Below are 114794 nucleotides of genomic sequence, written 5' to 3'. Positions count from 1 at the left end.
AGCCCCAAGGAGTTTGGCTTGGGGGAGCAAGAGGCAGGATTGCCAGTCGCCCAGCTGGACTGAGAGCCCCACGTTGTACCTAACACAAACCTCCTCTCACTGTTAGGGCCTTTGTGAGTCATAGTCCAATCTGAGCCACCTTGCCTGGAGAGATTTGAGCATTGAGAACCACACAACCCTGGATACCAGCACCCATTTGAGAAAACTTCATTCACTGTGGATCTGGGGGATACTTACCTGTTGTAAAGCATTGCAGAATAACTGCTACCACCCATTGCTGAGAGCTGTGTGCTGAGAGCTGCTTCAGGCTTATTATCCCATCAAATGTTCTCAGCAACCCTAAATGGTAGGTACTATTGTTATAACCATGTTTTTAGGTAAAGAAATTAAAGCTTAGACAAGTTGAGTAATTTCCCCCAAACACACAGGTAAGTAGTAAGACAGTGTGAAGCATCAGTTCTGAATTCAATCTGATTGGATTTGCGTTCTGGCTCTGCCACTTACAAAGCATGCGATTTTGGGGTGAATTATTAATCTCTCTGAACATCAGCTTGCTCTTTTGTTAAATGGGGGTAATGATTTCTATTGATTGGGGTGGGTGATAAGTATCAAATGGCATAACCCGTGTAAAATGCTCAGCACAATGTTTGATACAGAATGTGTGCTCAGGAAGTGAAAACTAGTGTTTTAACTGGATCTGAATCCAGATTCTCCTTCCAGGTGTTCAGAAATGGCTTCCTGTAAGTGTTGAGTTTATCTGGGTGTGCCCTTTCACGTGAGTCTCTGGAGTGCTTGGCTACAAATGCCACCATGTGTCTTCAAAAGCCCAGGCTTGAAGAAAGGGGATGGCCCAGCACAGATACCAAACGCATCCCACTTGAAACCCCCCCAGCTGATGGTCTTCTGCTTCAGATGCAACATCTCCTTTTATTTCATCGGGAACTTGGTTGCTCCATACCAAGGGGGCTGAGAGGGATGGAGGAAGCAAATGGACTATTTTGGAAGAAAGAAATGAGATCACCTACCCAGAGACACACCTCAAGGGAGAGTGAGAAGTTCCAGAACTTCCTGAAACTGTCTTACTCCCTTTCTGACACCACCCTTGGCCCCCTGCCACCCAATCCCTTGCTGCAGTCAAATAGAGATGGGAAGACTTTCTGCACGCAAATACAAAGCTACTCAGTGCATAAATAAAATAAAGTCTGAATGCCCAATTAACTGCTCTTGAGAGTGAAATAATCTAGAGCAGAGTTTTTCAACCTTTTATATCTCACAGCAAACATATACCTATAAAGTCCCGGGGCACACTTAAATTATGTAGATCAAAAAAAGAGTTTAAAAAAAGAATATACTTGCTCTGCTATGAACTTCTTTTGAAAATAACCTAATTAATGATCTTTAAATATTTTCATGGTGCACCAGTTGAAAATCACTGATCTAGAGAATGGATAAGCATTTTCCTCACCTCAGCATTCAGGTAGAAATAGTGAATAATATGTAGATTTGCTCAGCCCAGTTATGGAGAATCACTTAGTAAGAGCTGGTGTGTTTGTGTTTGTGTGTGTGTGTGTGTGTGTGAGAGAGAGAGATACAATAGTGATTTCAGAATCCAGGCCATGAGTAGCAAATTGAGGTATGGATAACATGTCATGGAAGGGACCCCAGAGGTTCACGCCCCCATCATACCTCCACCAGCCACTGCTAGGTGAGTCCAGAGAAAAAGTGGGTTCATTGATTTGTCACTCAGCACTGCTGCGCTTGTTCTGTGGCCTCTCGGGAGAGGAGACTGTGACTGTGGCCAGCTCAGTCTCCTGTGGGCAGCTGCAGGGGCTGCTGAGGGAACCCTGCCCAGTAACCCTTGTGTCCAGGGCCGAGCGGCCTGGACTTCTAGGAAAACACGGCTGTGTGAGTGTCAAACTCATACTGAAAGGACTTTCTTCTTTCTTCTGTTACATTTCACTCAGAGCAAGATTGACTGGCTTGTGATAAGCAGATGCTCTGAAAAGGGTTGCATAAAACATGTTCCACTCTTTCCCCCCTTCTGGTGGAAGTTCAGACTCCCTCCTTCATCTCTGGGAGGTTTCTCCTGTCAGGTAGAGTATTCCCTGTCTTTGGGGTCAGGCATCCCTTCCCTTCTTGGACATAACTGGCCTTCTCTTTGCCATGACAGATTGCATCGTGCAGCCAGTCAACCCATTCTGCTTTCTGGGAGGCTCGCAGGGCCTGGCCTCTGAGAGGGCTCTGGGAGTCTTCAGCTTGCAGCTCTGGACTTTTCCATCCAGCCTACGGCCTGCTCTTCATTCTGTTCTCCCGCTCTGTCTTCCCCTCAGCCGCTTACCCACAACCATACCGAGCCCCTGCTGTGGACTGAGGAGGAGAGAAAGCTGGTCTGGGGAGGTCTGGGGAGGTGGAGAGGGAGTGAGAAATGGAGACAGAGAAGACAGACACGAGGCAGGAGGGGAGACCGCTGCCTGGGTCCCTTTTGGGCCTCCAGGCCTGACTCTGGGATTTCTGGAATCCAGCTACAATCCTATGGTACTTTTTAACTTAAGTTAGCTAAATTTGCTTTCTATGTATTATCCCCCAGAGAGTCCTAATAAATATCTCAAATCCCTTCAAAGCCCCTCTCTGAGGCCCTGCTGTTTGTACTCCCCTCTCTGAAGTCTCCTCTAGGCAGGGTTACCTGTCCCCGCCCCTCCTCCTACCTCATGTTCTACACAGCTCCACCTCACACTAATCCCATGTGTGGTTATGATCTAGGGAGCCATCTGCCCCTTTCCTGTCCCCAGGCTACGTGGCAAGAGCCGAGTGTCTTTCCAGGTAAGGAATCAGCAGCCCAGTAGAGTGCCTGGCATGTGGCAAGTGCTTAATGTTGGATGAATCAATGAACCAATGAAATAATGGAAGTTTCAGTGCAGCAAAATGCAAATAAACTGCCTCAAGTGGTACAAAACACTTCTGGAAATTGTAATTCTAACGTAAATTTTAAGCATGCCATTTTGTCCAAGAAACATTAGACTGATAGGGGACACAGAGCTGAAAGCAACTGTAGAAGCGCATTAAATAGGACTTTATTAATTGTTGCTGTCTGTCGAGATAACTTTCCTATCTCCTTTCTCCTGGTAAGAGACTCCAGCCTGCTGGACACCAGGTGAGCACGTGACCCTGTCCTGACCAATAGGAGTCATGGCCTGACCTGTAACACCAGTTCTCCACAACACGGAAAGGATCTGCTGGCTGGGGGACAGCTGGAGGCCAACCTGCCCACTGGAGCAGAGACAATCAGAGTGGAGAGACAGATGGAGACTTGGAGGTACGCTCGTGCCTGCAAGCTGGTTCTTTTGGCTGCTCTGTCTCCCTTGGGAGCCCCTATGTCCTTCCTGGCTGGGAGAGCCAGTGCAAGTATTCTTTTTCTTACTTAAGCCAGTTTGAGTTGAGTTTCTGACACGAAGAATATAAAGAGCCCTGACTCTTAGTTAAGCCTCCTGCAGGAATCTGGACCTGATTACCAAAGCTATCCCAAGAAAGACAGCTTTGTAATGCTGGCCCTTTGTTCCCACATGTCTGGTCAGGAGTCATTTGTGGACTTTACCTTCCTTCTGGCTGCAGCTGGCTATGGGCTCAGGTGACCCCATCAAAAAAGCTTCTGGGCTACTAGACATATCCTAGATGCACAATGAAACGAAAAAGCAATGTACAAAAGTGCGTTTCATAAGTAATGGTTGATGTGCTGAAGCAAGGTGGATGGCTATAAAATGCATATAACCATTTATTAACAGGTTCAAGCACCACTTGAACCTAAGCTCCTGGAGGACAGGAATTCTCTACTTTTTCATTTACTACTTTATTTCTAATTCCTAGAACAGGGACACATTAAGTATTTATTATATGAATAAACAGAATGAAAAGAATACCCCTGAAGAAACACACGAGAAAAATGGCATTTGTGGGTGGCGCCTGTGGCTCAGTGAGTAGGGCGCTGGCCCCATATGCCAAGGGTGGCGGGTTCAAACCCAGTCCCGGCCAAACTGCAACAAAAAAATAGCTGGGCATTGTGACGGGCGCCTATAGTCCCAACTACTTGGGAGGCTGAGGCAAGAGAATCGCCTAAGTCCAGGAGTTGGAGGTTGCTGTGAGCTGTGATGCCACAGCAGTCTACCAAGGGTGACAAAGTGAGACTCTGTCTCTAAAAAAAAAAAAAAAAGAAAAATGGCATTCGTGGAGGTGGGATCAGAGGTGGGAGAAGGTTGAGAAGAAGACCAAGTTCTGTATTGGGGACATTTTTTACACATGTATACTACCTTTAAAAAAGCATAAGAACAGAAAACAGGACACCTTGAGCCTAAAACAGGTTGGAAAAATGTGAAATCTGATCCAGAGTCTCTTACTGGTGACTCACTCTGACAGCAGAAGGGACAAGGGCTGCTGAGAGGATTAGCAGCACCTGCTCCCTCCCTTTCCGGGGGGAGAGGAAGCTTTCCCTTGCACAGCATCCCTGCAGGGCTAATCTGCTTCTGCTTGTAAATATGGCAAACCTGGAGAGTTTCCTTCACATAAATAAACAAGTTTCCACAAATAGCACAGCCGCTTGTGCTGAGTACTGGAACAACAGGCTTTCCTCTGATGGCTCCCCCGACACCCTGTCAACCTCACGGGAAGGCATTTATGCTGATTCTCTAGGCTGACTTCCCTGACATTCAGAGATGATAGGCACCCTTAGAAAAAGAAAGGCCTTACGGGTGGAATTTGGGCCAATTCCTATTACAACAAATATTCTTCTATTTCTGGCGATATTCCCAAATGTCCAATTTCAATATTCCCTTCAAAACATGGGGACCATAAAAAAGAGAAAATTAGTCGTTTTTGCTGAAAATTTTATAAGACCGCCTCATTTATTATACCCATAACAACTTTATGCAGGAGACAGGCTCACCTTATTTTATAGAAACTGGGGTTCAGGCTGGTGGGAAGCAAGGATTCCTACCAGATGTGTCTCTAAAAGGTATGTTCTTCCCACTCTGCCCTACTACCTCCCTACTTTGTGTGATAGTTGCAGTTTACACGGCAACTCGTATAAATATCTGATTTGATCCTCCTCACAACTCCGAAATCTAGGAATGATTTTTAAGTCCCACTTTCTAAAGGGGAAAACTGAGGCCCATACATGGAAGCACAAAGTCAGCATGATATAGGACAGAAAGAGCCCTGGTCTGGGAATGAAAAGGCCTGCATCCTACTCTTGGCTTTGTCCCTGATGGGCTTTGTGACCAGTCATGCGTTCTCTCTGGCCCACAGTTTCCTCACTTGCTCTGCAACTCATATAGTCCAGGGTCACAGCAAACTGCTCAAATAGTCCAAGGTTCCAGTTCTTTTTAACATTAGAACTTTAGTTGCAAGAAGGAGCCAACAGAAACTGATACACACATCCGACTCTGGTGGGATATTTGCATTTGTTCCTGGGCTGAAGTTCACACTTGTAAGTTTCTACAGTTACAATATCTTAATTATCACACTGCTTCTACAGTGCCATTAACATTCCCCTCAGAAATAGAAATGGAAATTGCTAATAGCACCCCAGAGGGGTTGCAACTCTTGCTATCATCTGCCTTGGATGATTTAAAAAAAAAAATTATAGTAAGCATATTAAAAATATCAACCTTGCCTGGAGGCGGAGCAAGATGGCAGCCAAGCAACAGCTTCCTTGCATCTGGGCACCGTGAGTCTGGGGAGATAGGACTCCAGGCACCTCTGGCTGGTGGGATCTGCCTATCATCACTCCTATGAGAATACAGGGAGTCAGCGAGAGACTTCTGGACCCCAAGAGGAGGACTAAAACCATGGAAAACCGGCAAGTGGTCGCGTGTGTTCTATCTGTCTAAACCCGCCCACAACTGTAAGTTCAGTAGCAGCGAGACTGCAAACCAGAAAGGCCTTACCTGTGAACTGTTTTGATGTCCTTGGACTTGGCACTGAGTTGAACTGCCTTGGGGAAGGCCTGAGCGGGAGTGCGGAGAACTTTGGCCGTTGTCTAGGGCCCCAGTCTGAGCCGCTGAGCCAGACAGAGCTAATAGTGTTTGGCGTGGGTCACACGGATCCATTGTCAGTGATCTGCCCCGGCAAGCTCCGCCCTCAGGGTCACAGAGCTAGAAACGGGTGGGAGCTGGTAACCCAGCAACCAAGTAGCCTAAGGGTGGGGTCTGAGCCGCCTTGCAGCCCTAACCCTCAGGGGCAGAGTGAGACCGGTTTTGGCACACTGGGTAAGTGGATAGCCACTTCAGCAGCGATTCCAGCGAGAAAGCTGGGAAAGCTTCTGCTCAGCAAGTTTACAAGTTCAAAGTGCCTTTTAAGTAGGCTGAAGAGAGATTTAGGGTGTTTACCTGCTGGGGTTTGAGAAATCAGCAGCCTCCAGTCGTATCAGAACTGTGACTAACATCTCATACCCCAGAAGACCACATGTTGCCCAGACAATATTCAATAACATATACAAACTGCTTTGTTTTTGGTTGTGTATTTTTTTCTTTTTTTTTTTTGTTTGGTTGTTTTTTTTGTTTGTTTATTTTGACGTTGCTGATGTTCTTTTGTTTTTTTAATTTCAATCTTTTCCACACAGATCCCTTTTTCTTTCTCAATTTTCCTAGTTTAATTATAATTTCCCATTGCTGCCTTTTTTAATAACTTCAACTTCATTTTTGCTAGTGTTTCTACCGATATTATTTGGTTTTTCACCCAATTTTATCCCTGTAAAGTTTTCTGTTTGCTTGTTTTGGTTTGATTTATAGCATTTTTGTCTTTCCTCTCTACTTGGTGGAGGTGGGGTACTGTGTCTGACCAGGTTAGCAAAGAGCTGCTGACCTTAAGGGAACAACGCAACTGGGCACCCCCAGAAGGTGGGGTTTTTTAAGGTTGTGTCTATACTGTACACGTATATTGCCCTGTCTCCCTCTTTCTGTGGCTCTCTTCTTTTTGTCAATATTCCTTATACCCACCCCCTCTCCTTTCTCTATCTTTCTTTTTTTCTTATCACTTGGTCCTCCTTTCTTTCATCCCCTTTTTTTTGCTCTTCAACCTTCTCACCCTTCTGGTCCTGTAACCCTTAGTCCACAGGCACAAGAACTTAAAGAGCAAGAGGAAGTGAAAGGAAAATTAGGGCAAGGAAACAGATAAAAGAAATCACTCATGAGGAAGAATCAGCAGAAAACTCCAGGCAACATGAAGAACCAGTCTAGAACAACCCCACCAAGGGACCATGAGGTAGCTACTGCAGATGATTCCACCAGTATAGAAATGTTAGGAATGACAGAAAGGGAATTTAGAATACACATCTTGAAAACAATGAAAGAAATGATGGAAACAATGAAGGAAATTGCTAATAAAGTGGAAAATAACCAAAAGGAAATCCAAAAACAGAATCAAATAAGAGATGAACGATATGAAGAATATAAAAAGGATATAGCAGAGCTGAAGGAACTGAAACAGTCAATTAGGGAACTTAAAGATGCAATGGAAAGTATCAGCAACAGGTTAGACCATGCAGAAGAAAGAATTTCAGAGGTAGAAGACAAAGTTCTTGAGATAACTCAGACAGTAAAAGAGACAGAAAAGAAGAGAGAGAAAGCAGAACGTTCACTGTCAGAATTATGGGACTTTATGAAGCGTTCCAACATACGAGTTATAGGAATTCCAGAAGGGGAAGAAGAATGCCCCAGAGGAATGGAAGCCGTACTAGAGAATATTATAAAAGAAAATTTCCCAAACATCACCAAAGATTCTGACACACTGCTTTCAGAGGGATATCGGACCCCGGGTCGCCTCAACTCTAACCGAGCTTCTCCAAGACACATTGTGATGAACCTGTCCAAAGTCAAGACAAAAGAAAAGATTCTGCAAGCTGCCAGGAGTAAGTGCCAGTTGACCTACAGGGGCAAATCCATTAGAGTTACTGCAGACTTCTCTAATGAAACTTTCCAAGCAAGAAGACAATGGTCATCTACCTTTAATCTACTTAAACAGAACAATTTTCAGCCCAGAATTCTGTACCCTGCTAAGCTAAGCTTCAAAATTGATGGAGAAATCAAATCATTTACGGATATACAAACATTGAGGAAATTTGCCACAACAAGACCAGCTCTACAGGAAATACTTCAACCTGTTCTGCACACTGACCACCACAATGGATCAGCAGCAAAGTAAGAACTCAGAAATCAAAGGACAGAACCTAACCTCCACACTGATGCAAAAGATAAAACTAAGCAATGGACTCTCACCAAATAAGACGAATAGAATACTACCACACTTATCAATTATCTCCATAAATGTTAATGGCTTGAATTCCCCACTGAAGAGACATAGATTGGCTGACTGGATTAAAAAACACAAGCCATCCATTTGCTGTCTGCAAGAAACACACCTGGCTTCAAAAGACAAATTAAAGCTCTGAGTCAAGGGTTGGAAGACAATTTTTCAGGCAAATGGAACTCAGAAGAAAAGAGGAGTTGCAATCTTATTTTCAGATACATGTGGATTTAAAGCAACTAAAGTCAAAAAAGACAAAGATGGTCACTTTATATTGGTCAAGGGAAAACTACAACAAGAAGACATTTCAATTCTAAATATTTATGCACCCAATTTCAATGCTCCCAAATTCTTGAAGCAGACCTTACTCAGTCTGAGCAATATGATATCTGATAATACCATCATAACAGGGGACTTTAACACACCTCTTACAGAGCTGGACAGATCCTCTAAACAGAAATTAAACAAAGATGTAAGAGATTTAAATGAGACCCTAGAACAATTATGCTTGATAGACGTATATAGAACACTCCACCCCAAAGATAAAGAATATACATTCTTCTCATCACCCCATGGAACATTCTCCAAAATTGATCATATCCTGGGACACAAAACAAATATCAACAGAATCAAAAGAATTGAAATTTTACCTTGTATCTTTTCAGACCATAAGGCACTAAAGGTGGAACTCAACTCTAACAAAAATGCTCAACCCCACCCAAAGGCATGGAAATTAAACAATCTTCTGTTGAATAACAGATGGGTGAAGGAAGAAATAAAACAGGAAATCATTAACTTCCTTGAGCATAACAACAATGAAGACACAAGCTACCAAAACCTGTGGGATACCACAGAAGCAGTTTGGAGAGGAAAATTCATCGCTTTAGATGCCTACATTCGAAAAACAGAAAGAGAGCACATCAGCAATCTCACAAGAGATCTTTTGGAATTGGAAAAAGAAGAAAAATCTAAGCCTAAACTCAGTAGAAGAAAAGAAATATCCAAAATCAAATCAGAGATCAATGAAATTGAAAACAAAAGAATCATTCAGAAAATTAATGAAACAAGGAGTTGGTTTTTTGAAAAAATAAATAAAATAGACAAACCATTGGCCAGACTAACTAGAAATAGAAAAGTAAAATCTCTAATAACCTCAATCAGAAACGATAAAGGGGAAATAACAACTGATCCTACAGAGATACAAGAGATCATCTCTGAATACTACCAGAAACTCTATGCCCAGAAATTTGACAATGTGAAGGAAATGGATCAATATTTGGAATCACACCCTCTCCCTAGACTCAGCCAGGAAGAAATAGACCTCCTGAACAGACCAATTTCAAGCACTGAGATCAAAGAAACAATAAAAAAGCTTCCAACTAAAAAATGCCCTGGTCCAGATGGCTTCACTCCAGAATTCTATCAAACCTTCAAGGAAGAGCTTATTCCTGTACTGCAGAAATTATTCCAAAAAACTGAGGAAGAAGGAATCTTCCCCAACACATTCTATGAAGCAAACATCACCCTGATACCAAAACCAGGAAAAGACCCAAGCAAAAAGGAGAATTTCAGACCAATCTCACTCATGAATATAGATGGAAAAATTCTCAACAAAATCCTAGCCAATAGATTACAGCTTATCATCAAAAAAGTCATTCATCATGATCAAGTAGGCTTCATCCCAGGGATGCAAGGCTGATTTAACATACGCAAGTCCATAAACGTTATCCACCATATTAACAGAGGCAAAAATAAAAATCATATGATCCTCTCAATAGATGCAGAAAAAGCATTTGATAAAATCCAGCATCCTTTTCTAATTAGAACACTGAAGAGTATAGGCATAGGTGGCACATTTCTAAAACTGATTGAAGCTATCTATGACAAACCCACAGCCAATATTTTACTGAATGGAGTAAAACTGAAAGCTTTTCCTCTTAGAACTGGAACCAGACAAGGTTGTCCTCTGTCACCTTTACTATTCAACATAGTGCTGGAAGTTCTAGCCAATACAATTAGGCAAGACAAGGAAATAAAGGGAATCCAAATGGGAGCAGAGGAGGTCAAACTCTCCCTCTTTGCTGACGACATGATCTTATACTTAGAGAACCCCAGAGACTCAACCACAAGACTCCTAGAAGTCATCAAAAAATACAGTAATGTTTCAGGATATAAAATCAATGTCCACAACTCAGTAGCCTTTGTATACACCAATAACAGTCAAGATGAGAAGCTAATTAAGGACACAACTCCCTTCACCATAGTTTCAAAGAAAATGAAATACCTAGGAATATACCTAACGAAGGAGGTGAAGGACCTCTATAAAGAAAACTATGAAATCCTCAGAAAGGAAATAGCAGAGGATATTAACAAATGGAAGCACATACCATGCTCATGGATGGGAAGAATCAACATTGTTAAAATGTCTATACTTCCCAAAGCAATCTACCTATTCAATGCCATTCCTATCAAAGTACCTACATCGTACTTTCAAGATTTGGAAAAAATGATTCTGCGTTTCGTATGGAACCGGAAAAAAACCCATATAGCTAAGGCAGTTCTTAGTAACAAAAATAAAGCAGGGGGCATCAGCATACCAGATTTTAGTCTGTACTACAAAGCCATAGTGGTCAAGACAGCATGGTACTGGCACAAAAACAGAGACATAGACACTTGGAATCGAATTGAACACCAAGAAATGAAACTAACATCTTACAACCACCTAATCTTTGATAAACCAAACAAGAACTTACCTTGGGGGAAAGACTCCCTATTCAATAAATGGTGTTGGGAGAACTGGATGTCTACATGTAAAAGACTGAAACTGGACCCACACCTTTCCCCACTCACAAAAATTGATTCAAGATGGATAAAGGACTTAAACTTAAGGCATGAAACAATAAAAATCCTCCAAGAAAGCATAGGAAAAACACTGGAAGATATTGGCCTGGGGGAAGACTTCGTGAAGAAGACTGCCATGGCAATTGCAACAACAACAAAAATAAACAAATGGGACTTCATTAAACTGAAAAGCTTCTGTACAGCTAAGGACATAATAACCAAAGCAAAGAGACAACCTACACAATGGGAAAGGATATTTGCATATTTTCAGTCAGACAAAAGCTTGATAACCAGGATCTATAGAGAACTCAAATTAATCCACATGAAAAAAGCCAACAATCCCTTATATCAATGGGCAAGAGACATGAATAGAACTTTCTCTAAAGACGACAGACGAATGGCTAACAAACACATGAAAAAATGTTCATCATCTCTATATATTAGAGAAATGCAAATCAAAACAACCCTGAGATATCATCTAACCCCAGTGAGAATGGCCCACATCACAAAATCTCAAAACTGCAGATGCTGGCGTGGATGTGGAGAGAAGGGAACACTTTTACACTGCTGGTGGGACTGCAAACTAGTACAACCTTTCTGGAAGGAAGTATGGAGAAACCTCAAAGCACTCAACCTAGACCTCCCATTCGATCCTGCAATCCCATTACTGGGCATCTACCCAGAAGGAAAAAAATCCTTTTATCATAAGGACACTTGTACTAGACTGTTTATTGCAGCTCAATTTACAATCGCCAAAATGTGGAAACAGCCTAAATGCCCACCAACCCAGGAATGGATTAACAAGCTGTGGTATATGTATACCATGGAATACTATTCAGCCATTAAAAAAAATGGAGACTTTACATCTTTCGTATTAACCTGGATGGACGTGGAAGACATTATTCTTAGTAAAGCATCACAAAAATGGAGAAGCATGAATCCTATGTACTCAATCTTGATATGAGGACAATTAATGACAATTAAGGTTATGGGGGGGGAAGCAGAAAGAGGGATGGAGGGAGGAGGGTGGGGCCTTAGTGTGTGTCACACTTTATAGGGGCAAGACATGATTGCAAGAGGGACTTTACCTAACAATTGCAATCAGTGTAACTGGCTTATTGTACCCTCAATGAATCCCCAACAATAAAAAAAAAAAAAAAAGAAAAAAAAAAATATCAACCTTATGGAGGGTGGCTCACGCTGCCCATGGGGGCTTCCCTTTGCTCTGAGGAGTTGCCAGCAGCATGGACAATCTAATACTGAATTAAAGCAGCAGGTGGAAGCCCATGACCCCCATCTGAGGCCTGAAACTGAAGAGGGAAGGAATAAAGTCTTGCATGCTAAGGCAGTGGGTGGATAAGGGGCAGCCCAGCTTGAATCTGGGCTCTGCCACTTGTGACTCTTGTGATCTTGGGCCTGTTACTTTATCTCTCTTAACGTAGTTTCCTTGCCTATAAAAGGGATATGTTAGGTTGTATGTTCCCCTAAAAGTAGATTCAAAGACAAGGATTTCAGTGTATGTAAGGTATGTGGGAGGTGACCCCCAGAAGCCCTGGAAGGAGAGTGAAGCAGGGATGGAAGGAAGACAATGAGAACTTGTCATCAAGTCATCACCCCTGCCGCAGGGACTCAGATCTACTGGGGATCTCTGAGTGACAGTGTAGAACATGCCTTGGGGGGTTGTGCCACCTGAGGGGTGAAGAAATGGGTATATATCCTCCACCTTGTACCTGTCATTGGCTGGGGGTGCTCTCAGGATATTAACTTCCCAGCATTCCTGGCCTTCTGCATGCACTGCCAGGGAATTACTGCAAAAGTTAAATGGGTTTAAGGGCGTGGAGAAGATGATAGCTATGTAGGTAGGTAGGTAGTTTTACTATTCTCGTATTAAATGAAGAAATTAAGACACAGAAAGATCAAGTAACTTGCCTAAGGTTATACAGCTGGTAAGTGGTAAAGCCAAGATTTGAACCTGGGTTGTCTAGCACCAGAGTGTACACAGTCAACCATTACATTGGGCTGCCTATCTACATTCAAAAGCGCTCTCATCCATGGCTATATAGCTCTACTGACATGTTGCCTCTTGGAGGTGCAATTTGCATCTCAAGATTTCTCATGGAATATCTTCCATTGTTTTGGTAAATTTGTCGCAGTCCAAGACTGGCCTTCTGCCTTATAGGCCTAGAAACCAGCTTGTTTTAACATAATGAAGATGGGCCTGTCTAAGTCAGTCGTTTACAATGAGTAAACACACATCCCTTTTATAGGTAAGGAAACTAAGCTCAGAGAGTAATAACTATCATAGGAAACAAGAGCCCTGCTGACCAAGAGCAGTCACGAAGCCAACTCGGAATCAGTTTTGTCTGAGAAACACAGACCGGGAGGAAGGGAGTTAAAGGACTCAAGCGTCTGACAGCTGGAGGCTTGAATCCCCCTGCGTAAGTGGGATTCCTATTTTCTCCTCCCTTTGGGACAGCGAAATCTAAAGGTACTGGCCAAGGCTTCTTCCAGGGGCAAAGTTTGGACATACTCACACAACAATTATCCCAGGAACTTGACTTTCCTTGAATTTCACAGCTGACCAAGTCCTTCCTGTTAATTGGCTTGTTTCTTCACAGAAGAAACTTTTCAATCAGAATATAGGAAAACTGGGAGGATGAGGAGTTGCCCTACAATGACTTTGAGGATCTCTGCTGTATCCTTGATACGGACCCTTAATAAGTTGAGGCCTTCAAAAGAACTCTTCTTTCTCTTAATCTCTGGCCCATCATCAGTACTGGCAAAGGTACACAAAATTCCTGACACACACTAGGTGCATCATAAATGTCCATTTAACAGCTAAGGGTGATATATGGACAAAGGAGGCATAGTCCGTGACCTCAAGGTGGTCATGGCCTAAAGAAGATGAGAATAGTGGCTATAAATAACTGTGGCTCAGGAAACTAAGGACAGCTAGAGGTGAGGTGGAGTGTCACAGTAGCATGGAGACAGGTGTGTTGTCAGAGAAGCCCCCACAGGGACATTTGAGCTTTTACAAAGGATAAGGAGAAGGCCCCCCAAAATTAGGGAGAATTATTTCTGGCAGAAAACAGCAAGACCTTCTTTAAAAATCACCAATGGCTCCCTCTGAGAGTAGTAGACTGGAGGTGGGGGTGGGGGAGTTGGGGGGCAGAACTTTGTGCCAAGGGGAAGAGGGGCCCCTCTGTGGGCTGGGGCTCTCCTAGACCCCCTTCTCTACTGGCGCCACAGCATCTCATCTCAGCCCCATGCCTCTGTGTGCATGTGTCACGGCCCACCTAGCTGGGATTTTGTTCAGCAAACATTTGGAACCTGAAACACTGCAAGGTGTTAAATCAAGGAGGTGCCATAGTCTGTGTTTTCCAAAGAATGCTCAGGAACCAGTGAGGCTGATGGATTGCTGAGGAGTGACTCAGCCAGCAGACCTGTGCAGGCACTCAGCTGGATACCAGCAGATACACGTGGCAGAGAGGTGGAGAAGGATTGGGAGAAGGGAGGGTAGGGACGGATGGTGGCTGGGCTCAAGCCAGGAGAGAGTGACTCTGGACCCAAAGATTTGGGAGCTACATATGTGGAGAGAGAGAAGTTGAACCTATAGGAGAGTCAAGGGTGAAGAGGACCAAGAATAAAATGTCAAGGAACACCGACATTTCAGAGCCAGAAGAAAGAACTTGTGCCCACTGGTCTTTCTTGTTCAGTAGGCAGAGATAACTGTAGAGACCAGGCCATGTGCTGGGGCAGCTGCAGGGTGTGCGGAGGAAACAGCTGCTGTGGAGAGTGTGTGAGGGAGCTGACCAGGGCACAGAGAAGGACAGCCAGGCATGGGTTGTTTTCTCTGCCCTGATAGCTGCTGTTAGTCAGGGACCAGATGGAATAAGGAGGTAAGATGCTCCCAGCTCAGAAGCTGCATCCTGAGAGTAAAGCAGGTACTTCTAGATACAAAATTTAGTCCTCTGGTGCCTGATGGAGTCACTTGCTTACCGGAGCATTAGAAGGAGCTCTCAGCTGCTTTCCCGAGTCACGGCAAGTAATAGGCCCTCACTACCATCTGCAGGCCTGGAAGAGGAGTACAAGGGAGGTCCACATCCCAGGTGTCTAAGTATTTAGGAACCATAAATTAAAATATAGATTCCTGGCTGGGCACGGTGGCTTATACCTATAATCTGAGCATTCTGGGAGGCCGAGGCTGGTGGATTGCTTGAACTCAGGCGTTCAAGACCAGCCTGAGAAAGAGTGAGACCCCATCTCTACCAAAAATAGAAAAACTAGCCACACGTTGTGGTGGGATCCTGCAGTCTCAGCTACTTGGGAGGCTAAGGCAAGAGGATCACTTGAGCCCAAGAGTTTAAGGTTGCTGTAAGCTATGATGCTATGGTACTCTAATGAGGGTGACAAAATGAAACTCTGTCTCAAAAAAATAAAATAAAATAAAATCTAAATTCCAAACTTCCAGCCTGAATAACTCATTCCCAGGATCACTCGTGCCACTCAGAGGATAAGGGAGCCAACATCTCCCTGAGGCCAGCCTTGTCACCTGTGAACCTGGAGGTGGGGGGTGGAGTAGCTCAGACCCACCAGGATGGGACAGAAGCTGGACCTAGGCCCAGGACTGCCAGCTGATCCCTCTGAACCCAGGACAGCGACACACGTTCAAGATCCCCAGGAAGCCAAGGAAAGCAGGTTTCACTCTCCACATGTCGTTTTGCTAACTCAGGATTTCCAACCAGTTCTAAGTACCTTCCAAAACTACATCACCTGAGTAGAGAGATGGGTCAGGACATGGTCATCTTGGGGAAACTAGCATGGCGAGACACCCATTTTGGGTGATTTGTAGCAGCTATAAACAAAGGCAGACTTTCTGGAAACAACTCAATGTCCTTCCACTGGTAAATAGTAAAACATAATTGGGCATATCCATACAATAGGACAATACTCAGTATAAAAGAGAACCAATCACTGTATATGTAACAACATAGATGTATCTCAAAAGCATCCCACTAAGTGAAGGAAATGAGGCAGAGAAGGCTCCATGTGAGTTCATTCACGTGACCTTCTGGAAGAGGCAAGTGGTAGGGGCAGGAGGCAAATCAGTGGTTCCCCAGTAGGAGGTGGGGTATGGAGCAGGGAGAGATTAACTGCAAAGGGTCATGAGGAAATTTGACTGGGCAATGAAAATGTTCTATATTTTGGTTGTGTTGGTGGTTACCTACTTGTCAAGAGTCAACAAACCAAACTTAGAAAAGGGTGAATTTTCAGGGCAGCACCTGTGGCTCAAAGGACTAAGGTACCAGCCCCATATGCCGGAGGTAGCAGGTTCAAACTCAGCCCCGGCCAAAAACTGCAAAAAAAAAAAAAAAAAAAAGGTGAATTTTATAATTTATATGTGATACCTTAATAAAGTTAATCCCCTAAATAAGTAAGTAAATCAATCAATCGGTCCCTATTTCTCTAGTTTCCCAGGGCAGAATCTACAATCCACCCCCCACTTGAGCATTCAGGTCCATATCCCTTAGTCTGGGGGTGGGGGGCATTTCAGCACTTAACCCTTTCCTATAATTTCCCTTCATTCAGTTGGTTACCGAACTGGAGAGACTAAAGATTTAGACAGGAAAGACAGAAAATGTTCCCTGTACTGTGGAATTTGTGACAGGTGGAATCCTTATAAATATGGGCCCCAATGCAGGAAAGAGCTCCTCTTCCTAGGCCCTGAGGACAGTATGAGAGAGCCGCAGATGGAGAGAGTCTGCTCTGGCAAGTCTGGGCATATGTCGGCTTCTGATATCCTATAGATTTAATATACAAAGTACACAATTCTTTGATCAGAAAAAATTCTATGAATGTTGATTTTTTTTTTTTTTTGAGACAATCTCACTTTGCTGCCCTTGCAAGAGTGCGTGGGGTCATGGTTACAGCAACCCCAGGCTCTTGGGCTCAATCAATCCTCTTGCCTCAGCCTCCCAGGTAGCCGGGACTACAGGCACCCACCACAACCCCTGGCTATTTTTAGTGATGGGGTCTCGCTCTTGCTCAGGCTGGCCTCGAACTCCTGAGCTCAAGCAATCAACCCACCTTGGCCTCTCAGAGTGCTAGGATTATAGGCATCAGCAGCACCCCTAACCCTGAATATTGAATTTTTTGTTGAAATTTTGCATGAGCATCTATGAGAATGTACCTGAAAAAAAACCCAGAAACACACGTGCCCCTAGTTTTGCTGGTCCTCTACCCACGCCTCCATTTCTGTGTTTTTTAAAGAGTTCCACAGATAGTCATTTTAAAGAGAATATTTTTCCCTAATTTACTTGCTTTGCAAATTTGAGATTTTCCAAGGATTACATTTGCTTAAAGGGGAGTCAAGTGAACCGTCAAGCCCACATTCTGCTTGACATGTCTGCCATGTGTGTCCTGGGCAGGGCTCAGCTGGAAACCAGAGAAAGAGAGGCAGAGGTAGAGGACCCCAAAACAAGGGGTGCATGGGTTTCTGGGCTTTTTCAGGTGCATCCTCACAGACGCTCGTACATTTCCCCAAGCCCAGAACTTCATTACTTGAAATCATAGAGCCCACGTACACTGAACGTGTGTCTTAGACTTGTGATGAAAATGAGGGAAATAGTTTTCCTAAAATTGTCAGATCACAGGGAAGACTTTTGGCATGAATACCTGTCACACCAAAGGGCGGCTCTTGATGATGAGAGCTTGGAAAGGCCGTAATCCACCCTAATGTTGCATAGACTTCCTGGGATTCGGATTATCCATATGGAAAATGGAAATAATGATGACTATCTTCTTTTCCTCCCATAACCATGGTGAGGGTCAAATGAGGTATTTATATGTCAAAGAGCTTTATAAACTCTGAAATAGTCTGTGCAAATGGGAGCTGTAGCTACGAGGTTGTAAGACACGGTGAGGGTGGCAGGAAAACGTGACTCCTTCATGACTGCTAGGACCCCTGGCCTTTGGGGAGTCCCCAGAAGCTTGTTAGTGCTTCTGCTTTATAATCAACTTGCAGGCAGCCCTGTTCTGCCCTCCTTTTCCCTTCTTCTACTCTCAGAAATGCAATGCAAAGATTTATAGTTCTGGCTTGGCTACTGGGTCCTAGAGTACTTAGCCGAGCCAGGGTCACAGGGTTTACCATGAGCTCGGGCAGACTCTGTAGTGTGTACAGAGGAATCACGGAGGTCAGCACCACAGCCAGGCCCCACCATTGTTCTGGCCCCATGGTTCACTGGACAAGCTAATGTGGCCTATTCAGGAGGGTAGAGCATGAACAATAGAAACAAATCTCTGCCTGTTGTGTTCCCAAGAGGCAAAGTGCTGGCAGGATTTTCCCTGAAAGCTAATCAATTCCAGAACCACCCAACCAGGGTGCTGAGATCCATGGTTGCTGACTCATAAAGGGACACATTGGTGCTAGGGAAATGGGACCAAACTGAAAGGAAATGAAATCGTTTAGCTGAGATCAGAGACAATCAAGGGGGCAGCACAGGTCTGGCAGAAACAGAGTGGGAAGCTTCACTTCCCTCTTGCTGGGTTTCCTGTACCCCACCACTACCAGCTCTCCCCCGCCTTCTCCCCTCTACCTGCTCTCAGAAAAGACCTCATCAAGTCAATTGCAGACACATAAGTCATTGATCATTAAAGCAGGGAGCGCCTAGAGAAACCATCAGCCAATCTGTTCACTGTCAACAACACCTCTTATGCCTCCTCTTTCAGGGATTCCATATTTGGACGACTTTGGAATAACAACTGCCTTGTTCAGCACCTGCTCCTTTGGGTCATTCACTGGGCTAAGAGGGTTTCCCTTGCTACCTCATCTGACACTGGGAAGTAGGCACAGCTGCCTCTATTTTACATGTGGGAAAGCTAAAACTAAGAGAGGTGTGTTTACCCCAAATCCTACAACTAGCAAGTAGGAGAGCTAAAATTCACGTTAGGTCCATGTGGCTTCAAGGCCCCTGCATGCCACCATCGTTTAAGAAGAACTATCTCATGTTTCCAGAGTTTATACTTCTAGGTAGACACCCAAGAAAAAGGAAAATATATACAGCAGTGTTATTCAGAATGGCCAAAAGGTGGAAATAACTCCAATGTCCAGCAACTGTTGAATGGATTAGCATTTTGGGGAAATGTGGAAAGTCCACATAATGGAATATTTTTTGTTATAAAAAAGAATGAAGCAACAACACGTGCCATGACCCGCATGGACCTTGAAAATATTTTGCTAAGTGAAAGAAGCCAGTCACAAAAAGAGCACACATTTTATGATTTCATTTACATAAAAATTCCAGAATAGGAAAATACATAGATGCAGAAAGTAGACCAGTGCTTACTCAGGACTTAGGGGATGGAGAGATAGATAAAGCAGTAATCCCTGGCCTGAAGGATACTGGGTTTCTTTTTCAGGTGATGAAAATGTTCTAAAATCACCTGTGATGGTTGTACTTCACTGTGAATATATATACCAAAACCACTGAAATGTATATGACAAAAAAGTAGGGTCATGTGACATGTACATTTTATCTCAATAAAGCTATTAATATTGAGAAATATTGGTTCAGTGCCCGTAGCACAGTGGTTATGGTGCTGGCCACATGCACTGAGGGTGGCAGGTTCGAACCCAGCCCTGGCCAGCTAAACAACAACGACAACTGCAACAACAAAAAAATAGCTGGGAGTTGTGGTAGGCACCTGTGGTCCCAGCTACTTGGGAGGCTGAGGCAAGAGAATCACTTAAGCTCAAGAGTTTGAGTTTGCTGTGAGCTGTGACGCTATGGCACTCTACTGAGGGTAACAAAGTGAGACTCTGTCTCAAAAAAATATATATTGAAAAGAAAATGTCTCATGCTATGATTGGCAAGTTACTGTGGTTCTGTCTCTCGAAGGCAGAGAAGCAGAAGCTGCGTGGTGCAGAGGACAAGTTGGCCGGCCTCTTTGAGCCCCAGTTGCTGGGGCTAGTAAGCCCCATCTCACTAAGTTATTGCAGTGTATGGGAAAGCCCCCAGGACCTCTGGTTGTAAAACTGCCTGACTTTGAGGCTGAGTAAAGAAGTAAAGGTGGGAGGTGTCTGTGGACAGAGAGGTTTCTCTTGCACTAAAGTCCCATCCGCAAGGGATCTTTCTTTCCTGTGTGTGTCAGAAACTGGTCAGCCAAAAAGCTGGAGGGAGAGCTTGGTGATTAGCTGCCCTGTGCTCCCTGAGAGACCCCAGAAAAGAGGAACCCCAGAAAAGTAGAAATTAGAAAACAAGGGGGAGTTGTGTGAACTCTAGGGACAACCCTCCTGGCTTTGGAAACTGCTGTGAGCTAGGGCCGGGGGAGAGGCTTATGGGAAGACGAAGAGAAAGCCAAGCTCTTATGATAATAAAAATACAGCTCTTTTTCAAGGTATAGGGTGGCTTGGATCATTGTATTTCTTCCCAGCTATGACACATCTGCCAAAAACACAGAGATGCTTTTCTGAAAACAACTGGGGAACAGAAAGAGTTATAAAAAAACTAAGCAAGTGGAAAATAAAACCAAAAGACTCAAACAATTTGGTAATATAAGTACTTAGTAGGAAATGGTCCTGATGTAGTAACCATGATGGTAAAGTACAGTTGATCCACATTATCTCAGAGATTCCATATATTTTAATTCATCCACTCACTAAAATTTATTTGTAGTCCCCAAATCATTACTCATGGTACTTTTACGGTTATTCATGGATATAAGCAGAGCAGTGACAACTTTGAGTTGTCTTATGAGTATGTTCCCAGCTGAGGTTGAACAAATGCTTTGCTTTCTTATTTCTGCTCTCATGCTGTAAACAAGTGTCCTTTTCACAGTTTATTTAGGGCTACAGCAAAGAAAATCATTTTATGGTTGGGGGTCACCACAACACGAGAAACTGTATTAAAGGGTCTCGGGGGCAGCGCCTGTGGCTCAGTCAGTAAGGCTCCGGCCCCATATACCGAGGGTGGCGGGTTCAAACCCGGCCCCGGCTGAACTGCAACCAAAAAATAGCCGGGCGTTGTGGCGGGCGCCTGTAGTCCCAGCTACTCGGGAGGCTGAGGCAGGAGAATCGCCTAAGCCCAGGAGTTGGAGGTTGCTGTGAGCTGTGTGATGCCATGGCACTCTACCGAGGGCCATAAAGTGAAACTCTGTCTCTACAAAAAAAAAAAAAAAAAAAAAAAAAGGGTCTCGGCATTAGGAAGGTTGAGAACCACTGATTTAGGGCCATGTTTTCTGCATTGTTCTGCTTGTTGTAGGTATTGTCACTGTTTAAAATAGCCCCCAAATGTGGTGCTTTAGGACTGCCTAGCATTTCTAAGCATAAGAAGGCTTTGGAGGGAGGAGACAAGATGGCTGACTGAAGCCAGCTTTCCACAGAGGCTCCTGTCCAGAAGGAGAGTTAAAGGACAAAAATTCAGCAAGTAACCTGGTGGATTTGAGCTGCACTAAGAGAGAAGGTTGTAGAACGCACGTCAACCCCGCTGAGGCAAGCTGCAACCACAAGGATACAAACAAAAGGGGAAACGCAGAGTTGTTCTGTTCTGTTCTGTCAGAAACATTAATCAGGGGCGAGACTGGACCTGAGTGAAAACCCCTCAACCTTCACCAAGCGCCCAAGGTTGTCAGGCCTCACCTCCTCCTGCTGGAGAGAGGCAGAGCACAGCAGCCTGGCAGACTTCCTTGTGATTCAGGCAGGTACAAACTCCCGGAGTACTGATTCACTACAGACAACTGGGTCAGCCAACTGCAGGGCTATCAGTGACTGGGTGTGAAGTGGTGCAAGGTGGGGAAGGAGGCAGCAACCTTCCCAGACTGATTTATAGGCTGGGTGGCTTCCCCTGATTCCACGCAGCACTGGAGCAAGCCACACCAGAGTAGTCACCAGACCCCTGTGATCCAGTTCCCAGAGACCTCTTAAACTCTCTCACCTGAGACAGGTGCAAACTGAGACAATTGATTTGGACATTTTTGAACTGAACCAATCGCCTGAGGAGAAATCAGGTGGTGACATAGGTACACAGTGGTAGGAAGGTTTGATTTTTCTTTTCCAATTGTTTGCTGGTGGGGGGCGGGGTGACTTAATTGCTGATATTTCTCCACAGCTGAGACTTCAATCCAGAGTATCTGTTTCACTAGGGTGGAACAGAAACCAGCTGAAAACAAGACAGAACCATTTAGCCCCACCACACCAGATAGGGCCCCAGTTTCTCAGGCCACAACACTGTACAGGCCTTCGACAAAGCCCCAGGGGAAAAAATCAGAGGGAGTAAAACAATCATGGGGCGGAATCAGCGGAAAAACTCTGGTAACATGAATAACCAGAATAGATCAACCCCCCCAAGGAAAGATATGGCAGATGCAATTGAAGATCCCATTCATAAACAACTGGCTGAGATGTCAGAAATCGAATTCAGAATTTGGATTGCAGACAAGATTAACAAAGTGGAATTAGGAATTCGAAGAGAAATTCAAAAGTTTTCTCAAGAATTTAACGAATTTAAAGACAAAACCACCAAAGACTTAGACACACTGAAGCAAGAATATGCAGCCCTCAAAGATATGAAAAATACAGTAGAATCCCTCAGTAACAGAATGGAGCAAGCAGAAGAAAGGATTTCTGACATCGAAGATAAAGCCTTTGAACTTTATCTCAAAGTTCAAACTCTCAAAGAGGAAGAGAAATGGAGAGCAAAAACGGATCACTCTCTCAGAGAGCTCTGGGATAATTCGAAGAAGGCAAATATCCGAATCATAGGAGTTCCAGAAACAGATGAAGTGGCCTCGCTGGGCACAGAGGCCCTTCTGCATGAAATTATGAAAGAGAATTTTCCAGACATGCCTAGAGATTCTGAAATTCAGATAGCGGACAGCTTCAGAACCCCAGCACGACTCTACCCCAATAAGACATCCCCCAGGCATATCATAATTAACTTCACTAAAGTTAATATGAAGGAGAAAATCCTCAAAGCTGCCAGGAGAAAGAAAACCATTACCTTCAAGGGGAAGAATATTAGAATGACTGCAGATCTCTCTGCTGAAACTTTTCAAGCCAGAAGAGGGTGGTCACTGACTTTTAATCTCCTAAAGCAAAATAACTTTCAACCCCGGATCTTGTATCCAGCTAAACTGAGTTTCATTTATGATGGAGAAATTAAATACTTTAATGACATTCATATGTTGAAGAAATTTGCCATAACCAAACCAGCTCTTCAGGATATTCTCAGACCTATCCTCCATAATGACCAACCCAATCCTATACCACAAAAGTAAACTCACTCAGAAACTTCGGATCAAACTCCAATTTCCACACTGGCGAAAGGATTAAAAATGGCCACTGGACTTTTGAAAAACTCGATACCCAAAACTTCACCAGACTTATCAATATTCTCCATTAATGTGAAGGGCTTAAACTGTCCTCTAAAGAGGCATAGATTAGCTGACTGGATACAAAAACTCAGGCCAGATATCTGTTGCATACAAGAGTCACATCCTAACTTAAGAGACAAATACAGACTCAGGGTGAAAGGATGGTTGTCCATATTTCAGGCAAATGGTAATCAGAAAAAAGCAGGTGTTGCAATTTCATTTGCAGATACAATAGGCTTTAAACCAACAAAAGTAAGGAAGGACAAGAATGGTCACTTCATATTTGTTAAGGGTAATACTCAATATGACGAGATCTCAATTATTAATATCTATGCACCCAACCAGAATGCACCTCAATTTATAAGAGAAACTCTAACAGACATGAGCAACTTGATTTCCTCCAGCTCCATAATCGTCGGACATTTCAACACTCCTTTGGCTGTGTTGGATCAATCCTCCAACAAGAAGCTGAGCAAAGAAATCTTAGTTTTAAAACTAACCATCCAACATTTGGATTTCGCAGACATCTACAGAACATTTCATCCCAACAAAACTGAGTACACATACTTCTCATCAGCCCATGGAACTTACTTCAAAATCGATCACATCTTAGGTCACAAGTCTAACCTCAGTAAATTTAAAGGAATAGAAATTATTCCACGCATCTTCTCGGACCACCATGGAATAAAACTTGAGCTGAGTAACAACAGGAATCTGCATACTCATACAAAAACATGGAAGTTAAATAACCTTATGCTGAATGATAGCTGGGTCAGAGATGAGATTAAGAAAGAAATCGCCAATTTTTTGGAACAAAACAACAATGAAGACACAAACTATCAGAACCTCTGGGACACCGCAAAGGCAGCTGTAAGAGGGAAATTTATAGCACTGCAAGCCTTCCTCAAGAGAACGGAAAGAGAGGAAGTTAACAACTTAATGGGACATCTCAAGCAACTGGAAAAGGAAGAACATTCCAACCCCAAACCGAGTAGAAGAAAAGAAATAACCAAAATTAGAGCAGAATTAAATGAAATTGAAAACAAAAGAATAATACAACAGATCAATAAATCAAAAAGCTGGTTTTTCGAAAAGGTCAATAAAATAGATAAACCTTTGGCCAACCTAATCAGGAAAAAAAGAGTAAAATCTCTAATCTCATCAATCAGAAACAACAAAGACGAAATAACAACAGACTTCTCAGAAATCCAAAAAATCATTAATGAATATTACAAGAAACTTTATTCTCAGAAATATGAAAACCTGAAGGAAATTGACCAATACTTGGAAGCATGTCACCTTCTAAGACTTAGCCAGAATCAAGTGGAAATGTTGAAAGGCCCATATCAAGTTCGGAAATAGCATCTACCATACAAAACCTCCCTAAAAAGAAAAGCCCGGGACCAGATGGTTTTACATCTGAATTCTACCAAACCTTTAAAGAGGAATTAGTACCTATATTACTCAACCTGTTCCAAAATGTAGAAAAAGAAGGAAGACTACCCAACACGTTCTATGAAGCAAACATCACCCTGATCCCCAAACCAGGAAAAGACCCAACAAGAAAAGAAAATTATAGACCGATATCACTGATGAATATAGATGCAAAAATATTCAACAAGATCCTAACAAATAGAATCCAGCAACACATCAAACAAATTAAACATCATGACCAAGTCGATTTTATCCCAGGGACTCAAGGCTAGTTCAATATATGTAAATCTATAAATGTAATCCAGCACATAAACAAATTAAAAAACAAAGACCATATGATTCTCTCAATTGATGCAGAAAAAGCTTTTGATAATATCCAGTATCCCTTCATGATCAGAACACTTAAGAAAATCGGTATAGAAGGGACATTTCTTAAACTGATAGAGACCATCTACAGCAAACCCACAGCCAATATCATATTGAATGGAGTTAAATTGGAATCATTTCCACTCAGATCAGGAACCAGGCAAGGTTGCCCATTGTCTCCATTGCTTTTTAACATTGTAATGGAAGTTTTAGCCACTGCAATTAGGGAAGAAAAGGTGATCAAGGGTATCCATATAGGGTCAGAAGAGACCAAACTTTCACTCTTCGTGGATGATATGATAGTATATCTGGAAAACACTAGGGACTCTACTACAAAACTCTTAGAAGTGATCAAGGAATACAGCAGCGTCTCAGGTTACAAAATCAACATTTATAAATCGGTAGCTTTTATATATACCAACAACGTCAATTTGAAAAAACAGTTAAGGACTCTATCCCATTCACAGTAGTGCCAAAGAAGATGAAATATTTGGGAATTTATCTAACAAAGGACGTGAAAGATCTCTATAAAGAGAACTATGAAACTCTAAGAAAAGAAATAGCTGAAAATATTAACAAATGGAAAAACATACCATGCTCATGGCTGGGAAGAATCAACATAGTTAAACTGTCTATACTACCCAAAGCAATATATAATTTCAATGCAATCCCTATTAAAGCTCCACTGTCTTACTTTAAAGATCTGGAAAAAACAATACTTCGTTTTATATGGAATCAGAAAAATCCTTGAATAGCCAAGACATTACTCAGAAATAAAAACAAAGCAGGAGAAATTACGCTACCATACCTCAGACTATACTACAAATCAATAGTGATCAAAACAGCATGGTATTGGCACAAAAACAGAGAGGTAGATGTCTGGAATAGAATAGAGAACCAAGAGATGAATCCAGCTACTTACCGTTATTTAATCTTTGACAAGCTAATTAAAAACATTCAGTGGGGAAAAGATTCCCTATTTAACAAATAGTGCTGGGTGAACTGGCTGGCAACCTGTAAAAGACTGAAAGTGGACCCACACCTTTCACCATTAACTAAGATAGACTCTCACTGGATCAAAGATTTAAACTTAAGACGTGAAACTATAAAAATACTAGAGCAGAGTGCAGGGAAAACCCTTGAAGAAATTGGGCTGGGTGAGTATTTTATGAGGAGGACCTCCCAGGCAATTGAAGCAGCTTCAAAAATACACTACTGGGACTTGATCAAACTAAAAAGCTTCTGCACAGCCAAGAACACAGTAAGTAAAGCAAGCAAATAGCCCTCAGAATGGGAGAAGATATTTGCAGGTTATGTCTCCAACAAAGGTTTAATAACCAGAATCCACAGAGAACTCAAACGCATTAGCAAGAATAGAACAAAGGATCCCATCGCAGGCTGGGCAAGGGATTTGAAGAGAAACTTCTCTGAAGAAGACAGGCGCACGGCCTTCAGACATATGAAAAAATGCTCATCATCTTTAATCATCAGAGAAATGCAAATCAAAACTACTTTGAGATACCATCTAACTCCAGTGAGACTAGTCTATGTCACAAAATCCCAAGACCAGAGATGTTGGCGCGGATGTGGAGAAAAGGGAACACTTTTGCACTGCTGGTGGGAATGCAAATTAATACATTCCTTTTGGAAAGAGATATGGAGAACACTTAGAGATCTAAAAATAGATCTGCCATTCAATCCTGTAATCCCTCTACTGGGCATATACCCAGAAGACCAAAAATCACATCATAACAAAGATATTTGTACCAGAATGTTTATTGCAGCCCAATTCATAATTGCTAAGTCATGGAAGAAGCTCAAGTGCCCATCGATCCACGAATGGATTAATAAATTGTGGTATATATACACCATGGAATATTATGCAGCCTTAAAGAAAGATGGAGACTTTACCTCTTTCATGTTTACATGGATGGAGCTGGAACATATTCTTCTTAGTAAAGTATCTCGAGAATGGAAGAAAAAGTACCCAATGTACTCAGCCCTACTATGAGACTAATTTAGGGTTTTCACATGAAAGCTATAACCCAGTTACAACCTAAGAATAGGGGGAAGGGGGAAAGGGAAGGGAGGAGGGGGGAGGTGGGTAGAGGCAAGGGGATTGGTGGGATTACACCAGTGGTGCATCTTACAAGGGTATATGTGAAACTTGGTAAATGGTCTGTGAAGCTAGTGAATGATGCCCCATGATCATATCAATGTACACAGCTATGATTTAATAAAAAAAAAAGAAAAAAAAAAGAAGGCTTTGATGTGCCTTACTGAGAAAATGCATGTTAGATAAGCTTTAGGCATGAGTTGCAGTGCTATTGGCCATGAGTTGCCCATGAGTTGCATGTTAATGAATCAACGGTATATATCAAAATGTTTTTAAACAGAAATACACATGAAAAAAGGTTATGTATTAATCAGTAGACTTTTGTTATGAGCAGAGACTCACAGGAACCTAACTCAATAGTTTATTTAGGAGTAATAGTTCAATGTTTGCCTTTTGGCCAGGCACGGTGGTTCACACCTGCAGCGTCTGGGAGGCTGAGGCAGGTGGATTGCTTGAGCGCACAGGTTTGAGACCAGCCTGAGCAAAAGCAAGACCCCCATCTCTACAAAAAATAGAAAAACTGAGGCAAGAGGATCGCTTGAGCCAAAGAGTTGGAGGTCACTGTGAGCTTTGATGCCACAGCACTCTACCCAGGGTGACAGCTTGAGACTCTGTCTCAAAAAAAAAAAATTGCTTTTTAACTATGACATCCTTATAGAATGTAACTACAGAAAATAATGAGAATTAGCTATATCTTCCGTGTATTTTTCATACATCATCTTATTTGAATGCCCACAAAGTTCTGTTATCTTAGGAAATTGAGGTTATACCTGTTGGATTATGTGAGATGGAGCTAACATCTGAGACTGGTGGGATTTGAATCCATTTCTGTCTAATTTCCCAGGGAGGATGGAAACTCTCTAGGAAAAGGTGGCCAGTTGTCCCTATCAGGGATGGCTGAAGAACACAGGAAAGCTGGGCTTAGTCAAGAACATATACCATGGAGAAAGGGAGATAGATGAAAGGACTGAACGTAATCCTCCAACTGTAGTCTGCACTGGTCAGGCTGGAGGTGAGACGGTGGGGAAGGAGCAAACTGTAGTCAGCAAGCATGGAGAAGACTCTGGGAGTCAACACAGCAAGAGAGAAACGATGGAAAAAACAGGAGCCAGCCAGTGTAGAAACGCCAGCATGGCGGCCAGCAGTGCCATCTCTAAACCTCAGATCAGCCATCTCGTGGATGGAGAAGTAGATGGAAAACAGAATGAGGACTTGCGGGCTGAAAATTGTAGGGGACTTGAGGCTCACGGTCTAGTCTTCCAGATTTGGTGAAAATAAAAATAAATATTTTTTTTAAAAAAGAAAATTTCAGGGGACAGATTTTGGCTCAATGTAAAGAGCAGTTTATGATATTCAGAGCTTTCCTACAAGATTGAAAACTGGCCACATCCAGATAAAAGCATCTTTTGTTGGCTCATGGTGTTTTTTTAAAAAAATGTATTTAAATGCCTTCTGTGGGGCATGTGCCTTCATTTCCACAGTTGGTAACACCCCCTGTGCTCTTAGCTCCATGTCATTCCTGTGTAACTTGCTTTGTCCTTGAAATAGGGTTGCCAGGTTTAGCAAATAAAAATGTAAGATACAGTTCAATTCTAGTATCAGACAAATGACAATTTCTTGGTATAAGTATGTCTGATGCAATACTTGGGATATACTCATACCATATTTATGTTTATATTCCAATACTTGGCATTTACTAATGCTGTCCTATATTTAAACTGGCAATCCTTCCTGGGAGGTTTCAAATGAAAGCCCTGAAGTTGTATTTGTAGACAGTGGGCCCCACATTTGCGAAATACTCAGACACTTGTCTCAGAGGATGTTTGTAATGGAAACAGGGATAAAATGGTTTAAGGATGCCCTTGCCTTGTTTTCTTGAGATCCCCTATTTCAGAGGAACAAAACAATAAAAGGTAGAGAGAGAGGACTCTAAATTATAAGGTGGTCTTCTGGGTGTGGTTGACAGGTGGACACTAGCTTCTTGTTCTAACCACAGAATGGTCTACCAAAAGAGTTTGGATTGGTAGATGAGGACATAAAGTAGTTTTGACCTCTAATATCATTTGCTAGTAAAATTCCTTTTAAGCAAAAGTTGATTTGTATGTATGCAGCTGGGGAGATGCTGGCAATGTCTTTCTGGATTAGGGCATGAACTAAGAGGCATGTAAAACCCTACAATAATTCTGCTTTTATCTGTCCAAAGCCATCTTCTGCTTCTCTGAAACTGTGGTTTGTCATCCGGACACTTCTTGTTTTCCTATACTGCTGCCAGAACTGCTTGTTTTGAACAGACTGTGACCGACTCACTAAGGAACATGGCAGCAGTTGATATGTGAAGAGACTGATACTAACTCTGTTAACTCCATCTCAGTTTTTTTTAAGTAGAAAATGAGTGGCAGGATCTCTGACGTTACTTATGGAAACTGCACCCCTACCACTCAGTGTCAATAGCCTTTGGTCATCTGCTAGTCTTTTGGTGTCCTCCCCATAGCCTCCAGGGAATTAGAATGTCTGTGTTTAATGGGACCCAAGAGAGCATTTGGGACAACTCTTTCATTTAAGGAATGGGGAACACAGCGGAGTGACAAGGTCCAGAGCTCTCTGCAGCTCATGGTATCTTTCCATTTCTTCTTTCCAGAGACTCCTATGTCAGGAGCCTCCGGATCTTAAACAAGGATCCTCAGGTGACTTGTGGCTCCACTGTTTTCAAGTAATAATCTGTTTTACCCATCATTCTTGATAGGTATTCTTTCTCCTCAATCAGACCTTCAGAAGGACCTTGCCCTTTTCACCTTACACATTCTTTAAGGTCTTGTACTCAACGCTATATGCATGCAACTCCAGCCAAAGCATGTTGAATAACTGTGCTGAAAATAAGGAGACAAGAACAATGGCTTCAGGAGCAGAAATATCCTGGCTCCTCCATTCACCAGCTGGTAAATTTGGATAAGTTTTTTACTTTTTAATTTCAATGTCTCAGTTTAAGAGAAAGTAATGTAGGCACGCAATAAATGACAGCAATTTTTACTGTGCCTGTTAAATTAATAATGTAAAACATAAGCAGAAAGAACCACCACATGGCAGTATGATTTTCTAACCTTTTAATGCGATCTCACTTTGTTTGGCACAAAGATCTACCTGGTAATCTGATGGAGGGGTTGCTCTGTGTAACTGCCCACTGTGGCGGACGCTACATTGCTGGTCCCTAAAAGCATTTAAGGAGAGGCATTGTAGTCAGCAGTGGGATGCATGCCAACTGTTTTATTTATGATGCCTATTTGGACCAAAAGGCCAGCCAGCATTTGGGCCCCAGGAAGACGTCAACGGCCCCATTCACACCATTACTCCACAAGGCGGCGGAAAGACTGGACAGCTGGGGAAGCCGCACCCCACTCGACGGGCTTCCGAAACTCCTTCTTCTCCAGGAGGTACTGCCTGCCACGGAAGTTGGGTAGCTCATAGAAAATCCAGACACCCTCCAGCACCTTACAGGAGTGGATCTCTCGCATGTGAAACTGCTCCATGATGGAAGGGCAATCTTCGGTGCTTTCATACATCTGACCATTAAAATCCCCTTTCTCAAAGATCTGAATCTTATACTGGCCTCCACTAGGCTGGAAAAACACAGGAGGAAAGGGACAGCAACCGTTATGGAAATCACCAGCAGGTTAAGAACTTGGAGAACAATGTGGTTCAGAATTTACTACCTTGAAAGCTAGATGATCTAAATTCCTATTTCTACTGTGTACTGACTAAAATAGCTTTTTAATTATTATGAATACATAATAATTACATATCTTTATAGGGTAGATATGATGTTTTGATATACACATACAATGTGTATTAAATCAGGGTAATTGGGGTATCCATCAACTCAAGCATTTATCATTTCTTCGTTGTTAAGAACATTCTAATTCCCCTCTTTTAGTTATTTTAAATATACTTTAACTTACTGCTAATTATAGTCCTATTGTGCTATCAAATACTGTTTATTCTATCTAATTAACACTATATTTTGGCACCCATTAATCGTTTCCACTTTATCCGTCCTCCCCACTACCCTTCCCAGCCTCTGGTAACCATCATTCTACTCTGTTTCCATAGATCGATTGTTTTAATATTTAGCTCTCACATACGAGTGAGAACATGCAAGATTTGTCTATCTGTGCTTAGCTTGTTTTATTTAACACAATGTTCTGTGATTCCATGATCCATGTTGCTGCAGCTGGCAGATTTCATTCTTTTTTATGGCTACATAATTTTTTATTGTGTATGTAATACCACGTTTTTTTATTCCCTCATCTATTGGTGGTCACTTAGGTTGATTCTCATCCTGGCTCTTGTGAATAGTCCCGAACAACTGATTTTTAATAAGAAAAAATGATCTCCTTGAAATACTCAAGAGGCAGAGATGGTGCCCCAGAAATAATTAATGCATTCAGTCCTGTGAACTAATCTAAGATGTTATTTAAGCCTCAGCAGCCAACAAAACACAGTCAGCCAATAAGAGGTAGGAAAACTTCAAGAAAATTTTCCCATGAAAGCGTGAAGGGGAAAAGGAATGGAGTAGGAGGGAGAGGACGTGAGCAAGTTCCAGACTTACCAGATGAACAGCTCTGCAGGAGCTGAGGCGGTCATTGAGGCCCATCCAGCGCTGGGACTCGGGGTACTCGCCCTGAGGTAAGATGTACACGTACCCAGCAAAGTTGGGCCTTTCATACACAGCCCAGGTGCCTCCTTCTACTCTAATGGAGTTGCAGCGACTTAGGTAAGTGTGGAAATCTGCACAGTCGCAATCACAGTCATAGCGGCGGCCTTGAAAATTTTTGTCTTCATAGAAAGTAATCTGAAGTACAGGCAAACATAGAAAATTGAGGAGTTTGTGACTAAAGATAGCCTTATTCCCAAATAAAATAAAAATTAATAACATATTGCTTCCTTTAGAAATTTCCTTGCTCTTCAATTTTAAGGAGAAAATATATTAGAGTTCTACCTCACCTCACAAAATATGCTTCTGGCAGACAACTTTTGTTGTCAGAATAGGAACAAGTACTTTCTGAAAGTTTAATGTGAAGCAAGACGGAAGAGTGCTCTAATACCACGGATAACCCAGCAGTTTCAGACTCAAGTCTTCCTTTATGCCCCCACAGCTCTCTATACTCACCACATTATATTAGAAAGTATCCATTTCTACGGGGCTATCCCTCCTACCAGACTCCTGCTAGATTTCTCCCAGGGGCAAGGACAAAGCCTTATGTAAGCTAAGGGTCCTCTGTGCCCAGCACTTGACAAACCCCCAGTGTTTGACGAAGATGAGTTCCAAATGCAGAAATTCCTGCTAGGTGATACATAGTGAAAAATAAAAACATAAAGCTTAGCTTTAGAGAGATTACTTTAGATGGATTTAAAGCATATACATAGTAAAATATACACATTATATTCTGTATTATTAGTTTGTTACCAACAGAGTAGTTGCAAAGAAACAAAAGCAAGAATGCTCTTGTTGGGTTTTTGGCGTTTTTTTTTCAAATAGGGTCATCCAAGTCGGAGGGTAGTGTTGTCATCATAGCTCACTGCAACCTCAAACTCCTGGGCTATAAGAGATCCTCTCCCTCAGCCTCCCCAAGTGCTGGGACTATAGGTGTGAGCCAAGGTACCTGGCCAGGAAGGCTCTTTACTTCATACTCTTATGGACTTTCTACCACAATGCCTGGGGTCTCTGATGGCAGCCCTGGGAAACCAAAAATAAGAAGACTGGGCTCCACGGTTAGCCTTACGACCTTAGTCAAGTTGCCTTTCTGGGCTTCAGCTTCCCATTTTGTCAAATGCAAGGACCAGATTGGAACACCTGGATATAAAACAAAATTCAAAAACTTTTCTAGTTGAAATAGGGGCTAGAGAACCTGGGAAATCCTAAGGATTCAAGAAGCAACTTCTGAAAACCACTATAAAAACTACGAATGGACTACAAAGTTTATTCCCTGTTGCTCAGTAATTCCACAATGTAAAATGAATGCTAGGTTGTAATTTACAACCACTGCCACACATTCAGTGGTTAATCTAGCATTATGCTGCCACCTTGTGGCTGATTTGCTTTTTGGATTTTAAAAGTAGAAAACCATGTGATGAAAGGAGCCCAGCCAGGTTGAATCTTGAGGATCTTTGAGTAGGTATTTTCCAGGGGCAAAGAAAAAGGGAGAAGCCTGTTTAAGAGATTAAAGAAGTGAAAGAACATGGCCCGTTATAGGTAGTTCATTAAGGCTAGTACATACTGAATATGTGAAGTGTGTGTAAGAATAAAGCCAGGAAAATGACACAGGAACCAAGTTACACTCGCTTTGGTGATTATTTGAGAGCTGTACATAATGGCCTCTGCCTGGAAATAGAGGGCTGCCATGGGCCCAGTGTGAGAGGATGGGCCAACCGAAAAGCCCATCCGAAAAGCCACTTAACCACACGAGTTTAGAATTTGGTGACAAATCAGATGTGGGGAATGAAAAAAGGACATAGCAAATGTAGATAAATGGCACCCCAGCTCACAAATGAAGGTGGAAAAAATCCCAGCACTACTGCTTACTTGATATGTGACCTGGGGCAGAGGAATGAAACTTTCTGTAAAGCTCATTTGCAAAGTGGGCTAACAGTATCTACAGCTGAGAGAAGCTCTGAGAGTCCAAGTGCGTAGTATTCATAAAGAACTTTTTTTTTTTGTAGAGACAGAGTCTCACTTTATGGCCCTCGGTAGAGTGCCATGGCATCACACAGCTCACAGCAACCTCCAACTCCTGGGCTTAAGTGATTCTCTTGCCTCAGCCTCCCGAGTAGCTGGGACTAAGAACTTAGTTTAATACCTGACTTCATAACTGCCAATTAGCTTTTGCTACAATTGTTACAGATAAAGAAGTGACATGCCTCAGGTCATATTTTCAAGAACCTAAGGTCATTAGCTAGTTATAAATTGCTTGCAGGCAAGCCAGTGACTGCAGAGCAAAACTCCCAGTTTCCTGGTTAGTAATTTGTGGTTCACTTTTTCTTTTCTTTTCCTGTCTACCTGCACAGCTGGTTCCGTTTAACGTGACCACATTTACTCTCTTAGGTGTGCTACGGGAAATGAGGTTAATATCACCCTTGTGGTTTCTCACACTTAATGTTCCCTGCACATTTGTTTGATACCAATGTCTGAGAAGTGGAAACACACAACACGTTCAGTAAGCTCGCCGGATGTTCACCCTCCCAATAGACCAGCCAACCATCCCAAGGTCGGAAGAAAGTACTTGTCCTGTTGCCATGGAATCATTACTGAGCTCCAAGACCAAGCTCTCCTTTCAGCTCTTTCCAAATCTCAAGAGACAGAGAATGTTGCACCTAGCTATACTCAATTTCTATATGCAGAAGAACCATCAAATCCACTCTATTGTCAGCTAAGAGGTTTTAACTCTTGAGAAAAAAAATGATAGAGAAGACTAAGACGTGTACAGGTTTTCCTAGAAATGATTACAAAGTTTCCATCATTTTGCAGTTTATATTTTTGAAAAAAGGGCCTACTAATCCAATGCAGCAGAAAGAGAAATGTCCTAAGTATCCCAGAGTAACAAAAACATACTTAGTAAAAAATCCATTCCTTCCGCCAAGCCCATCTCTCCTCTGATTACACTGCTAGCATGACAGTGAGAAAGGGGAAAGCAGTGACAGCGAGAAAACTGTCGCCTTTGGCCTAGCAAGCAAAAGTTACTTACCTAAACAAACAACTCCGCTATAAATGACAGAGTCACATTACTACTCTGAAAATCTTTAAAAGCAAGTGATGTTTTCATTTGCCTGAGACGGTTATGTAACAGACTTCCCTCAAGGCATACGGATATCACTCTAAGGACTTCAAATTCTTTTTTAGTGAGATTTGCATGGCCTATTTTCAAGAACCTCAGACATTTATTTATCTCCCCAAACCTTCTGCATGACAAATATGATTATTAGCTGTTTTCCAATGGAAAAGAAAAGCAGGTACTAATCACATATGGAACAAGTCCGAGGTGTCTTGTGACATGACACAGTGGGAAGCACACACATGGTCTATGCAGCTTTCTTGCCAAAGATGTTTAGTCTGAATCCAAACATGAGGAAATGATCAGAGAAATCGAGACTGCAGGGCTTTCTAAAAGATACCTGGCCTAAATTTTTTGAAATGTCCATATCTCAAAAAACAACAACAACAGAAAAGGTACGGGGACTATTCTAGATTAAAGATGCTAAAAAAATTAAAAGGGGCTAGAGACATGACAACCAAATATAACACATGATCTTTGACATTAGGAGAAAAAACAGTCATGAAGCGCATTTCTGTGGACAATTGGAGGAGATTTAAATATGGTTTCAATATTAGGTATTACATTTACGATAGATTTGGGTGACATGATAATGGCAACAATGTTTATACTGGGAGAAATCCTTGTCTTTTAGGAAAGTCTGCTACTTATTGTCAAATAATTTAGTAAAAAAAAAAGAGAGCGAGAGACCAAATATGGAAAAAATGTTAACAACTGGAGTGAAGGATATACAAGTATTCATTCAATGTTCCTTTCTGATTCTTTCAGGATTCCATAGATTTTAAATTTTTCCGAGTAAAAAGTTGGAGGAAAAGCTAGGGACCAGTTGTGCCTTATACCCACTGGTCAGTGGAAGAGAAGAAAATGAAGATATAATTCCCTCATTCCCAAAGCCCTGCCTGAGAGATCCATTTCCAACCCCGAAATTATGAGTCAAATATTTTACAGACAAATCTCCTAATGTAAGGGAGCACTTTATTTAGAGAAAGGGTAAGAATAATCGCTTGAATGAAGGAGATATTTAGGATTTTGTCACGTGATTGGCTCATCCACCTTGGCTAGTTAGAATATTAATGGTTGGGGCTAAATTTCACAGAACAAATTTTTAGTTGAACTACCATTAAGTTTTCTATTCCATACAATCTTCATCAGCATGTTTTATTCCTGTGGAGATTCATAGAATATTACTTAGTGGAAGGCAGAAAGATAAATCCTGAATGAAGTGTTTGGAAAATATTAATAAACATTTCTGAGTCTTCTCACTTAATCTCAGATCTAACCACTACGATACTCACCTTCAGACAAAGAAGGCAAAACTTTTCTCTGTGTTCCTTCCCATCTATCATTAAGTGAAAAGTGGGTAGGCTAAAAATCAGTATGACCATTTACTTACCTTGGTTCCAGTTTTAGACATGTTTGGTGCATAGGTTGGTTTCCCCAGTGCTGAAAGAAATTCGTGAATAGCTACAGGGAGTTAGAGGCACAGTGACATTTATACTGCGCTGGTTTCAAATCAAACAGTTGCTTAGTCATGAGAATAGGATCCAAAAATTGAGTCAGTCATTTAGAGGCTATTGATGGTTTCTAGAAAAAACCAATTGGGATTATGAAATAAAAGAAAGCTTCAGTACCCCCTTTAATGCTTACCAAGCCCTGCTGCATTATAGACTTTGCTGAGTCAAGACACCAAAACCCAGCCAAAGTTTTAAAAATTAAAAAACAAAAAGTTCTTCTTCCCCGGGCAATTTTTTTTTTTAGCATGCAGCCTCTTTTAAATTTCTAATGTCTTTTTCCTTGAACAAAGCTTAAGGAAATAAGAGTCAAAAGACCACTGACTATTTCTGAACAGAACCGACATGTTCCAAAGGCAAAAAAAACTTACATGACAATTAAAGGCAATGCATGATCTTGTGTTTGGGGGTGTGGTGTAGGAAGTCACTACAGAGTACATTGTTGGGATAATTAGAAAAAAATTACTGTGGACTGTATGTTAGAGAACACTATTTTTTAGCTTCTTGACTTTGATCATGCCCTATGACTAGGGAAAAGAATGTCTTTGCTTTTAGGAGATGCATACCAACATATTTAGAAATGAAGGTCCAACCTACACTGACACTGTTGAACAAAAATAAAGTAATACTGTTTTATAGAGAGAGAGTGGTAAAGTCAATGTAGCAACATGTTCACAAAGATATGAACGCAGACAAAGAGTATATGGGAGTTCACCGATATATTCTGATGCAATCAGTGTAGCCTGGTTTCTTGTACTCTCAATGAATCCCCAACAATAAAAAAAAAAAAAGAAAAGAAATTCTTTCAAAATACAAATTTAAAAAGAAAGAGTTCTAATTACAAGAAGGGTGTCATAGTATGTAGAGAGACACAAAATTACTGTAGGACTCTTGAATTTGCAAAGGTTTAGCTAAGTCCAACTTGCTACCCACTAGGTGGTCTTTCTTGACCATGATATCATATTGGGACATGTTCAGAGAATATTGTTTGGCCATTAATACACCTCTGACTTTAGGAAAGAGATTATATCTTATACGAACTCAAAGAAACAACACTCCATTTTAATTTCTTGGTCAACTATATTCTTCTCAAAAGTCCCACTTCCTCATCTTTCTATGAACAAAACTCTTCAGCAACTATTTTTATAAACTGGATAACTCCAAGATTTATTATGGTCAATTCAGAAAATAGTGAATGTGCTTTGATAAGGAAACAGTATTAAACTGTATACTTAGTTATCTAAATTTTATAAAATTTAAAGAAAGTATCTGATTAATACCATTAATTTCATTATTAAATAGTAATTTCCAGAATATACTTCTATAACTCTAGCATTTATTTGGCAATACTCTGCTTGTTTAAATTTCATCTTAAAATAAAAGCTATGAAAACTTCAATTAGAATTAATATTTTGAGAGATAATTTTTACTTAGAAATAATGAGAGCAAGCCCTTTTTGATATAATTACTAATTAAATGGCTAGTGAGTATATGAAACAATGTTTATTAGTGATCTGATTCATTTCACTAATTTGATAAATACTTTCCTTTATGTTCAAGAACAGAGCTTTCCCAATCAAATGTAAACTTTACTTTGATATGACATTGAAAGAATGTCAACTTTACAGAATGACATTGGAAACCTTTTCTAAAATTAAAACTTAATCTTTTTTTCAAAAGGAAAAAAATTACTCTTTAGTTCATTTATTGAAAATTTGAAACAAAAGGAAAAATAAAGATTTTTACACATGTTCATTAAGCTTCATACTTTAAGGACTAAGATATCTCCACATAAAATTTTCTACTACATTTATGTACCAATAAATCATACTTTCATTCCAATTATTTTTTAACAGGAGTAGCAATCTCCTTTAAATAGTTACAAAGATCTATAAAACTCTTATTTAACTCTAGAAAGAATGAAATCCTTTCATCGTAAAACTTAAAATATGCAGTAGACTTGCAAATCTACAATCACTTTAATATTAACATATATACAATAAGACTGCCTTTATCAATTTTTTCACTTTGGCATCAAAATGATGGGTCTTCTGATATTCTATAAATAATATCTTTATATGAAAGTCAAAAGTTTAGCTAAAATTGAACCTAAACAGTAATAAATGAATATGGAAGGGAAATCAAAGAAAGGTCTTAAATAGGAAGAAGATGTTCCAATATCTCTTAAACAGCAAGAGTGCCTTCTCAATTTAGTTGAGCACCATCCTCCATTCATCCTTGTGTTTCCAGAGCCCTGAAAATAACGGAAGAAAAATTAATATTAATAACAATTTTCTATTGCCTTTATGCAATAAATAATAAGAACCGTGCATTTATAAAAGCACATAAATTATCAGGGTAAGATGATAGTTTAAGTTAATTATATTCTTTTTCTCTAAGTGTCACATTAGCTCATAATAGAAGAAAAGAAATTCATACATAGAAATTCAAAGAAATTGGCAGGCTGTGAGGATTACAGTAAAATTGCTACCATTTCCTTGAATAATCCCCATGAGATTTCTAATTCTTAACCTCAGCATTTATTAACTAAACATTATAAAATTCTTTTTTAAAAAAATAATACATACTTAAAAATGTAAGCAATACATAAATTATAAAGAACACATTTTCATAGCTTTAGAAAACTTCTGTTCCTTAAAAAGTGAAACACATGTCCTTTTGATTTCACTCTTTGATGTATATCTATGAGAAATAAAAATATACATGTCTACACAAAAACTTGTACACAAATGTACATAGCAGCACTACGCAGAAGAGCTGAAAGGCCAGATACAAAAGGCCACATCTTGTATGATTCCATTCATATGAAATGTCCAGAATAGACATAGTAGATTAGTGGTTGCCAAGGCTGCGGGGAAGAGGAAATATATTAATAGAAGGCTGGAAGACTGGGAGTGACTGGCAATGTATATGGACTTTATTTGGGGGGCAATGAAAATGCTCTGGATTTGTTAATGGTTATGGTTACTCAAACCTTGAATGTATTTAAAAGCCACTGAATTCTTCCCTTTAAAAAGGTGAATTTTAATTCATATGTTATGTGTTTATATCTCAAAACAAAGAATAAGTTTTTTTCCACCCTAGACAGATACCCATTCTCATTCCTCAAACGCAAACACTGTTTATAATTTCTTCATGTCCTTTCAAAAATTTTAGGCACATTAATTAGTATATAAATGTGTGATAATCCCGCTCTACTTTCAAATACACAAAGCAACATTTTAGTTTTTCCCCTAAGCTTAGTGATCACAGTACCAGCACATACAGATAAGCTTCGATATTTTTAAAGATGCATTCCACAGTATGGATGAATCAGGCACCAGTCCAAAACTGAGAAGTATTTGGGTCGATTCCAGTCTACACCTATTTTAAACGATGCTGCAACATCACCTTTTTATAATGCATGTAGATCTTAACAAGTTACGAAATTTCAATTACATAGGAGTAAGTTCAAGAGATCTAACGTGCAACATAGTAACTACAGCAAGTAACAATATAGTGTACTCTTGGAAAATGCTGAGAGTAGATTGTAAGTGTTGTCACCACAAAAATGACAACTGTGTGAGATAATGCATATGTTAGCTGGCTTGATTTAGCCATTCCACAACGCGTATGCATTTTAAAACATTAGCCAGGCCTGGTGGTCTGTGCTGAGGTGAGTCAATCACTTGAACCCAGAGGTTCAAAGCCAGCCTGGGTAACATAGCAAGACCTCATCTCTTAAAAAACAAAAGATCGTGTTGTACATAATAAATATGTACAATTTTATCTGTCAAGTTAAAAAAGTAAAAAATTAAATACATCTCTCAATATAGTGTATCTGTAAGATAAATTCTAAGAAGTGAAATCACTGCTAAGTCAAAGAACATTTGTGTTTTTAATTTTGATTTTTGTCAAAATGCCTCCAAAGAGGTTGCATACATTTATACTTTTCCCAGTGGTAAATGAAACGTCTTACCAACATTGTCTACAACCAGTTTTTCATCCTTGCCAATCTGATAAATAAAAAGAATCTTAACATTTCTTTAAGTTACCATTTTTGTGTCTATATTTTTCTATTCCCAGAAATAATCTATTGTCCGTTTTTCTGTTAGTGTCTAAAAATACTTTAAAATATCAAATTAAATTAATTTCTATTAAGAAAAAATGCCAAATATTTGGATTAAATAACTTCCAGTAAGTTTATTTGTATCCCAATTCTCTTCTATTTAATCTGTGATCTTCTAATATTCAGTAATTAAATTTCATATGGATTGCTTCTGATTAATACTGTTCATATGTGTAATAAACAAAGATCCGCTAATTTATAAATTGATTTGGGGGATGAGAAAGAGCAAAGATATGTTAGAAAGAGGGAATTAAACTTAAGCTATGTTTGCGAAAAAGTGATGCCTTTGGACAGTACAACCTGTAATAGGTAAAAAGCAAACAAGACAAAATTTGGCTCTTATGTGTATATTTGCTCAAATTTCTTCAGGCTCTATCTAAATATTTTGACTAGTTTTTCACTATAAAATATGGTTAATATGGGTATGTAAAGGTCTGTGTATACTGGTGGGAGTAGTAGAAAATGTTTGGCAATAGTTAATAATATTCTGAATTTTTTTCTTTTTTAACTTGGAAGGTTTCCCCAAAAGCATCAGTTTTAAGTAGTGTACCTTATAAATGCCTACCAGTGTTTTGACGGAGGGTCCCTATCCTGCTGCTTGTTTGGAGCCTGCCGCAGGAGGGACAAGGCTGTCCAGCTGTTGGCGATGTCCTGTATTAATCAGCCATTCATAAAACTTGTTCTCTACAAGTACCTGGAACTGCTTCCTTTGGTCCCTAAAATCACAAGTGAAAACAAAAAGAACACAAGAACATTAACTCATATATGTTTTATTCCAAGTGATTAAACATTAAACAATTATTTTTAGTTATCCTTTTGTTCTCTCTCTGTTTGGAGTACTCTGGACCACTTTCCCCTATCAAAAAAGGATTGGGCAGTTACAATGCCCTCTTTGTAAAGACTTACTCATTGTCAGATATTTAATGGGGACCCAGTGAATGCTGCGTAGTGTTCTGATTGATGGGGATAAATGTGTAATGAAAAGAGAAGAGACAAAGCTGCTGTTCAGGCTAGATGGTACTACCCGACTCCAGAGACACCATCACATTGTGATCTACGTGGTCTGTGTTCCTGCAGACCATACATTCTAGTGGGGAAGATAGGAAACAAATAAATACATGATGTCAAGTGAAGTAGTTGTAAATGCCTTGGAGAAAAATAGAGAAGGGTAAAGGGAGGGAGAATATTGGAAATGCTACTTTAGAAAAAGAATGGACAGAAATGACCTCTTGAAGATGACATCTGTGCAGAGGTCTGAGTGAAGTCATGGAGTAAGCAAAATGAGTGTCTGGAGAGGAATATACCAAGCAGAAGAAATAAAAAGGACAAAGATTCTAAAGTTAGAGCATATTTAACATGTTCACAATAAGAAAGTAAAGAGTAGACCCTGACAGCCAGGAGCTAGCTTAGCACTATCCCAGGCCTTGGTGTGGCTAGGATCTGGCCTGCCTGTGGTGTTCTGTTGGACGTAAGCAACTCTACATGGTACCAACATAAGACAAAGCCGCTCTGGGATGACAATCCACAGCAAGGAACAAGACCACTCGATAATGATATCTTAGTCCAAACCTCACCTCCCACCTCTAACTCCTACAATCTATGGTCTAAACCACAAAAAATGACCAAACATCACCCTTTCCTGGCTGAGTGACTGCTGCTTCCTTGCAATTATAGTTTTAGCTCCACTTCCTTCCTTCTGCCCTAGCTATAAAAATGATTAAGCTACCAAATCATAGAACTACTGTTAGTCCCAGATAGCACTGCTTCCTAGAATCCCTCAAAGCCCCTAATACAAGTCCAAATCCCTGACCTTTCACTGAGAGGAAACAGTTCTCTTACTCCTTGCAATGAGTCAGTACCATCCACCTTCGTTCTACCTGTGTTCCTAGCAGTCTTTGGCTAGATGGCAATAACTAAGTAACAGTAAGAAGACTGTTGTATGCTGGCAAGGAGTAAATGAGGAAAAGAATGGCAGAAAATGAGGGAAAGAGAGGCTGGTAGGTAAGGTAAAGGCTTTGGATTTTATTCCAAATATGACTGGAAGCCATTAGCGGGTTCAGAGCAGGAAAATTACATAATCTAATCACTTTAAAAAGCTCTTGTTAACAGTTTGTTTTCAAACTGATTGCCATCTGCCTTTATTCCCAAAGTCACATTGACTGCTTTCATTGTTTCTAGTGTCATCATAGCTGTCACCACATGAAAACACCACAGGTCAGAGTTAACATTTATCAAGTGCTTGTTACATCCCATACTCTGCCTACGCGTATAAGCTTTTCACACATGTAAGAAAGTTCTAGGCACCTAAGTATCATAAGCTTATTCAAACAACAGATATCTTGAAAAGGATGTTTATTCAATGATCATCTACTTTCATATCACATTATTGTGATGTTATTGTATTGTATGATATGATATGATACAGTGTGACAATAGGTGAAAGAAAATGATAGACAATAGAGGCATTTAGGAACCTCTAGAACTAGGTGTGAAATCTGGCTCCTATGTGACTTTGAGTAAAGTACTTAACCTCTATCTTCTTCAGTGTGGTCATCCGTAATAGGAAATAATTATGAAGAATAAATGAGTTAGTACCTAGAAGGTACACAGAATAGTCTTAAATTATGTATTCTGTATATGATTTCTTTGATTTACGTCACCTGTCTATTACCTGAGCATGCAATCACTCCTATCCCCAACCCAACAGATGACTGACCTGAAATCCAAGCCTTAACAAAAGACTCTATCTTTTATTACTTGAGCACAGAACGTGCAGATTAATTTGCTTTTCCATGGAGTTTCAAATAAAATAGAAACTATTACTTCTAAAAAATACTCACTTTGTCAAACGAGCTTCCTTTACAGTTTTCTGCCAGATTTGTATCTTCTGCTCTCTTTGTCCAAGTGCTTTTTGATACACAGATGGAAGACCCCCAGGTATCTCTGTGGTGTCCCCTTCCATTTCAAAGGGAATAATAAATACATAGAATTCACAAGGTGGTAAGAGCCGGAAGACACTAGTGTCACTGTTCTCTCTGCATACAACCATTGGATTGTCCCAATAGTTAGGCACTGTAGCAAGCCCTGCCCTGGCCATATGGTCCTCTAGCATTGGGTAATGGGTATGAAAGGGGGCAAAAGTTACTGTCTGGTTCCTGGAGAGAATAAGTGGACGTGTAGGTGTCAGAATGTGAAAGATGCAACTGGTGGTAGAAGAGACAGACAAACGATGGCAAACAGCAATGACTTTAACATTGTCACAGTTGTAGAGGTGAAGACTAGTCTCTACAGGGCCCAAGACAAAGGTGCTATTCCTGCACTTCTCAATTGTCACAGATCTGAAAAATGGAAAAAAAAAAAATGAGTTAAAATTCTCTGAATGAGAATAAAATAAAAACTATTTGACTAAAACATTATTCTCTGATTCAAAATAAAGGTCATAGTCCAAAGAAAACGTCAGAACACTACGAAGACTGTGCTTACCGTAAGGGAGAAAGCAGATATATAAAGGATTCATTGCAACGATGAATCTTGACATGCGCCCCCACCAGAGTATCTGAGCTCTTGGCCAACGTCTGCTTGTAGACCTGGCTCATCACCACCATGCCATGCATCCTCGGGGCCACGTGAGTGTTACAAGCAATCTTAGCTCTTTTGGTTGTCCCTTCAACTATTTAAGAAAACATATAAATAAATGAGATAGTTTCCAAATCAAAGAAAAAGAACCATATGAGGTTACACACGTTTATGTGTATACCTGTCTAAAATTAGATACTATATGTGAAGAAAAAAATGTTAGATCTGGGCATCAGGAAAAGAGGTGTTTGCTATCCTATTTGCTATCCTATACTTTTCTGTATATGTACTGTTTCACAATTTTTATGAAAAAAATTAAAATCTATAAGCCATTTAAGATTGCTCGTAGATCTGAATTTTTTTTCATGTCCACTCTTCAAGTTAAATAACATGACTAAGGTCATATGGCTAGTAAGTGGCAGAGCTGGCCTAACTCATGATGCTTCTCCAAGATGCTTTACTTCATCATCCCAACCATAATTCACCTCTCTAAATTGCCATAATATTAATTTTATACCCCTTCTAATTTACTTGCCACATTATTCCATGAATCCTATTTGAGTTCATGTCTTTATTCCTAAGATCATTACTACCTGAGAGCACACCTTCCTATCATGTACAGAGTCCTGTAAAAACTGACACTCAAAAAATATGTAAACCGCCCTCCTACCACAGTCTCACCGTTATGTGACTGGCTTTTTGAACCATAATTCCCTACAAGCTACTGGGACATCCTTGTAAACAACACTGGCCAAATGTGGAATAGTCACATAGCATGCTATTATTCCTTTAAAACAATTCTTCTTGTTTATTTTAATTAGCTTATTTTCTTACATATGTACCATGTACTTAATATATGGCTAACATAGAAAAATAATAATAAAAGAAGATAAAAATAATTTGTAATCCTATTATCCATCACTATTAACTCTTTAGTATAATCCTTATGAGGTTGGATATTCTTTTTTCTTTCCTACTGCTGTGTACTTTAACAACATTCAGAAACTCTCTTGAACCTATATTATTTTATGAACATCAAGAATTATACACTATCTCTTATACATTTATCGTAGCCTTACATATCTGAGAGTCTAACACCTCTATATTAGAGCATAGCTTAGTTGGATATGGAGTTTCTTGGATTACAATCTTTTTGCTCAAGATTCCATAGATGTTGTTCAACCATTTTGTTTTTTTTTCAAATTATAAAGATTTGATACAAAATAATGTTTTTTTTACATTTGTGTAAACCTATTTCTTTTTTCCTCTATCTTTGAATCTTGGAGATTGTGGAAGTATATTCCAGACTAGACCATTTTCCCCCCATTAATTTTGCCTGGGCCTCACTAGTATAGACACCTACTAGGATACGATGCCCCATCCCTCTTCTCTTAAAACTCATACCTGAGCTCAGGAGTGATATGGCACCTGACCTATCCATTTAGCCATTGCTGGATCTCAGTAATAGATATCTGACGTAACCACAAATTCTCTCTACTGAAAATTTAAATTTCCAATTTAGAAACATCTACTCTGCTTGTGTCTATGCAGCTAAAAAGACCTCATCTCTATTCAAATTTTGTGAGGTTGTTACCCTGCCATGGCCAAATTCTGTTGTGTTTTATGGAAAATCGGAAGGCCTCAAGCAAATAAGCATGGGAGTAAGGAGAGAGAGTCAGAGAAGAAAAAAGCAGAGCAAAGAGAAGACTAACAGCAGTTAGAGTTTCTGTTAACTGCAACCAAAGGAACTTGACTAATAACTCTTTCAGATTGATGCTGCCTTGAAAGAAAAAGTCATATACAAAAAACAGATATTCCCCTTTTCTTTTATAGTAGCACTGTTTTTTAGGTCCGCTACAGATGATGTGTGATCATTAGTATACCACAAAACATTAGGTTCCTTAACTTCATTCAAATTAATAGATTAAAATATTAAAAAATACCTTGGTGAGCCCAAGCCAATTTCTTTCCAGATTTGAGGCAAGCAGATGTACCAAATGGATTCCCAGTCAAACAGGATCTCAACCAGGCTTCCAGCTTGTAGAAAGAGAAAGTCTTAGAGATCTTTGAGAAGCCACTTTCTGCATGCAGTGGTTGCCACAGTGCAAGTTCATGAAGTGGATAGATTTTCCTGGCTCTACTTACTGTACCTTCAATAAGAAAGCTGAGTGCCACAACAGCTTCTTGCGACACTAAACTACTATGGGTTGAATGAAATGATGCAGTGAGCTGCTCTGGATCTAAAAGCAGCTCAAGGAGATCTGACAGATGATCCCAGACAAAAGTTTGGTGACTGTAATCATTCCAGTTCTAAAAAAAAAAAATCAAAAGACAGCACTCGTAACAGAACAAAAAGATTCCACAAGATCTAAAACTTCTGTAAGTATTTTAATTATTTTGTATTTATTCTCTGCCTCATCCTTAAAAAGGATTTAGGAGGCTATATAAATCTGTATAATTTAGCCAGGCATGATGGCTCACGCCTGTAATCCCAGCACTTTGGGAGGCTGAGGCAGGAGGATCGCTTGAGGTCAGGAGATTGAGACCAGCCTGTCTCCACAAAAAATTCAAAAATTAGCCAGGCCTGGTGGTGCACATGGGAGGCTGAGGCAGGAGGATTGCTTAAGTCCAGGAGGTCAAGGTTGCAGTGACGTAAAAGCATGCCACTGCACTCTAGTCTGGGCTACAGGACAAAATTCTATCTCAAAACAAAACAAAACAAAATTGTTTTTGTGCATGTTGTAAGTATAGATCCTCTTTCCACCTTAACTAATTCAAAGTAATACTAATAAGTAACCCTTAGCATGTGCCAAGCATTAAATGCTATACATACTTCAATATATTTAATCCTAACAGTAATTCTAAAGTAAATGCCATCATCATACCTATCTTACAGATGAGGAGATGGATTTACAGAAAGGTTGAGAAACTTGACCTAGATCACTGAGCTAGTACATACGCTAAAAGTTTCAGATCAAACATTAAAGTAACCATCATAGACATTCATTCAATGAAGCTCTAGATTTCTAAGTTTACCTTCTCCAATTACAGAAGTAATTTCAAATACTGTGTTAAATGAGGCAATTGATCTTACAATGACTAGATTTAAGAGAAATTATAACTTTGGGAATAAATAAACTTTGAGTTGGCAAATGGTCTAGTGATCTGACCCATTCATCTGATGGAGGTTTTCTGAGCACTTCTTATTGACAGGAAAAATGTTAAGTGATGACTATGCAAGCTGATGAAGACATAGTTCCAGTCCTCAAAGAACTCAAGTCTATGTAGTGAGAAGATAAACAACCACAGCAGAGATCAATAAAGAAGTTTATTTATTTATTTATTTATTTTTTGAGACATAGTATCACTCTGTAGCCCTGGGTAAAGTACTGTGGCATCATCATAACTCACAGCAACCTCAAACCCTTAGGCTCAAGCAATCCTCTTGCTTCAGCCTCCAGAGTAGCTGGGATTATAGGCATCTGTCACAATATCCAGCTAGTTTTTCTGTTTTTAGTAGATACAGGGTCTCACTACTGTTCAGGCTGGTCTCGAACTCCTGAGCTCAAGCAATCCACCCGCCTCAACCTCTCAGTGTGCTAGGATTACAGGCATGAGCCACTGCGCCTGTCCTATAAAGAAGTTCTATGAGCAGAAGAGGCACAACTAACTCCACCTGGGAGAAAAAAATCATAGTGGAATGCTGTTTGATTAGATTCTTGATTGATGTTGGTAGTTAAGCATACAGATAAGAAAAAAGGCATAGGGAACAGCATATGCAAAGGCTCACAGCAGTAAAAAGCACCTGGTGCGTTCAGAGTACTGCAGATTCTAGGGGAGGTACAGGAAGCACACTGGGGAGTAGCAGCTGAAGTCATAATAAAAAGGCAGGCAGGGACCAATCATGAAAGGCCTTGTACAACATACTAAAACATTTGGACTTTCTTTTGTATGCCAGAGACTTTCAAACTATTTTCTACATAGCTGTATCTTTTCTTTTCTTTTTAATAAATTCGCCTATGGATGCCAAAGAAAACAGATCAAAGCAGAGCTGTCCTCAGCCTCAACCTGCTCCTCTTCCCTCTCACTGCATTTCGCCTCCCCAAAATAGGCCATGGGCTCCACAGAGTCCAACAGGAAACCAACAGTGACAAGGAGGATTCACTGGCAGAGTTTAGACAAGAGAGAGATACAATCCACCTGTATTTCAGAAAGTCCAGTGTGGAAAGTGCACTGAAGACTAAAGCAGGGTGGACCAGCTACGATCTAATTACAGACATCAAGGCCAAAAACAAAAACAAAAAAAGTCATTAGGTAAAAAAGCTTAGGGAAGAGGAAGAAAAGTATCACATGTGAAGGGTTACATGGAGGCAGAATCAGGAAGGCTTGACAACTAAATAAGCATGAGTGATGAGAAAGGAGCACCAGTGGACTGGTGGTAAATTTCACCCACCACAGGGAGTACCCATTAGCTCAAGGAAGGGAGATTTTACTGTAGGGACCCCAGGCAGTTTCCCAAATGAAGTTAGAACTGGAAATGGAAAGCCACTGGAACCAGATTCCCTTTCGAGGACTGGTATTTGTCTGCCTGTCTGTTCTATTCTCTTTTTCTATGATAACATGCATCCCATGCTTCTCTCATCACTGCAGGTCATTTACGAGCATGGAGGCTATTCTAGTCCCAGTGCCACATGGGTTTCTGATTCAAGCACTCATCCTTAACTCCTGAGTTCTTGCTGGGGTTACTGACTGGCCCAGGTCATCACTTCAAATCAGAGCAATTTCCAATATATAGCAGCAAGTGAGCCAGTCTCCTCAAGTGTCCATCCTTGGTCCACTGTACTCCAGCCCGGGCAACAGAGCAAAACTCTGTCTCAAAAACACAACAAACAACCAAACAAACAAACAAAAAAAACAAGTTTTTTTTTTGCGTATGTAATAGGTATAGACCCTCTTTCCACCTTAACTAATTTAAAGTAATACTAATAAGTAACCCTTAGCATGTGCCAAGCATTAAATGCTATACATACTTCAATATATTCCATCCTAACAGTAATTCTAAAGTAAATGCCATTATAATACCTATCTTACAGATGAGGAAATGGATTTACAGAAAGGTTGAGAAACTTAGCCTAGATCACTGAGCTAGTACATATGCTAAAAGTTTCAGATCAAACATAAAAGTAACCATCATAGACATTCATTCAATGAAGCTCTAGATTTTTAAGTTTACCTTCTCCAATTACAGAAGTAATTTTAAATACTGTGTTAAATGAGGCAATTGATCTTACAATGACTAGATTTAAGAGAAATTGTAACTTTGGGAATAAGCTTTCAGTTGGCAGATTGTCTACTGATTTGACCCATTCATTTGGAAAGGTCATGCTATTGCACAAAATCAGGTCACCATTTCCCGGTGCTTATAATGCAACAAGTCCCATGCTAATATTACTGAATTCTCACAGCCATTAGGAGATAGGCATTACTATCACCACCTAGAGAGAAGCCAAGGCCTAGAGACGTTAGCTGACTTGCCTAAAATCACATGACTATTAAGTGCTAAAGCCAGATAAGACTGAAGACTCCTTTGGCTCAAAATGCCATCCCCTAATAATGTCCATTCAGCAGGAACTACGTGTGGAGAGAGCAGGCAATGACTGGCACTGCTGATATATCTGGACTTGGACATTCTAAATTTTAGATATAGTTGGGCAATGTGAAGGGATAAATATGAGGATGAAGACAAACTTGTGAGTCATTGAGCTATTATGAGGTCATGGGAATAGAAAGAATTATCTTGAATGAATTATGTTAAGTGAGAGGAGGAAACTGCCACAGGCAGAATAGCAGCACGTAAGGACCAGGGGGAGAGAGATTTATGGAAAAAGGTGAGAAAAGGCTGGGTGAGGTGGCTCGTGCCTGTAATCCTAGCACTCTGGGAGGGCAAAGCAGGAGGATTGCTTGAATTTGGAAGTTTGAGACCAGCGTGAGCAAGAGTGAGATCCTATTGCTACTAAGAATAGAAAAATAGCTGGGCATTATGGCAGGTACCTTTAGTCCCAGCTACTTGGGAGGCTGAGGCAGGAGGATCACTGAACCCAGGAGTTTGAGGTTGCTGTGAGCTAGGCTGATGCCACAGCATTCTAACCTGGGCAACAGAAATAGATTTTGAAAAATGATGAGAAGGAAGAATCAGAAGCAGAATCAAGAGATTTTTTTTTTTTTTAGCTTAAGAACATTATTTTTTTGAGACAGTCTTATTCTGCTGCCCCAGGCTACAGTGCTATGGCATCGGCCTAGCTTATATAACCTCAAACTCCTGAACTCTAGTGACCCTCCTGCCTCAGCCTCCTGAGTAGCTGGAACTGCACGTGCCACCACCACAAAGCCCAGCTAATTTTTTCTATTTTTTAGTAGAGGTGGGGCCTCCCCCTTTTCTTAGGCTGGTCTCAAACTCCTGAGCTCAAGGGATCCTCATGCCTTGGCCTCCCAGAGTGCTAGGATTATAGGAGTGAGCCACTGCACTGGCCGAGCCTTAGAACATTATTGAAGAGACTGCATGTGGCATTAATATGAGGTCTACGTTTTAAAGTTTTTCAAAATACTTCCACAAAAACAGGTAAGAAACATTTTGGGTTTCTTTGCCAAAATAGAAAGAAAAAACAGTAAGACATATTTGCTAAAACTCAGAGTGTGATGGCAGTTAAATTTAACTTCTAGACTGTCACATCATATATGTATAGCTCCTTAACCATGATTAAACTACATAAGAAGATATTTTTATAGAAGTTTTTTTGGATTTCAACAGATTTTGCAAACATCCTATTTTAGTCAAACAGACTCAAATGCATTAATAATTTGCAAAAATGGGAATGCTAATATGTGTGTATACTGTATAGGGAATATCTGTCTAAAAATCATATAAGTGATTTTTACATAGTCAAAGTAGTATATCAAAATCACTGATCTATTTTGATTAGGGCTATATACATTGATTTTGTTTTATAATTTAAAAGAAAGTAAAAAGTAAGAAATAAAACAAGCCATCAAATCCCTGGCTTATGTAACAAATCCCAACATAATTTTTAACGAAGGTGACCCATCTCCCTCACAAATTGTCCATTTTAGAGAAAGAGACCAAGATATAAATAGTACCTTACTATGACAACTGGACTTTTCAGTCAGGTCAGGAGACTGAGATCTGTTTCTGGGACTAGGCCATTCTTCTCCAATCAAAGATGTCCTCAAGGAGACCTTATTTAGCTGCTGAATGTGTAAGAAGAGTAGAAACTGTAGGGTGTCCACTGAAAGCTATCCAAGAAGAAAACAAATGATGAGTATATGTCATATTTATTTTAAAAAAATTTTTCTCAACATCAGTAAAAAGTAAAACGTGTCTTAAAACAATATCAATCACTAATCTATAACTAAGCAGACACAGTAAATTCACAACAGTTTGCTGATCCTCAGAAAACAGCTGAAAAACATTGCTAGCTTGCTCTGATACACAGATGTAGGAGTTTCTAAACCTAATTACAGTGGAGTCCTTTCCCTTTGTAGAAAGCTAGAGAGCATCTATGGCCATAGAAATTCTCTCCCAACAGAAGAAGGGGAGATGAAAGGATGGAGTATACAAGTATACACGTTTCTAAAGTACATTATTTCATAAGTTTAGAGTTACAGTTAAAAAACCACCTTAATATATTTGAATAAATAAATGAACAGATGGGAGAGAGGAAGAAGGAAATTCAGTCAAGACAGGTTTAACCTAAGGTCCACAGCCTTAGGTTAAACTATCAAGAAAGTTTAGGGTATCAGTGCAACTTCTGAAATTGTATGTATTTTTTGCGTATGTGCATTTTGTGGAGGAGTAGGCTTTAGGTTTCCACCAAATTCTTTTTATTGTTTTTTTTTGAGATGGAGTCACAGATTCCTGGGCTTAAGTGGTCATCTTGCCTTAGCCTCCCAAAGAGCTGGGATTATAGGCACCTGCCTCTGTACCTGGCTGGTTTTTATCAAATTCTTAAAGGAATGTTTGATTTAAAGAAAAAAATACTACTAGTCTGATATATGTATAAAGTTATTTCTTAATCAAGAAAGGATTTGGTTTGAAGTTCACTATCTGAAGCTCTTGATTATCCTTATTTACCCATCCCAATACATAAACAAGAGAAGAAAAAAATAAAGTAATACATCTAGCTCTACAGCTACATTCTCCCTGATTCCTAACCTGGCTAAACATGACTACCATCTGAAGAACTTAAAAGTACAGATTCTCAGGAATCAACTGTCAATGCTGAGCCCCATAAATGTATACATTTTAGCCGGGTACAGTGGGTCACACCTGTAATCCCAGCATTTGGGAGGCCGAGGAGGGTGGATTGTCTGAGTTCACAGGTTCGAGACCAGCTTGAGCCAGAGTGGACCCTGTCTCTAAAAAATAGCCGGGCATTGTGGCAGGCGCCTGTAGTCCCAGCTACTTGGGAGGCTGAGAAAGGAGGATCACTTGAACCCAGGAGTTTGAGGTTGCTGTGAGCTATGACTCCACAGCCACACCCTTTCCTTAACCCCTAGCAACCACTTACTGTTTGCCAGCTCTATGATTTTGTCATTTCAAGACTGTTATATAAATGGAATCATGACATGTAACCTGCTGGGATTGGCTTTTTCACTCAGTATAATTCCTTGATTTTATACATTTTTAACAATTATTTGTTATATTATTGTTATTTCTTTATATATATAGTCACCCCATGAGACTCTCTGATCCTTGCTTTTTCCATTTTTATGTTCCTAATAACTAGCATAGAATCTGCTCCATACCAATAATTAGCACTCAGAAAAATTGGAACTCCCAAGGATTTATTCATCTCATTATCCACAACATCCACTACAATACATAGCGCAGAGTAGGCACTCAATACACAGTTGATTAATAAGCAAATGTAATGCCCTTCCTCTCTTGGTTGCTTGATAGACTTTTCAATTTTCCTGTTTAGATGGTAACCCATGTAGCAGAGACTAGATAGATGCTGACTAAATACATTTTCTTTTCTTCCTGGACATACAAATAGAAGGCATTTCCCAAGCTCACCCCTTGCAGTTAGATATGGTATAACTGATTATGGTCAATGGCACGTGGATTAATTTATATTTACTACTTTCAAGCCTGAGCCATAAAACTCTCCCAAAAGAAATGGAAGCAAAGGACTCTGAGGCCCTAATGGGCATGGCTATCGCAAATTGCATCATTATTTTGAATTATTCACTTATCCATCCTCCAATCAGCTTATTCAGCTTTATCCATGGCCATGAGATGTTCCTTACCTCCTGTAGGGTACTTTACCTTCCCATCTCACTGACTTTAGCCTTGGCTATGTGACAAAGCCTTAACCAAGATAATAAAAGTAGTAATAGTTTATGTCACGCCTAAGCAAAGTTTTAAGAGGCATCACATGAGCCCCCAAATAAACCCACACATATACAGTCAACTAATTTTTCATGAGTGCACTAAAAATACAAAATGAGAAGAATAATCTCATTAATAAATGGTGCTAAGAAAACTGGATATCCCCATGTAAACAATGAAATTGGGCCAATCACTTATACCATACACAATCAACTCAAAATGGATTTAAGACTTCACTGTAAGACCTAAAATAGTGAAGCTCCTAGAAGAAATATAAAGAAAAAGCTCTTGACCTTGGTCTTGGTAATGATTTTTTATATATGAAACCAAAAACACAAGAAAAAATACATAAATAAATAAGTAGGATTATATAAAACTGAAAAGCTTATACACAGCAAAGGAAACAATTCAACAAAAATGAAAAGGCAACCTATAGAATGGGAGAAAATATTTGTAAACCACATATATGATAACGGGTTAATATATGAAATATATAATGAACCCTTTTTGTAATAGCAAGAAAAGTCAAATACTAAATTAAAAAATGGGCAAGAGCCCTGAATAGGCATTTCTCCAAAGAAGACATATGAATGGCCAACAGGTATATGAAAAGCTGCTCAACATCACAAGTCATTAGGGCAATATAAATCAAAACCACAATGAGATATCACATCACACTAACAAAAGATTAACTGGTGTTGGCAAGGATGTGTTGAAAAAGGAACCCTGGTATACTATTGGCAGGAATGTATATTCCATTATGAAAAACAGTATGGAAGTTCCTCAAACAACTAAAAAGGGAATTACCAGGCTCAGTGCCGGTAGCTCAGTGGCTAGGGTGCCAGCCACATATGCTGGAGCTGGTGCGTTCGAATCCAGCCTGGGCCTGCCAAACAACAATGACAACTACAACCAAAAGATAGCCGGGCATTGTGGCTGGTTGTAGTCCCAACTACTTAGGAGGTTGAGGCAAGAGACTCGCTTAAGCCCAAGAGTTTGAGGTTGCTGTGAGCTGTGACACCACGGCACTCTACCGAGGGTCATAGTATGACTCTGTCTCAAAAAATAAAGAAAATAATAAAATAAAACATAAAAATAAAAATGGAACTAGTATATGACCCAGAAATCCCAATTCTGGGTATATGTCCAAAGGAATTGAAATCAGGATCTTGAAGAGCTAACTTCACTACCATGTTCACTAGAGCCTTACTGGCAATAGCCAAAGCATGGAAACAACCTAAATGTCCACAGATGGATAAACGGATAAAGAAAATGTGGTCACGTGTAAACACACACACACACACACAAGATCAAATATCTTCAGCCTTCAAAAAGAAGGAAATATAGCCATTTTCAACAACATGAGTAAACTTGGAGGATACTATGCTAAGAGAAATAAGCCAGAGACAGAAAGACAAATATTACATAATTGCACTTTTATGTATAATATGAAATAGTTAAACTCATAGAAACAAGAAGAATGGTGACTGCCAAAGGCTGGGAAGAGGATGAAATGATAACCAAAGGCTACAAAGTTTCAGAGATGCAAGAAAATTAAGTTGTGGAGATCTACTATATAGAATAGTGCCTATAGCTAATAATAGTGTAATTGTATACAGTAAATCCTGTTAAGTGTTCTTAACCCATCTATACACAAAATATAATAATAATAATAAAGGTGGTAGGGGAAACTTTGGGACATGATGAATATGTCTATGACCTTGATAGTTTCATGCTATACACTTTGTATATACTATCCTCAAACTCATAGAGCTGTACACATTAAATAAGAAAATAAAGAGGCATCATAAGTTTCCTCCTGTCTCTGTTGCTCTTTCCTTCTGTGACAAGAGTGGGGATGACCTACACAGAAGATATTTCTTCAGCCTGGGTCCCCCAAAGAGAAGACACATAAAGCCAAGACACGGCCTGGAAGAGAGCCATAGCCAAAGTGCAGCCTACATGTAAAATGACTAAGAGATAAACCTTCACTACTATAAACCACTAGAACTTCATTTTGTTTGTTTCCAAAACTGATTAATACGATCATGACTCCAAATGACAAAATCATGGATTTTGAGTCACTCCTTCGACAATAGCAGCTTGGAAATTCGTCCAACCAGGTGCACCTGTGTTGGGCATGAGTGAGAAATAAACTGTTCTTGTCTAACCCACTGCAATGCTAGGACTGTCTGTTTCTCTGATTAATATATTTTCTCTGGGAAGTCTTTCCTGATGGCCAGAATAAATCATTCCTTACTCAGTTTCTGTACTTTGTGCCTACTTGTATTATTGTACATATCACACTATTAAATCAGGTAGTCCCCGAGTTACAAACATCCAACTTACATACAACTTGTACTTATGAATGGAGGTTATTACAAGTAATAGGTAAATGTACCTGTTCCAACTTACATACAAATTCAACTTAAGAACAATTATTTTTTATTTTATTTTATTTTTTTGAGACAGAGTCTCACTATGTCACCCTTGGTAGAGTGCCGTGGTGTCACAGCTCATAGCAACCTCCAACTCTTGGGCTTAAGCGATTCTCCTGCCTCAGCCTCCCAAGTAGCTGGGACTATAGGTGCCTGCCACAATGCCCAGTTATTTTTTGGTTGTAGTTGTCATTGTTGTTTGGCAGGCTTGGCCTGGGCTCGAACCCACATTTGATGTATGTGGCTGGCGCCCTAGCTGCTGAGCTATAGGCGCCGAACCAACTTAAAAACAATTCTACCTATCTTGTTCATAAACCAGGGACTGCTTGTAGCACTTTTTTATTTATTTTATTTTTGAGACAGAGTCTCACTTTGTCATCCTTGGTAGAGTGCTATGTTGTCATAACTTACAGCAACCTCAAACTTTTGGGTTCAAGGGATTCTCTTGCCTCAGCCTCCCAAGTAGGTGGGACTACAGATGCCCACCACAATGCCCAGCTATTTTTAGAAACGAGGTCTCCCTCTGGCTCAGACTGGTCTTGAACCTGTGAGCTCAGGCAGTCCACCCACCTCAGCCTCCCAGAATGCTAGGATTACAGGTGTGAGCCACTGCGCCTGGCCCTGTAGCACTTTTTTATACACCTGTTAGTTTATAAGTTCCATAAGAGCAGAGCTGCTGTCCTAATCATCTTTGATTCCCAGCACATAGTAAGATGCTCATTTAAAATTAAGTGCTCTGAATACAACATATCAGTGGTTAATAACACTCATCCCAAAATATTAATACTTCTAAAGTCAATGAAAATATATTTCTCTTTCAATTACAGCGTTCCTGTAATATTATTGCTTTGGAAATGGGTGAATAAAGATTGGAAAATAAGGACTAATTCACTGAATACATTAAAAACTGCCAAACTGAAACTGCCAAAACTCAAACGGTACTCTGAGATCGCAAATGGTCATTAACCTAAAACCTCAAACTATACAGCTAGTACAAAAATAATGAGTTATTTCCCAAAGTAACACACACAATCAATCCATACCTGATTTCTCTGCTTTTCAACTTCATCCTCAGACATGCAGTTGGAGAGAACCTCAGACCATTCCAGCCGTTCCTCAGGTGTCTTCTTCGAAAGACTATCAAATATTTCGAAGTAAAGCCACGCCAGGTCCTTAGCCAACTGCAGCTTCCCACATGCGATGTGCCTCCATGTAGACCAGTAGAGGCGTGGGTAAGCTCCCTCTGTGGCCCGAGTTCGTACATAGGTGGATATCTTCCTGAGATAGTGAAGACTAAACTTGGATGGAGGGGGGACCTGTAAGGCACCCACTATAAAGGGTTCTGCTTTCACCCAGAGGAGAACTCCGGACTGATCCATATTATCTCTACAATTATTATTTCACATTTGGGTGAAAAGGCTTCTTTGCATACCTAGGAAACAAAGTTTCTTCACAAACTGATTTGAAACATATCTTATTTATACATTTTCTTGGAAAGGGACCCTTCCCTTAACTGTATTAAATGTACTACATCATCAGCTTAAAAGGTAGCTCTGATTCATCAACCAAGAGCAGAATAAAATTTTGGTCTGATCTCATTACAGTCCATTCAAGCCTCCCTCCCCAATTGTGATAAAACTGCTTTACTTGAATTGTTAGAAATGGTTATTTTAGGAAGAATGTGTAAATGCATGTTTGCGGAAGAAAGAAAAGAAGGAATGGAAGGTGGGGAGGAATAATCCCGTGACAGAAAAACTTGCTCTGCCCTGAGAAGGGTCAAAATGAGGGGTCTAAAATTTCAAAGTTAAATCACTTCCACATAGAGGACAGTTGATTAAAGATCTGGATGTGGGGTGGCGCTGGTGGCTCAAGGAGTAGGGCGCTGGCCCCATGTGCTGGAGGTGGTGGGTTCCAATCCAGCCTCAGCCAAAAACTAAAAAAAAAAAAAAAAAAAGATCTGGATGTGTTACCTGACCATAAAAAGTTCAACGTAAGGTAGCAGATGAGAATGCTAATATAAACATAGGCTGCAAATATAAATAGATCAAGGGAAGTTAAAGCAAATTTATTCTCAATATCACTGAACTAACTCTGAAACATTCTATCATGCTTAGTTCAGGTGTAGTATTTTTGGATTGTGTTTGTTGTTTCATTATTATAACAATGATACATGATTTTTATGGAATATTTACAAAACATCTAAAAATATAAGGGGGGAATTATCCATGGTAACCATCACTAAAGGGCAACTAGTTAGTATTTTACTGTACTTCCCTCTTGTCTTTTTTTCTACACATAAATTAGATGTTAGTTTTTGGATTTTCATTGTTGTGATAATATCATGTATATAATTCTGTATTACTTTAAAAGCTTCAGAGCATTCTGGCCAGGCATGGTGGCTCATACCTGTATCAAGCACTTTGGGATTTTGAGGCAGAAGGATTGCTTGAGACCAAGAGTTCAAGATCAGCCTGAACATCAAAGTGAGAGCCCTATCTCTATAAAAAATAGAAAAATTAGCTGACTATGATAGCAGTGCCTATATTCCCAGCTACTGGGGAGGCTGAGGCAGAAGGATTATATGCCCTTGGGAGTTCGAGGCTGCAGTGAGCTATGATTACACCAGGTGCTCTCTCCACTTGGGTGACAGAACAAGTACTGTCAGAAAACAAAAACACAAACAAATTAAAGCTTCATAGCATTCTAAATAAACATATCCCAATTTAATCAACTGTTCTCCCAGTTTTTGACACTTAGTAGGTTTAAGAATTTTCATGAAAACAAGATGGGCAGGCTAGGTGTGGTGGCTTATGCCTGTAATCCTAACACTCTGGGAGGCCAACGTGGGAAGACTGCCTGAGCTAAGGAGTTAGAGACTAGCCTGAGCAAGAGCAAGAGCAAGAGCAAGTCCCTATCTCTACTGAAAAAAATAAATAAATAAAGCCGGCCTGGTGTTGCCTGCCTGTAGTCCATGCTACTCAGGAGGCTGAGGCAAGAGGATCTCTTGAGCTCAAGATTTTGAGATTGCTCTAAGCCAGTGGTTCTCAACCTCCTAATGCCTCAAATACATGTTCCTCATGTTGTGGTGACCCTCAACCATAAAATTATCAACGAAAATAATTTTATGGTATTGGGGCTCACCACAACATGAGGAACTGTATTAAAGGGCCACAGCATTAAGAAGGTTGAGAACCACTGCTCTAAGCAATGACACCATGGCACTCTACTCAGGTCAACAGAGGGAAACTTTGTCTCAAAAAAAAAAAAAAAATATATAGCCAAATATTGATTACTGCCGAAGCTGGATAATGGGGATGTGGGGGCTCATTATTTTACTTTTGTGTATATGTTAAATTTCTTCATTATAAAAAGTTCTAATATTGTCACTATTATAAATAATGCTATTTCTTCATATTTTCTGCATTATTTCCTAGAGAAAATTTTCTGATGTGCATTTGTGAAATAAAGTAACTGGCATTTCTGAAACTCCTGACACATATTCCCACTGCTTTCCAAATGATTTTATCAAATTGTACCATCATTTGACCATGATGCCCACTTTTTTCCCACACTCCTGAGCATTACTAGCATCGTTTAAAAACTCATTTAAAAAATTAATTATAGGATGAATGAGAAATGTTTGTTATGATTTGCATTGATTCTAAGAAAGCCCTGCTTCTCTTGAGAATGATCTGAGCAAAAAATAACTGACACCAATCAAGTGCTTACCACCTGCCAGGCAGTATAATAAGTATCTTACATGTTTATCCTCTTTCATCCTCACAACCACCTGGAGATACAGTACATATGATGGTCCTCATTTTCCAATAAGAAAATAGAAGCTTAGAGAAGTTAAGGGACTTACCCAAGGACACATACTCTGTTGGCACAGCCCTAGATTAGGATTCAGGTCTGACTTGAGAGCTGCATTGCTACAAATGTACCTTGGGAACCCAGTTTTGGGAGAGTCTCTGAAAAATGAAAATGGATCCAGAAGAGAATTACCAGAATAAAGGGCCCTAGACATGGGGCCTTTTAAGGGCCAGGTGAAAGAACATGGGAGCATGAACCCAAAAGGGCGTGGGGAGGATAAATGGCAGCGGTCTTCGAATATGGGATTGGCTTGTGTCTTTCTGAGTAAAACCTGACAACGAAAATTAGGTGAGGAAGATCTTAGTTCTCTCCAAAATGTAAACAGGCTGCTCTGTGAGGAATGAACTCCTGTCCTGGTATGTGAAGATCCTGAGAATGAACCCTGTGTTCCAACTCTGGCCAGGGCTCGGGGCTAAATCAGTAAACAAACATACGCTGGGGCTCTTTCCCTCGGGGTGCGCTGGGGTTAGAGTTGTACAGAATGGGTGGTCGGCACAGGCCTGCGGCGGTCCTCCAGAGGCTCGGCCGCTACTTCGGACGCGATCTGGGGTCGGACTCAGCGTGGGCCGCCAGGGCGCCCGGACCAGACTTCAGGAACACAGACGCCCAAGCTGACGGGGTCTGCACCAGATCCGAGACCCGGTGAGCGCGAAGGCGGCCTCCCCAGCCCGAGCCAGAAACTCGATGGGTCCACACTGCCCTCCCCGGTGTCAACCCGAGCGCGGTTACCTGCGAAGCAGGCGCCGCTCCGCCGCACCTCTCCGCGCGCCACCGCTGCAGGCGGCCCGCGCCCCATTCAACGGGCCCGCCCCTCGCCCTCCGCCGCACCCACGGCGCACGCGCGGCGACTCGCACCACCGAGAGCCGGCGGACAATGTTGCTAGAGCGGCAGCTTCTGCGGCTCAGAGGAACTCGGTTGAGGCCGGGCCACCTTGATGCTGCTACCCGAAGCCAAACCTGCCTCTGGCTGGTGTCACGCCTGTCATCGTAGGGGAGCAGGAAGTTTTCTATTGGTCCACATAAGTGTGATCAGCCAATAGCTGCTGCTAAGGTCAGCATGCTTTCATCAGTAATAATAACAATGATGGCACTTTACATTTATAGAACGCTTACTAAGAGCTGGGCACTGTGTAAAGTGTATTATGTGTATTATATCAGTCTTCCCAAGAGCCCTTTCAGTGAAGTGCATTTATTTTACTGATGAGAAAATTAGAGCGTAGAAAGTTGAAAGTAAAACCCACTAAGGTTACAAGAGACGAGTCAAGATTCAAGTCAGGCCACGTGAAGCAAGACCGCCACTCTACACCGTACCCTTTTCCCCTACCCCTAGCGTTCTCTCCTTAACGCTTGTTAGCTTTCCTTCCATGTTTCTGTCTTCATTAAAGCTTTTTTGGATTTCAACCAGCAGAAGACCTCACTCCTTTTAGACCTCCATTTCATGACACTTTCTGCTTTCTTAGTTTATGGCCTCCCTGGAAGATACAAGGTTTATCAGACCATAAAATGCAATTTAGTTCCTCTTTTACATGGCATTTCTCCTCTACTAGGCATCTTCCTGAAAGTCAGATTCAAATAGAAGGCTGCATCACTCAATAGCCCAGTAACCTTGAAAAAATTTCATCACCTCTCTGTGCCTTGGTTTTCAGCAAAGGCAATTATTGGTCGAACATCATTACTTGGCACAGCACTAGGCACTAAGGTTACAGTAGTGAACAAAACAGAACAGACAAGGTCCTTGCTTTCTTGAAGTGTATCATTTAATAGGGTGAACAGACAATATACATGCACATGAAGGAATAAAATAGAATAATTTCAGGTAGTAGTAAATTCTATGAAGACTGGGGTTAGGTGTCAGGAGAGGCCATCAGAAGACTGCACAAAACAACTTTTATTCAGAAATATTTGAGCACCTACTCCATGACAGGCATTGTTCTAAGGTACTGTTTTATATACCTTTGAAGACAATCTAGAGTCATGCTTTCATGAAAATGGCACTTCAATGTGTGAGTGTGGGGCCAGGGATGGAAAAAAATAAAATAGGGTAGTGTCAGAATAAGGGACTCTGTAGGGACTAATTTTGATTAGTTGGTCAGGGAGGTCTTCTCTAAGGTAATTTACCCATGTTAGGTTTGGAAGAATGTTTCAGATAAAGGGAACAGCTAGTATAAAGGCCTATAGATAGGAAATGATAGGTAAAAACTGAAGTAAGGAGCAGATCAGAACACGCAAGACCAAAGTGTAACAAAGGTGGCATTGTTAATTCTGACACTCAGGCAAGTGGGCCAAGATCTAAAGGATGTCTGGTCTTATATAGCTGGTAGAGGGGGAGCTGGTTTCTATCAAGGACCACCAAACTGTTGTTCTCATTAGGACATTAAAGCTGTCGTCTCATGATAGGGACTCTCCTGGCAGGTTCTTCTTATCAGAGTGTCAGCATATTTCTGTTGGGTCTGTAATTGAGCCTTGCAAGTATGTGCAAGGATGAGCCTGCAGCATGTCTCTCTCTTCTTTGAGTTATGTCAACTAATAATAGTCTCACAGAATGGCTTTTCAAGATGGAGTTAATTTGGCCAACCTAACAGGAATGAGTTCTGTATATTCAAGACAGAGAAAGAAAACCAGTTTTGCTGGAACCTGGTGAGGAATATAATAGGTGAGGATACAATGTGTATAAGGCTTTGTAAACTACCCTAGAGTTGGTATTTTACTCTTAAGTACAATGGGAAATCCATTAGAGGCTTTTATTATTATTATTATTATTATTATTTGTAGAGACAGAGTCTCACTTTATGGCCCTCGGTAGAGTGCCGTGGCATCACCCAGCTCACAGCAACCTCCAACTCCTGGGCTTAAGCGATTCTCTTGCCTCAGCCTCCCGAGTAGCTGGGACTACAGGCGCCCGCCACAACGCCCGGCTATTTTTTTTTTGTAGAGACAGAGCCGGCTATTTTTTTGTTGCAGTTCAGCCGGGGCCGGGTTTGAACCCGCCACCCTCGGTATATGGGGCCGGCGCCTTACCGACTGAGCCACAGGCGTCGCCCCCATTAGAGGCTTTTAAGCAGGAAATGACCTGTTTTTAAAAAAATCATGCTGTGGGGCAACACCCCCGGAATGAGCAACATATATTAAGATATTAAGAGTAGGGGTAAGGAGACCAGCTAGGAGGCCCTTGCCCAGAGACCTTGTAATAGAGATGCACAGTAGTTTTCGGCAACAGCAATTATTATCATCATCACTGTTTGGCACTGTGCTCTAAAGCTGTATCTAGAGTTACATATGCAACTAGGTGATGTATTTACTGTGGCGAGCAAAACTGGGGGCGGCGGAGAAACAAAGAGTTCTGCTTGTAACTGTAATGATCGTTTCTATTCATTGTACTATGTGCCCGACGCTGTGCCAGACAATTTTCAGGAAAAAATTTTTTAACAGGAAAAAAATTACAACACTGCCAGTAAGTACTTTGCGTTAGTTTTGTTAATAACTTTGACTAGGACTGGGAAGAGGGGTCACCTCTAACCGAAGCCAAATCCGAATCGGTCTCCACGGTCGCGTCTCTGTAAGGTACAAGGCCTCTTTTCCATTCAACCGGTACAATTTTCTTACAGGGTTGTCAGGGAAATATCTCCCAGGCGCAGTGACCGAAGTACACTAGGCGTGGAATCGCTGCCTCTGCCCTTTCTGCCTCGGGTCTTCACCCTCCTCCAGCTTTGTAGCTCAAAGTGAATGAAATTCCAAGACTTGTAACCACGACAAAACCTCCTTCCCTCAATTGATTGGTGTTGGGAGGAGCCTCGCGATTGGTGGAAAGTCAGAGGAGGCGGGCGAAGGGAGACTTCTGGTACCTCGGGTGCCCTCACTTGGCACCACTCCCACTTTTTACGTAATTTTCTCCGACTGGAGGCGACGCGACCCGATGACGTTTCCACCGCTAGTTGGCTGGGAGCAGGCTGCTGCAGTTCCAAAGCCTGACTGGCTGCCGGCGCCGCCTCGGAGGTGAAGTGTACTGCGCCGATTGGCTCCCGGGCTCCGGCCGCGTGTGATGTTCCGGGCCGCGATTGGCCCTCGCCTGCCGGGGGTTTCTCTCGCCGGGACTCCGGACTCCCGGAAAGTGGACTAGCTGGGGAGGAGGGGGCGGGCTAGCTGTACGGACCGAGTAGGGGACCCCCGGCGTGTGGCGGCCTCACTGGGCTGGGTGGGCTGGCCAGCCGACGCAGCAGCTGCTGTGAGGAGTGCGTGGGACCACGCCTGGGACAGAGGAGCCATGGCCCCGCAGAACCTGAGCACATTTTGCCTGTTGCTGCTGTACCTCATCGGAGCCGTGATCGCCGGGTGAGGAGCGGGCTCCGGAGGCGCGGGGCCAGCGGTTCAGCCTTTGCCGGGGAAGTGGGGGAGGGGTCCCGAAGAGGGAGCTGTGCGTGGAGCGGCGCTGCCAGACCCAGGGAATGAGAGGGACATTGCGGTGTGGCGGAGGAGTGGTAGTATGAGCCAGGCTGGTCGGGGGAGAGAAGGACCCCGGGTGACACTAGCCAGAAGGCCTTAGATCCAGGGGCCTTTAGCGCTAGGTTTGCCCAGAGGAGTGGGAGTTGGATGCCCGTGGAACACAGCATCTGGGGGATGGGGGAGGCTGAGGGAAAGAAGGTGGTTGTAAGAGGAAGCAATGTCACGCAGAGCTGAGGGGGAAGAGGGGCCCCTGGCTGTGGTGAAGGTAGAGACAGTGCCAGGCCAAGTTGAGGCAATAGACATTTGTTCAGTCAAGGAGGTGGGAGAAAGTGCTCCCTGCTGAGCTGGAGAAAGTGGACCATACTATGTCCAGCCTGCCACGAACCCTTGGGGGACGGACCTTAAAGTGGGCGGGTCATGCCAGGTCGAGTGAGGAGGGCAGGGAGAGAAGCCAGGAGGGACCGAAGGAAATGGGGTTGGGAGAGCAAGTAGAACCCGTGCGTGTCCCAGTTCTTGAGCCATCGATTGAACCATCGTCATGCCTTTCTCTATAGTACACTCTTGGGAAGCCAGATAGTCTGAGCAGGAAGAGCAGTTCACCCACAGGTGGTAAGCTGGGACTGGGATAGCCCACCAGTCAGGACTCCCCCTCCCCACTTAGGAAGTGGGCCATAAATTTTAGATTTAGAAGGAACCATCTAAATTTTGTAGCATTGGGTTAATAACATGTCAGAAAATAAGAGCAGATGAACCCTTGAGGATCCTTCTTCCTGCTTTTAAGATCCATAATCCTTTAGGCCTGGTGACCCAGGATACGGTATGCTGGCCTCATATTTTAGAATGCAAGAAGCAGTAGGTCTCAGCTTCCCCAATATACAGGTTGCTCTAAATAGGGAAGGTACTACTGCTTCACAGAGCTTTTTACGTTGTAAGTACTTGTTCTCTTAAAATGTTTTCCCCGTGCATATATGCTTTAGCATTGTTGTCATTTTTCTGTGAAATATCTTAAATTTTTCCAAAAAATAATTTCTATAAAATGCTTTATTGTTACTATACTGTTTTTCTTAGTAATTTTTAAACTTAAAGCAACAAGTATCCTTAAATATTTAATAAAATATCAATCTAAATATTAGCAATACTGTGGCTTTAAACTTCAGTCATTCATAAGGGTATCTCTTAGAGACTGTAATGTTGATGCTGAGCTACGCTACCCAGCTTTTCTGCGTTGTTACTTAACTATTTTTATATGAAGCATATTCTAAGTAAGCCTCACTGTTCATACAGTTAGCATTTTGTTATTAATGTTGACAATTTTTTTTTAGAGACAGAGTCTCACTTTATCACACTTAATAGAGTGCTATGGCGTCACAGCTCACAGCAACCTCCAGCTCTTGGGCTTAGGCCATTCTCTTGCCTAGCATCCCAAGTAGCTGGGACTACAGGTGCCCGCCACAACACCCGGCTATTTCTTTGTTGCAGTTTGTCTGGGGCCAGGTTTGAACTGCCACCCTCGGTATATGGAGCCAGCGCCCTACCCACTGAGCCACAGGTGCGGCCCTATGTTAACAATCTTTTATTTTGTTCATATTTCAAGAGATGTCAAGGTTTAACAGATTAAGATGTGGAGGGGAAGCGTCTAATTAATCCTCATGGAACCCCTTGTGAGTGATAATTTTTGCAAGAGACATGAAGTAATTAAATAACTTTTCCTAAAGTGTGACTAAGAACTTATAATTCTTTTTAATATTCTGTCACATATCACCTGGGTCTTGGCAGCCTACTGCATTTTTTCCCCAATGTGTTTTTAAATTACCATCACTACTAAGTATCTCTATTATGAATAGCTTCCCATTCCCATTATTGAAAGGATGCATTTTCAGAATAAATTCTGGTGACTAAAATAACTCTGGAAAAAAAATATATTTTTGTGAGTGTTCTTATTTATTCATTTCCTTCAGTGAATTTTTTTGGTGTCTTCAAATGGGCTGGATATGATCCCTGCCCTTAAAGTTTATTAAAGGCCTATTCTCTCTTCCCACTACTCCTTGTTGCAAAGCTGCTTTAAAATTAATTTAATTGTAGCATGGTCCCTGGGAAGGAAGTCAGTTGATCTCTACCCCAGTTCATGGCATATATATATTCACAGCTGCTGAGATGTATAGTATAGGCTCTTACATGTGGGCTTTAGCAGCTGTCTGTAATAAAGGTTTGATCTTGACAAACTAATATAACTATTAGAAATGAATGCAAGATTGATATTTACTCAACAAAAAGCACAACTCGTTCTTTATTCAGTATTGTTATTTGAGCTTTGGCTTACTCCTATTTTAATCTTTGAAGTTAATTTCAGTCATTTCAGGCCCTGCACAATGGCTCACAGTTGTAATTCCAGCACTCTGGGAAGTCATGGTGGGTGGATTTCCTGAGCTTAGGAGTTCAAGACCAGCCTGAGCAAGATCAAGACCCTGTCTTTATTAAAAATAGAAAACCAACCAGCCATTATGGTGGGTACCTGTAGTCCCATCTGTTCAAGAGGCTGAGACAAGAGGATCACTTAGCCCAAGAGTTTGAGGTTGCTGTGAGGTATGATGTCTACCCAGGGTGACACAGTGAGACTCTGTCTCAAAAAAGAAAAAAAAAATTCAGTCATTTCTTTTTTAACATTCCAACAGTGTTCCTATTAGGACTTTTATGTAACAATCTTTTTGAATACAGAAAGTCATCCTTTGGGTTGTTTTTGAACCCAAAGTGAGTAGCATTCACTTGAAGCCAGTATAAGGAATAGGGTGGAGAGTTAATTTGATTATATGGTTATTTCCTGAAAATAACATAAGACTGTAAAATAAAAAAATGATTTTCTTAAGGGAAGGTATTTCTAAAAGAAGAGTGCCAGAGATGTTTTGAATAATCCAGCATTCCCCAAAAACATAGCCTTTCATTGTGATTACTTTGGCTTATGACTCATAAAAATTTCTGGTATGTTTTCTTTTTTAATCATTCTGTGCATATGCAAGTGTACCTATGACCATATACCTTTGTTTTTGTATCACTTTGTTGAGACACAAACGTAAAAGGGGAAATAAATCTCACTTTCACTTTTAAAAATGTACCGTATAACTCTTTAATGAAGTGTTCTCTTTCCCCACTTCCCAGGCGAGATTTCTATAAGATTTTGGGGGTGCCTCGCAGTGCCTCTATAAAGGATATTAAAAAGGCCTATAGGAAACTAGCCTTGCAGCTTCATCCTGACCGGAACCCTGATGATCCCCAAGCCCAGGAGAAATTCCAAGATCTAGGTGCTGCATATGAGGTGAGTCAGGAAAAAGGATAAAGAATGAATAAAATCTATTGGTATAGGAAGAAAACATATAATACAAAGAAACCTTCCTTCTTATTTGAAAATAAACACTCCTATTTAAAAATAGGCCAGCACAGTGGCTCATTGCTATAATCCTAGCACTCTAGGAGGCCAAGACAGGTGGATTGGTTGAGCTCAGAAGTTCAAGACCAGCGCTCAGAAGTTCAAGACCAGCGTGAGCAAGAGCAGACCCTGTCTGTAAAATTAGCCAGGTGTTGTGGTGAGTGCCTGTAGTCCCAGCTACTCAGGATGCTTACTTAGGCAAGGGCATCACCTGAGCTATGACATCATGGCACTCTCTACTGAGGGTGACAAAATGACATTCTGTCTCAAAAAAATAAAGAAAAGAAAACAATAAGATCATGTAAAAGTATTAAAAAATAAATTGTACTAATTCTGTGTTATAGTAAATCTTATATTCATCTTAGTAGATGTTATTTTCTGCCTTTTCCTATTAATATTTTAATACAGAGAATAATGTCAAAAAAGTAAACAAAAGAAAATCTGATAGATTAATAAGTACATAATTGACTGGTCCATAAAAACGAAACCTAAATTAGGGTTGCAAACTTACATACATGCCTATGTAGACCAGACAAATACATGCAGGGAGGATACAAGATAAAACAAAAAAATGAATATTTTGCCTCCATATTGGGAAACAGTAGGGATTATTGTGGACTTTGACAAACTGAAGCCACCTTGCCTATTTAAAGGGAACAGCTGTATATGGGACTGTACATGACAAAAACTCCAACCAATTTTTACCATATACAAATGTGGACACTACTGTGTTCCTAGATCATCTAATTTTTTAAGAGAAACTGGAAGTCTAGATTTTTATATAAATTTTCCTCTTATAAAAATTTAATTCACTTAAATTTCTTTTTATGCAGATGAAATAACAGCTATAATTTGAATTTGCAGCCTATATTCTAGAGTTCAAAACACTTTTATCATTTCACTTAGTCTTCACTAGGACACCATCAAACATAATGCGGCTGGACATATTTTTATTCCCATTTTCTAAAAGGGCACAAAAAAATTAATTTAACTCTAAAAGTCACAAAACTAAAACTCCTGAATTCAAGTTTAAATCCCTGTATATTGAGAAAACTGGAAGCAAATCAAAAAACATTTTAGTCATCCAAAGAAGACATTCCAGGACTTCCTAGATTAAAAAAAACTACTCAACTGAAACAGTGATCTTTACCCAGATGAAACGTAGAGCTGATGAGGTCCCCCTTTCCTTTTTTTTCTTCACATCTTTAGGGATCCTATAGGACAGGAATTCTTAACGTGGGGCCTATGAATAAACTTGAGAGGGTTGATGGCCCCTCTTAAATTACGTGTGACATTTTGGTTCTTGTTGATAATATGGATTACTTATGTTACACTGCATTTCTCATGAATAGTCCCACTGTCCATTGTTTGCTAAGAACCTAATAACTCAAAATATTTTCTAGGGAAGCTGAGTTTTTCATGTTCTTTATCCGTGACCTAGGCAGGCTACACATAGGTCACTTGTGAAATTGCACTTAACTCTTAACAGCCTTTTTATTCGCTAGTTCAATTTTTCTTTATCATTCAAGCTTGATTGCCTTTAGTCTTAAGTAAATTAGTGTTCACAAATCAGAATCCCAGTACAGTATGAAGATCCTTTTGTGAACAGAAATTTATTTTCTCTATAGTGCTGGGATTACTGTTGGCATTTTAATTAGTTGAGAATCTGTGTGTTGGTTGACTAATCAACTGAGAATCTTTGCTTCTTTTTAAAATAAAGTTATTTTAAACTTTAAATAACTGGTGGGTTCAAACTCAGCCCAGGCCAGCTAAAAGAGCAATGACAACTGCAACAAAAAAAATAGCCCTGCCTTGTGCGGGGTGTGTGTGATCCCAGCTACTTGAGAGGCTGAGGCAAGAGAATTGCTTGAGCCCAAGAGTTTGAGGTTGCTGTGAGCTGTAGCACCACGGCACTCTACCCAGGATGACAGCTTGAGACTCCGTCTCAAAAAAAAGAGAATGCTCACCCTTTTGTACATTCAATTTCTCTTTGGCCTTTTAAGTACATCTTAAATGTTAATAAATTGTTGTCATGACACCTTACACATCACTTAGGCCCTGAGCCAAAGGTGTGTTTTGAATATGCCAGTCATGTTTTAACCTCTCTTTTCTTGGACCACCATGAGTATGGTTTTGAAATAACTTTCTCCTTCAGTCTTTTGTTTACATGAGAGTTTATAAATAAAAGAACGTTTTAGAACTATTTAATTTTCAAAGGCATCTTACCTTCTCTGCTGTTCAAACTCAGGAGATTACAAACCTAAACATATGTATATGTACATATGTTTAAGAAAGGCATTAGCATTTTTCTACAAGTAGATTTCTACAAATGAAAAAAGTATGAAAATGCAGCAGCGTAGACCTCTCCGGAAGGTGATTGTCGGATTCCTTTGCCTTAGCAATCTCCTAGTGTGTACATTTGAGCATTTGAGTTTGGGACTAGTGTAGATAGATATATGGGGTCCTGCTGTTTGTAAGGCTATCCTAATTATCACTAATGATGATCTGTTGTAGTCATATCTTAGCATAAGTGCTAGGGTCAAACTTCATGAGAAGTAAACCAAGGAATCCATCTCACTGTTTTTCCTGTTACTGCCCCGACCTTCACAGTCACATCACTAACCTCTGATATGATATTTCAGTGACTAGGTGAGATCTTATAACTTTAAAAATATGAATTGAGCAGTGTGGAATTAATAATGCATCAAATAATTTGGTCTGTTAGAATTAGAGAAAATAACTTTATAAACATGCCTTATATAATGAAAACTACATTCCACTGAAATCTTAGATATGTGTAAGGATAACCTTACAAATAGCAGGACGCCATATATCTACATTACTCCCATACCCAAATTCACACGTGTACACGCTAGGAGATTGCCAAGGGAAAACATGAATGTGCCTTAACTGAATCTTAGTGACTCATTATCTTTTCCTCCACTGGCTTTTATCCCCAGGTTCTATCAGATAATGAGAAACGAAAACAGTATGATACTTACGGTGAAGAAGGATTAAAAGATGGTCATCAGAGCTCCCATGGAGACATTTTTTCACAGTAAGTAATTTATCCATCTATAAAGCATTAATATCTGAGACTGGGTCTTAATGATTATTAAAGAATTATCCTCACTCCCTAGTGCAGAAGCTTTTGATGAACAGTACAAGTCAACTGATCCACAAATCAATTATTGTCTTCCCTGTGGGAAGATAGTCTTTTGTTTTCACAAAGTTTCAGGAAAGAGCTAACACTGTAAGAGCTATCCATCTAGCCAACCATGTTAGTTAAATCAACCCTGACAATTATAAGGGGGGTATATATTGGAAACCAGTTTGTCCTCCCCTACTTGCTATGTTGGAATCTGCAGAGCATGTAATGAGCAAAATAACTGTAAGCAGAGAGAGAGAAAAATTTCTTTTCCTGTACCCAGAACTGCTTCTCTTTAATCCTGTCAACAATTCAGGGTTGGTTATGATAACTAGCATTGAAGGAAGGGATTAGGGTAAAGGCTATTTATCCCCTGCCTTCTGGGAGTGCTGGTGGTTGGAATATAAACACCTTTCCTCCTCCTCTGTCTTAGAACCCCTCTTTGTTGAGCATTTGAATTTCCATATACCCTGATGATGCTGTATACTAGGAGATCTTAATCTAAGGTTTCAGATCTGAAGTTATAAACAAAAAGATATTGAACTCCATTTTTATGGGGAGAGAGTTCAGGTTTTCAAAGGGTTCTTTGAACCCTTCTCCAAAAGAAGAATTGCTGTTGAATTCAATAGCTTTCCTCATTTAGTGCTTGAGAGTGACAGTAGACTTTTAGGACTTGTAAAGATATGTGAGTAATATGATTAGTATATCTTTCGCTTCCTAAGGATTAATTTGGCTGTTTCAGCCTACTAAGGAAATGTCCCGTTCCCCTTGGCCATCCAAAGTAATACCTAGGGATGCCAGAAAGAGAAAAAGCTTCCTATAATCTCCATTTCATTCTGCTTTTATTTGAGATTCAGGGAATTTATTCACTAAGCCTGGTTGGTAGAAGAGGGAGTTATATGTCATCCTCACTGTACCAATTTCTGAGGCTTTTCAATAGTATCAAAAATTAAGATTAAAATAGCCACACAATTAAAGGTCATTGTTTCTTATTAATGTTAAAAGCGATTCTTTTGTTACTTACACAAATTAATTTTGGTCTTATAGAGGCTAGAATCCTTAGTAACTAGAATTCTGGGGGAGGAAAGGATAGGTAAATTCACATCTATTGGGTACATTGCGCATTATCCAGGTGAAGAGCACACTTATAACTTTGACTCAGTCTATACAAAACAAAATATGTAATGAAAACATGTGCCTCCTACTATTCTGAAATTTATAAAAAGAATTTTTACGAAGACTAATGTTTATTTAATTACATACCCAAGATTTTTATACAGAGCAATAGCTTCTTTCTTTGTATAAAGGGGACACTATATATGTTAAAAAGTCCTTGATTAACCATTAAGTTTAGCATTTTACTATACTTTTTCTCAGCATGCCCAATAACCAGAGTTTCCAAATATTGAAACAGATGATTTCATTGAGTCCAATGTTGAATTCATTTGGCATACTGTATATATACTGTGCTCTATATATGAGCCATATTATATTGGCTCAGTCAGTAAGGCGCTGGCCCCATATACCGAGGGTGGCGAGTTCAAACCCGGCCCTGGCTGAACTGCAACCAAAAAATAGCTGGGCATTGTGGTGGGCACCTGTAATCCCAGCTACTCGGGAGGCTGAGGCAAGAGAATCGCTTAAGCCCAGGAGTTGGAGGTTGCTGTGAGCTGTGTGATGCCATGGCACTCTACCAAGGGCCATAAGGTGAGACTCTGTCTCTACAAAAAAAAAATAATAATAAAAATAAAAAAAAAATAATTTTTTGTGTGGTACAAAAACATAGTTGCAGTATAGTTGGTAGTGTATAAATTAAAAATTGTGTATAGTGGGCGGCGCCTGTGGCTCAGTGAGTAGGGCGCCGGCCCCATATGCCGAGGGTGGCGGGTTCAAACCCAGCCCTGGCCAAACTGCAACAAAAAATAGCCGGGTGTTGTGGTGGGCGCCTGTAGTCCCAGCTGCTTGGGAGGCTGAGGCAAGAGAATCGCGTAAGCCCGAGAGTTAGAGGTTGCTGTGAGCTGTGTGATGCCACGGCACTCTACCCGAGGGCGGTACAGTGAGACTCTGTCTCTACAAAAAAAAAAAAAAAAATTGTGTATAGTGTATGACCCCAACGTATTAAAAATATCTTTCAATTTTGCATAATGCATTGCTAGGAAACAATATTCCATCTTTGTGAAGAAAACAAAATAATTGTAAAACATGAACTCTGTTTCTTTTCCTGATGATTTTACACTTTCATACAGCTTCTTTGGAGATTTTGGTTTCATGTTTGGAGGAACCCCTCGTCAGCAAGACAGAAATATTCCTAGAGGAAGTGATATTATTGTAGATCTAGAAGTCACTTTGGAAGAAGTGTATGCAGGAAATTTTGTGGAGGTAAGTATAATCAATACAGCCACTCAGATTGGCTTCCAGAACTTGTACTTTTTACTGAAATGAGAGGTTTCTATGTACCTTCTCTTTCTTACAGGGGAGAAGAGAGGGTAATCAGATGCATAGATTTGAATTAATCATAATGATTAATTTATGATACATTTATGTCATTGTTTCATGAACTTACCCCCCAGCCAGGAACTAAGTGAAACAATTCCATAACTTAATTTACTTTCATGCTACTTCTCTATTCCATTCTCCTGCCTCCCTGCAGAGGTAACATCTATTCTGAATTTGTCTTTGTTATTCCTTTGCCATTCTTGTTTTGTTTTATAATGTATAAGAAAATAGCTGAATGATGTATTGTTTATTTTCATTGCTTTTCACTTTGTAGAAATAGTGTATCATTCTTTATCTTCTGAGACTGGCTTTTTTCATCTATTACTTTACTAGGATTTATTCTTGTTGGTGCTTTTAGCTATAACTCTATTGGATGAAATTTTATTATGGCCATATTTTATCAATAAGCATTTAGGTTTTTTCTGTTTTTTTTTTTTTTAATGAACATTCTTATACATACATCCGGGTTCAGGTGAACAAGAATATCTTTCGGTAGTTGAATGGAATTTCTGAGTAATATGAACCAATGTTCACTTTTACAAGATTATATTATATATATATTTTAAATTAATTATACCAACACTTCTACCAGCAATTTATGAGACATTCTATAGATTTGGTCTCTTTAATACTTGGAATTATTAGACTTCTTAATTTTTGACCATCAAGTGGGAATAAAATGTTCTCTCATTATGGTCTTGTTTTGCATTTTCTTGATTGCCAGTTATAATAAGAGTCTCTTCATGTGTTTATTGCCCTTATTTGTTTCCTCTTGTGTGAAATATCTATTCATGTCTTTTGCCCTTTACTCTTGCTGCTAATCTATTGTCAGCTGTATGTAATACAAATACATCCTATCAATTCATAACTTGTCTTTTTATTATATTTAAGATTTATCTCAATGAATAGAATTAGTTTAATTTAATGTGATCAAATCCATCAGTCTTTTATGGTTAGTTTTTGTGTATTATTTAAGAAATTCGATTCTGCTTTTAAAATAATATAGCAGCTAGACACAATGCCGGGTGCCTGTAGTCCCAGCTATTCTAGAGTCTGAGGTGGGAAGATCACTTGCAATCCAGGAGTTTGAGGCTGCAGTGTACCATAATTGCATCTGTGAATAGCCACTGCACTCCAGTCTAGACAAGATAGTGAGACCCCCATCTCTAATAAAAATAGTAAAGATAAAGTAAGAAAGCTATTCATCTGTATTTTCTACTGAAACTTTATAATCTTCTAAGTTCAATCATCTATTTTTAATTCTGGAAAATATATCTTCATATTTTTTCAAATATTTAACTCTCCTTTGTTACTCCTACCTACTCTTAACTTTCTTTTAAAATATAAAAAATAAATTCTATTTATCCTTTACTTGCTCCTTCCTTTTGGGAGAGTACCTCATTTGGATCTTCCAGCTCACTAATTCAATTATTAGCTATATTCATTCTAATAGTATTCCATCTGCTGTGTTTTAATTTCAACTCATAGGAGTCAAACATAGAGTTCCATCTATAACTGACTGTGAACAATCAAATGAGATAATTATCTTCCGACCAGCCCAAGTTGTATTTTTATATGTAATATTTCTATTTAACTCTTATGTTATTTCTTACTCTTTCACTATGCTAAGGTCTTCCATTCCTCCTTAATTATTATCATGCTCGTTTTAAACTCCTGGTATGTCTTCTGTAGCACATTTGCTTGGAATATATGTGTTATCCAGTTTGTTGTCTTTTCAGGGACAGGCAAGTTGGACTTCTCGGGTGTCTAGCTATTTTGGTCTGTGAGCTCATGTTTCCTGTGGGTACTAGCGCTGGCATTTCCCTGTAGGGCATCTTGGGGTGAGCCCTCGCCAGTGGTTTTAACTGTGTTTTGTTTGTTTGTTTGGGGTGTTTTAGGTTTTGTTTGGTATCTGAGACTTTTCTTTCTCTTTCTCTGAAAAGGAGTCAAACAGTGCTTGTCCCAAGGCAGTTCAGGGGAGAGGCAGGCTCCTTTTATATTAGATATTTTATCTAATATCTTTTCACTGCCCTCACTAGCTACTGTTGTCCAGGTAGTAGCTACCGCACAACACACTCACCAGTTCAAAATGACCTTCTGTCTCTGGGATTTGCTCCTTTATTCTATGTTATCATTTTTGTTTCCTAGAATCCATGTTTTCTTGTGTTTTTTCCAGGATTTTGTTGGGGACACCCAGTAACCTATACGCCATCTTGACAGGAAACCTTTTTTGGGTTTTTTTTTACTTGTAGCTTTTGCTCTGAATAGTTGTAAGAAGAGGACTAGACAATTACAAAAGATGCTTGTAGCTTGTAGTACTGTTGTTCAGGCTGCAGGGTCGGAGAAAGGGGCATTAAAAATATTTGAGCCGTCTCTCCATAAGCAGGAGAGGTTGTTTAGATGAGAGAAAAAGAGGTGAGCCTTTTTGACTCTCACATTCCCTTCCAAACCTGTCATTCTGCAGTCACTAGTACATAGGATACATCACTTTTTGTTGTTAGTGTATCCCTAAACAAATTTTCTTTTAATCTAATTATTATAAAGGTTGTAATGCCTTTGCTATTTCAATAACTCCACGATAAATTCTTTTATTAAGAAAAAATTACCTTGAGAGATGGGCTCGTAGAATGGTTGGAAGTGTGGACTTTTGAGCTAGACTGCCTAGTTTAGAATCCTGGCTCTACCATAAATTAGTTACATGGCCTTGGTTTGGTCATGTTACTTAACCTTTCTATACTTTTATTACCTCATCTGTAAAAATGAGATAATAATACCTCATAAAGTTGTGAGGACTAAATGAATATGTAAATGTGTTTAGAGCTTTGTTTGGCATGTAGTAAGCACTAAAAAGTGTTTGCTCTAATTACTGTTATCATTGGTATGATTTCTTCTGTTGACCTGGGCTTTCATCTGTTAGTAGGCTTTAAAGGATTTTTTTTCAAGTATTCTCGTCATTCTGTGTCATGAGCACATACCTTATAATTGGTGTTAGACTAAAGCAGGCAAGTAGTAATACCTTTCTTCATATATTAATTTCACCTACTTAGAGGGATCAGAAGGTTTGATTGCAGTCAGCTATGAAGAGATCATGGCTGTGTCTTTTCCTGCGTATTAAAGGAAAATAGTCCTGGATTAAGTTGCCGGAAGCAAGGAGGCATTTTCATCAGGTTATTCACTGGATTAGTTGGTGGTCACACTGATTGTTAGTATGCTTTCCACTGGTCAGATTTCTTAAAAGATAATGATTCTGGTAATGTGTCTCAAAGAAGTCACACAAGTGGGGGTCATTTTTTGTCAGTGGCCAGTTTGTGTAATTCTAATAGTGACAGATTCACACTTCTTTCCAAGAGATCACTTAACCCACCTGCACAAGATGGGAGCCCCTGAATCTGGCATGGAGGAGTATCTCCTTGAAAAGCACACCCTGGGGCACAATGATAATGACAGCTAAGCCTTAGACTAACCTCACAGGGTGACTTCCATGGTCACCAAGACAGTGCATGCATGTTGGGGTTTCCTTTACCTTTTCTATAAGTTGTACCAAAACATCCGCTTAAGCTCTTTCATTTGTAACACTCCTTCAAATAAAGGAGTTTGGTTACGTCCCCACTCCCCCACCAAAAAAAAAGGATAATGATTCTATGAAATACTTTAACTCAGTAGCATTTAGTTGTGGCTTAGAAATGCTTATATCATACATCTCATTTTGGTTCTTTTTTACTCCCGCCTCTCTTCTACAACTTTAGAATTTGAGTCATTTGAGTATGTGTTTGTTTCATTCCTGTTTTGCCAATAATTTGTCCTCCTCAAGAATTCTGTCTGTTTTAGGTCTCCCTGAGGGATAGCTTGCCAGAGAAGGGGAAGTTTCAGTGGGGTCAGGTGTGCAGAGCCCTGAGTGGCTGAGGGAAAACCAGCTGTTTTGCATGAGAGAGAAGCTGATACTGTTTATGCACTTCTTAGGTGGTTAGAAACAAACCTGTGGCAAGGCAGGCTCCAGGCAAACGGAAATGCAATTGTCGGCAAGAGATGCGGACCACCCAGCTGGGCCCTGGGCGCTTCCAAATGACCCAGGAGGTGGTCTGCGATGAGTGCCCCAATGTCAAGTAAGTGAAAGCACCTTCTTTGTTTGTGGAGAAACACTGTAATCTTATTTGTCTAATAAAAATGCTAGTGTTACATACCTACATCTCCCTTCCTGCCTCTCTCTCCCTCTCCCCACCGCATTCTATAAGAGGATATAGGAAACTACAAAGGAAGTTTTTATTTTTTCCTGAAGTATTCTGAAGTATTCTAAATACAGTAGAACCTCTGTCTGTAAGTTGACCACCCAAGAGACTGTAACAAACATACGGAGGTGGTCAACACAAGGAAGTAGGCCTGCTGTACTGATACGTACATTTGGTGCATGTCCAGTCCATGAAAATTAGGACGACTTAGAGGTGGTCAGTGTAGGGAGGGGGTCAGCTGTGGAGGTTCTACTGTACTTTTATGTTTCTAAACTAACCAACAGTGCCCCTTATTTCTGAATATATGTAGCAAGGGTTAACGCTTCAGTTTCTTCCTGTTTGAAATATTAGATCAATCTTATGTGTTTATGTAGTGTGTAGTCGTTTTGCCCTGAATTTTAGCAAGTTGATGGGTATCAGATGACTTTGTCAAGTAGGCACACTGTAGTCTCCCTAGAAAAAGTTCTGATAAAATAGATAAAACTTTAACTATATGTATCTGGGGTTTGTGTTTTCATTTTTTTTTAATTCTCTTTGTGTCAGATTAGTGAATGAAGAACGAACACTAGAGGTAGAAATAGAACCTGGGGTGAGAGACGGCATGGAGTACCCCTTTATTGGAGAAGGTGAAATACTGATATTTGATGTTTTATTACTGTAACTCTCTGCTTGCTTATCAATACCTCTTGCCCCTACCTTACAGAGTAAATGTATGTGTAATTTCCAAACTCATCAGCCAGATTTAAGGTACAGAACTTCTGGTCAGTCCCTATAACAACAAGATACAGAACTCCTTTATGACTATCCTGGTTACCCACCTGAAGCTGTGGCATTACTGTTTATCCCTTGAATATCATGACCAAATGGACTGACCTAAGTTTTAAGTTTCATCAAAATTTAGCTTGTTCGGAACATAATGCATTAATTTTAATACAGCAATGAAAGAAGATATATAGCTCTACTTGGTATTAACTAGATGCTCTCAGTCCTCACCTTTGGACTTAAATTTAAAACTCTAAAAGAAAAAAAAAGTTTCAAAAGACTTCAGATTCAAGAAACCATTGAATCATTTTTTGTTTAGGAAATTAAGTGAAGTTGTCCATTGCTGTGTCCAAGGCACAGGTAATCTTCGTAATAATCTAAAACTTGATGTAACAGGCATATACACTGCCTCACAGATAGCCTTGGCAGAGTCAGTGCCTAAGGTAGTGGCTTTAAAAAGTTGTTCCCATTGCTAAGTAGATTTGTGATGTCCAATTTGTGTGACTACTAATACGCTATGATCGTCTTTGACTAGGTGAGCCTCATGTGGATGGGGAGCCTGGAGACTTACGGTTCCGAATCAAAGTTGTCAAGTAAGTGCTCTAATTTTAGAGGTCTTCTCTTTAGCCTCTGCTTTTCGGATGAGTCAGATTATAGAGAGGTGGGTAGCCACCACCAGGCACTTTTCTGTTTCATGCCCTTAATACGCTAAATGACTATTTATAACTTTTCAATACTACTACTGAAAATTTGGGGTTGGCCCTAGTATAGCGCCCCAGTTATTTACTTAAGACTCATAAATCCAAAAGATGTGGAAAGATTTGGTAAGACAAGTGAATTGTGAAAGAGAAGCAAACAAATGTGGAGTCAAGAAGAGCTGAGATTTTAGCTGAGAAGCTGTGGCATCATACAAGAACGAGAGACCTTTTCATAGAAAGGACCTTCTATGTGTATTACACAATATACAGTTTCTGTGAAGAGAGCTTTTGTGAGCTTCTCTTAAGTATGAAGCACTGCTTAGAGAGTTTTGCCTGGGACTCAGGCTTTTTTGTTTTTTATTTCTATCCTGTTACCACTTTGGAAACCAATGATAACTAAGGAATCATTGAAATAGGTTCCCACTGGAATATGGAAAAATGGCCCACCACTCCCCAAGACTTTCCCTCACTGTACTTTTTAATCTCAATGATTTTTTTCTCTAGCTTTCCTTACCTCCCTTCTCTTTCTCATTACTTCTCAGAGACTGGAATGTGTGCTCCTCCCTGATAAAACTGGTACCTTCTTAAGTCCTTGCCTTTGCCAGAATTCCCCCTTTCTTCACATCTGCCTTGTCTGCATCTCCAGAGCTGATTTGGCTTTGCAAGACCAGTTCAGAAAGTCTCCACAGATCCATTCCAGATGCTAGTCTTTCCAACTTCTACTGCTAGAAGTTGTCTCTCTCCTTTTGCATAATCTGATGAGTTATAGTTTTACTCAAGTACTTTGGCTTTTGTTGATTGTAAACTCCTTAGGAGTAGCATTTAATAGACTTATATGACTTTATAGTCTTGATTAATACTATACACAAAAGCGTGTCTGATAATACTTATTGTTTGAAAGAGTAGTGCTCATCTTTTTTGTTGTTGTTGAGACAGAATCTTACTTGTTCACCCTTGGTAGAGTGCTATGGCATCTTAGCTCACAGCAACCTCAAACTCTTGGGTTCGAGTGATCCTTTTGCCTCAGCCTCCCAAGCAGCTGGAACTACAGGCGCCTGCCACAATGCCTGGCTATTTTTTAGAGACGAGGTCTCACTCTGGCTCAGACTGGTCTTGAATCTGTGAGCTCAGGCAATCTACCCGCCTTGGCCTCCCAAGTGCTGGGATTACAGATGTAAGCCACCACACCCAGCCCATCCTTATCTTTATCTAAGATTTTTCTAACAACTTTTTGACTTCTTCTTAAAGATGAAAATAAACAATTTTTACCTTCTGTTTTTAGGCACCCAATATTTGAAAGGAGAGGAGATGATTTATACACAAATGTGACAGTCTCACTAGTTGAGTCTCTGGTTGGCTTTGAGATGGACATTACTCACTTGGATGGTCACAAGGTAAACACACCAATATTTCTGTTTTCTATTATTTTAAAGCCTTCATATGGGTACTTGTGAGATTACATCAGCCACCTCAATCATTTGGAACCACAGGGATGTCTTTCTTGGTTGTGTTCTGCCTTCTCTCCACACTGGACTGCTGCTGAATGTCCAGCCGTAACAGTGCTACAGAGTTTTCTGCTACTCGGAGTTGATTTCACAACCTTTGACAGTAAAACCTTACTTATTTTACTTGTTTTTGTATTTGATTTTTCTTTTTTCTTTTCTTTCCTTTTCTTTTTTTTTTTTGAGACAATCTTACTTTGTCACCCTTGATAGGCATCATAGCTCACAGCAACCTCAAACTCTTGGGCTTGAGCGATTCCCTTGTCTCAGCCTCCCAAGTAACTGGGACTATAGTCACCTGCCCTAATGCCCAGCTATTTTCAGAGACAGAGTCTCGCTCTTGCTCAGGCTTGTCTCTAACCTGTGAGCTCAGGCAATCCACCTGCCTCAGTCTCCCAGAGTGCTAGTATTACAGTCATGAGCCACCACTGCTGGCCTGATTTTAAGGAACCTTTTCTTCTTTTGACTCAAATTGTCCTCATACATTTCCTTTGGCTCTTCATCCTTTCTGTTTGCTGAGCAGCAACGTTTTGTGCACCAGTGCTCACTAGAAGATGCATGATGTACTTCAGGTATGCCAGACCTATTCTAGTTAGTCCCTTTTCCTTTCCAGGTACGTATCTCCCGGGATAAGATCACCAGGCCGGGAGCAAAGCTATGGAAGAAGGGAGAAGGGCTCCCCAACTTTGACAACAACAACATCAAGGGCTCTTTGATAATCACTTTTGATGTGGATTTTCCAAAAGAACAGTTAACAGAAGAGGCAAGAGAAGGTATGGACTATAATGAGCGTGTATTGGGGGGCGGGTATTGTTAACAGCATGGCAATAAACACAAAACCCTCCAGTGACATGAGACGTCAACCATTAGTACTAGTAGAACACCGAATACGAATGAACTTGTCTTTCTCTGAGGCGATGCTAAAAAATTCTTGTGTCACTGTTACAAAAGGTTGTGTAAGTTGGACTTTGAAATCTAGGGAGTGATAGCTTATATGAGAGTGAAACAGAATCACTTAAAACAAATGAGGTGGACAAACTCATAAGGGACGATGAGGTATTACAGAAGGACTGAGGTTCAGGGGTTGATGTGCATGATGACTGGTTGAAGAGGCTCCTAAATGGGACGTGATAGTGAAGAAAAGCAGACAAAGGAGGAGGAACAGAAGACTTAGTTGAAGAGCCGACTTTGCTTTTTGATTGCATCTTCTCATTCCTCATTTCTTAGGTTTTTGTGGGGTATGTTATAGAATGTGGGCCTGAGAGGAGACAAGGGATCATTTTTGGATGCACACATGCATGTCTACGTGCTGTCAAGTTGGAGATGGGTAGTTATTTCATTCGGATCCACGGTTGTCATCAGGCCTTTTATGAGCCTTCCCATGAAACATGCTGTTTAAAGTCTAGGGACGTGAGCATGGTGCCACCATTTCCCAGTCCCTGAGCCTTTCACAGAGCTTCCAAAAGCACCAGGTTGGAAGAGCATCTGGAAGTTCACAACCTCCATAGGAGCCTCTATGCGGGCCCCGGAAGAATTTGCCATTTTGGGTGGAAAATAAGTGGTGGTTACTAATTATGATGACTTTGTACTTTGGATCTGGATTTGCTACACCTTTCTTGATAGTAAGGCACCAGCTGCTTAAGAAGTAAAGATGTTTTCAGGCGGCGCCTGTGGCTCAAAGAGTAGGGTGCCAGTCCCATATGCCGGAGGTGGTGGGTTCAAACCCAGCCCCGGCCAAAAAAGAAAAAAAAAAAAGAAGTAAAGATGTTTTTAATTCATCTATTTAACAGATATGAAGAGCATTCTAAGAGGTATAGTCTCTGAAAAAGGGATCAAACTCTTGAACTGATGGCATTCAAGATATGTTTGTAAATAAACTTAAGATGTGATAAAACAAAAACCTCTAGGGAAGCAACATTTTTGTGAATGGAGTCATTTGTTTATTCTTTCCTCAGGTATCAAACAGCTACTGAAACAAGGATCAGTGCAGAAGGTATACAACGGACTGCAAGGATATTAAGAAGGAATAAAATTGGACTTTGTTTAAAATGAGTGAATCAGCGATATTTATTATCTGCAGGATTTTTTGTCTGTGTTTTTGTTTTTATTTTCAATCTGCGAGTTTAGTTTAATTTTTTTTTCTAATGATTGTCATGAAATGAATAAGAAGGCTTAAGAATTTGTCCATTACATTCAGAAAAGAATGACCAGCAAAAGGTTTACTAATACCTCTCCCTTTGGGGATTTATTGTCTGGTGCTGCTGCCTGAGTTTCAAGAATTAAAGCTGGAAGAGGACTCCAGGAGCAAAAGAAACACAACATAGAGGGTGGAGTTAATTGTTAACTATCTCATTCAAAATGCCAACTGAAGTCTGTTTTTTAAATACATTTTGTTGTTATTTTTTTTGTGACTCCTGTTTCTTTTCTCCTGTGAGCTAGTTGGGTTGTCCTCCCATCAAGCAAGTTAGATACACAAACGTGCAATAGAGTGATAAAGATCCAGTCCCCAGACCCAACACCCACAGTATCTTCTAGAAAGAAGCTTGAACAACCCGAGTAGATTAGAGATTGGGGTACATGAATTAATGTTATGCAAAGATCTAATTATCTTTGAGAAACTATTTCCTCCCATTTAATTTGAGAATAATGAAAGTATTATGATATGGATGCTTTTGCTGTTTAGAAAGTATTTTTCATGTATATTATCTCAGTTGTCCTTATGATTGGAAAGCCTTTGGTTCATTTAGGAACAAGGATTACCACTGGCTCTAGAAAACAAATTTAGAGTTGCACATTCCATTTGCTTCTTCCAATGGCACCTGATTGAGATGGAATGTTACTTGAGTACATTTGACTTATGAGCCTCCTTCACTGTTTTATATTATAGTCACATCACATACTTTCTACTTTTCTGCTAGTGAATGTTTGCAGTGTGGTGGAGCTGACTTCCAACCATCAGTATAGTTCCTGTAGCAGCCAGTGCTACCATTTGAAACTATCTTAGAAACAAATGAAATCACTTAATACATGTATGCATTTAGTAGACGTTTTATACATTGGAGATTCATTATACACCGAAATGACCTTAGTTGAACATTTTCTAAAAATGATCATCACATCTCTTACATATCTTAGCCTAGGTGAATGCTTGATCCTTATTTGGTCTTGGAAATATTTTCCCAAGATGTATGCAAAGTCAATGATGACACTAAGAGCTAGAGTTACCAGTCTTAGCTAGAAAGACACCATCGAGATAATGCTGTACCTACAAAGAACATTAGGGGCTTTGTCACTCCTTTTTATCCATAGTTTAGATTGCTGTGATTTAATGAGTTAAAGAATATCTTATTGGACTCCATGAGGTGTAGCTAGTTTAAGTGCTTCATCTGGGGCACGTTGTAATTTGGAAAGATTTATATCAAAAGTTCCATAGATTTTCTTGTAACAAATTACAGTAATGGGTGAGAGGAGTGGGGAGGATGATGGGAAATCAAAAGACCAAGTTTTTTGCACTATGGTACAACTTCCTTCCCAGAAGTTAGGCCAAAAGTGGAGTAGTGGTGCCGGAAGCAGCAAGCTCTCACCAAGTAAACTAGAGATAGCCATCTGTCCAGGAGTACTACAGGGGAGGTGCTTAGGCTGGGAGGCTACAGTAGACAAAACCTAAGTTCTCTTTAAGCCAGAGCTTTCGTGTGTTCAGCTTAAGTGAAGAACAGTGCAAACTTGGTCTCTTACCCACTGAGTACAAGCAATAATTAGTGCCTATTACGAGCCAGATTCTGTTCTCAATGCTTTATGTGGATAAGTCCATTGACATGGATAAGTGGCTCTGGCTATCCCCAGTTTACAGATAAGGAAATGGAGCCACATCCCATGGTTTACAGTGGTCAAACCAGCATTAGAACCAGGCAACCTGCTCCAGAGAATATACTCAACTACCAAGAATTCACAAGTAGAGAAAATGAATGTAGTGGAAGAAAGATGTTAAGTTAGAGTCTTTCAGTCCTGCAAGGAAAAGTGTTATTCCAGGGAGCTATGTAATGAGGCAGAAAGGATGCTCAATAGGAATTAGACTTAATCTCAGTGACACTGGGGAAGTCAGTTAACTTCTCTGGACCTCAGTTTTCTCATCTGCAAAAGGGAGATAATGAAGGGTGGTATTTTTGAGCTTGAACTTTTGTGCATTTTTAACATCTTTTTTTGATACACATCTTATTCACTGACGTTAACTTCTTGCTTTTCAGCTGTATTCATTATTGGTTAGGTTGCTAGATTCCTGAATGGATGTCAGTGCCCAGAAGTCAGTGAAAAGGGAACAGGATATGAAAACTTAAAACCTATTTGAAAAGCTGCATTGAGTGTTATTAGAAATGGGAATAGAAAGAGAAGTTTATTCTAGTCCTTGAAAAAAATATGCTACTAGTAGCTCTAGTAATGACTTGTACCATGAACAAAAAGGATTTATCCAAGGGCAGGGGGAGGTAAGCAAGAGAAGAAAAAACTATTAGGTAAGTGTTCCCTTACTTAAAATTCTAGCATTTTAGTCACTGAAATTGTCCCACTATGATCATGGTCATAGGCAGCAGGCACCAGTATAACTTCCATAGTGATTTTGTATGTAAAAGAGCCTGGACTCTTTTTCCATTAAAATAAATTAAATCCTCCTAAGTGGAATAACTTTGGGCACAGTCTGCTTTATGCACCCTGTCTGAGAGGGTCTGTCTCATCATAGCCAAGTGTCATTGAAAACCTTCTAAAAGCGGTTCAGTCCAATTCAGTAGCCACATGTGGCTACTGAGCCCTTGAAATGTGGTTCGTCTAAACTTCATAGGTGCTGTGAATGGTAAAATACACACTGGAGTTTAAAAATTAAAAATTGTATAAAAAACAAGGCGAAATATCTCAATAATTTTTATATTGCTTTCACATTCAAATGATAGAATTCTGAGAAAATTTGGGAAACTAAAATATATTATTAAACATAAATAAAATATATTATTCAAATTCACCTGAGGCTTTTTTTTTTTTAACTTTTCAGAATGAGGGTACTAGAAAGTTTTAAATCAATAATGTATATAATTTGCATTATATTTTTGTTGATTGCGCTACTCTAAAGGGTCTCATCCAGGCTGCACCAGCAGGAGAGACTGAGTGGATTTAGGGATGAAGAGGCTCATAGTCACTTCTATTCAATTACCTCTTCAATCAGTCCAGGGGCCTAGGCTCTTCTGATGTTTTAGGACCCTCTAATTGTCGGTGCTGTGCCACTTGATACTATCTTTACACTGCATTGACTGAGACGTTAGATTTTCATCCCAACAGTGAGTGTAAGTTCTGACAAAGAACTGAAGCCAGGGGTGGCACCTGTGGCTCAAAGGGGTAGGGCGCTAGCCAGAGGTGGTGTGTTCTACCAGAGGTGGTGGGTTCAAACCCAGCCCCAGCCAAAAAAAAACTGGAAAAAGAAAAAAAAAGAATTGAAGCTGGCTCTTGGATTTTGCCCCTGAAAGCCTCCTCCAGGTTGACAACCATCAGAACATCAGGAACTCATACAGTCATATCAACCTACATGAAAATAGCTAATCTGCATCCAGTCATATTCCTTCATCTTTTCCACAAGGATATGCTGAGAGGCCTTGATGAAACCCAGCAGCCTGTTAGAAAGCAGCCTGTTAGAAAACGAAGTGTGCCTGCCATGACTTATTCTTAGTGAACCCACATTAGAGCCTAGGAATTAGCACTGCTATACCTGCGTCCTTAGAAATGATGCTGCTTTGGCTTTCACCGTCCTGCCTTCCAGAACAACTGCCCATCTCCAGTCTTTCAGCTTCTCTCTCCTCCTCAGTGCCTTAAAGCCAGGGGCATGTTTAGCAACCTTCTCTATATACTCTCAGCATTCTGGGATGTTGTCCAGTTTAGAAGACATGATTTCTTTTGGAGTGTTAAGGTGTTTCCTACAATCAGCCACCTCTTCTCCCTTGGGCTTCCGTTTCCTCTTACTGATGTTCATTCTCGCCTGGATATTGCAAATGTCATTTTTTATGACAGAATATAGAAGCAAATGGGAAGTTTTATATGCCACAGTGGTTAAAGTGCATATGCTGTAGAATCAGACTATTAGATTCAAATTCCAGTTCTACGACTTACTAGCCATGACTCAGTTTCTCCACCTGCAAAATGGTGATAATAATAGTACATATTTTGTAGAGTTGTTGGATTATTGGAAATCTACAAATGGAATGGCTCTCTGGGGACAGATGGGGAAAGAGCACATTATAATCCATATCGTTTAATTGAGGTATGGAAAGTTTATGATTTTTTCCCTCCTGCTTTCCTACCCTCTGCAAGGCATGGTGTTTGTCTCCAGGTGGCGCCAAAATAATGCTGTGAAAGCTGTAAAAGCTCTGGGTCTGGAGACTTTTTTTTTTTTTTTTTTAAGTCATTTTCTGGTTAGTGCCATTAAAAATCAAGCGATTAAGTAAAACAACGATGACGATAATTTTCAATGCAAACTCAAACTATCTGCCCTCTTCTTTTATTCTCCCTTGATTCTAATGGAGAGAAGGTAGAGTCCACATGGGCTGGATATCGATTTGGAGCTTGATTCAGCCAATGATAGCAATAAAATCGAATTAAAAATAAAGGAAGTCCTAAGAATTAATAACAGTTGAGGAAACCACAGCAAGGGGCCAAACTAGGTGATTAGCAACAAGTCACGTAATAAACCTTCTGTCTTTCTACCTCATTAAACTGGGAGAATGGGAAATGTGAAAGGGGAGGTTTCAACAAAGTGATGATTCATCTCATGATATCCCTGGGGACAAAATGAAGAGGCACATTTGGATTCAAACTCACTACTTACGGTTGAATACGCTGTTGATGAATGGATTGATGTCAGTCTGGAAGGGAGAGAGCCTTCGCTGGCACAAAGCGGAGTTATGTTCTCAGGCCTTATCTATTCAGTTGGTGGTGAACACCCCGGGAAGAGAGCTTAAACACCAGGTGCCTACTGTGTGTAAGTCGCAGAGTCTTCTTTTCTTTCTTTTTATTCAGATTAATATGAGGGTACAAATGATTAGGTCACATTGTTTGTGCTTCTAAGGTAAAGTTCAAGTTGTAGTTGAGCCCTTCGTCCAGGACACATGCTGTACACTACCTCCCGATGTGCCCATTAGGTGAGAGTTTACCAATCCCCTTCCCTCCTCTCCTGTCCCCTTTCCTTCCTCCCCCGGACTCCCTACTTGAATGTACTTGTGTTTTTCTTTCCTATGGGCATGTGGTTGTTTTTCTGTTGGTTTCACATTAGTATTTTATTTAAGTACAATTGGATGCTTGCTTTTCCATTTTTGCAATACTTTACTAAGAACAATGTATTTCAATTCCATCCAGGTAAATACAAAAGATGTGAAGTGACCATTTTTTTCTGGCTAAATAGTATTCCATGGTATTGTCACAGACTTTTCATAGGTTTTGTATGTTTTTCAGTTGAAAGATTCCCGGAATTGGGGCAGGACACATTAAACCTGACCAGACACCCTTTGACTCTTATACAATGTTGCAGGTGGGGGAGGCAACTTTACCTGGAGTTGTAAGGTTGCAGCACCAGTTTCATCCACAGCATTGATGGAGAAGCATGATGTGACAGCAATGCTGTAAGGTGTCGCTCCAGTTGATGTCTCGTGACATAATCGCAAGAGCTCTTGCGCTAAATTTTGTGGACATAGTAACTATAACAAAATGGAGTTCGTTGAATAAAAAATATAACTGTCAGCATCATCATAAGAAGCTATATGGTTTCGGATTGTAAGAGTTAAAAGCTTCTGCTTGTTTTGTGGTTTGGTAATGAAATTTTGACACAGGTCAGAGTAGGGAACTTTCTAATTCTGCTCACAAACTATTACATTATAGAACAGCAGTTCTGAGACTAGAATATCAGAACAACGGTTCTGAGACTGTGGAATATCAGAACAGTGACGGAGGAGGCACGTTGTTAAAAGACTGTGAAAGAGGACAAGGGAGTTCAGGAAGAATGAAGTGACTATCTGCAAGTCCATGAATACCAACCTCCATCCTTGCCATCAAGGAGAAAAAGGATTCTGGCAGCTGGAGTTAGCTGGATAAGACCTGAACAAATGTCACACCATTCTGGCCCCTAAGGTTATACTGTTCTCTGCCAGGGGCTTGGGGACTGTGGGCTCCACATCAGTGATCTTCATGAGAGTGTGAGAGATGTTGATCAAAGCTGTGGACACTCCCAACTGAGAGGGCTGTCAAATGAGGTCTGGTTCCTCACTTGAGCTGTGGACACCTCTCAGATCTCAACTCCAGGAAAAGAGGATAACTGCTTTTAAACCAAACAGTACAAGACAAGTCTCCTAAAGTCAATCGTATCTTCTACACTTCATGGAACTCAACACAATCACTAAATTTATTTCTACTGACTGCCAGGCACAGTGCAAGGTGCTGGGATATATAAGAAAGATTTTTTAACATCACACACACACACACATACACACACCCTACAACAAAAAACCAATTAGCACGTACGACTAGCAAAGCCCTAATCAATGGCTAGTAAAATATTTTAAATGTTTTAGTTAAATATGGAAAGCTGAGCTCGTTTACCATTGAAGAAGAACTTACGGTTAAATGAGGACAGAAAAACGTCTGTCAATAGTTTATCCAAGAAAAAAAGGAGGCCAGGTCTTTAGTGCCTACATCACCCTCGGAGGATCTACATTGCACATTTTTGTAGGGGACAAGGAGAAAAGGAATTATTGCATGCATTGACCATATGATAAAAATATAAACTTTACTGGATTTGTCATTCATTTCACAGCTTTCCATTTATTTTAATGACTAACAATCATTAACCACTCCTATATAGTAAGAACGAAGGCTACTTAACGTTGTTGTGGGTTTAGAGTTCTCTGAAAATAACATTAAAACTATTTTTTCTGGTTTTATGTTGGCAAAATTCCCCCATTTTTGTTTGTTTGTTTTTTTAATTCCTGTTTGCCCGTTTTTTGTTTGCTGCGTGGTTATTCATTATGAGTCTTGAGGCAGGCATCTTCTTAAGATACAAAGAGATTTTTACAAACTTAGATAATAAAATGTATTCGTTGTGTGTCATGCACAGGGGTATTTCAGAATTTCAGCCAACCCTCACTACTAGGACTCTGCCTCACAGTTGGCGGGTCTCAGAGTCCTGGGCAGGCGCTGAACTTGTAAGGCTCAAATCGCCAATCCCTCAGGGCGGAAAGCGGGTCTCAGGCCAAGAATATTTTTTAAACCGTTTATTTCCACGAGAGGGCGCTGTCTACTGTGGCTGTCCCAGGGAGTAGCGTAGGGAAACCGAGTGATTGCTGCCCAGGTTCCGGTTTCTTCCGGCGTCGTTTTAGCTCCCTTTTCTGATTGGTGCCCAGGCCTGCAAGCATGTCTACCCCTGCCCAAATGACTGAGGCAGGGGCTCTTTGTACTCTTGTGAGCCGGAGAAAAGCCGATGGGCTCTGGTATAGAAAGGAAGCGGGCAAAATTACACTGAGACCTCAATTGCGGAAGGCTTACAACAGGGTGTCCAACCTTTAGTCTCTTTTGCTGCTAATTGGAAGAATAAGAGTTGCCTGGGGCCACAAATTAAATACACACTAATGAAAGTTGGTGAGCAAAATAAAAGGTCTGCACGTACTTTTCTCCATGGCGGACACCACAGATATGCAAAACAGTCCTCAAATAATCAGCATGCCGCCCAAGGGCCACAGGTTGGACACTCACAGCTTTAATTTGGTATTTAAGAATCCAACGAGGAACCATCGTAGGTTTTTTCAATGGGAAAAACAATATGAAAACAGTGTTCTTGATGAAATCATCAAACATTTATTAAGCAGCTACTATGTGCATGAACTTGAGGCGATGCTGGGGGACCAGATGCCCAGAGTCCAGCCTGAACACAGGGGAGCCCAACCAGTGAGCCTGCCCCACCCCCCAACCAATCCCTGAGCTCAGACCCCAGGAAGACCCTTTTTCCTTCACTTCTGCAGTTTGGCTCCCATCGCTTTCCTCCTTCCCTGTTTCCTCCTCCTTCATGCACATTCTTCTTCTTGGAAATGTCATGGTCACCTTCCCTAGACTTTGGCCACAGCCGTTGACAACTCAAAAAGCAGGCCATGGCAGAAGAGCTGCAGAAAGCAGATCCTGTGCTGTCAGGAGCAATAGATAAATTGGGGCTTCTGTAAACTTGACACAGGTGCGCTGAAAGATGCCCATCCCCCACCCCCGTTTATAAATTAATCTGAATGGAAAGAATGATGTTAGAAAGGTGTGAACTTTAAATTGCACTTATGTAAATATTTGATATAATGCCTTTACTTAGGAAAAAACTAAGCAATAGAGATAAATGCAAAAAATCAAGGTTGACAGCCACCACGCTTATGGCCCCATTTCCGGAGCAGCTCTAGCCTTCTGCACTCCCCAAACAGTCTAGCCTGTAAGCTGAGAAGTGTGTGTGTGTGTGTGTGTGTGTGTATTAGGTTCCCCAGTAGAGAATTACAGAGCAGAGGCAGAACTGAGGCTTGTACACACTCAGGAAAACCTGCCTGGGATTGAGGGACAGAGGGCAGCTGCCATGCACATGGCCTTTTATGTTCAACTGAGAAAACATCATTCTTAACAAAGAAAGAGAACTGCTGGTGGAAATTAGGGGGCCAAGCTCCTCCCCCATCCACCCCCAGCTCCCCCTGTCCCCCCCCCCCCCAAGGTCCTCTGGCTGTTCATTTTTCCCTGGACTTCTCTTTGAGCTCATGAACAGGGGATACATGAATAACAGACTGACTTTGAACTTATATTTCTTTAAATCAGAAAGTAAACGAACCTTGAACTGTTAGTTTGGGATTTTCCACAAAGAGATAAAGCTTCCACTCCCCCTCTACACTGCCCTTACTACACGTAGGCTCTGTTGGCTTAAGCTGTTCGTGGCAACCATTTCCTATCCCATCTTAAACCTGATGTTCCCAAATTTCATTCTTCTTTCCTCTTCTTTTTTCTTTTCTCTTTTTATTTTTTTGAGACAGTGTCTTGCTCTATCACCCCGATAGAGTGCAGTGGCATCATGTAGCTCACTGAAACCTTAAACTTCTGGCTATCAAGCTAACCTTCTGCCTCAGCCTCCTGAGTAGATGCAACTACAGGCATGAGCCCCATACATGGCTGATTTTTTCTATTTTTAGTAGTGATGAGATCTCGCTCTTACTCAGGCTAGTCTCAAACTCCTGAGATTAAGTGATCTTCCTACTTTGGCCTCCCAGAGGCTGGGATGATAGGCCTGAGCTAAAGTGCCTGGCCCTCCACAGCTGCTATGGTTATGGCCCCATTTCTGTAGCAGCTGTAGCCCAGCATCTACCCAAATTTCTTTTAGTTATGTCATATTCTTTGTTCACTTTTGAAAGTATCCCATGTAGTTTCAAATGCAAAATTTCATGTGTCGTATTCTCTGTTCACTTCTGAAAGTATGCAATGAAAGGACACAGTTTTTGAACACCGATCAAATGGTATAGGGACTATGAGACCACCACTCCTTGCTTCGGAGCCCCTGGTGGCTGCCCCTGGACACTGTTGCCTGCCTGTGGACATCGCTGTCTGTCCCTGTGCACTGCTTCCCACGGCTGAGCACAGCCGCCTGCGCCTGAGCACTACCTTGTCTGCTGGACACTGTCCTCGCCTGCCCCAGCTGAAGCCACGGAGCACACAGGGTCACACAGGTTTCTCTTTGATCTTCTGTGCTACAGGTTGTCAAAAGTATCAAAACAGAGATGCTTGAACTTCCTGAGGTCCTCTAGGAATAGCTTCTGCAGTTCTTACTTATAATAGAACTCAGATATGAGTTCACAGAAGGGCTGAGCCACAAGACAACCCTGAGTGGCAGACACTATTTTGTTGTCCCCATTAACCATGGAGGCTCTATTGGGGGGGCAGGCCTATGGGGCCTGGCTCCCCAGCCCTCCTGTAGGCAATCTGTTCCCCAGTTTCCAGACAAGGAGCACCCACAGCCTAGGAGGAATCTGAGGCTCTGGGACTACACAAAACATACTAGCTATCTATGCTACACTGTCCTGTCAAATTTAGGAGAGAAAGTGCAAACTTTTAGATGCCATGGGACACATACATTGGAAAAGACAAATCAAAGCTTGTTGATCAAGTGGTGAAGTTCAATAGTTCCACAAGTCAAGTGGGAACACAACAAAATTATATATTGGCATGCCACTCATGACATGATATGTGTTAATACATGTAGAAATAATGATAGTCATATCCTGTTAACAGAAATAAAATTTCAAATGCAAATTTTAGGATAGTAAGGGTAGAGATTGTGAAACTTTTTTTCTTTTTGAGACAAAGCCTCAAGCCATCACCCTGGGTAGAGAGCTATGGCATCACAGCTCACAGCAACCTCCAACTCCTGGGCTCAAGCGATTGTCCTGCCTCCGCCTCCCAAGTAGCTGGGACTACAGGCGCCCGCCACAATGCCCAGCTATTTTTTGGTTGCAGCCATCAATATTGTTTGGTGTGCCTGGGCTGGATTCGAACCCGCCAGCTCAGGTGTATGTGGCTGGCGCCTCAGCCACTTGAGCCACAGGCGCTGAGCCGAGATTGTGAAATTTTTTTAAAAGCAAATTATCTTTTTCTTTTTATGCTGTCTGTCGTCTGTGTCACTGTGGTGTAACTTCAGGTAATTTTCTAAGTGCCGACACATGTGCTGTTTCCTGGACCGCTCCAGCCGTGTGTTTGGGGAACCCAGCCCAGTGAAGTCAGGTGGGATCGTGGCAGTCTGAGGTCGACAGAGTATTTGGACCCTGGTCAGAATTCCATCTCCAAAACTTGCCTGTTGTGCAAATCCCTACACAGAAGTTGTGATATAAAAGGCAGAAAGAGCAAATTAGAATATGGGAATTCGACTCAGTGCCATAGCTCAGTGGTTAGGGCACTGGCCACTTACACTGGGGCTGGCGGGTTCAAACCCGGCCTGGGGCCTGATAAACAACAATGACACTACAACAAAAAAAATAGCCAGACGCCCAGCTACTTGGGAAGCTGAGGCAAGAGAATCGTTTAGGCCCAAGAATTTGAGGTTGCTGTGAGCTGTGATGCCAAGGCACTCTACCAAGGGTGATATAGTAAGACTCTGTCTCAAAAAAAAAAAAAAATAAATAAGGGGGGGGGATTCCCAACTGAATTTTCTCTTGGTTTGTATTTGTTCTATTTTTTGATATTTGATCTATTTCAAATATTTTAATTTTTATTTCAATAAAATAAACATTTTATTTTCAACTAAGAATTTTGATTTGATTCTTTTTCAAATCTGCTTTCTCCCACTCTTTGAGATGTCTATGAATAACGTGGCTAGATTTATTTTATTAGTTGGACAGGCACCTAGCAGAATGGCACTTGGAAGAAAGAACTGAGAAAGGCTTTGAGAAAGAGTCCCCATGGAAGGGCCAGCTGAGCACAGCATCGTCTTGGAAGAGCTCCGATGTGAGCAGCTCTGAAGCAAGGGCTCCAAGGTCACAGCATTTCTTACCGTTCCTTGAGCAGAGTCCAAACTTCTCCACCTCTTGATTTTGCCAGCATGCTCCTCCCAACCAGACAGCCATACTCCCATTTCCACCTATCCAAATCCTAAGCCCATTTTTCAGTGTCCAACTCAAAACATCTCTGTCCACAACACATGTCTTTCCTCTTGCCCTGCTCATCCTCTGCAGGAAATAATTCCCGCTCCCATGAATGCCTAACACACTACTTATGATCACCGGGACCAGGCTCATGATGTATGCGGCCCAGGGCAAAATGAAAACCCAGAGCCCCTTGCTAAAAAATCATTAAGAATTTTAAGACAGGGGAGCACCCAGTAAGCACAGGGCCCTGCACCCCTGCCCAGGACATGTAGGTGGGGGCTGGCCCTGATAACTGTACTTATAGACTCCAGTCCCACCGGGCAAACACAATCTTTCCAATGCCCATTAGAATCTCCTCCACAAAAACTCCTGAGCTGCTCCCCTCTCCTTCCTGATTCTCTGGTGACACTGCTGAGTGCTCTGCACCCTGAGCCCCCACAAGCCATTTTGACCTGTGTCTGCTGCCCTTTTATCCTTGAGTCTTGCCACGTTAACTTACTTGGGGTGGCTAAGGATATTGGTTCTTTTCCTACAATACCACTATCTCTTTTTCTTTCTTTCCTGTTGCCAGGAGTTGTTGACATACGATCATACAATCTTTGCCAGCATGTCCGTGCAAAAGGATGCGGTCCCTAGCACTTTTCACTTGTTTTTTCTGTCTGAGTAAGTGGTAAGATGGCTGCTAACCTGATGACAGGGATGTTAAGTATACTATCTCATTTAATGTTCTCAAACATCCTTTGAAGTATGCACTGCTTTTTTTTTCCCACATGAGTAAAATGCAATTCAGAGAGGTTAAGTAACTTGCCCAAGGTGATAAAATATGAGCCCTTCCTTGTAACCACTAGGCTATATTGCTTCTATGTACAGGCTACTTGAAGACAAAGACTTCTCTTGGTCTTTAGTGTTCCCTATGTCACCTCCTTGTGCTATCAGTACCGGTGTGTCATTAGTGCTATAGGAACTTCTGTTTATTGATAGCTTACTATGGGTGTGCCAGGCCCTACACAGAGCATTTTGCAAATGTCATCTCACTAATTCCTGAGCACATCTCCACTAGCCGGATTTTATTCCCATAGTTAACAGATAAAGAAACTAAGGCTACTTACTGTCTAGTTGGGTCACATAGCTAGCAAATAGTGGCAGCAGGGTTTGGTCTTGGGTCTGTCCTGACTCTTACTGTAGAGTTTAGAGCTCCTAATGAAGCTAAGCTGCTCCCACGCGCCCCTCCTCCCACCATGCAGCCCCTCTACTTATTACTCACCCTTACTTCCTGCTGGTGTCTACCCTTCACTGCCTCAGATTCTCCATTGGAATCTGAGTCCGGGAGGCTCAATCGGTTGCTTAACTCACCAAATGATTTGGCTGCCTATTGCATAATCCCAGGGCAGACAGAAAACTGCCCATGTTACCTGCCCTGGCTCTGTGATCTACACCCTCTCAATTTCAAATTGTTGCCTTCTGCTGTTCAACAAGAGCATCAGGATCAAAGATTTCTCATATCCTCAAGTGTATTCAAGAGATCAGACAACAAGCTGCAGAAATGCTATGCCTGAGAGTCTTGACAGATGTGAGCTCAGCAGGAGGCTCTGTCCCCTCTCAGGGCTCTCCCATTAGTCTCCTGCTCCCCCCTCCCACACTGAAGAAGTCTAATCAAGGCAAGGTATGGAAAGGAATGGTTGGTTTGTTGATTTCGTTGTTAATCCTTTTGAGGGTCTGAGAAATTCAGGAGAAATTCTCCTTCCCTGCCAGTGGCAGCTGGCTAGACTCCACCCTACAATTACTGAATGTGCAATGTGACCACACTAGACAGTAGGCTTAGTTTCTCCATCTGTTAACTAAGGGCACATGCTCACTCAGTGAGCTATATCACTAATTTGACTCCTAATCACAAGATTATTTATCCCATTATTGAATCATTGGTAGTACCAGCCCTGCCTTTTCAGTAGGATCATGATACAGTCTCCAAACTGATTTATCTGAGAAGTAACTAAAGGAACAGGGATATTGGAGGCCAGTGAAGAGAAACAGGGTAGAGCACAGATGGCTCTAAATACCTAAACCTGACTTGGAGACCAGGATTTCGTCTGTGTGGTTGTTTTAGTCTGTGTGGTTTCTGAGAACAGAATCTGGACCTATTGGTGAGGTTACAGGGCAGGCAGGAAAATCTGCCTAGTAACTAGCGTGATTCAACCACAGAATGGCTGCCAAAGTGGTAGAGAGGGTCCTGTACTGGCAACGCCAGACACTGGAAGGAGGCTCTGTGTAGGGTGACAGGCTAGTCTGGAGACGCTCAGTCAGGGATCATGGGTGCTATGGATCTGAGATTCAATAAGACACAGCCACGGCTGTCCTGTGAGAGCCCTTCCAACCCAGGGAGCATGTTCTTTCGGACTTCATGTAGGCTGAGGGCAGGAACCACGGATTATACTTTCTGTGTGCTCACAGTAGTTGCCATAGTTCTATGGAATCAGACTCAACAGTGGGCATCTGAAAGACAAGGAATTATACCTTTTCTCTGTGTTTCCTTAGTACCTAGTACAGAGTACAGGTTGTATCCAAAAAATAGTTTGGAAGTTATTACTGTGTGTTCAGGCAATATCCAATAGATGTCAATAAACGGACCCACAGAATTTTGAATATTGACTCACTGTCAAAGAGTGCATGCCAATTCCAAGAATCTACACGATGGGTAAGAAAGTGCTCAAACTTAATAAGGTACAGTGAGTACTTGACTCGGTATAACTTTCAATGGTAAGGCCACAGGTCTTCCAAACATCCCCACATCCGAGGGCCCCAGCAAGCACACCACGGGGCTCTGTAGAAGATGATGGATGATTCCACCCTCATCTTCTTTGTTGTCTGAAGATTACCAGTCACTCACCTTGCTTTGACGATATCAAAAGTTGATAGCAGAAACCAGCCGGAAAGATGGATGTGACACTCTGCATTGAGTACCATTTCTCTGAAAACAATATCTAAATAGAAATTGTGTAATCATTTACCTTTTATTTACCTTCTAAACCTGAGATAGAGTTAACTTCAATACTGGCTGAGTCATCACTAAAGTTAACAGGTCAAAGGTTTGTTTTTGGTTTGGGGCTTTTTTTTTTTTTTTAATTGAGTTTCAGTTATTTTCTACTCACTGAAATTACATGGGCAACTTAATTTATAAATTTTTTTATTTGGTTACCAAACTCAATACACTTCTTGATTTTTTAGTTTATTAAAGAATAAAGCAATATACAGCCATGTTTTCTAGCATTAAGAATAATGGTTTGCTCACTTTTCGTCACTGTCCAACAGCCCAAATACCCATCTTTCTTTGGGTTCCACATTGTTTTGGTTTGGGGTTGATAGACAAAGTGAAAATCCAGGCTTTACCCCTTCCTTGGTGTGAGGCCTGGTCAAGTTCCAGAAACTCTCTGAGCCTCTGTGTTCTCTGTGAAGGCGGGAGCACAAGAATAGCACAGTTCTCATGCCTTTCAGAGAATAACGCATCAACAACATCAGCCATGATGCTGCTGTTTTCCTGAGGAGCTTCTGTTCCAGTCCTGGAAAACTCAGATCTCCCCATTTTTTTAAACACTAAAGTGATTATTTTAGGAGGCAGAACACTGAATGGGTAAGGCCACACTCAACTCCGCCATAAAGCAGGAAGTCTTCTTCCAAACAAAAGGGAATGGAAGGTTTCCCATTGTTTCTTATGTGACAATGAAAAGCTTACCGCAAGGATTACTGTGTTCTTGGGAACCATATCACAAATAGGATCACCAGCCCAAATGGTAAAAGAACTTTTCTTGAAAGAGGACAAAGATTTGATGAAGTACAGACTTTTTCTGTCCTGGGTTTAGATTTTGCCTCTTCCCCAGGGCAGGTCTAGGCTGCAAGGAGAGAGAAGCCTAAAACACAAAATTTAAGGAGGATGGACCTTGCGGGAGAGGGCCTCCTTAAATCTTGCACCTTCACACCCTGCCCCGCCCTACTCTTGCCCTTGTTGGCCCCCAAATGCAGTTTTCTTCCAGAGGTTTGGATTTGCAGAGTCAAGTGATGGTAATGAGAATAGGGGTAGGGCAAAGCTCGCAGAACCCTTTCTCACTCCCAGAAAGGAAGACATCATATCCGGTCATGGTGCTTAAACCATTTTTGTTAGGCTGTGGTCAGGGCCACATCTTCCAGCCTTGGTGCACTGGCACTGAGTACAAAGGGCTCTTGCTAATTACTGATGACTTCTAGGGCAAATGGCGCTAAGTTATATTCACAAGAAATCTAATGGGTCCTTGGACAAGGGCAATTTGCATCCCATAGATGAATATTTTTGGTTTTCTTTTATTTTTTTTTGAGACAGAGTCTTGTTCTGTCACCCCAGATAGAGTATAGTGGTGTCATTTTAGCTTGTTGCAGCCTCTAACTCCTGGAATCAAGTGATTTTCCTGTCTCAGCCTCCAAAGTAGCCAGGACTACAGAAATGTATGCCACCATGCCTGGCTATTTTTTTCTATTTTTTGTAGAGATGGGGATCTCATTCTCCCTCAGACTGGTCTCCAACTCCTAGCCTCAAGTGATCCTCCTGCCTTGGCCTCCCATAGTGCTAGGATTACAGGTGTGAGCCACTGCATCCAGTCTGTGTTATTACATTGGAGAAATAAATCCCATCTGTCTCCACAAGACATTATGATGATTTGTATAATAACATAATGATAATTTTATATAATAACATGAAGTTCTTTGGTGATCTGATATTGCTGGACCAAATGAGTTGAGATGAGCTCCTTCAAGACAGATGATGTTTAATTACTCTGTGTTGAAGCACCTGACATGACAGATAGTAAGTGCTCAATAAATGTTTGGTTATAGAAAATATGAATGAAGAAACACCAGGCTTGTTGGAAATTAATACTCAGCCTTTTTAAGACCTAAACCCTTTAAGTACCAGAAAAGACAGAGCCAGTAATCTGGTCCAACAATTAAACACCAACCACTGCTACTTGCTTCCTGAGGAAAAAGTGGTTCCCCTGGCTTTTACTGCTGTGTTCCTGTTTGAGTTCTGCTCTGTGAGAGGCTGGGTTTGTGGCCCACCTTAGCTCTCAGCCTCACTTGATATTTCACATTCTCCTAGCTCTTTTCTTCTCCTCCTAGACCTTTGTCTGCTGGCGGCTGTGCTAACAGAACCAACTGGGCAACTCTGACGCTGAGCTTACAGTGATGTCTCTTCTTCTGGCTCCTGACCTGCAACTATAAATCCTGAATTCTGCCTTGGAATGGTTGAAATGAGTCCACTGGCCCTAGTAACTCCCTGGTGAAAACCGTGCTGACAAATTTGGAAGTCCTCGTGCCATCCTCAGCAGCTGCCATGGTTTGGATATGGGTCCCCCTCAAACCTCACGTTGAAATCTGATCCCCGGTGGTGGAGGTGGGGCCTAGTGGGAGGTGCTTGGGTTACAGGGGTGGATCCCTCATGAATGGCTTGGGGCTGTCCTGGCGGTAATAGGTGAGTTTCCGCTCTGGTAATTCCAGGAGACAGCTGACTGATGAGAGGAGCCAGCTGCCTCCACCCCTCTGGGTCTGGCTTCCTCTCCCACCACGTGATCGCTGCACTTGCACCCTGCTTCTTCTTCCCCGGTGAGTGGAAGCAGCCTGGAGGCCTCATCAGAGCAGATGCTGGCGCCACACTTCTCATACAACCTGCAGAACATGTGAGCTAAGTACACCCCTTTTCCTTAAAAATTACTCGTCCTCAGGTATTCCTTTATAGCAATGCAAACTGGCTGTGACAGCTGCCATCTTGAGATCTCAGCCACCGCTGCACAGGGGCTACACCCAGCAAGCTCTGCCCAGCACCCTGCTGCCACCCCGTAGGGACTATTGATCCCTTTCTGCTCCTTAGACCTTTGGGCCTGCTTTGCTCAACCAGCTTTCATAAGCCCTTGATGTCAGAACAGTGTGATTGGAAAAAATATCATTTCATTGCAGTGATGAGAGCCTCATAGAAAAATGCACAGATAAGTAATTAAACTAATGAAATGATCAGAAAAGGGAGTAAATGCCTGGCTTCCATTGGCACACAAAGAAATTGGAACAGTTTAGATGAAACCAACCAGGGTATATGCATCTGCTCGTGTCAATCACTCTTGAGTATTTCATATACATTTAGCTTGTGAAAATCTTTTAAAGTTTCAAATTGGTGTCATCAGGCACAGTGAAATACCCAGAGCTTCCCTTTGGCACCAATGCTAGAGTTATCTTGGAAAACATGCCAAAATATTATCTATGTTCTTCATCATCAGTAAGTAAATGTCAGTATTTCTAAGGAAATGAAAAAAATCACCTTATTCAGCTTGATACCAAATTTATTTTAGGTTGTTAGCATTAGACATATAGAGTAGTTGAGCTAAAACAGAGATATTTATTAAATACATTAAAGAAGGAGTTCTAGTCATTTTTACTTGTCTAAGTTCTTAAAAATGTCATCACAGAAGCAGTAGCAGAGAAAAAGGGAAGACGGTGGAATTAACATAAGGTAACAGTTGAGGGGCTGGGTATAAGTTGTTATGCCAAATAGGCAGTTTGACTATAGAAATTAAGAGCTTTAAAAATGTCTAAATCATTAGAATCAACATTTTTACTTCTAAAAGCCTTTCCTAAAAAATAATAACAACAAACAAACAAAAACCCTAGAAAGCCAAAGATTGCTAAATTTAAAAGTTTGCTGTGGCTTTTTTTTTTTTTTGTAGAGACAGAATCTCACTTTACTGCCCTCGGTAGAGTGCCATGATGTCGCAAGACTCACAGCAACCTCCAGCTCTTGGGCTTCTGCGAGTCTCTTGCCTCAGCCTCCCGAGCAGCTGGGACTACAGGCGCCCACCACAATGCCCGGCTATTTTTTGGTTGCAGTTCAGCTGGGGCTGGGTTTGAACCCACCACCCTCGGTATATGGGGCTGGCGCCCCATTCACGGCTTTTTTTTATGACAGTGATCAGTTGAGAACAAACCAAATGCCCAACCATAAGAGAATAGTTAATAAATTACAATACAGACCCCCGATACAATTGTAGGTAGTCATAGTAAACGTATTCTTTTTTTTTTTTCTTTTTAGGCAGGGTCTCATTATGTCACCCTCGGTCGAGTGCTATGGCGTCACAACTCACAGCAACCTCCAACTCTTGGGCTTAAGCAATTCTCTTGCCTCAGCCTCCCAAGTAGCTGGGACTACAGGGGAGTGCCACAATGCCTGGCTATTTTTTGTTGTTGCAGTTGTCATTGCTGTTTAGCTGGCCTGGGCTGGGTTTGAACCTACCAGCCTCATGTTCTAAAGTGTACTTAATGACATAAGAACATATCAGAATCATAATGAAAAAAATTAAAAGTTGTAGATGCACAAAATCATACTGAAATAATATTTTGCATAGAAAAAAAGACAAGATGCAAAAGTACCAAAATGTAAGTACTGTTTCTCTACAAAGATAAGGGATGATGAGATGGTGGATGGTTTTGTATTCCTATTGACATGTGGTGGTGTGATAGCTGTGATAATAACTGCTCTTTACTACATGCCTTGTTTTTCCAGCGTCAGCTGGATGTCTAACCAGCTAAACACCTAAGGCTTTAGACAGTATCACTAGTGAAAGATCCAAGAACAAAGCTACCAAAAGAAATGTTCCACATATAAGGCAGAAATGATCAGAGAGGATGTCTAATCAGACAGAACATCTTTCCCCCACACTCTCAGGTTGGTTGGGGTAGCAGTAGAGTACCCCCAGATCAGTGAGGGATTCCCAGACCCACATCTGGGGCGGGGGGGGGGAGCACAGACAGACAGCACTTTGCAGGAGAAAATCCCCTGAGTAGCAAGGTGGCCCCAGAGCAGTAGAGGGGCCATGACTCTTGGAGGTGTTCAGGGCTTGAAGACATGTCAGGAAGCCCTATAACTTGTGTGGGCACAGCAGCCAGATTTTCCCAAGCCTAAAGAAATGGGTGGCACGTAGCTGAGGGTAGGTCTGTGGTGTAGGGAAAGTCTCACAGCTTGGTAAGAGGATCCCTGATCCAGGGATGTAGGGAGGACCATCTTGCTATGGATTAGATGGGAACAAGCAGGACATTAGCTCACGGGTGGATCTGTGAGGTAGATGGTTACCTAGCAGGTAGCAGGTTACCTGGCAGAAGATGCCAGCGCAGGCACAAAGCAAAGGTGAATACCCCTTCACGCCCTTGACTAGAGGGGCCTTTGCGTAAGTTACCCCCTTTTTAACCTTGGGCTTACTTATATTTAACCCCAGGAGGTGAAGCAAAAAGGACAAAATATCCTAAATGGGACTGGATTTCAACCCAAGTGTCTGAAAAATCAGGTTACCCAGAAATGACTAGAATAAATATTCATGAAAGAGGACTCAGAGTCAGAAATTCAATTGGGTTAGGGGAGATAAAGTTGCCTTGTATAACACCTGAGCTTGTGACTTATGAAATGTGTCTTCACTGAATGTTTTTATTTAGTAATGACCACATTTAGTATTTTTAAAGCTTACCTGAAAGAAAAGCATGGCCTCCACAAACAGTGTAGGAGTCAGGATGCCGAGTAAAATGGGATGCGAGGCTGGTGGAAGGTTGTCTATAGTTTTGAGGGTCACCTTGCTAGATGACTAGAGCTTACTTTGTGTCTCTAAGAGCACGAGCCCCCTCCCGGAGAAAACTGGGGGTTCTGACCACACCTTCTGTCCTTTTGTCATTGAGATTCTGTCTGAGGACAGCCCTGACAGCTCCTTCTCTGCCCTGTCACCATGCACCTCTCCTCCTCCCTGACCTCCACCCTAGAGGGTCAATATTAAGCTTCCCTTTGGGAGGCCCTTCCTTTTTTCTTTAAACTAAGCCCTCCCCACCCCTTGAAGCAATGCCAAACACCAGAACAAATCTGTCCACACACAGTGATGACCTCTTAATGTTTGGAAAACATGTTGGTTTCCACGTCATGGATTTTTTTGCTCCAGACTAAACCAAACCAGGTCCTAGTATGATATTTTCCAAGCTTCCAGCTATCCTGCCCAGCTTCCTTGGAGGTCATACCTGAGATTGTCAAGGGTCACTTGAAAGGCAGTGCCTGAAGTCAATATGGTAGCCTTGTGTTCTGGCCAGAAAGACACCTATAGTTTTGCTAAAAAGAGTGTTCAAGGAGCATTTGCATTCTTAGCTGCCCTGCAGGGTACCAGCCTCCTATGTTGGACTCAAAGCCAGAGCTTTGTCCAGTTGGTGCTTGGTAGACCAGGACTCCTCTCTGCTGCACTGTGCACTGGTGGGGGCCACAGGGCTTCTGGTGCTGATCACGCTCAGCTACCGGAAAGACCCAGGTCAGTGCCTGTCTGTGTTGTCAGCTGACGGGCCCTGGCAGTGAAGTCTAGAGAAAGGAGGAGGAGGGGCAAGAAGCCCTGTGTTGCTCTGCTGGCCATATCTCCCCCGGGCCCTGCAGCAGGAACCCCCTTCTCTCCCCTCCACTCCCCTCTCTAGGCAGAAACACCTCCCTTCCTTCCTGCTTCTCTCCAAGAATCTTACCTGAGCTCTTGGCATCTCCCATAGTGCGTCTCTACCTGTGCTGTGTCTGTGGGCCCTGCTCTCCCTGTAGGATCCCTCTTGGCAAAGCTAATTCCCCTGACATTAGAATATTTTATCAAATTGCTGAACATCCTCCCCTGTCCCCTCAGGCTCCCCATGGCATGTTCGAATCTCAGAAGAGGATGCCCCCCTGGCTGCCAAACTCACTGTATTTTCTGGGGTTGGCTGTGTCCATTTTGTCCCCTCAGCTGTCCCCTCTCTTTGCTACTGTTACTATGTTCCAAGCAGACTTTGGAGCATCTCCCCCACAGCAGCATGGACTTTGGCAGATTTCCTGGGGACTAGTGATGTCCTAACTTGTTTGATTTTCCAGGACTGATGTTTACAGGGGTCTTCTTGGAACTAAAACAGAAATCATCCCATGTCCTTATGCAATTCTTCTGGCAGGCTCCAATGTATAAATAAAGCCCTTCACCCCTCTACGTTCCACCTTTCCCAGCAGATCACCTGGGTTGGTCCTGCAGTCGCCAGCAACCTGCACGCCTGCAGAGGCCTCTCCGGGGCAGCCATGAAGTCCTTTGTCCTGCTCGTTTGTCTTGCTCAGCTTTGGGGCTGCCACTCAGCCCCACACGGGCCACAGCTGCCTTATAGACAACCAAACTGTGATGACCCAGAAACAGAGCAAGCAGCCTTGGCGGCCGTGGACTACCTCAACAGACACCTTCATCACGGATATAAGCATGTCTTGAACCAGATTGACAAGGTGAAGGTGTGGTCTCGGGTAAGTGAACCTGCTGTGTATGAGCTGAAAGAACCTGTGCCTGGAGTTCAACCTGCTGCCTCCAAGATCAGCATCTCCCAGCACAATGTAACTGCCAAGGGGTCGCTCTTTGACTTCTTCCCAGGAATGAGGAAGGGGCAGGCAGAGGGCAAGAGGGGACTGTGCTAAGGTCATGGGTCTCAGGTCTGGGTGGGGTATGGGTGGTGCACAGGAGAAGAAAGGGCTTCAAATGATACTTTGCAGATCACAGGTGGGTAGTGTAGTCATCTGGAAAACTTAACCCCAGCTTCTAGTGGCCAAGTTACCATCGGTTGAAGTCACTTATCTGTCTTTGCTTCCATTTCTCTCTAACAAAGACTGAGAGTGAATGAAACTAGCATTTGGCAAGTGCCCACTCCTTGCCAGGCCCTTCCACATGCTGTCTCGTTCTGCTGTCTCATCTGCCCCTTTCCATCCTCTGCTTAGTCCCGTGTGGTAAGTATGATGTCCTTGTCTGACACAAGAGCAAGCCAAGGCTCAGATGTGTTGTCATTTTTTGCCCAGGGTCATATAATTAGTAAGGTTTCAGGCTGGGATTTGATTATAGATCTGTGCTCCTTCCTGTACACAAGCTGCCTCCCCCAAAGAGTTCCTCACATAACAGAGAAGTCTTGGCATGAACAGGATTCACTCCTTCACAACACAGACAGGAAACCATTACAGCCCCAAGCCAGTGACAAAAAAGATCAAGGAGGCGGTCAGTGGAGAGATTCGGAGAGGTGGGAGAGAGCCATCAGTCTATTGTCTGCTTTGAAATTAGAATGTACATCTGATTAAGGAGCGTTCACAAGCCTACCTCGGGCAAAGTGTGGTATCAGGTGTTACTGGAGCTATTTGGTGAACCACATAAAACTTGCATTTTTGTTTAGCAAAAGCAGCCAAATATTGGCAATTTTAATGGTTCAATCTAATACAAAAGCAAAAAAGGCCCACCCGAGTTTACAATCAAGGAAGGAAAATAAAGTAAACATCAGGAAGTCTGGATGGACTGACAGCTAGCATTTATCTCACAAAGGGACAAATATTTGAAGTCAAGATTGCCACATTAATGCGTAATGGTGGTTCAGAGTGATTCAGGGGAAATGAACACCCAACACACACTTCGGAGGGAAAGGGTAATGAATGGGCATCGCAATTTTCACAAAAGGCAGAACTTGGGAGGTGCTTTCTTTGAGAAACCAAAGTGTACCTGGCTCCTAGACGGTGCTGCTCTGAGTGTCCTCGGGAAGTCGCTTTGGGCGTGTCTGTACCTGAGACAGGTGGTCCTTTCTCCTGGGGAGGAGACACTGATGCTTCAGGTGCGAATGAGTCAGGCAGGGCCAAATCCAGAGGCAAGCAGAGCTGGGTGGACAGCAAAAAGGGATATTTGTATCTTACATAAAGGATATGGGAATAAGTGAACTAATAAGAACAACTTCAAAGATTTACACACGCTTCCCAGTAACTCCTTGGAGTCCATGCTAGTAACACAGTTTCCTAAGTGTCCAAGGGAGACGAGCTCTTCCCTATCATAACCAGCAGGGGGAAGTAGAGAGCAGCATCGGTGCCCCGAAGCATCTCCTGTACAAGCCAAAAGAAAAAGAAAAAGTCAAAAACAAAAGCAACAAAATCCTTCAGGAAGGAAGAGAAAATGGGGGAAGGAAGAAAAGTAGGCAATGAAAGGGAAGGAAGAAAGTAGAGAGAGGGATAGAGAAGATAAAGAAATAATGGTAAGATATTACCCTATACTACCTTACTTTGCAACTTGATGGGGAAAAATCCAAAGCTGAATTTTCCAATTTGCTGCGTGAAGGGTGAAATTTTAGAAATGAAAAAAATAAGTATCAACACTCATGGTTAGTTTCCAAATAATTGGGCTCAGAGTGAGGACTGCAGCTTCATTAACTTATCCCAGCCCATGGCCCCTTCTCCCCTTTAAGTACCACTTGGCGCTGGCCCTGTCCACAGAGGTAGGCCAGAGAAGCCAGCTCCTGCCCTGTCCACAGGCCAGTTGAGAGTTGGACACAGTTGCAGTCTGAAAGTAACAGTGACTTTCCCCTCACCTCTCCAAAGCAGGAGTGGGTTCAAGCCATCAGGGCTCACCCTTTGGCTCTCACAGCAGGATCTGGATAATGGAATGCTCACCTCTCCATTCTGTCTCCACAGCGGCCCTTTGGAGAGTTGTTTGAGCTTGAAGTAGACACGCTGGAGTCCACCTGTCACGTATTTGACCCCACCCCACTGGCAAATTGTACTGTGAGGCAGGTGATAGAACATGTGAGTACCCTTCTTGGGTGGCTATGGGTGGCACTCTAGTCAGTTCTGGTGTGGTTCAGCAAAGAGTAGCTGGGCCCACTTTACCCAATTTCTCAGCCTGCCCTCTTGACCAGCTAGTGTGCAGGTTCTAAAATTGGCATTTGATGCCACCTTCCTTGGGGCTGACTTGTACAAACCGTTCAACTTTCTTGTAGTAGCCTACCTGAACAGAGTGCAACATTTCAGTATTACCCAGTGAAGATGATTTTGTGAGGGTTACCTTTGACTAACATGTCTGCAGGGGCCCTTTCCAGGGTGGGACAGTGGAAGGCCAGCTGGTCTCTTGGACACTCATGTGGGATTATTTTTCCAGGCCGTGGAAGGAGACTGTGATTTTCGGGTACTGAAACAATATGGCCGGTTTTCTGTGGTGTTTGCAAAATGTGATTCCAGTGCAGGTGAATATGATTATTCTTATTAATATTACCTTGTGGGTGGGGTGTGAGCATACAGGGTAAGGGAAGGAATTTGAATAGTTTTCAACATAAGTAGTTCTAGCCACTTTGTCGGTGAGAAGAAAAAGCCCAATGTCCTGGATTCTGGGATTTTCACACTTTTTAAAAGGAGCTGCTCATTGGAGGTGAAAACTGTCCCTTGATGCCAGGGGTTTCCTGCTGAAATATCAGCATGATTCAAGCTACTTAAGGATTAGTGAGAGGCAGAGAAAATGCCAGAAGCCATCAGAGCATGCTTTAGCCCTTTCTGAATAAGCAGAGCTGGAGTGAATGCCACAGACAATTGTTGCCTAGATCCAATTTCTCCTCCCTGTGCAGACTCAGCTGAGGATGTTCGCAAGGTGTGCCTGGAATGCCCCCTGCTGGCCCAGCTCAACGACACCAGGGTCGTGCACGCTGTGGACGCTGCCCTGGCCGCCTTCAATGCTCAGAATAATGGCTCCTATTTCCAGCTGGTGGAGATTTCCCGGGCTCAACTTGCGGTAAAGACCGAGATTCTTGCACTCAGATTGGGCACTTTGGTGGCATTTGGAGAATGTACCTTATGTTGTGAAGCAGGGGTGAGGGAAGACCCGGAGCAGTGTCAGCAAGGAAGGTGTTGGTGGGAAAGGGAGCAAAAGCATCCTTTGGGTAAGAGGACATTGAGTGTCCTGAGGACCCCAAAGCCCTCAGCTTCTTCCCGGTGCTGAGTCATTCTAACATGGGGCATTCAGACGCTGCAGGCAGGCACAGCCCCCTCCCTCAGTCCTAGTTAAAACCAGAGCTCCAGGGCCAAAGGAGGAGGTTCCCAGGTCATCCAGAAGCACTGCTGTAAATCACTGGCCTTCACACTTTTGTCACCAACCACCAAGGATGCGTGCATCAGTCTCCTAATTAATACTTAGAAAGACCTGAATCTATTCATTCCACAGGCTTATAGGGGCAGGATTCTAAAAGGCCCTTTGAGTCACTAGAGAAAACTTCTAACATACTATGGTATGTTAGAGCACATTTGGGTGTGACAGAATTTTAATGTTTTCAAAAACTGGGATCTGAATTCCAGCCACACACATTGAGAAGTACATTAGTACACATGGTAATTCTTCCATCAGAGCATGTGATTCACAGAACATCCCTATCCCAGACTACACCAAGGAACAGAAATTTTAGTATTTTAAGTGTCCATATGTTCCAAGGAAAAAAAGCATGAGCAGTATCTTCCATACTTTCATCTAAATATTTTTATTTTAAAGTAGACAGAAAAAGTATTTATTACTCTCTTCACTTTTCCACCCTGTCTTGGAGTAAGCAGAATGTTAGGTCTCAAAGTACAGCCCTGAGACTTAGGGAAAGCAGGCTGCCCACTCGTGTCAGTTTAAGGCTGGCCCTCTGATTTCCTATGTCCTGTATGAAAACTCATCTCCATCCTCAATGACGGGCAATAGGTGCACCCAATCCTTGAGGGAAGACCCTCCCCTTACCTCTGCAGTGCAAGTACTTCAGAACATAATCCCACAACAGTTGCTCTGTGTAAGTCACTCAAGGGTGTGTGTCCTGGGCCCCAAAATGTGGTTTGTGTGAATGGAGCCCCATGACGTGTGCCATGCTGCCAGACCACGGCCCTTGCTACTACCCACCAGCCTCTTCTCCTCTGCCCTTTCATTCTGTGTTGTCTCAAGAGCATTTTCATTTAATCTTACCAGCTTTTCCCAGCTTCTACCCATGTGGAGTTTGCAATAGCTGCCACTGACTGTGCTGCTATGGAGGTCACAGATCCAACTAAATGCAACCTGTTGGCAGAAAAGGTGAGTGGGCCAGGATCTCAGGTGAAGCAGGCTGTGGAACAGAGAACAGCTGTGTAATTTGTACCTTGCAGCTGCAGAAAGAGAATAAGTGCAAAATGCCCACTCCCTGTGGGGCTCTATCATGTCAGGCCTTCCTTTGGTGTCACTGGCCCTTTTCAGAGTTGTCACCAAATCATCTTACCTACTGGAGGCATTTGGAGTTAGAAGAAAGACCAAGGAAATCTCATGAAACCAAGTCATGCACAACTGCTGGGAGGGTGAAGTATGGATTTTCTGACATGAAAGCTTTCAAGTCCTTGAGTAATGTCCACTTCTGGAATTTGGCCTACAGAAATCATCAGAGATGTTTGACTGAAAAAGATGACTTATCATACACATAAGATGACCAAAAAATTTTTACAAAAGATCTGAGTAGCCAACAAGAGGGTTTATCAAATGATATATGATACATCAGTAAACATGAAATTATGCTAGCACTAAAAATTATGTTTTCAAAAAATAATGAATGGTATGAGAAAATGCTATTATGGTAAATGAAAAACACAAGATACAACATAGTATAGTCACAATGATCTCAATTTCTAAATTATATTTGATAGTACTGAAAGATAAGAAAGAAGTGCATCCTCTTATGCAACTTGAACTTTACCTTGAAAGTGAGAGCAATGCAACCTAAAAATTTGTCCCTTGTATTCATTTGAAAATAAATAAATACATAAATAAATAAATTCTCACCAGCAAAAAAAAAAGAATGAACTGCATCAATGTTCACAGTAGTTCTCCTTAAATCACCACGATTTTGGGGATAAGGGATGATCTATCTCATTCTTTAAGCATTTCTGTATTTTCCATATTATCTGTAGAATTATATATATCTTCTATAAGCAGAAACTTTAATGTTTAAGAGAGATTTTTTAAAGGGATTAGGAATTTAAGTGGGGTGTTATTTTGCTGTATGGTATTGGATTATTAATGAAACTGGGGGAAATCCATTTTAAATCAGTTATGATATATAGTGCCTCTCTTTCTGTGGGCAGCAATATGGCTTCTGTAAGGCAACAGTCACTGAGAGCCTCAGAGGGGAAGAGGTTGCCGTGACCTGCACGGTGTTCCAAACACAGGTAACAGCTTCCTGGATTTTCTTGTCTGCACCTTCAGAACACAATGACGCCTTAGCATCTCTGCAGTGCATTTGTAATTACAGGACATGTGCTATCCTGTCCTCTGAACCTCACAATATAAAATAACACTGGGATGTGTGGAATCATCAACTCACGGAAGGGTATTTCAGGCATGCCTTCCCCTCCCATGAACTAGTCAGTACCAGTTTGCAAGGATGGGCGAAACCATCCTACTGTGTAATTGAGAAAGCCATTCTTTTATTTGTGGAGTGGGAGTAGTTTTCTGAGTTGCAGGGATAAAATAGGAAGATTTGCCCCACAGCTCCCAGTGACTGCAGCTGTACGCGTAGATGACAAACAGGGTGACCTTGCTAGTGAAGGTTTGCCATAGACAGTGTACTTCTCACTCGTGGGACATGGATGTATGTCCACCATCACCAAGATAATCTTGGTGGGACTGGGGCCGTTGCAGGCCAGTCATCCTTCCCCGTAACCCTGATGACAATGCTTTGTACCTAGGTAGTTCTTTTTTTCCTGCCAGATAATTTGCAAATAAAAATTATTAGTGTGAGGAAATTGGGTGGGATTGCCGCTACTCAGACCTGGGAGTGGCCTTGTCTGGGAGGAGGAAGCAAACTAACCTGTGGAAATGGTCCTCTCTCCAGCCTGCAGCCCCACAGCACCAGCCAGCTGATCCCACAGCTTCCATCCTTGCTCCAGTGGACCAACCTGCACCTATGTCCCCTCCAGATGGCCCGCCTGCAGCTGCCATGGTGGCGGGACCCATGGTGGTGGCTGCTGGCCCAGCACTCCCATTGCACCGGGTTCACTATGATCTGCGCCATGCCTTTTCAGGTGTGGCTTCAGTGGAGTCTGCCTCGGGAGAAGCGTTCCACCCAGGCAAAGTACCAGAGGTGACACAGCCCGGTGTTGCTGGTGCTGTTGGTCCAATGGTCCCCTCATGCCCAGGGAGAGTCAGATACTTCAAGATCTAGGCTAGACGCAGCAGTGATACAAAGGTTTGGCAGAAAGAATATAGCCACTTCATTGTGCAAACCTGGGCATGCGTAGGGGGCCGTTTCTGCTGTCAAGCATGTGTCACATGTGGCCTAGATTAATAGCAAGTCTTGAATCACAGCTTCTCTTCATTCCTCAGAGGACAGAAGCAGAGGGGTGCTGGTTCTGTCTGATGGAAGGCTTAAGACCAACAACTAGATTTGTCATGGTTTTCATCATAAGCCACCATCATTGTGTTCTCTGCCTTCTGGATGACCTCACAAAAACAATTATAACTGTGACTTCGAAAGGTGCTCTTGCTAAGCTTGTATCTGTTAATAAAAGTGCCAGAAGGACTTCCCTTAATAAAGAAGGTTCTAAGCTGAAATCTGGTCATGATTATTGCCTACTTCATCCAAGTTCTACTCATATGTGTACATCATAAGTAATCACCCAACATAATCAAAACAAAGTGAAAACAGAAACAAAAGAGAACAAAAATCTGCTCTATCGCTGTACATGGGAGAAAGTGAGACTAGGATCTGCTCACAACCCATCGGATATGACCATTTCCTTTGTGAAAAAATAGTTCTTTTCATTTTATAAGAGACAGGAAATACTGCTAAAGGAGGACCAAGAGTTTAAACTTTGTACAGAAAAACCAACCATTGGTTTTCCCCAAAACCCGGGTAAGGGGTCTGGGGCATTGACAGTTAACACAGGATCCTCAATTTGCCTACATGCTTATTACTTATGTTTAGAATACCTGCTGACTGTCTTATAAATACTTCATTTTATGATGCAAGATTGGTCTCTCTGGCAATATATTTTAAGGATCCAAGTTAAAGTTCTGTTGTATAGTAGAATTAGAGAAGGGACATCTGGATAGGTGAATCCAGTGGACATTTGTCGGCACTATCCAAATGATCAGCATATGGGAATAAATAGTCCCCTTCTAGAATGTACCTAGGCAATTTCGATTTTTGTCTATCAGTATTGGGTTGCTCTGATTGACCTCAGGGGTGGGCCCTTCCAGATGGAATTTTCAAGGGATAGGACTAATACCTAGTTGAATGGCTTCATTTGAATCAAAGACACTCTTAAGTGTTGAAAGTCACCTTATCGCTCATGCCTAGAGGTTTTGCTGATGTTCCAGTAGCCAGAGTAATGGCCAGAAAGGCAAGAAAACCACTAAGTGTCACAGAATCCACCATCCCAGGTGTAGGCAGAAGTATTTAATGCTGCAGAAAGAGTAATAAGGGTAAAGACTGAGAGCAGGTTGTCGTTCTAGCTGATGGACCCAGAGGTGGTGGTGACCAGTGGCAGATGCATTTGGAGTAGACAGAGCATCCTGGCTGTTGAGGGTAGGTGGGTGGTGCATGAGGAGGAAATGGAAGGGCATGTGTATTCCCCTGGTTCAAGCAGTTTGATGCTGATGGATAGAAGAGCGAGGATGTGGTCCAGAAAGACAACTAGGTAGAGGAAAGATTCCTTTTTTAAGCAGAAAGGTGATAGGCGGAGTGCTGAGGGAGATATTTAGTGGATGGCTGGAAAAGAGATTCTAGTCCTTCCCTGAGGGAATTTGCAAGAGGACCCTGAAAAGGCCTCTTCCCTCAGGACTGAAAGAAACCCATCCACTTTCTAGCCTTGCTCCATGTGAGGGAAAACAGAGTATTAGTATTTTCAAATTATCAAAGTTTTTGCCATGGCAGGTGGTGACAACCAACGCAAATCAGCTTAAGAACAAAGGAAAATGTTATTACCTTGTGTACTGAAAATTCAAATGGATGAGTCTTGCCTAAGGCTCAGCAGAACCCACGGTTATCCCCTGCCACATACCTGCCGCTGCCTCTCAGCAGTGCCTGCCTCTGCTTGCCTGTATTCTTGGCCGGAATGGCCACTGGAAGCCTCATGCATACATCAGTATTAGTGCCCAAGTCTGAAGGAAGAGAGGAAAGCTCACCAAATAGAGTCAAGGAAGATACATTCTGGGCCAGGAGAACAGCAGGAACGAAGGTCCTGCAGTAGGAAATAGGCCAAGGATGAGAAGGGATGCTGCCCTGAAGAAAGTAAAAAGAGAAGGAGAGCATTGAGAAGGTCAGGTTGGAGAAGTAGACAGAGGCTGGGTCATGCATGGCCCTGGAGTCCCCAGGAGGAACTAGGATACTATTCTAGGTGCTATGGGAAGCCACTGAAGGCTTTAGGCAGGGCAGTGACATGGTCTGATGTACACGGGAAAGAGCACTCAGGCTCTATGTTTCTTAACCTGGGGATGGGATAAGGAAGGATAGAGAAGAAGCACCATCCCCCCCTCACAAGGATGTTTGGGCATATGGGGAGGCATTTACTTTCAATGCTATTGGCAGTTAGTGGACAGAGACTATGGAGGGTAAACATTCTGAAATGGACAGGACAGCTGTAACAATGAGGTCCCAACAATGAACAGTGATTAATCAGTGATTTCAATTCCCCAATGATTGATCAAGGGCCAGTAGCATTCATGTTGTTGCTGTAGGGAAAATGGGTTGGTTATAGCTGGGCAAGAGTAGCCACAGACTAGGAAGTGATTAGATCTTTCTATGGAGAAGATGAATGTGATGGGTAGTGGACATGATAAAATGAGGATATAATTTGGAGGTAGAACTCCAGGACCTGCTGATGGATTTGATGTGGAAATGAAAAAGAGAAGAAGGATGATGACACCTGGATTAAGTGGCTTTGTTGACTGGGCAGATGGTGAGGCCATTTACTGAGGCAGCGAGCACCGGCTCATTTCATTTTAGTTATTTCAACTTCTCTCCAACTTAAAATTTGTGCGATTAATTTTTTTTTTTTTTTACATCTGGCTAACACATGCCTTGATCTCACACCTCTCAAGAAACTAATGAAGTCAGACAGACCTGCAAAACCTGGGCCCAGCTGCTTTACCTTTCATTTCTTGCTTTACCTTTGTATTTCTCATTATACAACTGGGGGCATGTAATAGCCTAACATAGGGATGCTGGAAGAATTAAATGAGATGCTACAAGTATATGCATGGAACCTTCCTGACACATTCTATGTCCTCAGAAAGGGCCTTCTCTCTCTGCTTCTTTTTTCTATCTTCTGAATTTGGTGGCTTCGGAAGATTGTATTCGTGATCTTCTCTTAAATCTGTATCCTCCATAGCAAGTTTATCATCTCTCATAATTTAAAGGATCAATCTTTACTCAGGTAACTTTCCACGTAATAGCTCCCGATTAGATCTCA

General features: G+C 41.4%; 4 protein-coding genes across 11 annotated transcripts; 2 read left to right on the top strand and 2 right to left on the bottom strand.

The window, feature by feature from the left end:
- Positions 1-30659: 30659 nt before the first annotated feature.
- CRYGS (crystallin gamma S) lies at positions 30660-33999 on the bottom strand. The gene is made up of 2 exons (XM_053565313.1): positions 32022-33999; positions 30660-31032 (listed from the first exon to the last, which is right to left on the bottom strand). Exons 1-2 carry the CDS (start codon positions 32346-32348, stop codon positions 30760-30762), a joined length of 600 nt encoding a protein of 199 aa, XP_053421288.1. The 5' UTR covers positions 32349-33999; the 3' UTR covers positions 30660-30759.
- Positions 34000-37306: 3307 nt separating this feature from the next.
- TBCCD1 (TBCC domain containing 1) lies at positions 37307-61001 on the bottom strand. Of its 6 annotated transcripts, none has more exons than XM_053565309.1 (9): positions 60612-60969; positions 60170-60275; positions 57348-57736; positions 51613-51768; positions 46401-46767; positions 44365-44551; positions 43722-44219; positions 41447-41597; positions 37307-39006 (listed from the first exon to the last, which is right to left on the bottom strand). In XM_053565309.1, exons 3-8 carry the CDS (start codon positions 57681-57683, stop codon positions 41468-41470), a joined length of 1674 nt encoding a protein of 557 aa, XP_053421284.1. In that variant the 5' UTR covers positions 57684-57736; positions 60170-60275; positions 60612-60969; the 3' UTR covers positions 37307-39006; positions 41447-41467. The 6 variants fall into 6 exon arrangements, with proteins under 6 accessions (XP_053421284.1, XP_053421285.1, XP_053421281.1 ...); XM_053565310.1 differs by having other exon boundaries at positions 60907-60956; XM_053565306.1 differs by lacking the exon at positions 60170-60275 and having other exon boundaries at positions 60907-61001.
- Positions 61002-64078: 3077 nt separating this feature from the next.
- DNAJB11 (DnaJ heat shock protein family (Hsp40) member B11) lies at positions 64079-83276 on the top strand. The gene is made up of 10 exons (XM_053565282.1): positions 64079-64506; positions 67771-67927; positions 70999-71096; positions 73433-73565; positions 77643-77785; positions 78452-78534; positions 79206-79263; positions 80651-80762; positions 81484-81643; positions 82826-83276. The coding sequence occupies exons 1-10, from the start codon at positions 64439-64441 to the stop codon at positions 82888-82890; spliced, it is 1077 nt and encodes a 358-aa protein (XP_053421257.1). The 5' UTR covers positions 64079-64438; the 3' UTR covers positions 82891-83276.
- Positions 83277-100075: 16799 nt separating this feature from the next.
- On the top strand, positions 100076-111933 carry AHSG (alpha 2-HS glycoprotein). Of its 3 annotated transcripts, none has more exons than XM_053565284.1 (8): positions 100076-100230; positions 104577-104855; positions 107040-107150; positions 107503-107587; positions 107963-108126; positions 109327-109428; positions 110466-110549; positions 111215-111933. In XM_053565284.1, exons 2-8 carry the CDS (start codon positions 104643-104645, stop codon positions 111542-111544), a joined length of 1089 nt encoding a protein of 362 aa, XP_053421259.1. In that variant the 5' UTR covers positions 100076-100230; positions 104577-104642; the 3' UTR covers positions 111545-111933. The 3 variants fall into 3 exon arrangements, with proteins under 3 accessions (XP_053421259.1, XP_053421258.1, XP_053421260.1); XM_053565283.1 differs by having other exon boundaries at positions 104574-104855; XM_053565285.1 differs by having other exon boundaries at positions 100078-100156.
- The last annotated feature ends 2861 nt before the right edge of the window (positions 111934-114794 follow it).

This window comes from Nycticebus coucang, chromosome 16, assembly GCF_027406575.1.
Source record: "Nycticebus coucang isolate mNycCou1 chromosome 16, mNycCou1.pri, whole genome shotgun sequence".
NCBI lineage: Eukaryota > Metazoa > Chordata > Mammalia > Primates > Lorisidae > Nycticebus > Nycticebus coucang.
This window is presented reverse-complemented; position numbering and strand designations above follow the sequence as displayed.

What these genes read in the sequence shown, in the direction of transcription:
- TBCCD1 (XM_053565306.1), bottom strand. Translation starts at nt 57,683, where the DNA reads ATGGATCAGTCCGGAGTTCTCCTCTGGGTGAAAGCAGAACCCTTTATA. An exon ending in TTGAAAAGCAGAGAAATCAG is followed by an intron (nt 51,769 to 57,347) that starts GTATGGATTGAT and finishes CTTCTTGGATAG; the next exon opens with CTTTCAGTGGACACCCTACA. An exon ending in TATCTGCTTTCTCCCTTACG is followed by an intron (nt 44,220 to 44,364) that starts GTAAGCACAGTC and finishes TCCATTTTTCAG; the next exon opens with ATCTGTGACAATTGAGAAGT.
- AHSG (XM_053565284.1), top strand. Translation starts at nt 104,643, where the DNA reads ATGAAGTCCTTTGTCCTGCTCGTTTGTCTTGCTCAGCTTTGGGGCTGC. An exon ending in TTTCCCGGGCTCAACTTGCG is followed by an intron (nt 108,127 to 109,326) that starts GTAAAGACCGAG and finishes TAATCTTACCAG; the next exon opens with CTTTTCCCAGCTTCTACCCA. An exon ending in GCACGGTGTTCCAAACACAG is followed by an intron (nt 110,550 to 111,214) that starts GTAACAGCTTCC and finishes TCCTCTCTCCAG; the next exon opens with CCTGCAGCCCCACAGCACCA.
- DNAJB11 (XM_053565282.1), top strand. Translation starts at nt 64,439, where the DNA reads ATGGCCCCGCAGAACCTGAGCACATTTTGCCTGTTGCTGCTGTACCTC. An exon ending in ATCTAGGTGCTGCATATGAG is followed by an intron (nt 67,928 to 70,998) that starts GTGAGTCAGGAA and finishes TTTTATCCCCAG; the next exon opens with GTTCTATCAGATAATGAGAA. An exon ending in CATGGAGACATTTTTTCACA is followed by an intron (nt 71,097 to 73,432) that starts GTAAGTAATTTA and finishes ACTTTCATACAG; the next exon opens with CTTCTTTGGAGATTTTGGTT.
- CRYGS (XM_053565313.1), bottom strand. Translation starts at nt 32,348, where the DNA reads ATGTTATTAATTTTTATTTTATTTGGGAATAAGGCTATCTTTAGTCAC. An exon ending in CCTGCAGAGCTGTTCATCTG is followed by an intron (nt 31,033 to 32,021) that starts GTAAGTCTGGAA and finishes GTGTTTTTCCAG; the next exon opens with CCTAGTGGAGGCCAGTATAA.